Source organism: Podarcis cretensis, assembly GCF_951804945.1.
Source record: "Podarcis cretensis genome assembly, chromosome: 11".
NCBI classification, from domain to species: domain Eukaryota; kingdom Metazoa; phylum Chordata; class Lepidosauria; order Squamata; family Lacertidae; genus Podarcis; species Podarcis cretensis.
In genome coordinates, this window is record NC_137180.1 from 15,256,866 (window position 1) to 15,378,761 (window position 121,896).

The 121,896-nt window shown below is 41.2% G+C and overlaps 1 protein-coding gene across 1 annotated transcript; it reads right to left on the bottom strand.

The window, feature by feature from the left end:
* Positions 1–25,318: 25,318 nt before the first annotated feature.
* CHSY3 (chondroitin sulfate synthase 3) lies at positions 25,319–120,663 on the bottom strand. The gene is made up of 3 exons (XM_079995422.1): positions 119,857–120,663; positions 113,738–114,021; positions 25,319–28,619 (listed from the first exon to the last, which is right to left on the bottom strand). The coding sequence occupies exons 1-3, from the start codon at positions 120,635–120,637 to the stop codon at positions 27,057–27,059; spliced, it is 2,628 nt and encodes an 875-aa protein (XP_079851548.1). The 5' UTR covers positions 120,638–120,663; the 3' UTR covers positions 25,319–27,056.
* Between the last annotated feature and the right edge of the window lie 1,233 nt (positions 120,664–121,896).

Consider the following 121,896-nt stretch of genomic DNA (forward strand, 5'->3'; position numbering starts at 1 on the left):
AATAGCAGTCCCCCCAATCCACAGGAATATAACACCAAAGGAGCCTAGCACTAAAGGCTAATTCAGTTATTCCAGGGAACTTAGGCAGAAACTCCTACCAACACCTCTCCTCCTACTGTGTCCAGTTCTGGGCACCACAGTTCAAGAAGGACACTGACAAACTGGAACGTGTCCAGAGGAGGGCAACCAAAATGGTCAAAGGCCTGGAAACGATGCCTTATGAGGAACGGCTAACGGAGCTGGGCATGTTTAGCCTGGAGAAGAGGAGGTTAAGGGGTGATATGATAGCCATGTTCAAATATATAAAAGGATGTCACATAGAGGAGGGAGAAAGGTTGTTTTCTGCTGCTCCAGAGAAGCGGACACGGAGCAATGGCTCCAAACTACAAGAAAGAAGATTCCACCTAAACATTAGGAAGAACTTCCTGACAGTAAGAGCTGTTCGACAGTGGAATTTGCTGCCAAGGAGTATGGTGGAGTCTCCTTCTTTGGAGGTCTTTAAGCAGAGGCTTGACAACCATATGTCAGGAGTGCTCTGATGGTGTTCCCTGCTTGGCAGGGGGTTGGACTCGATGGCTCTTGTGGTCTCTTCCAACTCTATGATTCTATGATTCTACCTGGCAGCCAAATTCAGCAATAATACATTATTGTAAAAATTTCCTGCTGTCGTGACACTCCAGGTCAGCTGCTTGAGGCATCTGCTTCATTCTGCCTGGCGGTTGGGTCAGCTTGGGGAAACTTACAGCAGGGTTTCCCAAACTCGGTTCTGTTGTTAGACTACAACTCCCATCACTCCTAGCTAGTGGGGCCAGTGGTCAAGGATGGTGGGAGCTGTAGTTCAAAAACAGCTGGAGACCCAGGCTTGGGAAAGCCTGACTTAAAGGGTCTCCCCTGTGTGGTAATAGGCCTTCTTCAACACCTGCTACTCCTTCCGTTCTGCGAGGTAAGGCTTTGAGTGAGAGGGCTCAGGGAAGGAGCAAGGGCAGATAAATAGGTTCACCTACCTACTTGGGTTTTTTAAATATTCCACAAGAATTGTCAGATTGGATGGCTTTTGGGGTGAGACGGAGGTAGGGGGTAGACTTCAACATAACTAAATATAGTATGGTGTCTCACAACTTTTTACACTAATTCTCCTTCACAGGGATTACAGTGTGTGTGTGTGTGTGTTGGCAGGAAGAGGGAATGAATATCACTATCAGGTATAATACCGTCTCTCAAATTCTGCTCTTCTTAAGTCAGAACAACAAAGAATTGGAAGAGCCTCTGAGATTTAGGACTGTGTTCAGTTTTTTCAAACCTTGTCTTGTGTTCTTTTAATCTGCCAGTTAATGTCATCCAAATGACATTCATCCTTTCGTCCATGCCTCTTCCCCACAGAATTGGTTTTTCTAATATGTAAAAAAACAAACCATCTCCCTGCAAAAATCTTGAAAAATCCTACATCAAAGGCTGCATGTCTTCAAATCAGCCATGAAATAAAAACAGCCATTCCTTCTGTCTTACTTTTCAAGTGCGAGCAGATGAAGAGACAGAAAGTGTTTCACTTGTGGAACTGGGTGATAGTTTTACAGATATATTTTTTTAAGCACTTAGAGCTATTAAAATTCAGGTTACATAACCTCATAAAACTTAAGGAATTCATCAAACTGCAAGCTGCTCTCAGCTTACTAATGCTTTGAGGTGCTTCAGCGTCATTCTAATAAATCAATATTAGGAAACACATCCTGTCCATTAAGGCTTGTGACTCAGTGTCTCAAAAATCAAAGAGAACAACAGAAATTAGATGTTTTGGTTTTGAGTGTTTGCTGAGAGTGAGCTATGGAGAACTTCTGAACTTGGGGCTCCAAAGGTTGACTGAATCACCACCACCCTGCAACTTTCACAGGGAACAGAAGTAATTCAATGGGAGAAACTCACCACCATCATGGGTTCTTTTCCTGGCTTGTTGCTTCGTTGCTGCTGTTTCCTTTCCCCCCTATAAAAATAAAGCTGAGCTAAAATGCCCTTCTATTTTACTACCCCATTTATAAGCAGGAAAAATAGAGATTGGAAAAATTCAACAACTTTTCAGGGATGTGACCAAACTCACCACCCAGCAACAGCTCAACTTCATAACTGCCATTTTTATTTTTATTAACAGAATCCCCAAACAAAGCATCAATGAGAGCCCCAGATTTCCTGACAATCACTTCTTAGGGGGGTGCTTGGGGGTGCTGCCAATCGGGGGCCAGCATTTTGTCACACACACCCCTTTGGAATGGTACCCGGGGCGGACCACCCCACCCCTCGGAATGCTCCTGGGTAAAACCAAACCCTAACACACCTTTCAGAGTTCTGGGAACATAGGCGTTATCCGTCTGTACGTTTGCACTAAGTCATTACCCAAACTCCTTATCATGTGCTTCTAGTTCTCCGAACATGGAGAACGAGTGATATAACTCTGACAAAGTTATGAGAAAATAAAGTCCAAGGTACGAGATTGGCTCCATTATTTTCAAATAATGGAGGCTTACAAACAAGACAGGAAAATTGGTTTCCAGGTGGAGAAATCGAAACTAGAAACAGAACTGTTAGAACCCAATACTAAGAATTTATCAAGAATGTATAACTTGCTGTTGAAGTGGAATACAATTGATGAGACAGTGAAGTCAGCTATGGTCAAATGGGCACAGGACATAGGTCATGACATTATGTTTGCTGACTGGGAGCAGTTATGGACCACAGGTATTAAATTCACGGCATGCAATGCCTTGCGAGAAAACATTATGAAAATGATTTACAGGTGGTACATGACCCCAGTCAAGCTTGCGAAGATTTATCATTTGCCCAATAATAAATGTTGGAAATGTAAAGAGACTGAAGGTACCTTTTTCCACCTTTGGTGGACCTGCCCAAAGATTAAGGCCTTCTGGGAAATGATTTATAATGAAATTAAGAAAGTGCTTAAGTGCACCTTTAATAAGAAACCAGAGGCATTTCTCTTGGGTATGGTCGGCCAGTTGGTGCCTAAGAAGGATAAGAATTTCTTTTTGTACGCTACTACGGCAGCAAGGATTCTCCTAGCAAAGTATTGGAAGATACAAGAGTTACCCACGCTGGAGGAATGGCAGGCGAAAGTGATCGACTTTATGGGACTGGCAGAAATGACCGGCAGAATCCGCGACCAAGAGAAAGAGACTGTGGAAGAAGATTGGAAGAAGTTTAAAATATATCTTAAGAGTTACTATAAAATTGAGGAGTGCTAAAATGCAGAGGGAGAGGAAGACGTAGAATTACAGCGATAAATTGTGTTAAGTTAAGGGTGAAATCGAAAAGGAGAATGAATTTATTTTTAATTGGCTAAGAAGGGTTGCTGAACAATTGTTTAAAATAAAGGATGCAAAAAGGGGAAGGTATGGGGAAGTCCGGGAAAAGAGGCTTATGGAAATGAGGTAAAGAAAGTATGACCTTTTATGCTTGTCTTTATGTTGTTTTTGTGTTTGTTAAAAATTTGGAAACTAATAAAAATTTTATTAAAAAAAAAAAATGATATAACTCTGAGCCAAGTGTCTTGATATACAAGACATGAGTAGCGAACCGACCGCAACTTTATCCAGTTTTCCACCTTGCTGTGGCCATCTTGTGTCCTGCCAGCGAAGGGATCTTGCTCCCCTGGTGTCATGTTCCAGCAGTGCAAGTGGAATTAGGAATGATTCTGTTCTAGTCATTGGGAACAAGTGAAAGCTAACGTTACTTTGAAACTGCAGAACTCCGATGGGTATAATCAGCAATTTATTTTTTTTTTTTTAATAATTTTTATTCGTTTTTCAAACACATAATAGAAACAGTACAAAACAAAAAAACAAAAAATTCAAAACACAAACAAAAACATACAAAACATTTAAACCAATATAACTTCAAAATTATATTTTCATACCCTTCTTTCTTTTGACTTCCCCATACCTCCCCATCCCTGCATCCTTGTTTAGTGATTCTTTAGCAACCCTTTAGTCAATTATCCTGATTCCCTTTCATTAAATTTCCTTTAGCTTTTTAGTTACAGCTGCAATTCTCTGCTTCTTACCCCATGACATCTTAGCATTCCTCAATTTTACAATAGTTTTTAAGGTATATTTTAAATTTCTTCCAGTCCTCTTCCACTGTCTCCTTCCCCTGGTCGCGGATTCTGCCCGTCATCTCAGCCAGTCCCATAAAGTCCATTACCTTTGTTTGCCATTCTTCCAGAGTAGGTAGTTCTTGCATCTTCCAATACTTCGCCAGTAGAATTCTTGCTGCTGTGGTGGCATACATAAAGAAAATCCTATCCTTCTTTAACACCAATTGGCCAACCATGCCCAAGAGAAAAGCCTCTGGTTTCTTAGGAAAAGTCCACTTAAGGACCTTCTTAATTTCATTATAGATCATTTCCCAGAAAGCTTTAATCTTTGGGCAGGTCCACCAAAGGTGGTAAAAAGTGCCTTCAGTCTCATTGCATTTCCAACACTTATTGTTAGGCAGATGATAAATTTTTGCAAGCTTGACTGGGGTCATGTACCACCGATAGATCATCTTCATAATGTTTTCTTTTAAAGCATTACATGCAGTAAATTTAATACCGGTAGTCCATAACTGTTCCCAGTCAGCAAACATAATATCATGACCGATATCTTGTGCCCATTTAATCATAGCTGATTTCACCGTTTCATCCTGTGTATTCCATTTCAACAGCAAGTTATACATTCTTGATAAATTCTTAGTATTGGGTTCTAACAATTCTGTTTCTAGTTTTGACCTCTCTTTCTGGAAACCTATTTTCCTGTCCTGTTTGAATGTCTCATTTATCTGATGATAATGCAACCCATCTCGAACCTTGGGCTTTAATTTCTCCTAACTCTGAAGTTTAACCCTTTCACCATCATATTCTAGAATTTCATAATATTTTGGCCATTTAGAGTCCATATTAAGCTTTTTTACTTCCCTAGCTTCCATTGGTGACACCCACCTGGGGGTTTTACTTTCCAACAAATCTTTGTATCGAATCCAAACATTATACAATGCTTTCCTTACAATATGGTTTTTAAAGCCTTTGTACACCTTTGCCTTGTCGTACCATAAATATGCATGCCAACCAAAGCTATTGTCATACCCTTCCAGATCCAAAATGTCTGTGTTCTCAAGAAGTAGCCAGTGTTTCAACCAGCAAAAGGCTGCCGATTCATAATAGAGTCTTAAGTCCGGCAGGGCAAACCCCCCTCTATCCTTTGCATCAGTTAAAATCTTAAATTTAATTCTGGGCTTTTTGCCCTGCCAGACAAATTTTGATATGTCTTTCTGCCACTTCTTGAAACAGTCCATCTTGTCCAAAATCTGCAACGTCTGAAATAAAAATAGCATTCTAGGCAATACATTCATCTTAATAGTAGCAATTCGGCCTAACAAGGAAAGTTTCAACCTTGACCATATTTCCAGATCCTTCTTTACTTCTAACCAACATTTTTCATAATTATCCTTAAATAAGTTCACATTCTTAGACGTTAAGTTTATCCCCAGGTATTTCACCTTTTTCGTTATTTCCAAGCCTGTTTCATTCTGAAATCTCTCTCTTTCTTCCATTGTTAAATTTTTCTCCAACACTTTCGTTTTTTGTTTGTTCAATTTAAAACCTGCTACTCGACCAAATATTTCAATTAGTTCTAATACTCTTTTAGTACTAGTGTCTGGCTGTTGCAGAGTCAATACTAGGTCATCTGCAAATGCTCTTAGTTTGTAGTGTCTAACTCCGACCTGAACTCCTTTAACCAACTGGTCCTTTCTAATCATGTTTAACAAAACCACCAGGACTGATATAAAAAGCAGAGAGGATATTGGGCATCCCTGCCGTGTACCTTTTTCTATAAATATTTCTTCCGTTACCACATTATTTACAATTAACTTAGCTTTTTGTTTAGAATATATTGCACCTATACCGTTTTCAAAACCTTGGCCTACCCCCATCCCTTGGAGATTCTTTTTCATAAAACTCCAACAAATGTTGTCAAAGGCTTTCTCCGCGTCCACAAAAATCAGAACAGCCTTCCTGTTAATGTCGACTTCTAACAGCTCCAAAATGTCTATAATGTTTCTCACATTGTCTGACATATGTCTCCCTGGGAGAAAGCCCGTTTGGTCCTTGTATAATCAGCAATTTAGCAGCACACCATCAAGCGGCATTCTGTGCATGGGATGGGACAGATATGAATTTTACAGCTTGCAATCCTTCATCAGTTCTCTCGCTTTCTCTTTTTTAATTAGAGGAACTTTCATATAAAGTTCCAACAGATGTTACATTATTAGTGGTAATCTTTGCAGCTTCACAAAACTGTCATTACTGCCCTTTTTATTTGCTAAAAATGTCATCAGTGATAATCACTTAATTAGAAATAAAGCTATTTTATCCATAATTTCTGCCATCAGTGTTCTGGAAGACAGTTTGCTCAGTTAATTATGAATTTGACACCTGACATTTGCTTGTATAAAATGAAATTACCTGAACGATTAAAGGTGTCTCATATGTGTTCCCTACAGTTGTCAATGGCCAAAGATCAAATTAGAAAGTCAATATTGGGTCAGAAACATATAGGATGACTTATGAGTGTATTGTTATTAAATCATTAACAAGGCATATTCCTCATCCAGCAAATGATTTGTTCAGGCAATACTGTTGAAAATGAACACAGTGATAATTTATGATTCGTCTACTGAGCATATTAATAGAAAACAGCTTTCATAGTTGTAGGAGCCACCTAAGATTGCAGTGGACACCACTAAAGGCATTTCTTAGGGAAGCTGGTGAGAGTTTGGTCTGATGTTGTTGTTTAGTCGTTTAGTTGTGTCCGACTCTTCGTGACCCAATGTACCAGAGCACGCCAGGCACTCCTGTCTTCCACTGCCTCCCGCAATTTGGTCAAACTCATGCTGGTAGCTTCAAGAACACTGTCCAACCATCTCATCCTCTGTCGTCCCCTTCTCCTTGTGCCCTCCATCTTTCCCAACATCAGGGTCTTTTCCAGGGAGTCTTCTCTTCTCATGAGGTAGCCAAAGTATTGGAGCCTCAGCTTCACGATCTGTCCTTCCAGTGAGTCTGGATAACCAGCTCCAAAATGCTCTGGTCTGAAGAGTAGATGCCAAGGGGGAAATGTTTCTAGTTAGTTTTACGTTCCTTCTGGATTCTATCCAGAAGAGCCAGTCGCTTAGATGACACTTATTTACGGTCAAAGCAGAGCTCAGTTCAGGAAAATAATAATAGTCTGAATTGACAAGCTGCTTTCGAGAGTTGTTTACCATCCAGTTTCATATATCACAGAGCAGAAAAATGCTCAACAGGCATAGCAGCAATTTTAAAAATATATTTTGACTGAGTGCAATCCACTCTTGCCTTAATTGTTGGCCAACCGGATTCTGTACAAAGAGAAACTGTTGATATTCCTGATGGTAGCAAATGTAACTTCTGGAAAGGAAATATTCTGCAGAGTTTCCAAAACTTTAATAGAGTTTGAATTATAGTCCCAGATTTCAGCACTGTAGAGCATTTGAGTAAGCACTTTAGGGCAGGTTCAATCAGCTGTCCTCCCTTATTGTAATAGAACTTCATCAATGCCCCTGTGGTTTTCTGTATTTTGACTTTCATTCCCAACATATGATTTCATATGGGTTTCATTAAAGAGTACACCCAGGTATCAAAAGGAGCGAGTTTGTTCTAGAGTAGGCTTCCTCAACCTTGGCCCTCCAGGTGTTTTTGGCCTACAACTCCCATGATCCCTAGCTAGCAGGACCAGTGGTCAGGGATGGTGGAAATTGTAGTCTCAAAACATCTGGAGGGCCAAGTTTGAGGAAGCCTGTTCTAGAGCCTGCTGATCAAAGCACCACCTATGCCTAGAGCTGTTTCTGCCAAAAATCACAATCTTGGTCTTAGAGTAATTTTTATGTAGGTTTTCCTGTTTACAGTACGTGCTGAACACCTCCAAGTAATTTTTGAGGCCCAATCGGGAAAGAGAGAGGAGCACTAATTTGCATACATCAAGATTGAAATATTTCTGTTCCTAAATATCGGAGAGGGGGAGTTTAGCATTGGCTAAACATGGCAGGCGGTGGAAGACAGGAGTGCCTGGCGTGCTCTGGTCCATTGGGTCACGAAGAGTCGGACACGACTAAACGACTAAACAACAACAACAAACATGGCACAAAATTATTAATTAATATAAATGTTAAAAATAGTAGGAACCAGAACGCAACCTTGTTTCACTCCTTGCAACATTAATAATAATAATAATAATAATAATAATAATAATAATAATAATAATTTTATTATTTATACCCCACCCATCTGGCTGGCTTTCCCCAGCCACTCTGGGCGGCTTACAGCACATAAAAAATTGTAGAACATTAGAAAACATTAGACATTAAAAATTCCCGATACAGGGTTGCCTTCAGATGTCTTCTAAAAGTCAGATAGTTGTTTATTTCCTTGACATCTGAAGGGAGGGCATTCCACAGGGCTGGTGCCACTGCAGAGAAGGCCCTCTCCTGGTTCCCTGTAACCTCACTTTTTGCAGGAAGGGAACCGCCAGAAGGCCCTCGGAGCTAGACCGCAGTGTCTGGGCTGAACAATGGGGGTGGAGACGCTCCTTCAGCACCAACACTTTGAATTGTGCTTGGAAATGTACTGGGAGCCAATGTAGGTCTTTCAGGACTAGTGTGATATGGCCTCAGCAGCCACTCCTGGTCACCAGTCTAGCTGCCAATTCCAGATTAGTTGTAGTTTCTGGGTCACCTTCAAAGGTAGCCCCACGTAAAGTGCATTGCAGTAGTCCAAGCGAGAGATAACCAGAGCACGCACCATTCTTGAGAGACAATCTGAAGGCAGGTAGGGTCTCAGCCTGTGTACCAGATGGAGCTGGTAGACAGCTGCCCTGGACACAGAATTGACCCGCACCTCCATGGACAACTGTGAGTCCAAAATGACTCCCAGGCTATGCACCTGGTCCTTCAGGGGCACATTTACCCCATTCAGGACCAGGGAGACCCCCACATCTGCCCACCCTGTCCCCCAAGAAATGTACTTCTGTCTAGTCATTATTTAACCTCAATCTGTTAGCTGCCATCCATCGTCCAACCACTTCCAGACACTCCAAGAAAGGTTTTAATGTTTGTTGTTGTTATTGTTCCTGTATTTTTGTTGGAAGCGACCCAGGGTGACTGAGACAACCTAGTCAGATGGACAGAATATAATAAATACATTATTATTATTTTATTATTATTATTATTATTATTATTATTATTATTATTATTATTATTATTATCACCTTCATCATTATTATTAGTCATACCACCATTTAAAACTACTCTGACCCTCATTTCTGTGTTGTTATATAGTTCTTGGGTCCATAGCAAAAGTCTGCAGTCAATGTTGGCAAACTGAAATTTCTCCCACAGTCTATTTCAACCAGTAGAGTCAAATGCAGCAAAAATATCAATAAAAGCTACATAGACTATTCTTACTGTTCTTAGTATATTTCCTTATTATATGGCTTAGGTTAAAACATGGATCCATGGTACTGTAAAAAAAAACCTGTATCCTCCTATGAACCCTGCTTGATCTTTTTTTTAAATACTTTTTATTAATTTTTAACATAAATATAGAACCCTGCTTGATCTTCATGAATAATGTTGTTCCTTTGCAACCAGTATGATAATTTTTGAAGACGATGCCATGCATATTGCTTTGAGATTTCTAACAAGCTAATTGTGCAATCTTCTCATTCAGTCAGGTTGTTGTTTTTTTAAAACCACCCCTTGCACTGAAACATTTTACGGCTTCTGAGTCTGTTTCTGTTCTTTGACTTACCTATTGAAACTAACAATGGTCATTTATGGAAGACTCCCTGGGGCCCAGATAGCTTTTGTTGAGGCAGTCAGGAAAGGGGATTACTGAACCAAGTTACTTGGAAATAAAATAACCCCCAAAGCAGAGCATTCTTTATCAGCACTGAATTTATGCAAAACTGTTTTGAAAACGTGGCTCTGTGAATGTGTGCCCATCCTAATATAATCATGAGCTGCGAAATAAGATAAAAATATATGAGTGGATCTCAGCATCGTACAGAACAGTTGCCTTTCTCTCAGTATAATTTGCTGTGAGAAACACAAATGTACCATCACTATTCAATGGGATTATACTTTGCAGGAGTGTGACGTGCATACATTTTATAGTCCTGGAGCCAACAATGCATATAACTCCATTAGCATTAATGGGAGTTGTGTATAATCCCCTCCATGAGAGAACAGCCCTCGAGGTAAGATTATACTATGAAATACTTGCAGCAAGATACGAGGTCAGCACAGAGCAGAGGGAAAACCACGATGATGCGGTGCGAAACTAGAACAGCACTAAATTATTGCTGGCCGGCCAACAAGCAGCTTAAAGATTACATGACAGATGCAGACAAGCAGATAGTAGTCGGCTCATACCTGCGTCTTACGGAGCAAGCGGATGTCAAGTAGAAAAGGTTTCAAATGTGGCTATTTTCCAGCAAAGGCACATAGTCACCGGGCAATGTGATGGGTGCACACTCTTAAGACAGAGCTTTATTTCCTAGACAGGACATATTACTCTGAAGCAGGGCTTTCAGGGGGAACTCACCAAAACTCAGTCCTGGCACTTCTCAGGTGAGTTCCAGCACTTCTCAGGTGGGCACCATTGCTATTCAAAGAGATGAGTTCCAGCACTGCTCTAGAAGACATAGCACTTAGAGGCTTTCTGTTGAATAAAGAGGTATACGAATTTTGTTAAAGAAAATAAAGGGTTGGTGGACAAACTCTTGTTGGATGTCTTCAAGTGCAAGTTTGATAGCTATTGGAGATGCTCCAACTCTGGAGTTCCTGGGTGGAATAATAATAATAATAATAATAATAATAATAATAATAATAATAATAATATTTATACCCATCCCATCTGGCTGGGTTTCCTCAGCCACACTGGGCAGCTCCCAACAGAATATTAAAAACACAATAGAACATCAAACATTAAAAACTTGCTTAAACAGGGCTGCCTTCAGATGTCTTCTAAAAGTCAGATAGTTATTTCCTTGACATCTGATGGGAGGACGTTCTACAGGGCGGGAGCTACTACCGAGAAGGCCCTCTGCCTGGTTCCCTGTAACCTCACTTCTCACAGTGAGGGAACCACCAAAAGGCCCTCAGAGCTGGACCTCAGTGTCCAGGCTGAACGATGGGGGTAGAGATGCTCCTTCAGGCCATCAGTGCCCTCTCCAAACGATGTGATTCTATGCACTCTTACTAACATGATGTGCAAGGAGGCTCTCATGTGGAACAATGAAAGACACTGTTGCAGGTTTCTAGCCTGGCAATAGGTTTGTGGTAGCTGAGCTCCTCTTGTGGGACCACCTCACTGCTTTGAGGTATTTGAATATGCTACTGAAAACTAGTTGCTGAGGAGCAGAAATGGGAGAGGGTACCTGCCTTCTGGCCCTGCTTGCAGGCTAGCCAGAGGCACCTGATTGGTCCCTGTGGAAAAGAGGATTCTGGACTAGATGGATCACTGGGCAGATTCAACAGGACTCTGTTTGTGTCCTCAGGCTGATGCTTGTATTATTTTTGGCTTTAAGTGTGTGCATGTGAGAGGTTTCACATCTCTGTGTGCTGCCTTGAATACTGCTTCGAACACATTCCTCTGCCCTTTGTTTATTGATTAAGCTGATGCAGAGTTCTGGAGCATTCAAAAGGTGGTACCCTAATGTTGTATTATTTGGATTGGTCTAATAAATGTATTGAAGGGACACGGGTGGCGCTGTGGGTAAAACCTCAGTGCCTAGGACTTGCCAATCGCATGGTCAGCGGTTCGAATCCCCGCGGCAGGGTGCGCTCCCGTCGTTCGGTCCCAGCGCCTGCCAACCTAGCAGTTCGAAAGCACCCCCGGGTGCAAGTAGATAAATAGGGACTACTTACCAGTGGGAAGGTAAACGGCATTCCGTGTGCTGCGCTGGCTCGCCAGTTGCAGCTTGTCACACTGGCCACGTGACCCGGAAGTGTCTGCGGACAGCGCTGGCTCCCGGCCTCTAGAGTGAGATGAGCGCACAACCCTAGAGTCTGTCAAGACTGGCCCGTATGGGCAGGGGTACCTTTACCTTTACCTTTTAATAAATGTATTGGCCTAATGTGGTTTTTATTTTTATTTTTTTCCATATTGGCCAACACCATTTGCCTTTGTGTAACTGTGAAAGAAGCAAATGTAGCAGTCGAAAACTGGGACCCTAAACTGGAGCAGGAAAAGAACAGAACGTTATTCTCCAAAAGAACATACTCTCCGAACGCTAGCAAAAGCTACTCAGTTATTTTTTCTTTGGCACACCACCAGGTTCATTTTTGTTAATATAAAGACTGCCCAATTTCTCGTTATTCCTGCTTTTCGCCCATCAGGGAACCTGTGTGCTTCACTTAAGGATGGAGACAGACTTTGCTAGTACAGCTGGCCTTGCTTTTTCCACAGAAGGGAGCCGGCTGTGTTTCTTCTGTTCCTTTTCAGTTGAGGGTTTCAAACAAAAGTACACACGAGAGGAAAGAGTGAAGTAATGAAACCCAGAATTCTTTCAAGTTCAGGGAAAGGCATTTCGAAACCATTAGTAATTGACCTGACAACTCCCTCTGCAGTCTTTCTGACCATGCTGTTATGAAGCAGTGACGTAAAAGCATACAAACTCATTGCAGTTTTATAAATAGGCTGCGAGGTGTAGGAAAAAGTTGGTCTATCTGAGATTTATGTAACACTGTGTGAAATGGGCACATGGGCAAAACTGCCTACAGACACAATTCCTTCCAGTAGTAAAAATAAAGACATTTTATTCCCCTGTCCTATATGAAACTAGGAAAGAGTTTGCATTCTTCCAGAGAGCCATAACCCTATACACTATGGTTACCAGATTTTTTTTCAAGCAATCCGGGACACTTAAAAAATAATAATTATGCTTTATTATTTTAGGAAAGGGTTCCCCAGAGTTCTTGACCTTTTTAAGAGGGGGGAACCCCAAAGTTGTCGGGCGTGCACCTTGACACAAGACAGGCAGAGAAACCCATCTACAAACACACAAACGCCCAAAAGAAAGAGATTGGGGTGGGGGAAGAGAGATCGAATAAAGGCGCTCACTGGTCTTGGGGAAACACGCATTAAAACACACACACAAGGCTCCGTCTCTCTCTCTGTCTCACAACGCTGCACAACTCTTCTCCTCTTTTTCACCGCCTCAGTGCCTCACTCCCCCCCCCCCAACTTGGGTGCGCAGAGCCCATAGCAGAAAAGCACCACGGGCTCTTCTGCTGTGGGCGGCTCTGCACAATTTCGGGGCGAGAGTTGATCAAGGAAGCGAGCCAGAAGGAAGCTCTCTGGCTCGTGCCTCAGTTTAAATGGCGCCCCCCCCCCCCCAGCCAGCAGATTGGCTGGCTGGAACTTTGACATAGCCTCCGGTGCTGCTTGCTGCAATGCCGCCCACCATGTTGCCTTGCCAGAAGTCCCCAGGCATAAAATCAGGGGACATTAATTAAAATCCAGGGACATTCCAGGGACAGATTTTGTCCAGAGACAGATTGGTGAATCCGGGGACTGTCCCTGGGAACCGGGGACATCTGGTAACCCTACTATACACACCAGGGAGGAAATCCAATTCAACTCAATGGGGCATACTTCTAAGTAGACATTCAATGGGTTGCTGTGTGAAGTTTTTCCCCTGTCCCTGTATCCCCCCCCAAAAAAAAACCCTATCCAGATATCATGTAGGTTCTGGTAATTTATCCTCCAAATTCTGTGGCTCCCCACCACAAGAAACACTGCCACAGCATGAGAGTGTATCAGCAATGTAGGAACACATTCACACATTCACAAATCCCTTTGCTTAAAGAAAGGGTGTCTGTTTGTCCTTGGTTGATATTATTGCTATAGTTAATTCTATATACCTGATGGTTCTTTGCTAAGAATAATATCCCCACCACCTAAAATTACTTTCAGTGGGACTTACTTCCTTGTAGCTGTTCATAAGATAGAAACCTTAGTAAACGGTACCACACCAACTCTTTAATATTGTTGCAAACATCTAGAAAGGTCATCCGTTTATCTCCTTAAATGACCAATGAAACACACATTGTCCACCCTGACTTTTTCTCAGGGCAAGATAAATTTACATAAAAGATATTACAAAATCTAATCCAATACAAAGCTGTCATGGTGAGCAAATATCAGATACCTGAAAGCAACTGCTGATTCAGATTATTCTTTCTAAACACCTCTCAGCAAGTGAGGAAACATATAAATTCATCTTCAGAGAATGACTGCAGTGAATTTGTCACACAAACACAACCATCTAAAGTGAAGGACCTACAAAATGTATTAGAGTGTAAAGATGAGATGATATCCTTTTTCCTATTTCCAAGATATTAAAATTATTCTCATCCAAGGTGTGTGTATGTCTCTTGTTTAATATCTTATCTTCCAGACATGGTCTGGGACATAGTTCAATAACAAATCTTCTGTTCCATTTGGACCAGTTACTTAAAATAGGTTTTATAGAGAAACAGATTCCTCGGTATTATTCATGTTTATTCTGGATTTCACATCCAACCAGAATAACTGAATAAATGCATTTTTAGTAAGAAAACACCGGCAAGCACATTTGATGTCTTCCCATATGGTTTGTAAATCAGTGTTCTTGCACACATGCATACTCCCACAGCTGCTCTTACATGGAGCATATTTTGTTAAAATAATCCTTCCCCCAACTCTGGCTCAATGGAAATCTCCAATCAAAACATATAAGCCTCCTACAGAATGACTTTAGGCGCCACTGGAACACTGTCAAAAATGTAAGGCTAATTTAGTCAGTGGCGGAGGAATCCTCTCTGGCACCCAGGGTGGGATGCTGAGGGTTGGGACGAACCGCCCAGTGGCGCATGCACGATGTCCATATGGACTGCGCACACGCAGCATCACTACAGACTGTGCATGTGTGGCATCTTGTAGAGAGTGTGCATGTGCAGCAGCCCGCTGCTCACATGGTGTCTGTAATGGCTACCACGCGTGTGCACTCGTTATGGGCTGCCGCACATGCGCAGTCTGTATGGGCTGCCGTTCGCGCACCATTTGTACAGGCTGCCGTGCGGGCGACATCCCGCATAGACGCGCATGTGCGGCAGCCTGTATTCTGTGCGCACGCGCGGCAGCCCATACGATCGCTGTGCGAGCGGCAGCCCATACGGACACCTGTATGGGCGGTGCGTGAGAGTGGCAGCCCATATGGATGCAGCGCGAGTGGCACCCATACTGACTGTGCTCACCCTTGGGTGCTCTACAGCTGGGTGGAGGAAGGGGTCATCTTGTCACACACACTCCAGAGTAGCACCTGGGGCGGACCACCGCCTCCGCCCCCCCCCTCTTCGTACACCCCTGAATTCAGTATCGGAAAATAAAACTTGTCTTCTCACCCGGAGTGTCATCTAGTAGTCCAACCCTCGCAATGCAGGAATCAAAGAGAAAAATGGAAAATCCAGAGTCATATTTATCCATTCCATTTTCTCTGTCCATTACTGGATTACATAGTTCAGTAGACTCATACCAGACCAGCACAGCTAAATAAACCTGGTGTAGTTTTTGACATTATTTCATTGTTTCCATAATTAATGCTAGCACCACATGTAAATATGAAGCCATAGTATGTACAGTTTGAAGAAAAGAAGTCAGGTAAACAAAGATTCCCTCTCCCTGTGCATATGGTCACAGGAATAAGCAATATAAAGAGACTTTTGGTTTTATTTTTCTGTAAAGCAGCCTCTGGTGCATTGGATTCCTCTTCTTTCATTTGCCGAAAGGAATTTTTGAGTTAGCCGCACAGGATCTGTTAGAGGTCAGAGTTTTATTCTGGCTCCTTTCCTGCCCATCAATCACAGGTACAGTCCCTCTATGCACAACCAAGGAACACCAGGTAAAATGCATGATCACAGATGTGCAGTTTGCATCGTAATAGACTAGCAAATAAATAAAACAAAACTGTATCGATGCTGCCATACAGCTGTGGTGCCATCTGAAAAACCCAGCTGTCTAGCAATGGAGTGGCTACCATTTTGCCCCAGAATACTAAGCCCAGCATAGCTCAGGCGCTATGGCATGAGACCCTTAATCTCAGGGTTCTGTGTCTGAGCCCTGCATTATAGGGGATTCTCCAAGATGAGCCTTCCAGCTCTGCAATTCTACGACACAGTATTTTATGCCCCAGACAAGGAGGGGAAGGAGAGGATGAGGAAATTTGATCACAGGCTTTCCGCATGCTGCCTGCTTTAGCTCTGTGTCTAAGGTTGTGCTTTCCTTCTACGTTTCTCCCTTTGCTGCTATTGACAGAATTAATGATACGTTCTGTTAGCCGAAACCACACCGAAGTTGCTCCCTCTCTAACGGTCCAAGGCAACTGAGGTCAGCAGAGATGCACTGGGTATTGCCTAAGAAGGTATTTTGTATGACACAACCCCCTTGGCTCTAGTATAATAGCTCAATGTTTCGATGTAGATCAGTGATGGCCAAACTTGGCCCTCCAGCTGTTTTGGGACTACAACTCCCATCATCCCTAGCTAACAGGACCAGTGGTCAGGGATGATGGGAATTATAGTCCCAAAACAGCTGGAGGGCCAAGTTTGGCCATCACTGCTGTAGATGATCCTGGCAGGACCTCTGCCCTGACTACTCCTCAGATGTTTCAAAACAACCTACCCTTTTCCTTGACAGAAGGCAGCAATTTAACAAGTACATGCCCAACCATTTGACAGTGTGCAGGCTGCTACAGCACAAGATGTTTATTTAGGAGGATATTACTCTTTAATAGAAGAATTGTGAAGGAGTTCGATAAGCCATTCCAAGTCAGTGGTTTAAACAAACACAGCACCCCTTCTCCTGTTCCTTTGTGTCCTTAGCTGATATTTCCATTCAACCCTTGCCTTAGTGTTATTCACTTTGAGCTTCCAGCAAAGGAATTTGCTTCTGCAATTTTTTACTTGCATCAATTAATGGTTCAAATTGTAAAAAAAAATCAATTTTTCTAAAACGGGAACAGAGCCCAGCATTTTCATTCATGAAGTTACGCATCTTTCTTGATAAAAGAGGCCACTTCTAAGAAATCCAATTTAGAACTCAAGACATTAAGAGATTGCCATGGGTTATAAGATAATAATGATATTGCTACGAAGGATGGAGAGGAACTTCCCTATTAATCTTCCTGCCCTGTCTGTAGAAATGAAACACATTTGGAACTATTTAGCTTGGCTTTTAAGAGCTTTCCTGAAATAAGAGGAAATGTCTTTCTAAATATTTCAATTTTCAGGATGGATAATTGTTAGCTACGTAATGGGAAGGGAAAGAAAGCTACAATCAAAGCTGCAATTTGAACAAAGCAGGAATTTGTTTTTAGACATCTCCCCTTCTTACCATAACTATATCCTATAGACTTGCAAGTAATTTACAATTATATTTGAGGTCTGGGTCTCATGATACTCCCATACTTGGAAAAATCAAAATGAGGTCGTTTCCTAACCCAGTTTTTCTCATTTCATTTCAGGACATACAATCCTTCAAATGAGATTTATTATATCAGTGCAACTGTTAAGACTTGCCTGCCAAGGGCTCTCTGGCATCGGGCAGTAATATTTTTTGTGTGGGTTTTTGGGATTTTTGCTGGGCATTTCGACAGTTTCAGTAGTCCTGCTTTGAGTGGATGTTGTCAGTGCTCATTATTGTGCTCAGTTGGGTGGATATTTTTGTTTTCGGTGAATTTGGATGAACCATTTTAGGATATTTGTTTCGTATTTCAATTTTTTTACTATTTCATACTTTGCTGTTCTTGTAAATCACCTTGGGATTCCTTTCTATGACACAATAAATATATTACAGTAAGCTCAGCCACAAGTAAAGTAAACCACTGAGCCTTGGGCTTGCCGATCGGAAGGTCGGTGGTTTGAATCCCTGCAACGGGATCAGCTCCCGTTGCTTGGTCCCAGCTCCTGCCAACCTAGCAGTTCAAAAGCACATCAAAGTGCAAGTAGATAAATAGGTACCACTCTGGTGGGAAGGTAAATGTTGTTTCCATTTCTGGTTTCGCCAGAAGCGGCTTAGTCACGCTGGGCACATGACCCAGAAAAACTGTCTGTGGACAACGTTGGCTCCCTCTGCCAGTAAAGCAAGATGAGTGCCACAACCCAAGTTGTTTGCGACTGGCCTTAACTGTCAGGGGTCCTTTACCTTTTTTTAAGCTCAGCCACACAATAAATACCAGCTTAAGCCATGGAAGAACCTTGACAATGAAATATCCTGCAAAAATAAGCTAATTGTTATAAAAGCCTTGTATTGTCCGATATAAAGATAGCCCTGGTCGATCCCAAAAACCTACATGAGGATTCCCACCAAGCTCCCACTAAGCTATAAATGCCTCCACTGTTGATCACATACACGTCACATTTAAAGAACTCACTCTCTGAGATTTGTTAGGAGACCTCTAACAGAGCTACAATTTCCAGCGTCCCTAACATACAGCTCGCAAGATTATTTGAGGGAAGTCATGACTGTTAAAGTGGTGTAAGAGTGCTTTAAGCATTGTGACAAAAATACTCTATTGAACACAGCTAACGTCAAGATGAACGGCTATATCATCTTGCCAATTAGTCTGGAGTCTTTTACATTTCTGAGGCTAGTATTTATTAATGTGCTACTGCAGTGCTGAAAAATTTCCATGATTCACTCTTTCAGTACCACTTTTAGATAGATAGATAGATAGATTCTTTATTGTCATTACACAAGTGCAACATTGCACAAGTGCAACGAAATTGGATGCCATCCCTTAAAAACAACAAAAGCAAAACAACAACAACAACCAAACAAACCACATTCCAGCCACACCCACACCCACACCCATCAAACTCCCAGGTCACACTATCGAGTTACAGCATTTAAAAAGGCCACAGCTCTTGGATAGAAACTATTTTTCAGTCTATTTGTCCTTGACTTGATGTTTCTATATCTCCTGCCAGAAGGCAGTAGTGCAAACAGACTGTATCCCGGGTGAGATGCATCCTGCAGGATGTTGTTTGCTTTCCTAAGACAACGGGAACCGTACAGTTCTTCCAAAGATGGGAGAGGATGACCAATAATCCTTTGGGCTGTGGTTATGACCTTCTGGAGCACCTTCCTCTTCCTAGCTGTACAACTGGAGAACCAGGCACAAATACAGTATGTGAGAATGCTCTCTATGGAGCCTCGGTAGAAGGACACCAGCAGTCTCTCACTCAGATTGTTCTTCTTTAAAAGTCTGAGGAAATAAATTCTCTGCTGGGCCTTCTTCACCAGAGCAGTGGTATTTGCGCTCCAAGTCATGCCCTGATCGATAGTCACTCCCAAAAACCTGAATTCCGCCACCCTCTCCACCCGTTCCCCTTTGATATACAAGGGCTGAATGTCCGCCTTTTTTTTCCTGTAATCCACCACCAATTCCTTGGTCTTAGCCGTATTAAGAGCCAGATTGTTCTCTCCACACCAAACACAAAGCCGCTCCACCTCGTCCCGATAGGCGGACTCATCCCCTCCTGAAATGAGCCCCACCACCGTAGTGTCATCAGCAAACTTGATGATTTTGTTGCTGGGATAGATGGCTGTACAATCATACGTATAGAGAGTATAGAGCAGGGGACTCAACACACAACCCTGTGGTGAGCCGGTGTTAAGGCTAAGGGCTGTGGACATATGTGACCCCACTCTAACCCTCTGAGAACGTTCTGACAAAAAATCCAAAACCCAGAGACAGGTGGAGTTGGAGAGTCCAATCGCCTCTAGCTTGGACACCAGTCTATGGGGGAGGATAGTGTTAAAAGCAGAGCTAAAATCCACAAACAGCAGCCTCACATAACTCCCCGGCTGCTCCAGATGGGACAGAGCAGCATGGAGAGTGATAGTTTTCCTACTTTCTGGCTTTTACCCTTTTAGATTTGCCACAAACTTCTCCTAAAATGATATTTCTGGTTTTGGTTTATTGAAAAAAGCTGAAACAGAGCACTTTCTTGAATGAGTTTCTACTTCTGTTGCAAATGATTTCCATTTGCCTGTCAACAATACTTTAATAGCCTCATGAATGGTATTATTTCATCCCTAACCTTTCCTTGTTCATCCAGGAATCCCAGTGAGTCAAGGAAACCCTTTAAAAGCCTTACTCATCTATACAGAAATATAGCCAGACATGACTTTCTGTCCTTATTATGTGTCCTGGAACAGCATTACTCAAGAAACTAGGTTGTGGAATGAAGAAAAAAAATTGCACAAAGCTTATCATTGGTTCTGCATGGATGTTTGCTTTTACGTAAAGTGAAAACACAGTTTTCTGTTATTTAAATTAAGTTATAGTTTCGCTTTACAATTAAAAGTTTCATCACTGTGTGATTTCACAAGAAAGCTTCAACTTAGCTACTGCTTTCGGAAGACTATGGGGAGATGATTTGGCTAAATTGAGGGAGCCAGGCAGTGGAACTTAATTGAGGGTCCCCTAACACAATAATCTCACATCTGAATGCACCATATGTCTTCTCCTTGAAACAGGTGCTCCCACAATAGGAATACGTCTTTACAAAATGAATAGATGTGAACCCTATTTGAAACAGGAAGTACATGAATATGTTGTAGAACTCTCCTTTCCCTACCACCCCTTGCAAATTTCCATTACCCCAACATTTAGGGGAAGTTTAGACAGATGTAGTTTACCTTCTGAATTTTTACCCTTTCAGGAATATGACACTCCCCTCTCTCGAGTGGACATTGGTGTCCATAGAGGTGCATTAGATTTTTCTAGTCTGCAAGTAATGTTCGGGGGGGGGGTGTCACATGACAATGCTTGGTTGGAGCCAGAGGCCAAAAGTGGATGAGACCATGGATGATGGAATTCATACCTACATTCCAGCCATGCAAAATCCAAATGTTTCTATAAACATGCCCCTCTCCATTTCTGAAACAAGAAAAAGAACTATCTATCATAGTTCAACAATACATTTCAGCCAGGCGAAAACCATGCCGTGATCTTTGGGTGAAGTGTGATACAGAAATTCAGCAAACAAACAAATAAACAAACCAGCTGAAGAGGACATGTAACAAGGTCTGTGGAAGACACATGGCTCGAGTGTGTTCCGAGGAGTGGAAAAACCACCATTGTTATTCATATTCTGCTTCATATGAGGTTGCTTCCAAGTGCTTTTTTATCATAAGCATGTGACAAAGGGAAAGCAGGCAAGAATGAGGTATTAACAACAAACATGGAGGAGAGGAGACTTAAGTGATGGAATGAGCACAGTGAAGCTGAGATAAAGCTGTTCACTTTCCTCCTCCAAAATCATCTCATCAACTGCACTACCGTGGATACAAATGAGAGAAAGAAAGAGGATGTTTATATATTTCAGTTGGTTTGATTTGGCAGCCAGTTCTGGTTTTAAAACACTTTTGAAACTAGCTGTTTGGTTTACTAGATTTGAGAGCTGGTTTTAGCATCCGTTGCTCCCGTTGCTCGGTCCCAGCTCCTGCCAACCTAGCAGTTCGAAAGCACACCCAAAAAGTGCAAGTAGATAAATAGGTACTGCTCCGGCGGGAAGGTAAACGGCGTTTCTGTGCGCTGCTCTGGTTTTGGTGTTCCATTGCGCCAGAAGTGGCCTAGTCATGCTGGCCACATGACCCAGAAAAACTGCGGACAAACACTGGCTCCCTCGGCCTGTAAAGCGAGATGAGCCCAGAGTCGTCTGCAACTTGACTTAACTGTCAGGGGTCCTTTACCTTTACCTTTTAGCATCATTTGACTGGCCATTTGAACTAGAGGTGGTCTGAACTGGCTGGGTTCAACGTGCATCCATTTGAAGCTATGCCCAGATGTTGTTTGGTGCAATTAAAGCTGTGTTGGCATTTCAGAGTGGTGGAAATAAAGATTTTTGTTTGCTGAAGGCAGCATACAGTCAACTTCAACTGGATGTGTAGCTCTGTGAAATCATTATATGCATTACATTATCAACAACTCCATGTTAACGGGGGAAATGACAATAAAGCACCAGCTGAACAATGCTTCCAAACAGGAATGAAAAAAATGGGGGTGTGGACTTAAAAGTAGGGTTTTTCCGGAGGGTTTTTCACATCTCTCAGAACTAAACCTTGAAAAGCACACCTATCACCTTGCATTACTGATCCCTCTTTCCCCCTCTTTTGAAATCTTTAATTAGATTGGTGGCTAATCAGATTGCTGGCTAATTAGATCGGTGGCATTTTTGACTAGCCATCTTGAAATATGCCAAGGGTAGACATGATGGGGGTTACACAGTTACTGGGAAAATGAAAGGATAAATACAAGCATTATGTTGAACAGGTTTAATATTTTTTTTCTCCTTAAAGCCTACTCACTGCTTTCATGGGGGTGGGTAATGTGTAATTGGGCAGATAGTATTTTACAATACAACTCTTGAAGTAATGAGTTGTGGCTGTGCATGGGAGGGAGTGAATATATCCTACTCTTATATGCAGTCATTTGTCTTTGGCAATTGGGAATTTTACATAAAACAGGGTCCTAAGTCCCACATGACTGTTGATCTCAGTTGCAATATTCCAAACTGTTTCAAGAGGAGGGAAACCTTTGCTCCATCATTAGGTCTCTTGTAAAACTTGTACCAAAAGCAAATGGCTAAAATCAACATGACTTGCTAGCACCAAAGTTTCTCTGCCAGATATACTGCTAATTAAACTACAATGAAAACTACTTTGAATTGAGAGGACAAAAATATCTCTGTTTTCATTTGCACTTCAAATTACACATTCTCCCCCCCCCCCCCATAAATTAATAGAGAATTGTGTGCCAGATAATATATCATTTTATCTTCAGGATGTCTGGAGAAATTGGCTATTACTATCTATACTGTCAAAAAGACACGCTAGAAACATAAGCAATGATGCTTGAACAAGAGACTAGATGAAAGGGGGGGAACTGTAAGATACAGTGGTGCCTCACAAGACGAAATGAATTCGTTCCGCGAGTTTTTTCGTCTTGCGATTTTTTCGTCTTGCGAAGCACGGACTTTGGAAAAGCTTCAAAAATCACCAAAGTCTTCAAAAACCTCAAAAAAGGCTACCACACCGCGTCTATGAGTTGCTCCTCGAAGTGAATGCACGGTTTTAAGAAAAAGGAAACAAACTTGCAAGACAAAGGAAACAAACTTGCAAGACGTTTTCGTCTTGCAAAGCAAGCACATAGGGAAATCCGTCTTGCGAAGCAACTCAAAAAACGAAAAACTCTTTCGTTTTGAGAGTTTTTCGTCTTACGAGGCATTCGTCTTGCGAGGCACCACTGTAATGTAGTTTTGAGACGTATGTTCACAACATAATGCTGTGTTGTATTTTCTAATTCTGGATGTAACTCATCAGGAATCGACCCGCAATTCAGCAGGATCCTTTGGAGTGGACAACAGCTGTAATTTTGGGGGCACAGCTCCTATTCACCCACTAGGACTTGGGCATGGCAAAACAACCAGTAGACTACAAGCATTATGTCAATGTCATCTATAGAAGGTATCTGCTACCACAAAATAGCTACCACGATTTATCTGAGAACAGTTACTCCAAACACAATGCAATATTTTATAACAAACATTTATAATCCAGTTTGTAACAAAGAAATCCATCATATAAACAAATGAATTCGTCATACACTAAATAAATATCTCTAAATAGTAGGAACTAACATTTTAAAGTTTTTTTCAACACAGGACCCGATCCGGCAAGTCCTTAATACACAGATATACTCCCTCTGCAGGGAGTATATACTCCAATATACTCCCTCTGCAGTCACCCAGTTCAGTTCATGTTCTATGGTGCAATTTAGTCTGATCAAACAATGTAAATTTAGTCCAAAGGTGAGCTCAAATATTTTAGCAGGTATATAAAGGAATAATCAAGACAGACTGTCAGGACTTATTTGCCATCAGCAATGAGCTTAGTTTTTCAAATGCTGTGCACAGTCAAATGACACACATATAAAGTCAAATTGTAAATTATCTGGAGTTTCAAACAAAGCTTGGCTTGGCTGGATAAATTAAAACAGAACAACATAAGAATGTGCAGATCCTGGAAAGTAAAGGTTTTGGCTTTGACATATGGTTACACATTTCAATTTGAAGAATTTAGATCAGTAACTGGGGAACAACATATTTCAGAGACAAAGGACTGAGACTGTGAGTTCTTCTGCCTTTCAACATCTTGTCTAAATGCCAGAAAAATGAGTGATGCCTAATCTGACTTCATATAAGGCAATGGGAGTACTGTGATGGACACATCAATCTAATGTGTTGGCTTACCCAGATCTAGCTTTTGCATTAGTGAAGTTTTTGATAAACCTAAACTTTTATTATGCATGCAAGAATTTATGAGAGTGTCATCTGCCAGAAGGTTTTACACCTTAGGCTAAATATATGTCAGGGACATACCCCTAGGATGCTAGTTATTTCATGACAGCACCGACCTGGTTTCGATGAAGTGCGCAAGCAATGCAGGGAGCAACATGTAGCAACGCTCAACCAAAAGAGGAGAGAAACTGCTAGTGCTTGGTGGAAGGGTGTGCCTCACTTGTTTTTGAACTGGTATGGATTGCTAGCCATGAAATGCGCAAATGACTGTGAAATGTGATTGTTCAGATTTGCCGGGAGATTCTGAGAGATGAAGTGCAGGAACAGTAAATTATAATTTAAGAACAGCATCATAGGTCCCCAACACCGAGAAGAATGGAAGATTAAAATATGGCAGAAAAAGGCTTTGGGAACCTGGTGATAATATTCAGGGGACAATGTTGCTCTGACTTAAATATTCTAATCAATTCACAATATTTTTCTAGTTCTTACATCTATGTGATGTCGCTCCAGTTACAATTCATGCTGGTTTAAGGGTATCTAGATCAGGCATAGGCAAACTCAGCCCTCCAGATGTTTTGGGACTACAAGAAGAGTTTGGATTTGATATCCCGCCTTTCACTCCCCTTCAGGAGTCTCAAAGCGGCTAACAATCTCCTTTCCCTTCCTCCCCCACAACAAACACTCTGTGAGGTGAGTGGGGCTGAGAGACTTCAGAGAAGTGTGACTGGCCCAAGGTCACCCAGCAGCTGCATGTGGAGGAGCGGAGACTCGAACCTGGTTCCCCAGATTACGAGACTACCGCTCTTAACCACTACACCACACTGGCTCTCACACTCCCATCATCCCTAGCTAACAGGACCAGTAGTCAGTGGTGATGGGAACTGTAGTCTCAAAACATCTGGCGGGCTGAGTTTGCCTAAGCCTGATCTAGATACATGATTGCTAGGTAGGACTTTGTCATTTTTTAAAGGAGTTTTGAGGATACACGTTTTAATTCCCATCCCCTTTCATTTCCTTACAAGCCTTATGAGCCCATTCAACTGTGGCATTTGCTGATTTGTGATTCATTGGAAACTTATGGAAATAGGATCAAAGGTTATTATAACCGAAAGAGATACAGATGATGCATTTGAACACATATTGTAAGGGGGGGTTGCTTCCTTAAAACATCCATAAATATTATATGCTCAGATTCCCTGTTGTTTGCATTATATTACATATGCATCTTGATATTTTTTTTTACATTTCTTGGATATGTCCTCTGGATTCTTAGAACAGTTTTCTTACAAAATATTCTACCTCTCTGTCATAAATGCAGTTTAAAAGAATTTGGGCAAGAAATGGTTTGAAATGGCTATTCCTTTGCTTTTACAAAATAATAATAATAATAATAATAATAATAATAATAATAATATTAATAATACAAAAAACAGACCTAACATTTTGGTATCTAATTGATTTTCCATTCAGCATTCCACCAATATACCTTGACATTTATGTATTTTTCAGAGAGAGAGGTCTTAACACATTCCATTTCCTATAAATCTTCACTAATATAAATATATTGGCAAGAACTTTGACCAGCAATAGTAATTTCATACTTAAATAATTACATTTCCTTTTAAGTTTAACAAGGATTGGTTCAGAATATCAATATTAATGCACAATTATAAAAAGACAATATTAAGTACCCTTTTATTTCCCTTTGTATCAAGTGCAGTCTTATGAAAGGAACAAAATATAAAATTATTTATATATTAGAGGCTCATTCTAAACAGAGACAAAGCAACATATTCTTGTCTTTGACAAAAAAATATGGTGTGTCTGTACTTTTATTATAAATAACCACATTGTGTCATGATTTCTTCTTGCCAGCAAATGAAGGACATTGGTTCAGAAACCTTCTCAGCATATGTAAATATTTGACTAAGTCATGCTTCCTTGAGAAAACACAGTCCAATTGCATTCAGAGTAGACGGTAATAAGGAGATTATTCACGTACGACATTTAAGGTTCTTGGTAGCCAGTACCAGTTGCACTTGAAAAGAAAACCCTCAGTTTGTATGTGGTTTTTCCTCTTTTTTTAAAAAATAGAGATACAGTCAGTTATTTGTTTACTTTAAAAATTATAAAGATGAAGAATAATACTGTTTATTTTAGTTCTCATATAAATTATAAAACTCAAGTTTGGCAGAGTCTCTTTCCCAGAGGAAGCATAAAGCACTTTTGTGGTATCTTCACCAGAAAATATTTGTATCACATTAAGTTTGACAGACATGATGAAGATTGATATGGAATTCTACAGCCCAAAGAGAACATTCTTCTGATGCAGCTCCACGTGACGGATGTGCTCCGTGGGATTATTTGATTGCCATGATTTTACTGAGTTTATTGATCAAAGGGAGTAGAAAGACACCACACTGAATCAGTTCAGTAGGAATCTGTAATGTTCCCAACAGCAGACTCTGTTCGTTTGAGGTCAAAAACATATCCTTTGGAAGACAAAAATGGAGTTGTAAGAATGCAACAAACACAAAGAAAGAAGGAATGAGGTAAAATCCCCTAGGATGGCAGAGCAAGTTAGAATGTCAGGAGAGTGTTCGGTTATACCTGACACCTAAATGTTTTTCTAGCCATATTTCAGCTAGTTGCATGGCAGAGGCAAATGTACTTGCTTTGGACCCCAAACACATCTTGTATTGTTTAGGATCTAGGTTGGGATCACAATGAACTGGATGAAATACATGTACAACTCCCACTTCTTGGCTCCTAAATGCCTTAAGTCCAGAATTTATTACTTTAGTAAAGAGGTCTACATCCTCAAGTCCCCAGCCTTGAATAGAGGTATCAAATCCACCGGCATTCACAAGGTCACTTTTGTAAATGCAGGTAATCCCAAACCCATAGTCCCTCCAAAACCCAGTTTTCTTTGTGAAAACAAAGTTGCTGTCTGCTGGAGGGTTGCCCCCATGTGTTACTTTGGGGTCATACTTACTGAAAATAATAGGATAATAAACCTGTTGTCCTTGAATGGTGTTAGCTCTACACCGCTGGAGAAAATCGGGGGTAAATATCAGGTCAACATCGCAAAATAGCAGCAAAGTGTCATTGTCAAACTTAGAGGAGGCCATTTCAAGACCCAAACCTCTAGAGAAAACTCCCGACATTGGAATGACGGTCATGTCTGCCATAGGATACTTCTTTTGATATTCATTGATCAGCTCTGTGTGTTTGCTGGAATCCTGACCAGAATCAGAGTTGAAGAGAATGACTGCCAGCTTTACGTTCTGCTTCGAAATAAGGCAGGTCTTTTCAAAATTCTCCATGAATCTTAGGAATATATCGTATCTCCCTGTGAGAGGGACAAGAATGTGAATCTTCTTGTCACTGCTTTCCCCTATTTCTTTGGTGCCTTGGAATGACGAAAAAATGTTCAGAGAATTAGAAAGGAAGGAGAAAGACTGCAATTCGCTGTTCACGTTTTCTACCAGGCTTCTTACATCCAGCTCTTCTTCCTCTTTGAAAAATGGTTTACTAAATAATTGTTGAAGGTAGGCATGGCGCCGAACTGGAACAGTGACTTTTCTTCCTTTGTGCCTCTTATACAAAAGAAGCAAATCCAGAATGTATTCCACACCATGCAAAGGGTCAACCCTGCGGTACCCATACTGTATTTCATTGAAGTCAATCAGCCTTCCTCTAGATTTAGAGTTCTCATTGATCATTTCCATTACCTGCATTACAGTATCATCTAATGCTGCCCGCAGGATGCTATTAATACTCTGTCTAGGTGGCTGATTCTCAGCCATTGAGTACAGCAGCTTTCCAGTCAAAAATTCCCATTCAATGACTTCATTCCTGTCACGTGGCTGAAAGCGGTTGAAAGATGGCATCATTCCAAGAAGCTGATCATCTTTGCTGATTTCATCGTTACTGAGCTTGCTCATGAGGGCACTTTCCCGGTGAAGCTGGATGGTCCGATAACGCAATTCAGAAATTTTACGGGCCAATATGTAATTGTGAAGCCTATACTGATAAGCTGGCCTTTTATTAGGATGAAGTGTAATGGCTGTGTGAATTTTGCTGTTGTGAAGATCTTGTATATAACCCTTCCGGTTGTGTTCATAGTTTTCGTGGAACAACTGTTGCATCTAGAAAACAAAAATAATAACTATTATTAGGTGTGTTTCTTCCAGCTATGAGATATCAGGAAAAACAATGACTCACTTATATTAACTTATTTTTTCCTAAATAATACGCTCTACTGCAAGCTTGCTTTTCACCAGTGATTTTTTTTTTTAAAAAAGCGTCTTCCAACTACAGTATTTCTCTTCACTCACTCATGTAAGGTATAGAAATTATATCTATTTCACAGGAAAATTACTCTATTTTAGAGTACAAATGTGTATATTGGGGAGAAGGGTAAGGAGAGAAGAGGGAATGGGAGGACCAGCTAATCGGTTCTTCTAATCTTAAAATGTGAAAACACTATTTCAAGTACATTTTTGTAAGCATCCAAGTCTCATATTTTTAGTGACCTATTATTGCTACTACAGCTGGGTGATCGTCTATACATTTCTGCTCCTACTTGTTATCAATTAATCAAAGTTTTAAAGGAAGTACAATTAAAAATACAAAATCAAAGCCTCAGAAGAAAAAATGTGTCAAGTTAGGAGCCAAAAATCAGAGTGAGTCTAAGACGTATTACATTCAGACATATTGCCACTTGTTTAGTAATGAATTTATTAGAACCCTTCTACTCAACAGGGTCTCATCTCCAAGGATCAAGCAAGAAACTGCCTCTTAAGGGGATAAATTGTGTCCTCTGACCCCTTTATAGAATCTACAATAGAAAAACACATGAGAGACTGTTTCAAGCTCTGAATGAATGCAAGAACACCATCTGTCCTTGGAAGGAACTTTTGCAAATCTGTCGTCCATGATCTTGGAGGATAAAATGTTATAATGTGCCAACCAAACTACTCTTCTACACTTGGCTATTGTTAAAAAATACAGATATGGTTTACATTTGTTTGAAGTAGATTAAGTAAGGCACAGTGAGGGTGGTGTACGTGGCCCAGGGGGCAACAGACTTTTTCAGCAGGGGGCCGGTCCACTGTCCCTCAGACCTATAATAATTTTTTATTCATTTTCCAAACATTTTTATACAATCAACTCATATTAACTCTCACATTCATCAATTTTTGACTTCCCTCAATTTCTCTGCCAATCTTTCGTTAAAATTTCTATTGTTAACACATTTCTGAACTTATTATTGCCTTTAACCATTCCTCTTCCTTTCTCCTACTTTCTTTTTTACAATATTTCTTAATTTTTCACAGAGACTCTACAAAACCAACAAGCGTTGTCTGTGCATCACATATGCTTTCCAGATAATCTGTAAATTTCCCCCAGTCCTCAATAAACTTTTGGTCTTTCTGATATCGAATCTTCCCAGTTAATTTATCCAATTCCGCATATTCAGTCAGTTTCATTCTCCATTCTTCTACAGTTGGAATTTCTTCCTGCTTCCATCTTTGCGCCAGAAGTATTCTTGCAGCTGTTACAGCATATTGGAAAAGTTTACAGTCTTTTCTATTAATTTCATTACCTACCAATCCTAGTAAGAAGGCTTCTGGTTTTCTAACAAATATATATCTCAACATCTTTTTCAATTCCTTATATATCGTTTCCTAGAAGCCTTTCACCTTTTTGCATTCCCACCACATGATAGAAAATTCCTTCTTTTTCTTTACATTTCCAACACTTGTTACATGTTTTATACATTTTACCTAATTTAACTGGCATTATGTACCATCTATATACCATTTTCATTACATTTTCCTTCAACGCGGTACACGCCGTAAATCTTAACCTTTCATTCCATAATTTCGTCCAATCATCATATTGTATATTATAGCCAAAGTCTCTGGCCCAATGTATCATTACTGATTTCACCTCTTCATCTTTTGTATGCCATTCCAACAACATTCTATACATTTTAGACAAATTTTTATACTCATTATTCAATACCTCTATTTGAAATTTTGATTCTTTTCCTTCATATCCACACACTTTTTTAAACATTTCACTAATCTGGTAGTAGTGCAACCAATCATAAACAAATTCTTTCACCTCTTCATAAGTCTTCATTTTCCATTTCCCCCCCTCTCTTACTATCAATTCTCCATAAGTTATCCACCTCCCCCTCATGTTTATCTTTTTCACACTCATCACTTCCAATGGTGAAAGGCAATGGGGGAGTCTTGGTTTCAACAAATTTTTATACCTCTCCCACACCTCTATCAATGATCTTCGGAAGATGTGGTTTTCAAATCCTTTATGAATTTTTTTCTTTTCATACCACAGATATGCATGCCACCCGAATCTATTATCAAATCCTTCTAAATCTAACAACTCTCCATTCACTAATTTAATCCATTCCTTTAACCAACAGAGGCATGATGCTTCATAATATAGTTTCAATATATATAGACTTGAAACTATATATATATTTTTGGAGGGGAATGAATGAATTCCTATGCCCCACAAATAACCCAGAGATGCATTTTAAATAAAAGCACACATTCTACTCATGTAAAAACACCAGGCAGGCCCCACAAATAACCCAGACTTTAAAGACTAATGTGAACACACTGAACTGGACTTGGGGGGAAACTGGCAACCCGTGCTGCTGAAATCTTTCCCACAAAGCGTGTTCTCCTTCATGAAGAGCACGTGTTGAGGTGGGGGCCGCCAGGACACTCCAGAGTTGGGGGCGGGCTAATTGATCGTTGGCCACTGATGCGATTGGGGCTTGCCTTGTTGTTGTGAAGAAGTTAATGTTGCCATTTGTTGACTGACAGCCAGAAATGCTAAAACTCCTTGCACAAGGCTAGGGCTTCCTCTTTTCAACAGTGCATCAGATTGCCCATCCCCCCCTCCCTAGAATTAGGGTTGTTCGCTTTGACCTTGCTATGCCTGTCATGGGGTCGTCTGCTCTTGGGGCAGGGGCCCGGCAGGAATTTTGTCCATCTGGCTGATTGGCTGGGCCCATTTGGTTTCTGCCTACTGCGTAGCAAATCGTCACAACTTGTAAGGTTGTGGTTAGGCATTGGTTTATGGTTTGGTTGGTTGAGGGGCATGGATTGGCTGTGCCTGCCCCTCTAATGCTGCTGCTGCAAGGGATTCCGTTAAAGGAATTGGGGGCTAACTATTGCATGTCCACTCTGTCAAGGGGGCTCGACCCATAGCAATGAGCTCCTGGTTGCATTTGGGGTGAGGACAGATTCCCTGCTCCATCGCTACCCCCAAGTGTATTCCCCTATTCTGACTTTCACATCGTGCGGAATGTCAGTCTGTCCCCCATGGTGGGGGCAGATAGTCGCAACCAATGCCTAAGCAACCACTCACAAATTTGTATTTTAATAAAGTTGTGGCCAAAATTATGCCAAAAATCTTAAACAAAAAATTCTGTGTGATGTGTGAGTTATTGGGGTGGCCCTGGTGACCTTGACACGCAACTCTGTTCTCCATGTGGATACAAAAGACTCAAGCAACAATGCCAGAGGCAGAGGAGAGGCAGAGGAACAGATTCAGAGACCATAATGAATGGAGGATATTTATGCTAAGCTACTGAATGCACTGAATCCACTTCGAAATTAAGAGCAGTGCTAGCAACATATTTAGGTGTAACTATTATAGCTCAACCCCTTCATGAATCACTGCCTTATTGTGGCAAAAGGGCTTGAATAACTCCAAGAAGCTATGAGCTATGCTGTTCAGGCCCACCCAAGACAAACAGGTCATAGCCGAGAGTTTAGACTAAATGTGATCCACCTGGAGAAGGAACTGGCAAACCACTCCAGTATTTTGCCAAGGAAACTCCATGAACATAAAAAAGGAGAAGCTTTGAGAAGAAAGTGAGAGTTTCCAAGGCATGCTCTGGTTTATGAGGTCGAACACGACTAAGATGACTAAACAACAACAAAACAACAATTATAGCTCAAAGAAGAGCAAAGAAAATTTAAGTCCCAGGAACCAAACGGAAGCTCCATATAAAATCTGGTTCACAACTTTTGCTGTGCATACCCTACGGCTGCTAGAGCAATTGCACCTCCTTTAGCGCAGAAAAAAAATTAAGCAATGCTCTAGCTGCACTGAGTGCACCACTATGGCCTTTCCTAGCTTGCCTGGAACAATGCAATTGGTAGAGTCATGAAATCAGATCCCAAGGTACTTGTAAGAATCAACTTGTTCTGAATTATGGCCAGTCATGGCCCAATAATATTTGGCCTCCATTTCAGAAAACACCTTTGTTTCCTTATACATAATAGTTAGACATTCTTTCCTATAGTAGTCTGCATATCCAGCAAGCAATCATCAAGAGAACAGCCACTACAGAGGTTGTGGCTGCTTGTTTATTACAACAATAAATATTTATTAGCTGCTGATTCAGTAGGACCATACCATCTAGCATTATCTATTCAACTGCAAAAATGATGTTGTCACTTTCTGGGAAAAGTTCACAATACTTTTTCAAGTATGGCAATTCACACTGTTGCGCTTTCTGTTTTTAGTGAGTATAGCAGCCTCGCAGGGAGAAGCTAACCAGATATGCCAGAAGAAACAGTGCAATCCAGAAGGAAGTTAAGGAAGGCAAAACTAACCATGGTATTAGTTGTGTTAATGAAATTCATGTGCATGCTTTTTGTTATGTAAATAGCAGCTCTGTGGACCCTTGGCACCATAGAAGGTTTGAGTTAGCCTACCGGCTCTCTCCCTTCCATGGTCCTGAAAAAAAAATCACCTCTCTGAAGTTATTGTTTGCATTTCAAAGGAAGCTCCCATTGGTGCCAAAGGAGGCTTCTCTTCTAGTGCAATCAATAGCTTTCCTGAGGTGATTAATGTTAAATCCCTTGCAGAGAGAGGCAGAGTTAAACTGCATCTCTTAAGACCCACCCTGTCCCAAGACTGCTCAGGCTTTTCCAGCTCTGCTACATACACTACAAAAAGCATGGGCATTCATCATCATTATCATCATCAATACTCACTTTTGGATCATTCCTACTATTTATACAATTGTGCAGTTTTTGATGAATTAATAAGAATAAGTTGAACCCCACCCAAAAATGTGGAGCACGTATATGCAAAGTTGTGTGTGCATATCAGGAATGAGAGTGGCTCAGTCGTTAGAGCATGAGACTCTCCATTTCAGAGTCATGGGTTTGAGTTCCACGTTGGGCAAAATATACCTGCATGGCAGCGAGTTGGACTAGATGATCCTCGTGGTCTCTTCCAACTATGATTCTATAGCATCTTCAATGCTCTCCCTTCTTAGGTGAGAATGTACAGTTCTAGGAAATTTATTTGCTTGTGGAGGGATACCAGAGAGGCCTTGAAAGCAGAGATCCACATCTTCAAAGTATCACCTCCTCGGTGTTTTCTCTCTCCTTCTGCCCCTCCACACGTGCAAGTACAAGCATGTGCAGATTATTTTGGATATGGTTTTACCCCTTTGGTGTGTTTTTTAAAAATGTACTTCTGAAAAGTTCTGAGTTCTTCTGAACTTGCCAACAGCACCGCCATTTGTGTGGTGTCCTTTTGTATACATAAGTATCAGCACTCAAGACTGAACATCAGAAATAAAGGGAATGACAGCTGTTTTTTCTCTGTTTTGATTACACTTCCCGGCTTTCAGACTACAGTTAAAGCAACTCAGTATTTCTATGGATTACATTCCCATCTTCTCAAATGGGAAATCCTTTTAGCTCTGGGAGAACACATTATTACAAAACAGGGCCTCGTAAGAAAAAAAAAAACACACCGTTTTGAAAGCATTATTAAAAAGAGGACATTTCAAAAACATTTATGCAAACATGCAGAGGCCTGGTACAATGGATTTTATAAGTCTTCGTCCTCCTTTTAAACCATTAGAAACTTTGTTGAAGTACAGAATACACAATTATGCTGGGCCCTTAGGCAATACTGCACCACTACAAATCCAATTCTGGCCTATTGATTCAAGTCGAAAAATGGAATATAATCAAAGGCAACGTAGAAGGCTCCTACAGAGTGCAAAGATTTTCTGCTTTTGACTTGTAGTGACCCTTTTACTTCAGTTTAAGTCACATATTTCATTCTAGTAATACATAACAATTTATCTGATTATCTGTAATTAGCAATGATTCATAGTATTTATCCTGAAAGTATATGACTTCTGAGTCCAGTAGAGGGTTCCATTGTAAATGGAGCAGGATATTTCAATTTTAAGGTCACAATGCACAATCCATTCTTTGTCCCCCATAGAAGTCCAATTATCTACAACAGGTCAGAGATGGTGTAGTCCATAATCTAATAAACATTTTCTGCAGAATTCATTGCCAGTATATAAAAACAAAATAAAAACTGAGAATCAAACTAAAAGCCAATTCCCTTGTATAAAATATGTTAATCATTAAGTCAAATAACCTAGTTTGCCCCCACTGTTTGATGCTGAAGTTTGGCAAATCCAAACCACTGTTTAAGTATTAGATTTAAAAAGCAGTTTGTGGTTTGCAGCTGGAACAGCAATGGCAGAAACTGCACAGACAACTCAGAAGACACACACTCTTTGTAGGCTGCTGTGGTTTATGGTTTATAGCTATATAATATTACTGAATGCATATTGCTAGCTTGTACAATTACGTATTAGCAATATGCATCTGCTTCAGCCAAAGCCTGAATACTAAAGTGAAGCTCCACTTCAGTTTGGTATTTGGACCTCCTCCAAAGTGAAGTGGGTTGTCCCTGAGGCAAGGGGAGGGCACTTTGGAGTTTTCTATGAGCAGCAACTGCTATGAAGTCCTGCATCAAGCCTTTATAAACTGTCTGGATTTATGCATTTTTCAATGGGGGCTGGCACCCATTGGGTTTGGTTGGGCAGAAGACAGAAAGACCAACACTAGATTGCACCAGACCCAATGACTCATTCTAGTCATTGTCCCCATCCTCCTCCCTGTTGAGTTCTACAAGGGCACCACTGAGACCAAGGAGGTGTAAGTTGACTTTCTGGACTAAATAGAAGGAGCTCTTCTTTGCAGACAGAGATAGCCTGGCCACAGTTACCCAGCATAGGAGCCAACTCCTAAGGGCTGTGAGGAGGCTGGCTCCCCACAAAGTTGGTGGTCATTGCCATTCAATGGTGTGTGTGCACTGTATCATGTGATCATTTATGTGGCATGGGGCTTACCTGGGCACCCACAATATCTTATTCGACTCAGCACTCCTGTTACCCAGACTCTGGTAACTTCTAAGGTGGACTACTGCAAAGTGTTGTACACTGGACTGCCTTTCAAGACTGTTCAAAAACTGCATCTGGTACAACACAGACACTAACTCAAACTGGTCGTTGTGAATACCTCTTGCCAGTGCTTAACAGTTCCAATAGCTCCTGATCCATTTCTAAGTAAAATTCAATGAGCTCTATTGTGGGGATCTCCAGGAAGCTGAAGCAAGTGCAAAATTTTCAACTTGCTCACTGGAGCAGCTGATCGCCACCATGTTACACCACTGATGAAAGAACTGTACTGGCTACCAATTACCCAGCTGTATTCTTAACGGATAAATGCAAGGGTTTGAGGCTTAGCTTTAAGGCACTACATAATTTATGTAGGATCTGGGTGCTTGAAGGATTTTCTGTGTCTATGACTGATAGTATCTTTAGATGACCCCCTCAATCTGAGGAGGATGGGAAGCAGCTGAACAGACATTCACCAATGGATTCCGGCCGCCCCCTCCAGAAGGCTTGCCTGGCAACTCATTTTGCTAGCTTTTCAATTCCAGGCAGACCTTCTGCTTTCCCAGGCTTTTTCTACATCTACTGAGTTTTAAGACAAATAATATTTTGAATATTATTTTAGTGCTGTTTTTGCTCTTATATTGTAAACTTCTCTAGATAATGTTAACTGAATGGCAATATATAGACTCCATTCTGGTGGCTCCATCTCAGCCACCAAAGGCCAAAGGGTCTCAGATTACACAGAGACATCCATTGTTCACTACTTTGGGCAGCTGTGTACTGCATGCACTTGCCTGTTGAAGGGCTGTGTGTGCACGCATGCACAGACACACACACAAGCCAATGCATCAGGCTGTTAACCAGAAGGTTGGTGGTTCAAGCCCACCCACCCAGGGACAGCTGTGGGCAGAATTCATGCATTGTAGAGAGTTGAAATAGATCAGAGGTTCCCAACATATTTGGCCTACCACCCCCTTTCCAGAAAAAAATTTATTACCCAGCGCCCCCCTGGAAATTTACCTTCTTTAAATCACCACTACGACTTTATTTTACAATAGTAGGTGTCATTACACAACAGATGAAACATGTGCAAATGCTTCTTCAAAACTGATTAAGTGGACTAGATTAAAAACCCATGGGGAGAGGGGACTGGAGTAACTTCAATACAGTGGTACCTCGGGTTAAGTACTTAATTTGTTCCGGAGATCCATTCTTAACCTGAAACTTAACCTGAAACCTTAAGCACCACTTTAGCTAATGGGGCCTCCTGCTGCCGCTGCGCTGCCAGAGAACAATTTCTGTTCTTATCCTGAAGCAAAGTTCTTAACCTGAAGCACTATTTCTGGGTTAGCGGAGTCTGTTACCTGAAGCGTATGTAACCTGAAGCATATGTAACCCGAGGTACCACTGTAAGAACAGCAGGGGACTTAAAGGGAAACTAGAACCATGCTAAAAATTGTTAGAACACTGTCAATGATATCAAACTTTCTTTGGGAAGCTCACCCAGGACTACAAACCAAAACTGTTTAACATATAGCATGGCTTCTATAACAAGATTTATCTTAGCTCAGAATTAATTTTCTTGCATACAGACACATGTTCACACACAGAGGAGCAGCCAGTTCACAAACGAGGAACCGAACATCTTGCCTTCTCTTTCTTCCATTGTTAGCACATAAAAAAATCAAATTAAGATTTTAGCCCTTATGGTGTAATCAAGGAGATTAAGTACAGCTTCCTCCCAGCTGATTTTATTAACATTAAAGTTTTATGATAAATTATGAACATCCCTAGAGCTAAACATCCAATTAAAATAGCATAAGCATGGCAGGATGTCTATTACAATGTTTTTCTTAGAAGAAATTTTAATTATATTGCCATTATACTTTTCCAGTGCCATAGTTATGTTTTGTTAGGGGATGAGATGAAAATACAGCATTAATTAGCATAAATGTATTCTTAAAACCTTATAGAGAATCAGTCTTAACAAAAAAAAAAAAAGTAAAATCCAAGCTGGAATTACATGCTTCACAGAGACTGAAAATACCACATTTACAATTCCTCTTCCATCTTAATACAGAATTAACAGGATGTTATGGATTGTCGCACTGTAAGGGTTATGAATTAGTTGCTACCGCTAATGAACAAAAGAAAACCCACAGACAATACTACATGATATATTGAGAACAGCTCATATGCACCCCACACCTCTTCAGTTTTACAGCTCAGCATATGCCAAAATTATAGGAGTGTTGCTATAACCTACCCTTGACACAAAGCTGATCTTAATGCAAGGCTAATCCTACTATGGATGCCACTATCCTGAAAGTGATCTCTCCAATGTCAACTATCATCAGCATATGAGTGACAACCAATTCCAAATCTTCTGATGACTTCTGTAATGGTTCTAGGGGTTGCTTGTGCGTAAGTTGCCGCCACTCTTGGCTTGGTTGTCTGGTTGAACCCTTTCTGTCTGGACAGCCCTTCACTTCGTGGCTGTCTCAGTCGCTGGCAGAATCCGTCAGTGGGCGTTTTTTGAATCTCTTCCAGCAAAGAAGTTCTTTGACACCAAGTCTCCTCCTACTCTCCCTGTGCGGAAGTCTTCTGCGCAGGGAGGGAGTGGGCAGTGGAGTACCCGTGCTCTCCCCGCTGGTTTCTGGCGAAGAGTCTTGGAGCCTCCTCTCCAAATCCCCTCTCTGCCCCCCTTCTCCACTGGTGTTACGCTGATTTCCTTCCCCAGCAGATGGGCTGCCTCTCTCCGGCTGGGACCCTCTCCGGCATCCCTCTGGAGCCTTCCCTCCGCCTCCAGCTCTGATGGCAGTTCCCTAACAACTTCATCCACTGGCTTCAAATAAATATGCTGAAAACTTAGCGAGGTAGAATGAATCCCCAAGGGCATCCCCTAACATAAATGCCGTGGGAGAAAAGTAAAGCCCATTAATACTACTTTGTAGAATTGGCTTTCCTGGTAGGAATGGAACTAATGAAAAATGGTGATTCTAATCTCCATCCCAGAGAGCCTATCCAGAAGGGTACCATGGCCGATGGTATTTAATACCACCAAGAAATCCAACAGAATCAATTCCGCCTCATTCACCCAGCTTCTCTGGGTAGAGGTCATCGATTACGGCAACCAACGTAGATTCAGTTCCCAATATGAGTGAGATTTCAAACTGCAACAAATATAGGTATTAGTTTCATCTGGAGTTAGTCAGCAACCACACAATTCAGCACCTTGTACAAGAAACATCTATAGCCTTTTAATCTCTTTCTGTGTTACTGTTTCTGTTTATAACTATGGTATGTATTTTGTTTTTGTTTTGTTTTTTGCTTAGATCATAAGATGTTTGTGGGAGGTTCTATTGTAGAACTGAAAGATGGGGTGTAAATGTTCTAACAAACTGATATTTCATTTTTCCTCTTGGGGTTACATTTTCATTTATGTCCATGTCATTCCAGTCTGAATGGAATAGTCTTAATACATTTTGTGACTCATGAGATGATGTTAGAAGCAATGTAATCCCTAGGCTGATGGTCTAATACAGTAACAAATGTGATCACAACTCCTTGATATGTCATAAAACCAGCAATCTTGTTCTTGAGACATTTCCTGTTATAAAGAACTATTGCTCTACTGTATGGTACAAATATCTAACTACATTTAGCTGCACTAGAGATGCTCAATAGAATCCCAGCGATATTAAGTCAGCGCTATCACTGAAATCTTATTAGAGGAATACAAGTTGTTTATTAGTCACAGTTCCACACCTGACATCTTCTACCTCATATTTCAGTGAATGATACTTATAAATTTGTTGTGGGAAGCAAACAGGATATATCGAACAAATTTTCCAGTTTCTTCTTTGTGTGCATTACATAGATGTTGCTTAATCAACAAGGTCACTGTATTACTGCATAGAACATCTGGTTAATTCTGGGAATCAAGTTTTATTTCCTCCGACAAATCCACAACCCACATCTGTCAATTTCAAACCATATGGTTAATTAAAACCACCCCAACTGTGACCTTCTAAAAATCCATAGTGTGCACAATAATGAAATCAGTTGAAAAACATTATTTCCAATCATATCATTTATTTCCTAGATTCTTTTATTCAATATTGACTGGCTCTGAACACTATAAGAAACAAGTGATGATGATGATGATGATGATGATAATACCCCGCCCATTTGGCTGGGTTCCCCCAGCCACAGTCAAGTGGTGTATAATTTTTTTAAAATAAATAAATAAACTTCTTTCAAAAGTTTGCACCATTAGTATTCTTTGAAAATCCCTTCCTTAGAAGGTTCACTGTTTCTACCAGGACTCAGTAACATCAGAAACTGAAAATTGTAATTTCCAGAAAAACTGCCAGTAGATTATGGGATAAATACTTTCTGATTCCAAATAAGTAATTTATAATGTAGTGAGTATGTCTGTCTGTCTGTCTATCTATCTATCATCTATCTATCATCTATCTAATCTATCAGCTGTGGGATGAGTTAAAAAAACACGCCCAAATCCTCTGTATTATCCCATCTTTTATAGCAAACTCAAGACTTAGGCACCATTTCATTAAAAAGCAAGTGAGTATTCTTTGAAAATTCCTTCCTTAGAAGGTTCACTTTTCTACCAGGACTCAGTAACATTAGAAACTGAAAATTGTAATAAGTAAGTTTGTGTGTGTGTGTGTGTGTGTGTGTGTGTGTGTGTGTGTAGTATTTCTATTCTATTCTATCTATCTATCTATCTATCTATCTACTCTGGGATGAGTTAAGAAACACACCAAAATCTTCTGTATTATTCCCAAGACTTGTGCCACCAGGACTGAAGCCAGAACGGGGTCATGAGAAACAAGAGGAAAGTATCAGCATGCTTGAGAAAACGCTGAGGTTTACAGAAGTACAAAGAATATTTAAAAAACGGTGGAGCAATGCAAAACAAAAACCAGTCCAACAAGGGCTTAAGCCCTAGGACTGGAAAAGACGGGTGCAATGGGAAGAGTCATGGGGGGGGGTGGTCTCTGAATGTCCTGCAAGGAAGGAATGGCAAACTGGAACCCTGAACAGGAGCAGTTCTTTTTAGGAGGAAGGATGCATTCCTTTTGCCGCAAGAGCTACTTGTAGAAAATAATTTTCTCTAGAAATAAAAGGCACAATATTCTGGATAGTTTGATGCCAACAGTATGAATGAACCCTTTCAAGTTTACTCATAAATAAGTTTCACTTTGTTCAGTGGGTCTTCAGTGTTTGTAGGACTGCTGCTTGAGTGCAGAATTCTCTTCAAAATAAAGCAGTTTCTTCAAAGCAGAAGGAAGGGTGCTGAATAATCTGCAAAATAGGCTGAACACAATATAACATTGCCACTCCAAGGTAAATAATTAATTGCAACCCCTTTCTTTAATATAAGATGCACAAGCATAAAATTGAAAGATTGTCACGAAACTGCTTATAGAAGAGAAGTGGAGGAGTAGGACCAGTGCCAACTGCATAAATTGTGCCTGGCCCTGGCAGCAAACCATTACTTTCATCTAACCAGTTATGGTCCAAGCTTACTATGATACTGCAGCAATATTATCTTTTTTCAAAATAAATATTTTTCAATCCAATAAAACTGATTTATGTAAGATCAGGCTTTATCTAGGTTAACAAACAGATGGAATTGTCTTTCTGTCTTTTCTTTCTAATCTACCTGTAATTCATTCTGTGGTTTGGGACAGGTTCTTTCGTTTCCAAAGTTTTAAGACAGCTTTTGCCACACCAATATATGTATTTCCATAAAGTACAATAGTGTAGCGGTCGCTACATTGTTGTTGGGGTTTTTTGGGTCAGGACAAAAATGTGGAGGAAGTATGCATTTTGGCCAGTAAGGCAGACATTTATGAGGGGAGAGAGACTTTCTGAGATGAAAGGAGGTTAAGGGGTGATATGATAGCCATGTTCAAATATATAAAAGGATGTCACATAGAGGAGGGAGAAAGGTTGTTTTCTGCTGCTCCAGAGAAGTGGACACGGAGCAATGGTTCCAAGCTACAAGAAAAAAGATTCCACCTAAACATTAGGAAGAACTTCCTGACAGTAAGAGCTGTTCGACAGTGGAATTTGCTGCCAAGGAGTGTGGTGGAGTCTCCTTCTTTGGAGGTCTTTAAGCAGAGGCTTGACAACCATATGTCAGGAGTGCTCTGATGGTGTTTTCCGCTTGGCAGGGGGTTGGACTCGATGGCCCTTGTGGTCTCTTCCAACTCTATGATTCTATGATTCTATGATTCTATGATGGTCATCAGGCAATGGCTTTTCCACTCGCCTTGCCCCAACTCCAACCTTGGGAGCCTTTCCCAGAGCATGAATTTGAAGACTGCAGAATCATCTGGGAAGAGAAGAGTTCAGGGATATTTAAAAAAAAAAAAAAAAAAAAAAGTTGTGTGTCCTTGTTTCTCAATTTGATCGTTTAAATGGTTTTGTACGTTTTGTGGTACCGTATTTTTCGCTCTATAACACGCGCCTGACCATAACACACACATCGTTTTTAGAGGAGGAAAACAAGGGAAAAAACATTCTGAATGAAACAGTGGATGTATCATTTTTGGGCTTCATGCTGTGGCCACAGACATGTGATCTGATGGTGAATTTGGGGTGACCCAATGCAAAGATCCTGAGTATCCCTGTGGATCCATGCTTTGTAACCACGTTTTTGCACCATTGCAGCCCCAGGCAACAGTGGGTGTGTGATTTTTTTGGTGCAGGCTGTAGCCATGGACATGCTATGTGATCTGATGGTGAATTTGGGGTGACCCAATGCAAAGATCCTGAGGATCCATGTGGACCTATGCTTTGTAACCACATTTTAAGTGGGGAGCGAAGGAAAAACAAATAAGGGACATGAGAGGGGTGTGCAGAGAAGCAGCTGGCTAAGAATGCAGGAGAGGGATTTAACGGGAGGGAGGAAAGAAAGGCAAAAGTTTCCCCCCACCCAAGCCAGCTATCTCTCTCTCTCTCTCTCTCTCTCCTCCTCCCTCCCTCCCTCCCTCCCCCCCTCTCTCTCCCTCCCTCCCCCCTCTCTCTCTCCCTCCCCCTCCCCCCTCTCTCTCCCTCCCCCTCCCCCCTCTCTCTCTCCCTTCCCACCTCTCTCTCACTCTCCCCCAGCAGCACAGAAGCACAGAGAGGAATTCCCCTCTGCTTGCCTGGAGGGGAGGGGCTTTCCCTGCTCTTTGTTCCGTTTCAGCAAACACAGCAACGAAACGGAGGTGGGTGGGCAGTAAGACCCTGAGGCAGAATGCAGGAAAGCATCCACTTCCTCTTTTCAGTTTTCCCTTCTCCGTGAAGCGCCGCGATTTGATTTTTGCCTGATTTTTCGGCTCCAGGGACCACACATTCGCTCTATAACACGCACAGACATTTCCCCTTCCTTTTTAGGAGAAAAAATCTGCGTGTTATAGAGGGGAAAATACGGTATTTTATGCATTGTGATTTGTTGTTATTTTTAGATTATAGATTAGTAATTCCATATTGTAACTGATAAGTGTAAACTGCTTAATTATTATTTGCTGATGTTTAATTTTACTGTTCACTATTAGATTCTAATGGCAGGTAGGTAGCCGTGTCCTTCCAGTAGCACCTTAGAGACCAACTAAGTTTGTTATTGGTATGAGCTTCCATGTGCATGCACACTTCTTCAGATACTAATGGATTCTTGAATATTGCTTTATTTGATATAAGTTGTTTGAAACTTTTCAATGAGTCTTGTGACACCTTAAAAACTAACAACCTTTTTGTGGGATACATATTTATAGGCTAAAATCTACTTCAATGTTTCTTCTTAATCAGACTTCAAGATGAAACCAGAATTCTGGCATGGGAAATCCTTCATTTAGGACCCTCAGGATAGAGTTGGATTTGACAAATTATATAACAGCATGGTTTTATCACAAGCAGAAATTGCTTTGTTAGTAATATAATAGTGAAAACCTGCGACTTGACAAGAAAATGCAGAACTAAATTTGTATGACTTGTCAAGAAATCTGTTCCATTGGGGTAAAACACTGGAGACAGGTTGGGGCATTATAATGCAGACTAATTGGGGATTATATGCAGCTCCTATAATTTAGTATATATTTTTATAATTGCTTTACACTGCAAAATTGCCTCCAGGCCGTTCTCTATTTCAATCGTGCTCAACAGGACATAGACAGAAAAAACAACTATGTTTTAATGGTCATTTCCCCATGGAAGATGATTGCGGTTAAGTGTTTATGTACAAATATTCTGATGTACATTGGTTACAGCAGTTAGTATGCTAATTGGGATTATAGACCAAGTACAGAATTATCATTTAACTGAGTGAAAAGGAGCTCCTGGATTAATAATGGAAATGTTATGTAAGGAAGCTTTTGCTGCTGGGAAAGTGTCTTGTTCAAAATATACAGATACACTTGCAACAGCAAATATCTAAATATCTATAATAAATAAACAAATAAAAAGGCACAGTAGGATGTTAAAAAACAGCTTTTAAAATATTGGTCTCTAGATTTTCTCCATAGTTTATGTAGTCTATATTCAAGATCCGCATTCTATCCATGCATCTTAAACCCTGAATTACCCCCTTGGCCCCTATTTAAAATTAAGAAACAAAACCACACACATTTTATTATTACTCATGGCTAGGAATTCCAGTAACTTCATTTTCTCTGGAAGTGATGCCCTGAAAGTGATGCTGTGTCTTGGAATGTCTGTGCATGAAGAACTGACTGCCCATAAATATAGCATAACGAGAAAGAGAAAATGAAAATGAAATAGCTTTCACTATTGTGATTCGAGGACCCGATCCCTGCTTGGGGAATAAAGACATGTGGGCACAGAATGTAAGGTTAATGGGTAAGGTGAAGGCCACAACTTTCTTGATTACAGCATGTGAGAAGGTATTGGCTTAGGCATTGGACCACGGAACATTAGACTCCACCCACTCGTAGAGGGTTGAGTCTGAGGAGGGTTTAACCACCAGTAGGGGAAGCCTGTTGATGCTAATCCAACTATAGGCTCTCTTCCTGATGTCACTGAGGGTCGTGCCATGGCCCCCCGCCACACGGGCATCGGACAGGATCCACGACCGTCGGATTCCTTTAGCGGAATACCCAAAATTGTCGGGGAAGGCGATGGCCACACCTTGCCACCCGAAACACCAACAACACATTCCAATGCCTAACGAAGAAAATGTGTGTGCAATGGTGGGGATCGCTGGCGCGGCTGCGTTTGAGCAGCAAGCCACTCCCCCGTCGAGCTTTCCTATTGGGTGCCCAACTGGTGAAGGGTGTGGCGCCAGCCCTGGAGTTGAAGAAGGGCGGAGCGCCCCCTGCATGACGCGGGAATCATCTCCCGATCACAACCTCTCCCCTCCTGGGAGGAGGAAAGGCTTTCCTAGTAAAGCAGACACCATCTCCTAGGTAAAAGAATGCAGGATATGATCAAGGAAATTTTGTTATCAGTTCCTTTTTACTGTAAAGTTAATTATGACAGAGTGAAAGAGAGACTTGGCTATAAACTGGAGCACTCTCAGAAGAAAGCTCTAAAGTCTTCACACCGAACAAAGATCCTTATATCTGAATGAAACCCAGTGGGGCAAGCAGCCAAAAGAGCAAACATTATACTCTGCTTTTACAGTAAATTACATAATTTCACAGTTGCATATTCATCTGAATATTGTAAGCTGAATAGGTGCTTACAAATCCTAGCCTGTGATGGTATCAATAAGTCTTTACCTGGTTGAATGTCGCAGTTCATAATTTAATGTACAAATAGCAGCATGAAAGATTCATTTTCCCAAAACACATTAGGCAAGCACAACAGAAAGGTTTAAAAAGGATTGGGATGCTAACTTAATATCTAGCTGGTGTGTTAATAAAAATGTTTGCTCTATGCTGCTATTGAAGGTGGAAGCCACAAGGTAAATGAAGTGTATTTTAAATTAAATTCAAAAGCTGGTCTATTTGATAGAAAAACAGAAGCAGATATTGAACTTACAGGCAACAACGTTTTACAACTTTTTGGGTTTTTATACACTACTGGTGTGAGGGTATGTTCATGTCTTATAGTACATGGCATGATGAAGCCGTGGTCTCTTTCTCTGCGAGAAACAATTCATTAAAGAGATATTTGCCACCCTGGGCCCCTTGGAAGGAGGTGCAGTGTACAAATGAAATAAATAGTAATAATAACAACAACAAACATAATCATTGAATAATAAAAAGATGAAGACAAAGAAAAAGCATCTGTCCATCATGTATGAACTGCAGTGAACTGCAAAAACCCTGTAAGATTGCTGTGATTGTTTCATTTTGTTTGTTATAATGTTATGTATTTTGTGTTTTTCTACTGTAAACCACCCTGTGCTCCTCAGATGGAGGGCAGTATATAAATTTAATAATGATAAGGATAATTATAAGCAAAAAGCCAACACCGCAATTGATTCCAGAGAGCAACACTAGTGCTAAATCCCAGACAGTTGTCGTGTCCATTGATTTCCCACTCAATAGTTAGGTGTGCCGGGTGGGAGTTCTGCGGTTTGGCACGCAATTGATTCCAGAGAGCAACACTAGTGAACTGATTTTTAGTACAAACCAAGAGCACATCTAGGGCGTCTGGTACTCTCAACAGTGCCACATCTGAGGAGTGCCATTGGCAGGCAGGAATACACGAGGTGAGGCGGTTCCTTGGGTAACCTGGTCCCAAGTTGTTCAGGGCTCCAAATGCTAACAGCAAAACCTTCAAGAGCACCCAGTTGCATGAGAGGCACAGTACCTCCCTCAGGAGAGGTGTTATAGGGCGCCTGACAGGATGACCCAGTCAACAACCTGGATATTATACTGCATTCTGTCCCAGTTACAGCTTCCATGTTAAGCCCAAGGGAAGCCTATATTTGAACCCCATTACTATTGTATTTACTTGAATCTAATGCTCACCTTTTTTTGGCCAAATTACATTGCAGAAATTAAGATGTGCATTACATTCAATGGTGCCTTTACATTCACCAGCAAATGCTTTTTTTTTTTGGTTTCAAGGTTCTGAAAACTGAAGTGCGCAATTAGATTTGATGGCACATTAGACTTGAGTAAATACAATATCTTCCACATCAGGTAATTTCCTTAATTCAAATTATGATAGGGTTGCTATATTCCCAAAAGTGAAACCCTGCTGGAAATTTCACTGATTTGCTGAAAATCTGCCTGGACACCATTTTCCTGCCTAAGTCCCAGATGTGTCTGGGAGAAACCAGACATATGGCAGCCCTAAATTATGATTAAGTCATGACTTAACATTTAGGACTTCAAGAACCCACAAACTGATAGTTGAAATATATTTAATTTTGATTATTGCTAAATACTGAAATATCAGAAAGTATGAAGCCATGTAACAAAACCATCAACCCTCTTGCAAGCTTTTGCTGCCAGGTTTCTACATATAATGAGGAGGTAACTTCAATTAAGCATTCATATACTGGTGCTATTTACTCATCAAAGCGCAAGATTACCTTTTCTCTGCTCCGGAGGGTTCAGGGTTGCATTGTAATTACGGTGTCATTTGTTATATTTTTTCAGGTTTATGAAAGGGAGACATGACATTTCGTTGGCAAGTAGCAACAGGAACACTTTTATTGAATAGTTGGTCACCACCATGTGGCTTGAGAGCCTACTTGTGTATGGATTTGAGAAATGCAAGTTTGCATTCCTGCTCAGTTCTGAAGTTCACTGGCTAATCCTAAGAAAGTTATTGTTTTGAATGCACTATTCCTATGGCACCATCACTGGGTGAGGCCCACAGATGGCCATTATTGCCCATAAACATCTGTGTACCAGATTTCTTGCTCAGCCTTCCCAAACTAGAACTAGAACTCATCGCATCAGCTCCAGCCAGCATGGCCAATGGTCAGGGCTCATGGGGCTTATATTCAAACAACATATTGAAGACACCATGATGGGGACAGCTGTTTACCTACCTGGGAGGAAAACGCAGCACAAATGATATTCCATCATATCCTCTATCCACCGATCCAATTGCAATTCTAGCATCCATGGGACTATGCTAAGACAGCAATAATTGTGCCACACGGTTGTTCAGTAAAGAAAACCAAGTCAATAGTCAGTCTCCTTGACTTTCCCCTCTGTTTGGTGTAATTACTGTTATTCTGACAGGTCTCTATGTGCACAGCCTCATCTGCTGCAAGTGTACACGGTTGGATTGTGGCCATCATAAAATATCACACCACACATCGACTGATAATTATGTATGACTGAAAAGCTATCCTCTAAACAGACGTCTTACACAATTGCCTTGAAGTCATAAATAATGGTGGGAGGAGGAAGAAATGCTGAAATAAAGCTGGAAGTGTATACCCTTCCTTTTGAAAATGAAGGAAAACATCAAAACTGTTGTAAAAGCTCTAATTGCAGGAGTAGAGGCAAACAAGATCTGGAACAATCAGTGCTCTTCACTTCATTTTGTGACTCGAAACACCAATCAAAGGCTTTTACAGTTGAAAGCTTTTATAGACAGACTGCGGTGCACATCAGTTTTAATAAGCGTACTTTTATACACTTCATTTTTTTCATGTTACAAAGCCATAAAGTGTGAGCATAATTATCAATAGCTATTCCTAGCAAAGCACACTATCCAGCAAATGTGTTTTTTAAGAGAGAGAGAAGAAAAGAAAAAGAAAAGCAGGAACTATTATTTATGATCATAAAGCTCAATGTTCATTCAAAAAAGATGAATGAACTACCGAAGGAAATGGTTCAAAATTACTCCTAGTCCATCCCCCTAAAATAGAAGTGGGAAACCTTTTTCAGCCCAAACACCGCACTTTGAGAGGCTACGTGCCAATGGGGAGGGGGGAGCAGAGACAAAAGTGGGTGGCGTAATTGCATACCTTTCCACATTTCTCCAGTGAAAATAGGGACAGCTGATTCCATACCCTCCAACATTTCTCTGATGAAAATAGGGAAAGTGGAACATTTCGGGATCAAATGAGAAAATGTGGGTGAGTGGGTACGTCTGTAAATCCAGGATTGCCCCTTTGAAAATAGGGACAGTTGGAGGGTTTGCAAATTGATGCGACTGCTACCTTTGTACAACAGGCTATGTCCATTCTTTCAGTCACTTGCCTTTTTGTTCATTAATAGAAGGGGCCCCTTCACATACACAGTTACATGAGGACATGTTTGCTGCGTTGTGCTGCCATGCTTCTGGGGTGTGTGTGACGATATCACAACAACATGGCTGGGGGCTGCTGACTGTATGAATCTGTACCATTTCTATCAGGACCAGGAGTATGTGATGAAGGCCTCGAAGAGAACAAGCAGTAAACAGCAGAGTCTGCTGTAGCTGTGTAATAAATTGTTGCAGTACTGGAATAACTCTGAGCCGTCCCTGTGTCTCAGAGCATTTTGTCTGAATCCTTAAGCATCATCTTGAGACTAGGCAGTGCACATTAAGCTGCACTACATAGATAACCAGAACCTCAGTCAATCAATTGCTGTGCTAAAACAAGCCCTATTCAGTTCAGCAACTGGCAAACTAGAGATAATTAGGTCATTCTAATAGCAGCTAGACTTTCTAAAATATTTTTTTGCCTGTCTTTCTGGGCCAATGAGAGCTTCTTGCAGCTGTATGAATGAGTTTTGTCAGTTCAGCCAAATTCCTATTTCTGAAACATTTGGCGAACTTGACAGCTCAGTGGTATTTTGGGATATGTTTATTCATACGTCTAAACACCGGTCTATAAACAGCTTAAAAGCTGAATGAGTTAAAACCAGAGTACATATGCCCTAACCAAAGTCCAAATTTAATTACATTGATTTCAGAGACTGTGAACTTGTCATAAAAGCTTAGTTACCTCCATCTGTATAGAAGACACTTAAGCATTCACAGAGCAGAAAGGTACTACTTTAGAATGCACATGTCTTCAATGTGGAATTTACATACATTTTAAGTTTTCAGGCTATTAGTCTTATACAACAATGCAAAGAGAAATCTAAGCAATGACAAGATGGTAACCTGCCTTTTGAAACCTAGACTTCAATGGGACTTAGAAAATTAGACTTGATTTTTTTCTAATGAAAACTGATGAGAAGATATGGTCTGAAGTTTAACAACATTTATGCAAGCCCCAGCAAACTGTCCCACAATGTCCCACCAGAATATCTGGTGCTTCTGCCTTCACCCATTTCTTTTCCCATTGTAAATATTCAAAGGTGCCAAGGTGTGTCCACACAAACAGTAGTCACAGAAAGTGATTCCAAGAAAGGCTAATAACTATGTTGTAGTGAAAAGTTCAGAAATAATGTGATGCTACAGGAATTGTATTGCAGCATGAGTTCATTATCAGAGAGGGATAGCAGAGACCTAGCTACAGGGCACTGCTGCACTATTTCAGCTGCCTTCCTTACAATCTTCTCATGCCCTATGGCTCAGCTTACAAGACGGATGGCAGTGGTATTTGGACAGGGCTGATTCCAAAACGTTGTAACCACTTGCTAATTTCACATACAGGCATATTCAACTATGCTCCAAAACTCTGGGACAAAGGGGTTATAATTTCACCTCCACACCTGATATGATCCAGTTAATTGTCAGTGCCCCTTCCAGCTAATATGATTTGCATTTAAGGGGTTTAAGGGAGGAGGGGAAACAATGCACATAAAATGCAACTGAACAAGAACTGACTGGACACTACCACATAACTCTGTTCTTTGGAAGTATGCAATTATAACATTAGCAGAGACACGGAAGAGCATCTAACCCAACCCCAACTGCCTGCTCAATGCAGGATCTAAAAGTGCAGTATGAAACTATGGTAACTCTGAAAGGTGACTAGCCAGCCTCCACTTAAATAACTCCACTGAAAGAGCAGAAGTCTGTTTCATAATTATCAAATAGCTCTTTCTCCTAATTTTCAGCCAAAAATTGCTTCCCATGCAAGTATTTCCAACCATCGATTCCAGTCCTGTCCTCTGTTGCAACAGGTAAAAAGTAACCATCTGCACAAGAGCATTTCAGACTTTTGAGGTCTGTTGTGTCTCCTCTTGTTCCTCTTTATGTAGGAACTTGAGTTTGAGAAGGCCCTCAGCATGCGGCCTCCACATGGTGGTAGATAACTGCTCTGGAAGCAGAAATAGAGGACATGGGGAGTGGTGTCTGCAATAGTAGCAGATCTCTGATGAGAGCTACACACAGGGGGGAAACCACTATAAATACCGGTGAGTCAGAAATTAAATCGTTAGAACAAAACAAAACAAAAATTGTTTTGTTGGAAAATTGCTCAGAATTTTCTCTCTCTCTCTCTCTGGCACCATTTGGTGTTGCATGTTTATAACGCATTGAAAACACTGTTTCTTGACTAGTGTAGCTGAGTCTGTAGTCACTCTGCACTCATCAGGACAGTGGGGAAAATGGACACAGAGGAACAGCATAAGCAACGGTGGACTGTCAGGATGCTTCCTTCTGAGCTGGGTCAAGATTCTGCAGTCTCCTCAGAAACGGAAAGCAGCTTAGCCCTTCAAGAAAAGTTTTCCCTTGGGAAGGAATAATCTATCATTATTGGATCCTGTTCTTGATTATCATCCCTGAGGGTATGGCTTTCTTTATGTCCAGGTTGTTACTCTGCTTCTAAGGATCAATACAATTTTTAAGAATAATGTTATGCCAACGATCACCTAATATACTTAAATAAATAATGAATCTTTATTTTAGGGATTATTAAAAAATAATGCCATTTTGAAGTCTTCTTGCCGACTATTCTTGAACGTACTTTGCAAAGCCTTTTATAAGCACTTTTAAAGTGCTATTTATAAACCTACGTTAACAGCAATGAGACTCTTAGAATTCAAGCCACACACAGAGCAAGCTCGAAATGGAGTGATTACCTGGGGCGATTTAAAAGTTAACACTGGTAATCTACTGCTGTTTTCAAATCACTTTGCCATCATTTGCTTTTAGAGAAGCAAACTCTAAACGAACTCTTGAAGAAGTAAAATACTAGATTTCATGTATCCAACCTGCCTTCATGCATCCTGAGAAACAGACATAACCTTGCCTTGACACTGTCTAAGGACAGCAGGTATGTGCCCAATTTGCACACATAGGGGTGAAAGAGCGAAAATGCAATCAGTCATTCATTTGTATTCATTGCCTATCTTTATTCAAATACAAATAAGCCCCTACAGTAGTTAATGGATAAAAAAAAGCCATTTTATATCAAAATATATCAAGGTTTCTTTGTGCAAAGATTAACATCTCAGGTTTACCTCAAATAAAGGTAATAAGCTCTCGGTCGCTAATCAAATCTTAGTTACCTAACTGGTTATCAAAACTGTACTACATTCGATGCACAAGAAAAGCAGCCTAGGATGGCTGCTTGTCTAATAGGAGGACCATGGTGAAGGAAAGGAATGCTTAACTCATTTTCACCAACTGCTTTTCTACTTGAAAGTCCAAGCCCCCTGATAATTTTCATCCCTGTGGGGACAAAGATATGGGTACCCACACATGTTAACTAAAAACATAATAGGACTGAAAGGTGAAGCAGACATGCTCCAATAGTTCTTTTAGAGCCCATCAGATACTACTATAGCATCACATCTGCCTTCATGTACCTCTCCATGCAGTTAGCTGGTTAAATCAAGATCAGCATGGTTAACTTGCATGGTTTTATGGGGCAAGTAGCAGCGAAAACAAGCCATGTTCAGTGGAATATACCACCATCCCTTGCCCCATGATATATCAAACTAGTCACCTCCAAAGCAGTGTTTGAAACTTTCATTGTTCCAGGCGCATTTTGTGACAGGGAATTTCATTAGCGCAAGCAGTTTCTGAGCTCTGGGTGCAGTACTGCACCTTAGATTTCAGATTAAAAATGCAAAGTGGAAAGAAAGGAGGACCTTTTTCTGCCTCCCCACTTCCAGCTACTCTCTGAAGGCTGGAGAATGACCCTCTTAAGAATATTAGGGGGTGGGAAGGGAAGGACTAGACCATGTGAAAAATGAACATAATAGTTTTGCTGCAGTTCATTAATTTTCAGCTTTGTATTCTTGTTATAAAAAAGTGTGCCTAGATGTTCCATTGTTGCACCCATAACCTAGGTTTAAGGTGCCATTTATATCCTAACAATCATATCTCAGTTTCTAACACTGCTCCAAAGCTGCTTTTCAGTTTAAGAAAAATTAATGAGAAAACATCACGCATATTCATGTGTAACTCTGAATTTGATCCTCGGGTTTAGAAGTTTGGGGTTTTTTTATGTTCGACAGTTGTTATTGTTTTGGCAAAGTGTTCTAAATAAAATCTAATCTAACGCAGTGTGTACTATCATGTAGGAATTTGTCTGTATACATATCTTTCAAGCTGAAATACTGAACACTATATATTCTTGCGCAAGTTGTCTGCTGTGGAACGATGGCCAAGCATCCTGTTTAAAAAAACAGGTTGCTGTGAGAAGACAAAAGTCCAACCATTCTCAAGCCCCAAGACCTGTTTCATTAACTCAACTGCCAGAGAGATGGATTTGCAGCTTGTGGAAAGAAATAAAACATTTGGTATCTGCCACCAAAGACAAAATGAACCAATTTTATGGTTGGTGGTTTTTATTTGTCTAGTATTTTTTTTTTAAAAAAAGAAGGCAATAGATCTACTGCTCCCATTATTTTACCAACAGGCTATCTCTCTCTCTCTCTCTCTCTCTCTCTCTCTCTCTCTCTCTCACACACACACACACACACACACACACACACACACACACTGGACAGACACACCAGAGTAAATAATGTCACTACAGCAATATGGCAAAGAGCTGACAAACCTTGAAAGGCAGCCTAGTAGCTGCAGTGCTCATTGCTGGGGGGGGGGGGACTTACTTTCATCTTAGAACAAGTCCAAGAAATATCTGGCTTGCCATTATACTGTGATGTCAGTCTGAGTCGTTAGAGGGCACAAGACTGAGCTGAGACTTGAAAGATGCATCCTGCAGCAATCCACTTCATAGCCCAAATGGGTCCCTTTGGCAGGGGGGAGGATAGAGATTGAGGCACTGCCAAGACCTGTTGTGGGGCTCTCTTCTCTCTCTTCTCCTTAGCAAGAGGGGAGAGGGAGAAAGGGAGATATCACTATTCTTTGGTGGGAAGCTGTAGTTGGAAGAGAGCATGGTCTAAGGTGGGGCAGATATTGTGAACCTTTTGTGGGTTCAGAAGAAAGGTGTTAGGGAAACTGAGGCGTGAGGAGGGTGCAAGATGGTTGTGAGGGAGAAATGAGGCAGGCAAGTAGGAGATATGATCCTGGAGAGGGAATCTCTAGGGAAGGAAAACTGAGGCATGAAGAGGAAGTTGGCAAGCAGAGAGACACCCCCTAGTAAAAAAAATTAAGTAGTGCAAAAACTGAGACACCCCCCCCTTTCATTTCAATAAGAAAAATGGTTGGCAGACTGCATCCTTAGATGAAATATATTTCAATTCTTAGCATGTTTCTCTGAGAACAGCTATTTCTTTCATTTTTATTAAACCCGACATAACAGACCTAAAGTACCAGCTTCGTATTTTCATTCACTAAACATTTTAATCTATGTTTGGTCCTGGCTTTTGTATCACTCAAATATTGAAGTTGATTTCTTTGCATACTGTGGCTCATAGCAGTCGACATTTACATTCTGTAACCCAAGTACGTATGTGTTTCGTATCAAAACCCAAGCCTTTTTATCAATTAGGAAATAAAAGTGGAAAGAGCCTAGCGTCATAAAATTATTTACCGACTCATAAATTCAGTTAACACCAGTGGTACTTAAGAATGCATAGGAACATAATTGATGTTTTCATTTTTAAGTGAATGTATCACCAGAGAAAGCAAATGCATTTTGACTACAAATCAGTGACTCTAAATGGAAGCCAAAGTATTTTTCTCAGTCATGTTTTCTCCTTAGAGTCCAGTGAAAAAAATATGGCAAGACTCGTGGAAGGGCTAGTGAAACTAAATTTCAGATTCCTATTGACATATGTGACAACTGTTCCCTTTGCAGAAACAATGGAACAGAAGCCAACACAACCATTTTCATGTTATAATTAATACAAAATTATCCCCCTATGTACTTTGGTATACTCTAGTGCATTGTACTAAATCACTCATTGTGTTTTCTGTTTTATGGATCTTTATTCCATGAAAAATGCCTGTAGTGCTACTACCAATGCTGTAAAGGGAAACATTGAAAAAGAATTACCAGATCTACTATACAGGAGTAAAATAAACTTCACTTATAAGAGTATCTTTCACTGACTGTACTGCATCTGTAGAACCTTAGAAAGGCTAAAAGAAAATATTATGGTTTTGATTACATATTGCAAATGCTGCAATATAAGAACTCCACCCTGCTCCAATTTGCAGTACATTTGCTCTACCTAAGGTATAATATCTTTTTTAGGAAGTGATATATTTGTTAAACATCAACTCCACTAAATTGACTTCCTTTATGTGCTACAGGCACTGAGATGACCAGTATATAAAAATCAAACAAGGCGTGCAAATACGTTACCAAAAGCAGAAAGTTACTCCAAGGGTTCTAGGAAGTTTCAAATATCAGGCTGTGAGTTAACTAGGGCTGAATGAAAATGTGAAAGGCAAGTATCTGCCACTTCCAAGATCTTCACTAATTACTACTGATTTTAGTGTCCTTAAGCAAGCAACATTGGAGCAGCAAGCAATATCAATGACATCCTGATTCAGTTGTACATCATATAATATTATGCTCCATCAATCAGACTTAAAGTATTGCTATGATATTTTTAGACACACTAGTATCGTATTGGACTGAATATAAGCAACACCTGAATATAAGCCACACCTTTAAAATTGGGGGGGGGGGAGTCAATACCCAAATAGAAGCCGCTCCCTTAAAATTCCACAGGCACTCACCCATTCCATTTTACCGTATGTCTGTTTCAGCAGCAATATCGTAAAAGCCAATTTTTGTAAGGTTGCGGATTTAAGCCACACTTTAACTTTTCACGGTCAGAATTTGGGGGGGAGGGGAGTGAGGCTTATATTCAGGCCAATTTGGTATTATTGAATTAACCACCCAAGTCCTTAGAAACACATTTTAATTCTCTGTGATGATAGAAAGAATGAGTATTTGAGAAACCAAGTGTAAATTTGCACTGAGTTTCAGGTCTCCTTTGAGTTCTGAATATAGAACAACAATTTCTGCTAGTCTAATTTGCATTCATTCAGTTTTAAATGAATGCCAAAAAAAAACCACTGTAATGAATTGTAACAGTGACAAATAATACATATATATCAACTGAACAAGCAGAGATATGAGTCACTGACCATATCTCCCTTTGTGGAATGATTAAACAAACCAGGAATCCTGCAATTAACCATCGTTTTCCATTTTGCCAAACCAGGAAATTGATTATGTAACAGCTTCAGAACAAGGCAGCATAAACTGTGATTTAATAATCTGGGACTCAGCTACACAGGTAAACTTATAGCATTATACATGCATTATAAAAAGGTGACACCAGATGGCACTGTAGAGCAGAGATCTGAATTCAATGAAAATTTCCATTGGGAGCTGTATTTTAAATAGCATTTTTTATATCTGTGTAGATCCAGCCCTGGTTTCCTTCAAATAGTTTCCTGGTTTAGATGCAAACAGAGAGCTAAGCTATGTTTAACTGAAAACCTCTTGATTTAATTCCTGCTTGCATAAAGGAGGAGAGATGATGTTACATACAAGGCAGACAAAAGGTGGTTTCATCTCTTGCCTTATTAATGCAGTCACGGACTCAGTGTAGATAAATTATTACTTATAATTCAGCGTTTCTTAGACAACAGCCTGGCACTATTATCAACACTGTCTCCGTGTGATTCTCATCAAAGGTCTCAGGGATGCATTCACACAGAGAATGATTATTCTTGGGTGATTCCAGTGATTGCAAGGGGATAAAAGAAGTTGAACTAAAATAGTGGAAATTGCTACCATAGTGTAGGAATTGCAACTGAGGAATCTAGTTTGAATAAGACATCAAACATGTGTCCCCAGGGCACTCAGAGAGAACAGTATTTCCTACATCTCTTTTGGTGCCTTTGGGAAAAATAGGTACACAATAGTAATCTAATCTAATTAATTCTTTGAGACATTTGCATAGAAATGGAAGACATGAACTAGCTATTACACCATTAGTACAGCATGCAGCTCTGTGGTACTTAAGAGTAAACCCAGTTCCTCTGACCTCACAATGTTACATCCTAAAATAAACTGAGCACCTTAAAATGATCAACAGCTCCACTAGTTTCTATGAAACTATCTGCATTGAGAGAGAGAAATTAGCATATGTGTGAGATTAGAGGGAAAATGTAATTTTGTGTAAGCAATAAATCAAACAAAGCCCTCTGAAGTTTCAAAGAGATAACATTCTTGCCAGAAACCAGTGAAAAGTACATCATTTCTGTAAAGCTGCTATGGAAACTGTATCACACCATTTCTAATTAATTGCTATTTTGAAAATAAGAACTTGTCCTTTAGATGTGTGGAGCTATATCATGAAAATATAATTGTAGGAGTTGTCTTCATTGCAATACAGATTTAGAAAGCTCAAATAAAAAATTATAGCTGCCTAATCACCTGTTCATTGTTCACAGCGCAGGTGGCGCTGTGGGTTAAAGCCTCAGCGCCTAGGACTTGCCGATCGAAAGGTCGGCGGTTCGAATCCCTGCGGCGGGGTGCGCTCCCGCTGCTCGGTCCCAGCGCCTGCCAACCTAGCAGTTCGAAAGCACCTCCGGGTGCAAGTAGATAAATAGGGACCGCTTACCAGCGGGAAGGTAAACGGCGTTTCCGTGTGCGGCTCTGGCTCTGGCTCTGGCTCTGGCCAGAGCAGCGATGTCACGCTGGCCACGTGACCCGGAAGTGTCTCCGGACAGCGCTGGCCCCTGGCCTCTTAAGTGAGATGGGCGCACAACCCCAGAGTCTGTCAAGACTGGCCCGTACGGGCAGGGGTACCTTTACCTTTACCTTTAATCACCTGTTCATTGTTTTAAGAATGTTTGGCAGTGTGTAACACACTAACTTTAGAGAACTAGAAAAACACACACAAATGTATCTTAATCATCAACTGCCTTTATATAAGTTCTTTTTATCTCAGAGTTCTGAAATATATATGACATACCAATATTTAAAATTTCATCCATTATTTTAGTCATATTGTGGATTTCAGTTAATTTGGGATGTTTTAATAAGTTGTGTTTTAATCATATTTTTTCTCAATTTATCAGGTGCCAAATGCTCAGGTAGACCCAGCTTTATTTCTTATGTGCTGAAGCCAAAACAAAGTAGAAGAGTTTCCTTTTGATTTCTCCAGCATTTCCTATTAAGGGTAATACCCCCACTAGTAATCAATTGGCTGCACTTGAACCAGATCCCACAAGGCTGACAACAGCCCCAGATTGTGTTCCTATAGATCCATTCCAGGCATTCGAAGTTATTCAGCAACATCTAGCCATGAGGATGGAAGAATTTTGCAGATCAGTGTTTTCCACTCCTCCTCCTCCTTTAGTGGGTTATAGAATGGATAGAACACAATGCGGAAATTATCGAAGCATCTCTTTATTATCTGCAGCCAGCAAAATTCTTGCAAGGATCTTAGCAAGCCGTCTAACTATATCCAAGGATATCCTTCCTGAATCCCAAAATGGTTTCAACCTTCTAGGGGTTTGCTTGCCTCTTGTCTGTGATACAACTCCTCCACCTGGAAACCTATGTCCCCACTGTGGAAGGACATGTGGATCCAGAATTGGCCTCCAAAGGCACTTATGGACTCACTGTTGAGACAGCGTTCATGGAAGGCAATCTTACTCAGCTACGAGTGATCGCCAAAGAAGAAGACGACTTTAGTAGGTAGAACATCATCAATCTATGCTACTTTAAAGGAACTAATAAAAGGTTAAGAACCTATTTATTCTAAACTAATCCCCCCCAATTCTTGATATAAATGAAAAGCAAGATCCATCACTAAAATTACAGAAGCATATCAGCCCTTTCAATTCTTAGTATCAGATGACTGAACTTAACCCTCAGCAAAATGACCTGATGTTACAGCTCTTGCGTTTGTGACTGAATCAATAAGGCAAGAATATGAAACCACCTTTTGTTGGCCTTATATGTAACATCAGCTCTCCTTTATGCAAGCAGGAATTAAACCAAGAGGTTTTCAGTTAAACAAGAACTGAAAAGGTTTTTAAAGGAAACGAATCTGAGCTGTCTTGGCAGTGCTTCCAACTTCGTTAGCATTTATCTGCTGCTAAAGTAGTCGTTATAAATATTTCACAAGCCCATCTCTTCCAATTGTATTTTCCACTGTTCCTTTTTTTTTTAAATAATATTTATTAAAGATTTTCAAATATAACAAAAAAAGAAAAACATCCAAATTTAAAACCTTATTTTCATTGGCTTCTTTCCAGGACTTCCCCTCCCCTCCCCTCCCCCTCTTGTATTCCAGTTCTTTCAAATAGATTCAACAAATTCTTACCCCAAATTTTAAAATTATTATCATTGGCCCAATTTATAAAATATTTTCCCATCCCCTAAAATCGACCTGTTCCCTTCCGCGAGTTCCCCTCCTTAATATGCAATACAGATTAAGATAAACAGAAAAATAGAAAAAAGAATAAAATGTAATTTAACACCCTTTGGATTCCAAATTTCCCTCCCCCCCTTCCCGGTTGCGTTCCCAATGTCCGTCACTGTCTACTGTCATCCTGGAGCTCCCACATCTAAACCACAGTCCTTCACCAATCCGCTTTGCCCTCTTTTTATTAGTCTTTGCCGTCTTTTGGTCATCTTTGATTTCACATGTCCGATCTTGGAAGGAGTCTATTTTCCAACTTTATCCAGTTCTTGTTATTCTTGTTGTTCTTATTGTTCTCTCTCCTCCTCTTTTTTTTTTCCCCTGCTCTCCTGCAGAAATGTTCTAATTCCAAAAAGTTTCTAATTCCTCTGCAGAGGCTTTGTTATTCAGGAACAAAACATTACGTCAAGTCCCTTCCATTCTTCAATAGATAAATCTATTGTCTCCTTTAGTGTGTAGACCTCTGTAGACAAAATAGTGTTCCATTTCTGCAGTTTCCCAGGCGATAAAAAGTCCTATTCAAATTCAATGCCAACAATACTTGTAGTGTCCCACAGCTCCTCTAGAGGGATTATAATAACTCAGTTTCCTTCCCGATCAGACCCAACAGTCAAAGTAACTTATTATTCCTTGTTTTAAACAATTTATATCCAATTTGTAACAAATGTGACCAGCAAAGTCCTCGTAACAAAGTTCTCTTTTTGTTCTTCCGCTTTGACAGCTCCTTTGACAGCTGTCAAAACCTCTATTTGTCCTCTCCCGGTGCTCTTACGGATCGCTCCCGGGGTTTCCGGGGGGGGGGGGGGTTGCATTTTAGTTCACATTCCACTTTTCTCCTCCAGCCCAGTCTTATAATTTTCCATCGCGAAGTTAATAACTTTATCAAAAAAAAAAAAGGTTGCGCTCGATCTTAGTTGTCAAATCCTTTGTTTTAGCTCCTCTACAACAGGGGGGAGGCTGACTTCCTTTTTGCACCTCCCCCGCTCGCTCCGAATTTAAAAAGAATTTTTCCCCTTTTTTAATCCAAGTTCCAATTACTCACGGGTTATTCTTTTAAAGTCCAAATTTTCAATGGAAGAAGTCAGCGCTCTCCGTCGAATGGCATGCGGCTTCGCTCGGCAGGGGAAGCGGAGGACTCACAGCACCACCACCCCCCTGTCACCCGCTCCGCAGCCTTTAAAAAGGCTCCTTTGCGGGTCGGGGGGGCGCAAACGGTGCCCGCCGAGTCACCATGCCCATGGGTTTCAGCGCCCATGGTTTTTAAGGGTCCCCACATCGCCGGCGCGGTAGAACCCAGCCCCTGCCGAGCAGGCTCCCTCCGGAGCTCGGAGGGAGTCCGCCATTCGGCGATGGCGCCAACCCGGAAGTCCTGTATTTTCCACTGTTCCTGACAGTCCTGTGCAAAGAACGCTTCACATGATTTCAGATGTTTTACCACTGCACACAGAAAACATCTTCAGCAGCCCAAATGACAAATCTGCTTTACACTTGCTCCAAAGAACATACAACTTGCATTTAAAATTTCATGCCCAAGAGTTCATAAAAAAGCAAGCTAGAGAGTGCCTGAAAAGTAACTATCAAGGCATGTTTAAAGTTGCCTCCATCAATATTTTAGGTAAGCATACTAGAGGACTCTGGAATACAGTTTAAGTGGATGATATCAGCCTATAAGTGACCTGTTATTGCACTTTAGTACGTAACTTCCCATCTTTCATTCATGCATTCCAAACATTTTTGAAATGGCAGTTAAATCCCAAGTTTGAACCCAAATGGTGACGAAACCTGAAACTTCTGCCAGTAAGTGACCAGAGAACCCCCTCTCTCTATCTTGCCATAACGCAATTCACAAATTCTCAAAGATCTCTAAAAAATACCAATAGGTGTTTTCCTTTTTTAACAGTTTTCTAAAATATTAATATAGCACTTACTTCTCTGGTGAGCAACTAATCACTTTACTACTTAATCTGATACAAACATTCCTTGGTGTGTTGTTGTTGTTTTTAAGATATCTCCACCATTTCTTAGATAAGACTATCATTTTTAAAGAAAACCATTGTGCTTCTTAAGCATGGGTAGGCAAACTAAGGCCTGGGGGCCGGATACAGACCTTTCGCCTTCTAAATCCCACCTACGGATGGTCCAGGAATCAGTGTTTTTTTACATGAGTGGAATGTGTGCTTTTATTTAAAATGCATCTCTGGGTTATTTGTGGGGCATAGGAATTTGTTGTTGTTGTCCCCCCCCCAAAAAAAAAATATAGTCCACCACCCCCCCAAGGTCTGAGGGACAGTGGACCGGCCGCCTGCTGAAAAAGTTTGCTGACCCCTGTTCTTAAGGCTGCCATGTTCATACAACTAAGTGATTGTCAAAATATTTATTGGATACCAGCCATAATGGAATAGAAGTAGCCATATAACACCTAATAAAGTAGGAAAACACTTACACTGTAATACTTTGCTATTTGAAAATGCAGAACGAATACAGTCTGCTTTTGTAGTATATAGGACAACAAAAGACACAATTATTATTTATTCTATGTGCAGAGAGTGCTTAAGAGACTGAATGGTTGGAAATACTCAAGATACTTGAATGCACTATAAGCATCTTAACATCTTATAACTATCCATTCATTTCATATGGTAATAACAAGTGAGAAGTGGAATGAAGGGCTGAGACCCTTACAATACTGTATCAGCAATAACCTGCATAGTTAAAATATTCCAGTTCCAGTTGTTGAAAAGGAGGAGGAGGAGGCGGCCTTCAGGCAGTGTAAAAATAAACCTAGGAGCTATAGTCTATAATATTTTGTATAACCGAAGATATACAAGCCTAATCTATTGACTGCATAGTTATAAACAAGCCTGTGTTGTTCTGCCTGGCCTTTGGCTTGGAGCCAGTTTTATTCCCTCCCCCTCTTTCTTCTTTCTTTTTCCTTTCTCCTCCTGTGATGAAGCTGCATTTTAATATTTTATTGTTTCAATATTTTAATGTTGTATTTTAATCTTGTTTTTAAGTTGTATTCATTCAACTTGTTTTTATTATTGCTTCTTAGCCGCCCTGAGCCCGGCCTTGGCTGGGGAGGGAGGGGTATAAATAAAGATTATTATTATTAAAGCTGCTTCTGCGTGCACCCCATTTCCACAGGAATTATTATTATTAATATATCTATATATGCGCATCACTGCCTATTAATTGACTTGTAAACAAACATTTTCCACTAAAAAAATTAGTATGTATTTCAATTTGAATTTATATAAATGTATCCCAAAACTATTAAGTCAAGGTTTCATCTACATTAAGGTCACTTCCTAAAAGCACCCTGTTTGAAATACCCTGCATTGAAAAATATTTATTCGAAATAGCAAAGCAAGAAGACAAAGTTTGTTTTGATACATTACTGCTTTTTCCACAGTGAATAGATGGGCCATTAGCCTGATCCAGCAAGCCACTCTTACATTCTGATGACTCCTTTTTGTAGCATATAGAACATAAAGAGGCACAACGTTTGTTTGTTCTATATGCAAAGAGTGTTTAATAGACTGAACAGTTAGAATTGTTTCAATTTCAAGGAACTGGAAAGACTATAAGCCCCACAGGCGGGTGGTTTGGTAACCCTGCCTGATAGATCTTTATCATATCTATTGCTCAAAGCTATCCTATTAAGTTAACTGATTTTGTACTGTATTTCTATCATACAGTTAAGTGTCCAGTGTCATAACACAGTCAGTGGGGGGCAGGGAAATCTCCCCCAACTGCTGTTGGCACACCAGCAACTAATTGCATATCCCACTAAAATTCTTGGTTTATGAGCGCGCGCACACACACACAAACACACCCACCCACCTAAAAAACGGAGCTATTTTTATGGGAAATGTCTGGATTTTCCCGGACACTTGCCCGATTTTCACCCAGACACTACTGCTGACTGCAGTATTCCAGATGCGTCCGGGAAATTGTGGCCATATGGCAACCCTACTTAAAACAAGCCTTTCTGCCCACAAAAGCACTTTCTCTTCCAGATGATAATTTGGGGAGAGGCAGAGGGGAGTTGACAAAAAATAAAATAATGTCTCTTACTTCAGTTCCTACTTGAACACACTTGCACGCACAGTTCTTTAAACAAAAGTCTACATGAGCACATGTAAACAGATATGCTTATGTAAGGAAGCATAGCACGATTAGGCCTGACCTATTTTCTTAGCGCATTTTAAGTTATTGCTAGCTACCCCTTCCTCCCTCTTCTCCTCCCCCTTAGACTGCTTTCATTCCAACAAGTTTCCCCTTCATTTACTGGAGCTTTCTAAACTATTATATGGGTCTGCAGCAATAGGAACTACTTAAAACTTCTCACCTCTTCTCCACATCAATTAAGAATACCTTTTCAAGTCTCATGAAATGACCTTCCAATGGTTACCATTAGGAAGGCAGGAATCTTTGACAAGCGAACAGCTTCAAAAATTGCAAGTATCTCCAGAATCTGTATTCATTTTATTCAGATGAACAGTGAAATAATTGGGTTCACTTGTTCTGCTGTCTAATGCCTGTTCTTTGCGTATGAAGACAGAATATAATCTGCTCCCTGCTCTGAAAATGAGATCTGGGTACCAGCCCTGATGGGTGGAGAAAGAAATAAGGCTTTGTAGTAAAGAGGGCATTGCTAACAAGATTTGTAGCTTATTGTGACAACACTGATAATATCTGAAGAAATAATATTTTGGATCTTTTCTAGAAAGCATTCAGCATTTAGAAAAACTACCTTTATTATTATATTAAAATGCTTAGATATCAGATTCTACAGTTTTTTAGGATGATTAAATGCAGCCTCTTTTGCAACCACTGAAGTGGGGTGGTGAAACATGAAAGCTTCTCAAATATTCCACTCATGAGAGGGCAGTATTTCATATACATGCCCACTACTATTTATAGCATGGTTTTCGAACAATGCATTTTTTCTGGGCTCCATGAGTTCCTTTTCTCCAATATCAGCATAGAGAAATGCATTAGATGAAATCTTCACTTCCCAAAAGTTATGGAAACAGAACTACTGGGCACATTTATTATGCTACATTTTCCTCTGTACGTATATCTAGTCACATGTTCCTTCCTAAATGTGGTGGCAGAAAGATATGACCCCAAGACCTGTCTCAGTGACCTTGTCAATTTGTAGCTGACTTTGCTGGTCATCACTGTGCTGCAAACTACCACACATGCATGAACTGTGGATATGTAAACTGTAAGGCTGGTGGTCATGAAATATGTGGTCAACAGCACGCTTTATGGGGGAGGGAAGGTGTCTGCTATATTTGCCACATGACAGTGCTATCAATATCCCCATGGATATTCCCTCCATTCTCCATCACTTAGGAGTATTCCATGCATGGGTGATAAGATGAAGCATGAACTTATACATGCCTACTTGAAAGAAAGTTCCTCCAAGTTTAATGGGACTTACTTTCATATTAAAAATAGTGTATTTGCTTGAATCTAATGCTCACCATGTCGGGCCAAATTACATTGTGAAAATTAAGGTGCGCATTAGATTCAATGACACATATACATTCACCAGCAAATACATTTTTTGGGGTTTCAAGGTTCTGAAAATTGAGGTGCGCATTTGATTCGATGGCACATTAGACTCGAGTAAACATGGTAGATTTCATCCTTTAATGATGCAACCTCTTCAATTTTATATACTAAGTAAACACACACATTTGTTAATGCTGCACTTTTTGCATACGATACTTAAAGCCTTTACTGAGCTTTGCTGAAAATTTTACTGTTAGGTTCACCATTCCTAGGCCCTGAACAGAGCAACCCCTAAAGAAATTGACTCGAAAGATCTTTGGAGTATGTGTTAAACTTGTAGTGATGGATTTCCCATAAATCTGTTAAATGCTGCACTTGTGAAACTGTTCTAGTGCTGTCACACCAACCCCTTTAAAAATAATAATAATTACTGGTTTTTAAACAAATACAAAAACAAGAACAATTAGACACTTATCCAACACTACATCTAATGGTGTTTGTTTTCTCCACTCACTTTACACCTAAGCTTACACACTGAATGTTCACATTGTTGTCTTTTAAAAAGTTTACAGATATTGCCACTTTAAAAGTGGAACACGAGTGCGCTTTCTCCTTGACTTTCCTTAGTACCTATAGCCTAATTTGCTACTAAGTTTAACAATAAAGTGGATTGTTCTTAGAATAAAGGCACACATTAAAAAAATAAGATTATGCCAAACATTTGTTCTCAGCTACTTACATCTGTTGCTTCAACAGTAGCAGAAAAGTGGGCCTTTGCCAAACTAACGAGTTACAGAACAAATGATCTGTTCCCACCATCTGCAGCAAATAAGAAATCAAAAGAAGCTGGGGGGGGGGGGAGAGAGAGAGACTAGCGAACCAGCAATTTTTGTTGTTGTTGTTGTGTGAAAAGGAAAAAACACCCATGGTTATCCATAACAGCAGTCACTCATAAAATTTCCCACCTAAATAAGGTCCAATACATTTTGCTGCCTGAAGCAGAACAACCAATTGTGCCCCTTTCCCACCAGGAAAGTAAATTGTGAGATGGGGAGAGAACTTGATTCGAGGAAATCCAAATGAAAAAAAAATTAAAAACAACAACAACACAAATTTTCAAACTATGCAGATAAGCATATATAAAAACAATTCAGATTCTAGAAAATGAAATGCTGGGGGGGGGGGGACTATACACATATGCTTGGAAGAAAGCCTCACTGAACTCCATGGGACAGTTTTCATAAGTGGCAGAAGGCAGGGCAGAAATAGGATAGGGCAGCAAAGTTAAGGATGCCCACAACTGTAGTACTGCCCTATGTGAAACTGCATTAAGCAGGCAATATTTCCCTGCCGATGAAAATTTGGATCCTGAACCTTCTGCAAAAATCAACAAAAGAACAACATTTAAAAGTAATTTTAATTTATGGCAACAGCATATTCTTTCCCTGACAGGGTAGTTGTTGCTTGTTCTTATTATTTTCTCTTCCTACCTACCTACCTATTTATTTATTTATTTTTACTGTTTGGATTTTTGTTGTTGTTTCAAACATGTGTTTGCCTCTGCTCATGGAAATGCAGACACAAATCACAATAAAATAATTCACAATCTCCTCCTCCCCAAAGTCTTCCAATGCCTCAAGCAATCCTCTTTATCTTGTATGATGGTTGAGTTAACACTGCTTAAACCACCACATAACAGTTCAGGTGAATCTTATATTATTCTGATGGCTGATTAACCTCCTTGGCCACTTCTCATACCTTCATGTTTAAGTTTAAAACTAAATATCACATCTTCCTACATCTGAAGGACCATATCTCCCTCTATGAGCCTGCCTGCGCTGTGAGATTTTCTGGAAAGGCCTTTTTCTCTTGGTCCCACTAGCTTCGCAGACACGTTTGGTGAATACAGGTGAGAGGGCCTTCTTGGTAGTTACTCCAAAATTGTGAAACCCCCTTCCACAGGAGGCTAGACTTGTTCTCTCCTCGATTTCCTTTTGCTGGGAGGCAAATACTTCTTTGTTCTAAAAGACCTTGGGCCACTAACTGGCTGTTATCACAGTCTTCTGAGGATGGGTGTTGTACTTTTGTGTGTGCTTTTAAAGGTCTTGAAATGTTTTAGTGCTGTCCCCCCACCCCCCAGTGCTGTTTTTAAGAGAGTTATTTTGATTTTGCAAAGTGTTTTGCAGATAAAGTCGCTCAGATTCGGAAGGAGCAGGGGAGAGTGCTAGAGTCCTGTCTAGTCATGTTACATGGGATCAATTCCAAGCTATTACCTCTGAGGATGTGGACAGGCTGTTTGGACGAGTGAAACCGACCACCTGACTCCTTGATCCTTGGCCATCCTGGCTAGTAAAAGAGAGCTGGGATGGGCTGGGCGATGGGCTCTGTGGGGTGGTGAATGCTTCCCTCTGCGAGGGAAGGACAAACCTGGGTTACTGTTCCAGTAAGTCTAGGGAGAGCTCAACAACTTTGGGGTTTGTCTAAAAAAGGCTCAACAATCTTCGGGGTGTCCTGGTTTTTACTTTTTGAAATATGGCAACCCAAAGCACAGTACAGCAGCAAAATGATAAAATGATTGGAGAGGGGCAAAGTGGCTGATTGTCTTTTCAGGTCCTTGTACGTTTGCACTAAGCCACGGTTTGGCTTAGCATGATGTGGTGAAACAGCAACTGTCTTTCTCTACAAGCAAAATAAAAGTTTTCCATCTACTCTGGCTTTTGTGAAACAGATGGTGCTGACTTTTGACTGATCCTTTTTTAAAAAAAGAAAAAAAAGAACTGCTGCTATTCCTATTTTTGCTTTTACTGTTGCTATGGTTTGTGTTTCACATAGATTCTATGCGGTATCAAGCAATTTACTGTATAAATGAAACTAAAAAAATAATAAAGATTTTGTTCAGATGGCTGAAGAATATAGCAATGGGAAGTTTGGGTTTGTTGCTTTAAGCCAAAATTGAGTCAATTCCCATACTGTGTCACACCTCATAAATCAGGTAATCCTGTGAATGATAGCCTACTTTCTCTATTAAAGGAAGTATTCACATGAAAGTTGCAGGAAAAGTGAATTACAAAGAACCTTTTTATCTTCAGAGCAGCATATGTTAGGAGTCCATTCCCTCCTATTATACTCATATTCTTGATGAAGCCCTTGACTATCATTATTCAAGGACAGAGGGAAACAATGAGGAATTAATACAATTCACAACAATGACTTTAATTATGTTATATGTGAATGACAGTGTTGTTTCAATTACTGACCCTGTTAATTCAGAAAGCATAATATGAATTTATATTAAATAATCTGGATATAAAGTGAACGAAGAAAAGTTTGAAATATTAACAAATGTATCTTCAGAACAGTAACCTCAAGAATAAACATCTCTAGAGAATAGAGGGAGAATCTACTACTTAAAGGGATGCGGGTGGCGCTGTGGGTTAAACCACAGAGCCTAGGACTTGCCGATCAGAAGGTTGGTGGTTCTAATCCCCGCGACGGGGTGAGCTCCCGTTGCTCGGTCCCTGCTCCTGCCAACCTAGCAGTTCGAAAGCACGTCAAAGTGCAAGTAGATAAATAGGTACCACTCCGGCGGGAAGGTAAACGGCATTTCCATGTGCTGCTCTGGTTCGCCAGAAGCGGCTTAGTCATGCTGGCCACATGACCCGGAAGCTGTACGCCGGCTCCCTCAGCCAATAAATCGAGATGAGCGCCACAACCCCAGAGTTGATCACGACTGGACCTAATGGTCAGGGGTCCCTTTACCTTTACCTACTACTTAAAATATAGGATGTTGTTAATGCCACAAACTGATTAGTATTTGTAAGGGTAATTGTTGGCATCCATCTGTCTCAGGAGACATTGGAAGAGTAACTGCAGGCCCGTCTTATCCATAGAGGCTAGTGGTGCAGGGCGCCAGGTTCTGGAGGGTGCCAGGCGAGAGTCCAGGGAACACTGAATGAGCGCACTGAGTGAGGGTGTGTGCGCCGCTCCCGCCAAGCGTCGACTCAGTTTTTTCCCTTTTAGCCTGCAGCCTCTGAATTCTGCGTGGTGGCAGAAGGCTAAAAGGGGCAAAACCGAGCCAACGCTCAGCGGGAGTGGCACACGTGCCCTCACTCACTCAGGGCAGGCCTGCTCGCTCGGTGTGCTACCTGCCGTGGACACCGCAGCACGAAGCGGCCAGCTGAGCTAAGAGGCGCCGCATCCAGCCTCTGCCTCTTCCCCTCCAGAGGAGCCACCCTCCAGCTGCTGCCTGCCTCCTCCAGCCCTTTGGTCAGCAACTCTGGAAAAGGGGGGGCGCCGGAGGGATCTTTACACTGTTGGTTTCTATTTCCCTCACTGAGCAGCAACTGCAGTCACAAGACATTGTTTTGCATTCCACAGTCCAAGTTACTGTTGGATTCCCACGGGAATGGGAGACTGGACGTGACATACACTGGTTTCCTGTTTTTCACTGTTCTCTCGGTTTCTTTGTTAGAGAGACAGTTGCTTCTCTGCTCTCACAGAGGCAAGGTGCATGTTTGTATTCTCTCAGCATAGAGTGGAAATAAAGTTAAGAATGTGGCACATACTGCTTATCCTTCTGCTGTGTGGACTACTCTGCTTGGGCTCAAGATAAGACGAGCCTGTATCAGCTTCAGATGGGCTGAAGCTGGTCAAAATCTCACATACACCACAGCGCCAGCTATGCTTAAGACGGCCCTGAGTAACTGAATAGTTTTCATAAGGGCAATTATAATCTAGTGGCAAAATTTGATGAAAGAGGAGGTGCTGTTGTCCAAATAGAAAGGCTTTGCAGGCTGAAGCCAAGCAAGAGGATGGCAGTTCCCCATCGCTGAAAGAATCCATCAATATACACACACAATAGTTAGCTTAAAGCAGGATGCATATGCTTCTAGTCTCCTGATCTGAGACGCACTGGAGACACAAAGAGGAAAGGGGAGTGCTAAATCCAAAGGCTTCAGCAAGCTCATTTCCCATAAGGCTAAACAATTGTTCAGTGTTGCTTCTGTTTCGGGAGTGTGTCTATGATTGTCGCTTCAATCAGAAGGGAGATTATGTTAAAGTATTGAATGTGTTCATTAAACAACGGAGTCAATACAGGTAACCATGTTGTGTTTTATTAAGCTTCTTTTTCCATTTTGTGCATCAATATTATTGGCAGTCAAAATGCATTTTTTAAAAGTGCAGCTCTGTTTTTATTCATTCTTTCGCTCATTATAATAAAAATTCCCCCCAAAAGATGTATGAATCATCATAAAATGATTTAGAGTTTCACAACTTCCACTTGCGCAATGAAGTTTCCCCTCCTTCTCATGCCTCCTCCCTCTGCAAACCTATATAAATCTGCTCTGGGGGTTCCCAGTTCTCCAACAATGACTCTTATGAATTCAAGTCCTTGTAATATTTCAAGTGAGAGACTGCTACAAGAAATGATTCTGGAAAATCTTTAAGTGTGCATCTGCCTTACTTCCCACTCAAGAGTATTAAATACGGCAAAGTTAAATAAAAGATCATCCAGGCATTAAAGGATAAACCAGTTTAGACTAGAATTATAGGCCATTACTGTATTTGCATCATAAAGTTACTCTGAGATTTCTTTAAATGAATGTGCCAATATTCCATGATCACTGGGTTCCTTGTTCTGGTTTAAGCATTATACATGGAGGAGATTCATAATTTAAAAAGAGGTTACTGTGTGAGCTGTAAGTAAAATCATGCTACATTATTGTGAAAGCGTAGGACAGGTTGCAAAAATTCAAGGAAGTCAGGGGTTCTGTGCTCTCTGAGTTTAGGCAGAGCAAGATGATTTGAATGTTTGTGAATAATATCTGCTCAGCATGAAGAATTATAAAGCACCACCCTTTCAGATTTTCAGAAAAAAAGAGGGAGGGGGAGAAAGAGCAACAGAAGCTAGAAAAAATGCTCTCACACTTCTTAAAAGATGAGTGAGTTGCAAGGACACCATTCTTGATAACCCATGGAGCAAAACACTTTCCTTTAAATAACCAGGGGATGCCATCATGTATTTTCTGAGGCCAAGAGACTGATATGCACAGAAAAGAAATTGCAATATGAAGTTTTAAAGCTTGGGAGCATAACATTTTCTCAACATGTAAGTAGCAATGTAGTAAGAGTTCAAGACAAATAAAATAAATCTAATTTGCTTATACAGTTGTGCAATCATCATTATATTTACCAATTAGTCTCTGACATAAATCTATCAGTTTTGTCCCACTATGGATAAATGATGCTTCTTAATTTTCATCACCATGCCAGCATAGTGATGAAAACTAGAGCATGAATGGTGCAAGTCTTGTTCTGAAGCCAACCAATTGCTGGGTAGTGCACATAATCATGCCTATTATGTGGCAATGCAGGTTGAGAAGGTGGCTCATTTGGCAGCTTGCATATAGAAGTTATGTGTTTTATCTTCTTTTAGCCACTGTTGATTTTAATTGTCTTTCATATGCCTGTTTTTATCAAGAATGTTAGTGTTTTGTTCTCTATTGCTGTAATAGCCTCTTACATTTTTCTTGGTATGCAATTATGTTAAATAATAAATAAATCAGTCCCTCCCATCAGTATTCTTTCTACCTTTTTTATACACTCTTTCTTTCTTGAAGACCAGCTACCATGAGAGGCATTACCCGCAACAGGATTACATACATAATAATCCAGATTAGAGCCACAACCCCATAGTCGCCTTTGACTGGACTTAAAAGTCCAGGGGTCCTTTACCTTTTTTATATATAATCTAGTACATTTAATTCCATTTTCTCAGATGCCAAATACAGCATTTCATAATACTTAAGTCTGGCAAGGAGCTAGAAAAAGAGTCTAAGGTTAATTGAATTTCTAACAGCTACCAAAGCAAGTGAACCATTACATAACACCAAACCACCCATTTAAGATTTCATTTAATCTTTCAATTATTAAATTAAGGATAAACAATGCACTACTGGACAATCATTACTGTTGAAATGCGATCTTATTAAACAAGATAGTTTTAACACAATTAACTGCACGGGTAGGGGAATATTCCAGCATTCTAAAAGCTATAGTTTAACAATACAGGAATGAGTTGCAGTGAACCTCTGGCTAATCTGCTCCAATCACCAGGAGAGCTTGGAAGCTTTTGCTTCTGTTTTAGATTCTTTTCTTGACATGCTGCCCAATCCTGGAAAAACTAGGATTCATCTTGACTATGGCTAGCTGAAACAAATGACTTCAAAACCAGTTTAACCACAATCTATAACCATAGGAAAATCCTTGCCTACAGATCATCGTTAAGGAATAGAGACCTTCACCATAATCTGGGGCACGGATATTGAAAAGTCCAGAGAGCAGTAAAGCACATTTGCACTGAGCCATGGTTTGGGCTTATTGTCACTTGTGAAAGCAGCCGCCATTTCTCTTTAAATCCTGAATTGTAGGGGGTTGGACTAGATGACCCTTGGGGTCCCTTTCCAACTCTAAAATTCTATGATTCTAACAAAGTGCCTCTTATTTTAACCATTTATAACTCAACGTAATACAGTTAAGAGACAGAAATAAAATTTGTTACTAGTACTACTTTAGACTTTTTCCACTAAGCTATACCAGAAGTATGAAGGATATAAACTTGCTCACATCTCTTTATTATTAATGCCTGCAAGTAGAAAAGCAAAATCACTTGTACTTTTACAATTATAAATGATTAAACAATGTTGCTCTTCCCTTACATAAGTCTGACACATCAGCGCCTAGGGCTTGCCGATCGAAAGGTTGGCGGTTCGAATCCCCGCGGCGGGGTGCGCTCCCGCTGCTCGGTCCCAGCGCCTGCCAACCTAGCAGTTCGAAAGCACCTCCGGGTGCAAGTAGATAAATAGGGACCGCTTACCAGCGGGAAGGTAAACAGCGTTTCCGTGTGCGGCTCTGGCTCTGGCCAGAGCAGCGATGTCACGCTGGCCACGTGACCCGGAAGTGTCTCCGGACAGCGCTGGCCCCCGGCCTCTTGAGTGAGATGGGCGCACAACCCCAGAGTCTGTCAAGACTGGCCCGTACGGGCAGGGGTACCTTTACCTTTACCTTTAACCCTGAAAAAAAGATAAACTGTACAATTACCTAAACCCCCGACGTTCGACTGCAATTTGTAATGAAATGACAACACTGCTTTATTAGCCTCTTTTCTTCAAATCATGAAAACACTTCATTTCTGAAATATTTGCTGCCAGTAAAGTTATTCAAGCAATAATCTTTGTCATATACATTTAAAATGTTTTTCTTGTATCCAATTAATGAGTGAGAAAACTCCACCTCAAAAAGGGCTACAGACTTACAGAAACATGTGTAAACACAATGAAATTACAGTTTAGAACTGAGCAGTCACTGGTAGCTTTAACCACTAGGACAGATTATTTGCATCATGTGACAGTGAGAGCTTTTTGGTTTTTATGTTTAGTTTGTTAGTTATCTGGGAAAGAGTTATAAAGCAGTCAGCCAATATGGTTATGATGGGACATAACTCTATGCCAGGGTTTCCCAAACTGGAGTTTCCAGTTGTTTTTGGACTACAACTCCCATCATCCCTAGCTAGCAGGACCAGCGTTCAGGGACGATGGAAACTGTAGTCCAAAAACAGATGGAGACCCAAATTTGGGAAACACTGCTCTCTAGTGTTATATGGGTCAGACTTAGATTCTTGAGTTCATCCATCTCCTTTCTTCCTCCAGCACAGACATGAGATGGGAAGCTTTGTTTTCCATTTTCAGCTAGCTACAGTTACTTCCCATGTCTGAACCTGGCTAGTATTAACTATGTAGGTAAAAGGTAAAGGACCTCTGGATAGTTAAGTCCAGTCAAAGGCGACTATGGGGTGTGGTGCTCATCTTGCTTCAGGTGGAGGGAGCTGGCATTTGTCCGCAGACAGCTTTCCGGGTTGTGTGGCCAGCATGACTAAACTGCTTCTGGCACAACGGGACACTGTGATGGAAACCAGAGCGCACAGAAACGCCGTTTACCTTCCCACCGCAATGGTACCTATTTATCTACTTGCCCTGGTGTGCTTTCGAACTGCTAGGTTGGCAGAAGCTGAGACAGAGCACCAGGAGCTCACCTAGTCATGTGGATTTGAACCACCAACCTTCCAATCGGCAAGCCCAGGAGGCTCGTGGTTTAGACCACAGCGCCACCCGCTTCCCACTTAGTATTAACTATAGTTTAGGGCACTAAAGGCTATCTTATCACTTTCCAGATGTTGTTGTCCAGCTCCTATCAGCCACAACGCCCAATGGTCAGAAATGATAGTTTGAGTCCAAAAAATACTGAGGGCCAAATGTTAGCTACAAGCCAGCTGAACACTGTGGCTTCACACTGATCTAAGTACCATCCACTACTGCTTTTTTTAGCAACGTATGTACTATATAGGAGTTTTATATTATTCTACAAAAGAGAGTAGGACTTTCATGTTGCTGACCAGTGGGAGTATTTCACCTATGGAAAATGAAAATTAGCATTGCATTAATAATGACAGTAAAAGGGTAACGATGTATGTCTAGCAATAATGTGAATTATTTGTCTTGCTCAAGCTAATTCTCTTGTGTAACACAGACTGGTAACAACAGATGAGCTGCAGAAATTATATACATGCTATTAAAGTGCTAATGCATTCAAGAAGTAGAAAACACTGCATAGTAATAAAGCTTGCCAAATTGCACTGTCAGTAAGTATCATTTAGGATTATGAACAGTTAATCTTGTGTGTGTGTGTGTGTGTGTGTGTGTGTATGATATATATATATTCAGCTAGCTAAATCTTGCAATGTAGCTAGCTATAATAAAACGTTCTTTATTCTCCAGGGTGAGGAGCTAACCCTAATGTCTTGGGCCAACTTGCAATTCAGATAATTACATGCTACCTAAGTGTATTACTTTTCCAGTTTAAATCACACTAATCATCCCTCATTTCGACTCCTTGGATTTTGTGCAACTTGCTAGAAAATGCAGGTTTATTTAGTCCCAGAAACATATGGTTTTGCTGTGTTTTATAACCTGGGCTATATATAAATGTTTCAGAAAGTATCATTTAGAAATGCCATCTTATAAATAATGTAGATAGTGCATGCAAAGCAATAATGCAATTGCGTTGGGAATTCAGTTGCAAAGACGCATGTCAGAACTAGCCATTTCAGGTGTTATGTTTTGTTTTTAATTGCATGACATTCTCCTTGGGAGGGCTGTGCCACAGTAGCCCCAGGAGGACAGCCTCTACTGGACAGTACTCCCTTTGCAGAATTAGGTTTGCAGTTTCGTTGTGCTTTGCAGCGGGATGCTATGATGATTGCTATAGCCAGAATCATCTTTGTCCAGCTTAGGCTAATGTGGCAAATGAGCCCTTTCCTGTGTAGGTGTGTAGACCTGGCCACCGCGAGACATTCCTTAGTTGCACCAAAACTGGCTCATTGCAATACACTTTGTATATGGCTAGGTAAAGGTAAAGGGACTCCTGACCATTAGGTCCAGTCGTGGCCGACTCTACGGTTGCGGTGCTCAACTCGCTTTATTGTCCAAGGGAACCGGCGTACAGCTTCCAGGTCATGTGGCCAGCATGACTAAGCTGCTTCTGGCGAACCAGAGTAGCGCACGGAAACGCCGTTTACCTTCCCGCCAGAGCAGTACCTATTTATCTACTTGCACTTTGACGTGCTTTCGAACTGCTAGGTTGGCAGGAACAGGGACCGAGCAACAGGAGCTCACCCCGTCGCGGGGATTCGAACTGCCGACCTTCTGATCGGCAAGTCCTAGGCTCTGTGGTTTAACCCACAGCGCCACCCGCTTCCCTTTGTATATGGCTACCTTTGAAGCAACTTCATCTAGTTCAGAATATGGCACTGAGGAAAATTGTGCACGTTCACCCAAGGGATACTATTCACAGATGCTGGGCAGCAACAGAAGAACTGGTCTTGTCACGTTCGATACATATCTTTAGGCACCATACAGAAACACTCCTCTACTCCCAACCCTTTATTTAATTAGCCAATCTATGGCTTTAAACTTGGGGGGGGGGAGGGCTATTGTTTTTGTTTGTTATTATGGTATGTGTTTTTCTGTTTTTACAGTGTAACCCACCCTATGATCTTCAGATGAAGGGCCATATATAAATTTAATAGATACTAACAATAATAATAAATTTATAGTCTGTACTCATCCTCATAGTTCATCTGGCAGAAAAACAACTGATGTGATGTAGGTGTGCAGCGGGGGGGGGGGGGGGGGGCATGAGTTGTAAGACTACTCCATTCATCTTCCTATTCACCTATTCAATACTTCCCCCATCCATGTTCTATAAGAACATTTTATGTAACTCAAATCTTAGGGTGAAAGCTTGCTCCTCACAGAGCATGAACCAGTCCACAAAATGAAAAATGAGAAGTACCACTTAATTTTAAGTTTTAAAATATTAATATTAAAATATTAATTAGATGGGTTTACAAAATAATCATTGGGGGCTTGATCAGGATATTGGAAGATTTAAACTACAAGTGTTGGCTTACTGTCTAATATTTTAAACAGACACATAAACAGCCCATCTTTTTTTTTAAAAAAAAAATGCAGCATCTTCTGTGACGTTGCTTTATATTTTCTAATTGTTGTATTTACTGAAATTACATTATGTGCACGCAAGTATAGCAAAATGTGATAAGAAAAGTGATTTAAAGACACATGTAGTATGTAAGAGGACAACTCTTACAATGCCATTCAAGAAATAAACTGAATAAACAAGGTGTGCTTAAACTTATGCCACAGGCCCGCTTACCTTAAATGGTCAGGCGGCATTGCAGCCTGGTCACGAACCTGGTTAGCAATGCAGCAGCCAGCTGAGGAGGACTGCAGGCAGGCCTGGGTCTGGGGATTCCCCGGGGGTGGGGCCAACCAGCCAATGGGCCTTGCTTGGGTCCGCCCCCTGGGGCATAAATTGAGGTGAGCCCAGCACTCTCCACAGTGCATATTTTAGTTAAAATGCTCTGTTGAGTGAAAACAAAAGCCGACAAATGACAAGACGTGCACTCATATGCACAAGCGCACATTTCTGTAGCAACATTTGTGTAAACAGGAATTTAAGCACGGCTGTCTTGGCAGAGAACAGATTTTGACTAAAGAGAACCAATACTTGCCTCCTTTCACTTTGACATATATCCAAGATGTTACCCTTTAGGTTTAAAGTATTCAAAGCAATTTGAAAACTTGGGTTAACCCCAGGCCCTACAGCCTTGAAATTAAATTGCATCTTTGAGAGAACTCATTTGTAATATTCTTCAAAAATCATTCAGTATCTTGAGGGTATATCAGTTCCGTAAGTTTTAATTCTAGTGCTACATTTTTAGAAGGAAATATATAATATGCACAATCAACAGAAGCTTATAGAGACTATGAATTGAGACCAGCAAAATCATTAAACTCAAAGTGAAATCAAATGCATTAATTGTATGGATACAATTTGCACTTTTGTTTTTTATGTAAGTAGCAGCTGTGGAGAAGCCCAACTCGCCCCAGGACCACGAGAGTAGAAAGGAAAAATCTCAACAAGATACAGATAGCAGCTTCAGGACAGGTCGTCTTCACCATTGTGGTGGGGGGGAGTTACACTGTCTCTTTCCACCTAAAGGATCTGTGAGCTAGCCAAGCTTTTGTAATATGTCCAAAATGTGCACATTAATACAGTCCATGGCTGGATCTACATAGACATCTAGAATGATTTCAAAATGATCTGAAATAGATCGTTTTAAAACAGGACAGGCTTGTGGAATAATCCGATTTTACTTAACATTGCCATTGGATGGTGGTCAGCGTTAGAATGCAGAAAAGAATGTAAAATGCTACAAAATGATTAAAAGAGAAGTGATACAACATACAAGGTAATAACACATTAACAGCATTATAGAAGGACGTAGTCTGCCTTTATACATGTTATAACCCTTCCATAATGATCCCTTAATGTTATAAAGCAATTAGTGTAGATGGGTCTCATGTCTAGTCAGGACTTTTACTAATGTGCACTTGAACACAAAATGCACTGCTATAGACCAGATCTAATGGGGATTTGGGCTGTTCTGATTCAATAGTCTAATGAAAAAAGACACTAAAGGGAAAACTTTCTGTATTTGACAAAAATGTAGCAACGCACATCATTTTTTCTACTACTATAATCCTCAAGATGTCCTAGCTTTTCACTTGGGCTTAGAGTTTCTGCTGACCTTGCCTTCAGAAGGGCAGAGTTTAATTTTTTTTAGTTTACAATTTGATCTATGCTGCACAAAACCTTAACATATTGTAACAAAGAGCTTAGGGAACCTATGGAGTAGCAAGAAATATTTTTGGTGTGTGCATGCTAACTCGCACTACCCACTAACAGAAATAGGAAGAGACAAGTTAGATGAGTAGCAAATAAAAAGCTCTCCCCCATCCTTCAGCTATTTCTGTCGTTTCTGTGCTACTACTCTAAAGTTTCCAGTTTTATGGATTTTCTTCCACTGGGTGCATGTTTCCAAGTATTATAAAATGTGACAAAGTGCACGCACGCACACACATTTGTAATGCGTAGGTGTGCAGCACATACTACAAGTGAAGATCACATTCCACTGGACAGTTCTAATAGTTTCCTTATGTCTACTTTGACCCTCAGAAAAGCAGGCTATAAGAAGGATCAAATACTGTTAATATTCTAATACAGTGGTACCTCAGGTTAAGTACTTAATTCATTCCAGAGGTCCATTCTTAACCTGAAACTGTTCTTAACCTGAAGCACCACTTTAGCTAATGGTGCCTCCTGCTGCTGCCACACTGCTGGAGCCCAATTTCTGCTCTTATCCTGAAGCAAAGTTCTTAACCTGAAGCACTATTTCTGGGTTAGCAGAGTGTGTAACCTGTAGCATATGTAACCCGAGGTACCACTGTATTTTAAACATGATTTGCATGCCATGCTAAGGCAAATCTTGGCTTAATGAAACCATGCAATCAAGTGGGCTTCCAGATAGAAATCTGGACACTAATCTAATCTAAGGTTTGACTTAGTGTGCTGTCCAAACCAGGACTTATGGATAAACTCTGTCCTTGTTAACCATGAGCTGTAGCCGAGAACAAACCATAGTCACACAAAAGAATATTCTAACCAGAAAGGGCTGCAAAAGCAAGTAGAACATATCCATGGTGCTATCCCACCAATAGAATGCACAACTGCTGTTGCACGCACCCTATCTACTCAAGAAGATTGGTAGGGACCCTGTCTAGCAGATTTGGATGAAACACAGAAAGGCTGCCTGGGAGATGAGAAGAAACATGTACACTTCTTCACATGTATAGCTACCCCACAAAATCAAGCAAGCATATATCAAATATGGGTAGTTTTGAAATACTTGCACTGTGCTTGTCAATACACAAATTAATTTTCGGTAGGTCTGTTGCAATGCAAAAGACAGATGTCTGGTCCACAATATATATTTGTCATATAGAATATTTTTTCAGAGTGGAATGAACACTCCACTCTTATTTTGACACACACACACAAAAAAAAATTGATCAGAGCACCACACATCAAAACACCCTTCAACTCTGAGAAATGAATACATTAACCACAAGCTCTCTGTAGATGTTGCGGTTTCCTGCACTGAACAAAGAATGTGAAGTTTATGAGAATGCCTGTTACGGAGCAATGTTACATTATGGATGTCCATCTGTCATGGATGCTTTAGCTGAGATCCCAGCATTGCAGGGGGTTGGACTAGATGACCCTTGGGTCCCTTTCAACTCTATGATTCTATAAACACTCTCATTTCTTTATTTAAAAAAGAAACAGAAGAGAATAGTACTACTCTCTAGCTGAGTGCCTAATCCAATCTCTGTTTTGTGCAATGAATAATATGTGTAAATGAATTTTCTAGGTGAACAGATTTGCTGGACCTTCCATTGTAAAATAAAATCCAGTTTGCAAGTTGTTTGCAGTAAGTAAGTAAGTAAGTAATTTTATTTACGGCCATAGGCCCATACAGGTAAAAACGACACATAAATAACAACTTGTGCACGTGGGGAAAACAGCCACTAAAGCACCACTATAACAATAAAATACTATAGAATAGAATGGCATACTACGCCTTAGTTAGCTTGTAGTGCTCCTTGGCGTCGCTTTTGGGTAAGGACAGCGACCAGGAACCTTGCCACTTTCAGGGTCGTATGAGTATCCTTATCCTGCAAGATTTGGGCAAGGTGGAATTTTGGTGGGGTGCCCTCTAGTTTCTGTATGATTGATCCCAACAAATTTGCCCGTGGCACATTAAACAGGGGGCAAGTGAACATAATGTGCTGGAGCGACTCCGGTGTCTCCTTATCACATTCGCACATGGTGGGGGCTTGGCCCTTTGAGAATCTATGTCTCAGGACGTTGGAGGGAAAAACGTTGAACCTCGCTTTGGTGAAGGCCAGTTTTGGGCAACAGTCGAAAGGGAGGAGAGGTATGATGGAACGCAGTAAGTTAATGTGAAACCAATGTTCTGAGGCGAACAAACACCTCCCCTCAGCATATAATTTCGCTGTAGATCGATGTCATCCAGTCTTTGGCGGATCAGTCTTTGAGCAGTAATTTGGTCTAGTTTTAGGGAATCTGAAGGAGAGATTCCATAACTCAGGAGTTTGGCATGAATTCTACTAGTCCAAGGGCTAGAGAATTCATCTCGCCATAAGCATTGGACAAGGTAGTGGTTTGGTAGTCTATGCCACAATGATAACCAATAATTGAAGACTTGCTTCCACAGGCAAGTTTCTAAGGATGCGATCTTCAATTCTAGTCGCATGGCTGCGTTGCTTACGCACAGAGGGAGCATTAGGAGCCGACGTAGGAATTGATTTTGCAGTGTCTCGAGAGGAGCAAGATCTGTCATCACAGCCCAAAGCGGGGCAGCATAAGCAAGCACGGCAACCACTTTTGCCTTGAACACCTTTAGGGCCGAGGGAACGTGCAAAGCTCCATCCGAAAAAAAGAATCGGAGGAGCGCATATGACAGAGTTTTGGCCTTGTTACGTAGGTGTTGAATTTGAGCTTTCCACCCCAAATTGTATTGAAAGATAACTCCTAGGTATTGGAATTTTAGAACTTGCTCTATTTTTGCTCCACCATTCGTATAATCTCCGGCTTCTGGAGAAAATCAGAATTTTGGATTTAACATGGTTGATGGTTAATTGGTTGAGTTGACAATACGTGGCAAAGATCTTCAGAGCTCTGATTAGTCCAACACGTGTATAAGATAGAATTACCACGTCGTCCGCATATAAAAGGAGTGGGCAGCGGTAGTCCGCTAGTCTAGGCGCGTGTATACTTAAAGAAGAGTTAACTAGGGGTGCTCGCATGTCGCTGATAAATAGGTTGAATAGACAGGGAGCCAATATACATCCTTGGCGCACTCCCTTGTTTATTGGTATCGAATTTGTGAGGTCGCCCGCAGGAGTAAGTCTCACTCTGGCAAGGGTATCTTCGTGGAGCTGACTTATAAGCCATAAGAGTCTTCTATCAATGCCCTGTTTCACAAGTTTCTCCCATAGGCTATTTCTAGGAACACTGTCAAAGGCTGCCTTTAGGTCTAAGAAGGCAGCACAGAGGTAGCCCCGGGGAGGAGAGGAGTACTTCCGTGCGAGATGATAAAGAACTATTGCATGATCGGTTGTAGAGCGTTTAGTTCTGAACCCTGCTTGTTCGTGGCCAATCTGATTAGTCTCATCTACCCATCGCAATAGTTTAGTCAGCAAGAAGCTGGCATAAATTTTCCCTATAATCGAAAGGAGGCTGATGTTACGGTAGTTTTCCGGCTCCGTTGGAGAACCTTTTTTATGAATTGGTACTATAATGGCCTCCTTCCATATTTTGGGGATGAGGCCAGAAGTGTTGATTGCATCGAAGGTTTTGGCCAAGATGCCAGCCCACCATTTTGGGTGTAGTTTAATGGCTTCGGCAGGGATCAGATCGGGCCCTGGGGCTTTACCCGGTTTCAGCTGAGCTATTAGCTTGGCTATTTCGTCAGGATCGGTGGGAGGCCAAATAGGTAAGTGGGTAAACAGATGCGACAGATGGTCAGAGGGAGCATCCGCCTGTGAGAAGCATTTCTTCAGGAACAATTCCCATGTCGGTGCAGGGATGACTGCCCTTGGGTATTTCCTCACCCTTCTGTTGATCAAAGACCAGAATTCCCTGGATCTGTGTGATTTTGAAGCAGTAATCAAAGCCTGCCAGCGATTGTATTGCCACTCACGTTTGGCAATTTTCTGCGTGTGTTTGTAAACTAGCTTGGCTTGTGCATAACTAGCTGGCAGAGTAGATGCACCGGAGGTCTTATATACATTATATATAGCACGAAGGCGCGTTTGCAGTCAGCATATTCTTGTCTGTTAGCTTTATGATTGAAGCTCAGTGCATGCAGAATGTAATGGTAGGTTGACATGGCAAGAAAACAGATGAGAAAGTCTAATCTGGGAGAGTGAACAGCTGTGCAGCCACAAATCTGACACTCTTACTTCTTCTTCTTCTTCTACACAACACCTCCCAAGAGACAGCTACTCTAATATATCCTTAGCTTTTTCCAGGAGCCTGAATGAACATTCAATCCATTCTGCAGATATTACTGTACATATCAGTATTGGAAATAATAAATTGCTACCCATTAGGAAAAGGGCTCTACTGTTTTGGGGGAGGATCAAAAGTACTACTACTTCTGGCAAACCCAGAGGTTCACATGCTTACGGAGATTTTAAATTTGCTTTTGATTTAATTATTTTATTCATTTTTTGAGTGTTGTGCCACAGGTTCCATGCTGTGTTATGAGCTCCACAATTTCAAATGTGGTTTGCTGCAGAGCACAGGGAGCTACTGTCTAAGAAACGCTAATCCGAAACACCAAACTGTTCCTTTAGACCCTGACCTTTATATCCCAAGTTACATAAAATATGCAGTCATTACTCTTTAGTGGAATGCCTAGCTTCCTTCTAAACATGCTCATTATTTCCGTCTCCATCTTTCTGAGAAATCTGCACTGAAAATGCTGTCTGCAATGGGGAAAAGGAAGAGCAGTCAACGGTATTGATTATGAGTGCCCGTGTCTCCCTGGTGTGAGGTGTAAGGCTGCAGAAGGAAGGAGAAGATATGAAAAGCAGGAGTCTCCACCACCCACAGAAACTCCTAGATACTGTAGTCTTTTTATCACAAAGGGGCCTTCTGCTACCCCTGTGGTACTTTTGACTCCTTGCCCCTTGTGCCTTAAACAAAGAGCATGGGGAATACATGGGGTGGGGTGGTAAGTGGGGTGTTTAAAGCTGAAGCTGGGAAAGTCAATCTGCTTTGTCCCACTCTCTAGATCTGCCATGACATCAAAATATCAGGGTCTGGGATGCTCCTGACCTGGCCACCCTACAGTGAAGCCCTGAGAAAATTATATATATATTTGCAAGCACTTTAAGGGACATCATCATTTAAACTTATATACCACCCTTCGTCCAAAGATCACAGGGCAGTTTACAATATAAAAAACACAAAAATGCATTCCATAATAACAAAAACAATAACCCCCACTCAATCAAGGCCATTGATAGTTTAATTAGCCAAATGACGTCTGTTTGGGCACTTGCCTTAGTTCAGGGGAAGCAGTTCCACACAAACATGGAGTGTACAAACAGAAAGCAAGACAGTCACAATGCAACAGGTTTAAAAGTGTATAGTGGTACTTGAGTGTAAAAAACAGCAAAACAGCTGCTGTACAAGTCATTATTACTTCTAGTATTTGGAGAGAGAGAGAGAGAGAGAGAGAGACAGACTCAGGAGATTATGTAGAAACCAATACATAAATACACACTACAGCAGCAAAGGAAAAAATAAGCTGCCAAAATCTCATTTTGCTGGAGCTTTTCTGCCCATCAAACGGTCACAATCCTTGTAACATTGCATTGTTTATCAGTGTATCTTACTTTTTGGTATAAGGCATACCTAAAAAACTGATAAAAAGCCATGAAGAAGCAAAAAATAAAAGAAATTAAGAGAGTGAGTTCTCGCTCTCCCTCCCTGCCCGAACTACAATAATTATCCATACAAATACTTTATTCACTTTTCATTTACAGCAACAACCATAGTAAAAGTCATTGTTGCTACACCATATCTCTTTAAAGACAATTGAAAGACCTTTTAATTTGCTGAATATGAATCATATACGTATAAACCAACCAGTTAAGAGTTCTAGATTAGAATATTAAAGCAGTACACACACATATATGAAAATTGTCCTGAAGGGTTTGGCTACACAATTGGCAAAATAAAAGGCTACATGACTTTTAATATTAAAATAACCCCTAATAATAGTTTACTGAATGGAAAACAAAAAAATACTTTTCCAAATTAAAAACTGGAAAAGTAAAAATGGCAAAGAAATTTTGTACAACAAAAGAAATATCATAATCCTAATATAACTGTGTCTGAATCCTAAACTGAAGCTGCAGCAAGCTGCTGAGTATAGAAACCTTGATTACTATTTTGGCCACACTTTGTTTTAGAAATCTGTGATGGGTTTTCCTTTCCCCTGTGATCTCTCCACCATTCAGGCTGTCAAAGCAATACCCTGCAACTATTTGAGGAAAGTAAACAAGGAGAAGAGAAGGCTCTTTTTCTTTCTTATTTTAGCTTCTCCAGCACAAATTATGGTTGGGGTTACCAGCTTGGTGACCTCCAGATATTATAGACTCCATGCAAGCTGTCGCTGAATCAGAGAAGCCCTGCCCTTTTCCCGAAGCTAGTAACGTGCTACTCAGTGATATTGAGGCTATCTGGAAACAACTATCTGGTCTCAACACTTACAAGAATTTTCATACTGGTTCAGTTCACATGTCACAGTAAACCCATGAACATGCCTATCTGAGCTGTTTTGTTCCTCCCCACTAGCGCATGGAAGAAACATAGCACAATCTCTGGTTTGTCCCTATATCCTAAACAAGGATTGTTGTTTGTTTTCCTAAAACAACCTTAAGTTTAAACTAACACTACACCAGGAATCATGATTTGCTTCATTGTTTGTTTCTTCCCAGTACTAAGAGAGAGAAGTGCAATTGGCTTGTGTAATGTGCATACAAGCCAGATGTCACCGCTAGCACATTTACAAAGCTAAGCAGGGTCCAGTATGGTTTCAAACTGGATGGGGGACTGTGTGTTTTGATTCCTGCATTGCAAAGGGTTGGACTAGATGACACTGGGCATCCCTTCCAAATCTATGATTCTATGTGAAGTCTCAAATACCTGCAGTTTGTGTAATTTTCCTATCAAGGGCTGTATCCAGACACATCAAACAAAGCATTTCAGGAAAACGTATTGTAGACCTCATAATGGAAAACCATGTTGCCAAAAGACGGATGCCATAGTGCCATCACAGTGTTATAACATATTTTAAAATGCCCATTCTTTCCTAATGTAGCTGAGTCCAAGGCCTAGTTCTCAATGAGGTGCTAAACATGTGCCTGGCCTGTACAAATTCAGGCTGAAATGACCAAATACTCTGAACAAAAAAATCAATAAAAAATAGATGTAAAAGGAGAAAGCTTCTAAGCCAGCCCTTCCCACTGACATGTACTTTTATCTGCAGAGGGTTGTTGTTGTTGTTTGCAAGAAGAAATATATCAACTAGAGCTCCCATTTGCAGTCTGTAGTACAGGCCCAGACACAGGTTTAGTATTTCAGTAAGAAGTAGGCCTAATATATTTATAGGATGCACTTATTAATTCAGAAGTGCAGTATATCATAGCAAATTCTGCTTACCTTAGCAGCTTGTATATTAAATTAACAAGCTTATGCATCACATTGGCTCTAAAGGACAACTGCTTATTACACAAGATTGCCAGGCTGTTGATGCTGGCACTAATAAATCAGTAATCATGCTGACTAGGAAATAATTGAAAACTCATCCAGGCCATTTTACAGTTTCTTGTTTTTATTAAAACCAGTGCCCCCACCCTTGTTAAAGGAAACAAAACAAATCCTGGCTGTGTATACGCAATACCTTCAAAGCTCCTTATTTCCCTCAAAGAATTCTGGGCACTGTAGTTTAACCCTCAGAGAGTTACAATTCCCAGCAACTCTTAACAAAACTACCGTGCCCAGAATTCTCTGAGGGAAATTCTTATTCAAATGTGCTTTAAAGGTATAGTGTGAATGCAGCCAATGACAAATGCCTTATTTTATTTCCAAAGTATTGAACAGCAAAGGAAAATATAAAAGCTCAACACCAGTTTCTTAGCAAGGTAGGCTATACACCATTTTATTTTATAAATAACTATAAAAAATAAAGTATCTGCTGCAGCAGCAATCAACTTCTGTACTACCAAGATCCACCACACAAATGAAACCAAGTTTTAATATTCAATATATGCATATACATCACCAGGCGCATTGAGTAGGGCCCAACATGGGAGGGAGCATTCCACATGCATGACAGCTAATCCTGCCGGGACACACAGGCATTCCTTTGAGGATCGCCAGAGTGCCTTCCCAGCGGGGAGGGTGAATAGCCTACAAAATGATCCTATTCCTATAATTTTAGGTAGTTCTCTAAACCTCCCTCTAAAAGTGTACCTCTATTTGAACCCACTTATGTACTCTTGAACTGATTTTGTATGGGGACACTAAACATATCTGCATTTCATAAATAGTTAATAATTGTTCTATATGTCTATCAAATATTAACAGAGTAAAAATAACGAGATTGTAAGCTCATCACTGTACAATTAAGGCTGTAATCCTATTTCCACTTCCCTGGACATAAGCCTCATTGAATGCAGGGGGTCTTACTTCTGAGTGCACATATATAGGATTGCAATCTTAGCTACATTCGTTTCCATAGGGTAGGTAAATCTGATCTCTGCAAATAAAAATGTTTTTAAAGATTTATATTTTTAATAGTAAATTATATGAAGACTTTAATTCATATTTAATTAGGAGTATTTAAATATATTTAATATTATCATTTAATACAGTTCATATAATTATGCAGTAAGAATCACATACTTCTTTAGTTTCCTTGCCATCAACAGCATAAAGCAGCACATTTTCACTGGCAAATGCATATTGCACAAGTTGTTGTGTGAATGGATAAACACTGCATGCTGTTTCTTTCACTGAAGATGACCCAATTGTTGTTTGCTTAAAACAGTTTAGAAAATTTCAGGGCTGCATCTGCTATATGATGAGTAAAGCATGACACTGATTAAGTTGCCTCTTCTTAAGAAATGTAGCACATTTGACAGAAAAGGCAAAAAATGACATTAGCAAACGTTCTAAAAATAGAACAACTTCTGCAGTTTTTCATCTTACAATAACCCTTTGTCAGATATTATCAACTAGGTCACTCTTAGTCCCAACTGAAAGACCAGAGGATCAATCTGTAGACCTCTAGACTCATTTACTAGAAGAGCAAATGTTTCACCCTTAGAAACAGGATATAAATGATTGCTTACTTTTGCTTCAAAGGCTATGTATAAGAGGATTTCCCCAAATCCCAGTTTCTAAACTGAGAAGAAATATAAAGTTTAAAAGAAATTTATTTGCAATCACTCTTGTTTATATTATGTTTTCACAACTATGCAAATTTCATATGAATGTGTAGTTAGCTGATGCTGTGATGTTATAACATACAAAAATTAGCACAAGGAACATACGAAAATTAGTTTCCTTCTATTCGGCAGTTTTAACCAGATTTCAACTGCATCTCTGTTGTTTATCTCAACACCAGATATTCTATCTATCTTGTATCCACATGCAAAAGAAAAGTAACAGATAAACTGAGTGCCTTTAAACTCCTTACTCAATCTAGGCAATTCAGATATCAAATTTTATCAGTACTTCTGACAGAGGAACCAGATAAATATCTGTATCCGCACTACAGATGTAATCTTCACTGACACATAAATCTCAGCTGTGGTAAGGTCCAGGTTCTAAATATGAGCCCTGCAGCTTCCAGAACTGATGAGACCATGAAAACCGTCAGCAATTTGAACATTGCATTTTTACTGCAGTTCCAGAAATAAAAAATGTGTGATCTGGGGTAAATGTGGAACCTAACAAAGTATTATTTCAGAACTTTTAGATTTGGAAGTTATGCTTTTCATAGACACTGCAATCTTTTCTTCATAGTTTCCAGCTGCATCAGTCAACTTTCTTCAAATGCCCTCAGAAGCTTATTTTTCTTCTTTTTTTAAAAAAAGGATGTTCTATCTGCATGAGCTTTGGGAAAAGAGGCGGATTTTCAAAGTACTTGTTCAAATGTTAGGTGACTGTGAATGCAGAGTTTAAAATGGGGGGTGATATGTTGTCCTCTTCACAAGAAAAAAAAAATACTGTATAATCCTTATTTTATGAGATCCCAGAAGTAAACTTAAAAAAAAAGATCATTTGGATTTATAAATTATTCTCTACTGCATCGTGTCATGTTTGCTTTGGTTGATAGATCCAGCTGAGAGAAGATGCCATAAAAGATTTACCTAGTAGTACAATGTATCTAGCACTCCGTCTCATAAAACAGCTTTTATTTCATGTTTCAGAAGAGCAAAAGGAGCCCAGGTAAGTTTATTTCTAGCTTCAGGCAATCAGTGATTGATTTATAAACTGAAGTGTGAAGATTCCTATAACAAAATATTGGATTCACAATATAACCCTCTAGGTGCTACTAAGCATCTGTTGGTTTTTTTTGTTTTTTTTAAAAAAAATATGTATTTCTACAAGTTGCCGAGTCCTTTCTTTGCCCACACATGCCCAGGGGAGGTCTGTGAAATTATCCAGTAGCATGAATAAGCTAATGGATTCATTCTATAAACAATTACTGTTTATTTTATTGCTCTGTGGAATTTTATCCTGATATTTGGTGTTCAGTTTTACTGTTCGTCACTGCTTTGATATTGTCTTTATGAATAAGGAGTGTACAAATTTGTACAAATAAACAAGTAAAAAAATACATTTCCATGGAGTTTAACTCTTGCTCCAATCAATTGATGCTTATTTTTAATTTTGTCTTTCAAAAAAATATTTATGACTACCATCTCCTGGGTCCCCTTCTCTCTGTCTTCCTAAATACAGTACACATTCTGTCTCTTTGGGGCATGTTTCCATTCAATGTTTTCCCTGCCTGCTTTGGCCCTTCAGGGCTTAGCCCTTGGATTTGATACATCTCTTCGTCTGTCACCCTGCACTGGGTGACCTCATTTGTTCTCTTTCTTTTAGATAGAATATCTATGCCTGACTTCTCTCATTCTGCAACTTAACATGAAATATTGTATCTCAAGCCCACTTTCTACATTGTATAGCTTCTATGTAAAGTGTTTATAAATATTTTTTAATTATGTTAAGGTGATACAATATTGGCTACTACGTGTATTCCCAACATCATACTCTCCTTCCCACACTTATTATCTTCTCTTGAGGTACAGCATCACCCCACCCTGAATTCACACAAGCTATTCACCCCCTCACAAATCCAAGCAGCTTCCAAACCCTGTGTAGTCTTTCCTTCTCACAATGTCCACTATACAACCATCCCTCCATATGTGACTGTTAAAGCACCAAATGCAATTCCCATCCTGATTGCTTTCCATCCTACATGGACACTGAGGTCCAGCGCCGAGGGCCTTCTGGCGGTTCCCTCACTGCGAGAAATGAGATTACAGGGAACCAGGCAGAGGGCCTTCTCAGTAGTGGTGCCTGCCCTGTGGAACGCCATCCCATCAGATGTTAAGGAGATAAACAACTACACTACTTTTAAAAGACATCTGAAGTCAGCCCTGTTTAGGGAAGTTTTTAATATTTGGTTGGGAGCCACCCAGAGTGGCTGGGGAAACCCAGCCAGATGGGCAGGGTATAAATAATATTTATTATTATAATTAGTATTATAATTAGTATTTATTACATATTCCCTCTCTAAGCAGTTCAGAATGCCTCTCCAAACGTAACTGTCTTTTCTGCCATTATGATAGCACAGCATAGTCAATATGGTGTGCATACATTGCTGAACTATTACTCCCACAAACCCTAACCGTGAGCCATGCTGATGAGGACTTGTAGCTGAACAACACCTGGAGGGCACCACACTGTCTACTGATGTGAAGATGTCTCTTCTCTATCTGGCTGGTTGCATTGGTTTCCTATTCTATTCTGTGTGAAGTTCAAGGTTCTAGTCATTAACATAAATGAAAATCTCCCATCTTCTTGATTATGTTGCTACATCCTCGACTCACTGGTGCAACTGAACGGAGCAGAATTGAACTCCCTATACATTTTAATGCTGAATTTTGCAAGATTGGGGTGCATATGCAGCCAATCCAGCCACACCTCCACCTGCTCCACACCTGCCAATATGGGGAAATTGGGTGTGGTTTGGGGTAAATGGGCTCACAGGCCAAATGGGAAGACCACCCTTGATTTACTGTATCCCTATTTCTCAGTAGTTCTATACAGATGTTTCCATTTATGTGTTGACACTACATGTGGAGAAAAGAGCAGGGCCATTCTTGCAAGCCACACAGCCCAACATATGCTTGCATGAAGCATGATATTTGCAAAAGGAAAGTCTATGGCAGAGGCAGGGCGCACAATGTCAGAGCACTGCTAGCAACCACAGTATTGCTCTCTCCTCTATGCAAAGCTCAATATATGAAGGAAAACTTCTACAGAGGGGCAGTGTTGGTCCCTTATCTGTGAGGCTCAGTCCAGCCCCACAAAACTCTGCCCCCCAGTATGGTTCTGATCCCATTATGCACCCAAGCATCCCCAAGACAAGTGAGTGCAAGCAGCCCAGAAGCAAAAATAAAATCTGGAAAAGGCCCTGTTCCTATGCACACTGGGAGATTCAGGAATCCATTTCCTGTGTTTGTCTCAAATGGGAACAAGAAAAAGTGTTGTTGTCCCTTCAGCCCTTAGTCAACTGCCCTTGTTAAAAATTAGTTGGCAACCAGGGTACTAACCCCTCCATCAGTGTTGTTTGTACCTTCCCTCCGGATTGACATTTTGTTTTGTGCCATGGCTACAGTAGGTACCATAATTGTTGCACTAACAGATGTGTAGTTGCAGTAGTAGTATAAATAGTAGGTGACTTTAGGCTGGAATTGCTTGCTTACGTCTATTCCATATTTAACAACTCTTTTAGTTCAGCACACAAAAGCATCACAACTACACATTATGTGCCTCTGATGCATTTGCTAGTTGCTTACTAAAGAATAAAGGATAGGGACTTGATAATCAAACATTATCTGGGTCATCCTGTTTTTCTTCTTCTTCTTCTTCCTCCTCCTCCTCCTCCTTCTCTCTCTCTCTCTCTCTCTCTCTCTCTCTCTCTCTTTTTGAACAGCAGTACATTTGGGGCTTTTCTTCCCAATCTACAAATGCCATCTGCTGTTCCAGCACACATAATAATTCCTTTAAATCCTTAAAGGTTGGCTACTATCAAGATCAGTTGAGTGGTTTATAAGCAGTTTTCCCAAGTCTCTTTAATATCCTGTTTATATGTGTAAGTAAGATTTTTGTTGTTTCTCAGTTGCCCTCTTAAAATCCACTCTATAAGAACTTGGGGAACTAAAAAACATACACAGTGGCTATATTCTGACATTATGCCAAACTATTCTATATAGTGCCTATGTTATTTAATTATTTAGTATATTTACGGAGCACTTTTCAACATACATATGTCAACATGCCTGCTGCACAGAATGCCATTAGACATCATTTATGGTGGAAATGTCAACGGGCAAAGAATTCTGGGAGATGGTGTGCAATGAGTTAAAGAAAACCTTTAAATTTACTTTCACCAAGAAACCAAAGGAAAGTTACCAAAGAAAGCCCACAACTTATTCTTATATGCAACAGCAGCAGCATGAATAGTATATGCAAGATACTGGAAATAAAAAGAGACCCCAGGGAAAGAACAATGGCTGTATAAACTAATTGAATATGCAGAGCTTGCCAGCATGACATCTAAAATAAGAAATCAATATGATAAACAGACGAGGAGTGAATGGGAGTACTTAGGGCAATATTTACAAAAAAAAAAGGACCACAAATATAAATTCCAGGTAGGGGGTACTTTGTGACCAACAGTTGACAATTTTAAAGATACGAGAGTGTGGAAAACAAGGTGAAGGAATTAATGTATATGCAGCTAAGTAAGATGTAAAAAGAACTGTCATGGAATGCTGGGTAGGAAGTCAAACAGAACTACTGTATAAGAATGGGGGAAAGGTGCAAATGTAAAACTGGAAAACTTAAAAATAAAAAAGAATGCCATTAGACAGACCTCAAGTCATTCAAGTCTACTATATTAACATTTATTATTATGAATCCAGACACAGAATTCATTTTAAACATTCATGCCCGGTAGTCCTGTTCATAATCCTAAAGCAGGACTACGAGGCATACCCTCAGCTAATTAAATGCTTTCACCTGTGTTGGCAAACATTGCCTACAATTCTCTACAAGGAACAATGCACCATAAAATTCATTCCGTCAAAATAATGCAGTGTTTAAAAACAAATTGAAGAAAAAGCGGAGAACCAAAAGGGTGACACCAGAACTGTGTCAATGCCAAAACCAGGTCTGAAGCCAGACTTAAATAGCTTCACCCAAGAACACTTGAAGTTGCACACTCACAACCCTCTCAAGTGTGTTCCCCATCTGAAGTTCACTGGCAAACCAGGGGTATCAGAGAGGTCTCTTAGGAGCAATCCTGTTGAAGGCCCTTTCCAGTATGCCATTCAATAATGAAACTAAAGACGGGGTCCTCTGACATGCCAACCAGGAAATTCCTCGAAACGTTCAGGAGGGTCCATAAGTCTCTGGAGATGAACCATTCTAATTGTTTCCCTACCTCTGTGCAGGGGACGGCTGTCACTGTGAGATCAAAGGTAAAGGTAAAGGTAAAGGTACCCCTGCCCGTACGGGCCAGTCTTGACAGACTCTGGGGTTGTGCGCCCATCTCACTTAAGAGGCCAGGGGCCAGCGCTGTCCGGAGACACTTCCGGGTCACGTGGCCAGCGTGACAAAGCTGCATCTGGTGAGCCAGAGCCGCACACGGAAACGCCGTTTACCTTCCCGCTGGTAAGCGGTCCCTATTTATCTACTTGCACCCGGAGGTGCTTTCGAACTGCTAGGTTGGCAGGTGCTGGGACCGAGCAGCGGGAGCGCACCCCGCCGCAGGGATTCGAAACGCCGACCTTTCAATCGGCAAGTCCTAGGCGCTGAGGCTTTAACCCACAGCGCCACCTGCGTAATGGTCAGTTCACAACATAACACCTCTAAAATGGAGCCGAGACTAGCCCCCCCCCAAAAAAAACCCTAACCTAGGGAAGTGACCTGTGAAGTGTGTTGGACCAATAATGTGCTGGAATAGTCCCCCAGTTATCATCCTGAACTCCCAAGCTGGGCCTAGCACTGCAACCTTAGTATAGAAACTGAAGGACACACATACCACACTACTGTTTGGGGATATTCCAGTAACATTTCAACCAGCTCTAGCATGCAGAATGTTGGGAAATAGGATGGGCAGTACACCAATAAGATCTCTGTTCTTTCTCTGTGATCCAGTAACTGATAAACACACACTTTTCTGTTTTCAGCAATGGCCTCAGCAGTACAAAGCAGAGGCAAGACTTCAACAGATCCATACAGGGAATCTCAAATAAGAACAATGCTCAGATGATGCTTCAGCAGCAGTCATTCACAAACTGAGTCACAGAAGCAACTTTAGGTAGGTAGCTTTGCCTTCTCTGAGAGGTTTTTTCATGTATAAGACGCCCCCTATTTTGGGGGACTCCAAATTAAGAAAACACCCCTTAGCACTACCCGAGTATAAGACGAGCCCCAATTTTAAATCTAATTTTTTGGTTAAAAAACAACAACAACCTAGTCTTATACATAAAAAAATGTGGTAATTGTATCCTTATTTGGCTGACTGTAGGACACATACAAATGCATAACCTACAAATGAAGAAACTTTGTAAGAAAACCTCCGTTTCCTTCTATTTCTACCCCAGACCGCTACTATAACTAACCAGGTATCAATGTAAAATGCAAAGAACTGTTACAAGTTAGTGCCTCATAGTCAAATGTTCTTTTCAGTTTAGTACTGGCAAATGCTCAGTGAAATATCTCCCAGTTTATTAATTCATCACAGTCCTAGGCACTCTGTAGGAGACAGCATGTTCTTGAAGAAAATCTTAAGCCAAAGTCTAATCCCCATTCTACAGCAGACAAGTCACATACTTTGAACATTTCTTCACATGGATTCAGATTTCTTTCATATCTGATGATTGGTTGACATTTTCTCCATAACTTGGAACATAGAAGTACTACATATGCCACTCATATGAATCTGCCTTAAAATACGCATTTCTTGTCTTCCATATTTTATGTACCACTGTCATAGGGACAGCAGTTTGTTTCCCCCAAGGCAAGCCTAAAAGGAAGCCAACAATTGGCAGGATTTTTATAATTTTGCCCCATCCAATGCTGCAGAACTTATACACACGCTCAGTGCTTTTTTTTTCTGGGAGGGCGTTAGGGGACGCATACCCCTAAACATTTTGTGAATTAAACTTTGGCTTCATTGAGGAGCAGTATTTCAATATTAGCAGGAAAAGGAGAGTACCCCTAAACATTTTTTAAGGGGGGAGCACTGCACAGGCAAATGTGAAGACTACTAAAGTAACTGCAATAAATATTGCCCAGTCAATATGAAATATTAATCAGTGGAAATGTACATGTCAATGGCTTGAATAAGCCTATAATGCTACCTTGTCATAAAGCAGTCTACCTGATTTAGCATCCTAGTTAGATACTGCATATTCATGAAGCAACAGAAAGAATCTTTCATGCCTTATGGTTTTTATGCCAGTAAAGAAACTCTGAGGTGGGGGAGATACATGACTACTGTTCTCCTAGTTCAGAAATGTCTATCTGCAGGAAGAAGCCAACAATCCTAAAGAGAGATGGGACTCCCTTACCTCCGCATACAATGTTTAGATCAAGGAAACATCTTCAAAAACTGTGAGTGTTTATGTAAAGATTCAATAAACCACCATGAAAATGGTTGGCATAGATGACACCCCTGGTTTACTTTCTCAAGAGTCCCATTACCATTAAGGTCAAGACTGTCCCTTCTTCATACTGTAATTATAAATATTAGGCAGCCAGTCTGCCTTTTACAGCGCCAACAACCACTGCTGATTCAGACACTGTGCCCTAATTGTTCATCAGCTTGTCTGTGCAATTGGCAGGCACTCTCACCTCTGCTGAAAGTGAGAGGCAGAATGAATTTACTGGCTCCCTTGCAACCACCCATATACTGTCCAATTTTTTCAACGAAGGATTGGTTTTCCATGGAACTGGGTCATCTGCAGAGTATAAAGCCAGAGCACTAAGAGGAGCAGTCTGCATCCTATCTATGTGTTTAACTTATAGCCTGTCTTTCTTCCTGCATACATTGAAGCAGGGTAAGCAACAAACATCCTGGACTATGACATACTGAAACACACCTTAGCAGTAAACATGCACACTGCACAATTTCTTGATGTTGCTTAGATCCCACAGCAACTTGAGATTATGAGAGGTGAGGTAAGGTAACCAATGACTCAAGACTATCCTTCTGCTATAACTTTAGCCAAGGACAAAGTGGAGGTCCCTTTTAATAGTCTTCATCCACCAAGGAGTCTGGACCCCTATCACTCCTTCTTTCTTTGCACAAGGGCTTGTTGTTGTTGCTGTTTAGTTGTTTACTTGTGTCCGACTCTTTGTGCCCCATGGACCAGAGCACACCAGGCACTTCTGTCTTCCACTGCCTCCTGCAGTTTGGTCAAACTCATGTTAGTAGCTTCAAGAACACTGTCCAACCATCTCGTCCTCTGTCGTCCCCTTCTCCTTGTGCCCTCCATCTTTCCCAACATCAGGGTCTTTTCCAGGGAGTCTTCTCTTCTCATGAGGTGGCCAAAGTATTGGAGCCTCAGCTTCAGGATCTGTCCTTCAAATGAGCACTCAGGGCTGATTTCCTTCAGAATGGATAGGTTTGATCTTCTTGAAGTCCATGGGACTCTCAGGAGTCTCCTCCAGCACCATAATTCAAAAGCATCAATTCTTTGGCGATCAGCCTTCTTTATGGTCCAGCTCTCACTTCCATACATCACTACGTGGAAAACCATAGCTTTAACTATACGGACCTTTGTTGGCGAGGTGATATCTCTGCTTTTTAAGATGCTGTCTAGGGCTAGGAAGGTCAGTTTGTTGACATATTCATGGGTGATATAGCTGTATCTATAGGATGCATAAGGTGTGTTTAGAACCACAAGAGTGTGGGAATTTTTTAAGGCCTTGAACAGTAACTTCATCCATACAAAGGAAGTAAAATTCAGGAAACAAATGGAAAAAGTACTATAGCATGAACTGATGTTTTGAGTAGTGTCTTTTGCTTCTTTGGAATCATGACAACAGAACATCAATGCTATTGGGAAGAAAACAGGTTGGTTCTTACAAATGAAGGTTCTTAACCTGGAGCTCCATTTAGTTTAAATCTCATCTGTCCTCTTAGATCAGTGAGCAACATGCATTATTTTAATTTGTACAGTAACAAAGTATTTTCTGTTCTGTATGCTGCATTTGAAGCATGCAACAATGGTGTATTTATGTTCTCATTAAAGGGTAGAAAATATTTCACCTACGTTGAAGTGATTGCTCAAACAACTAAGCTTTTAAAAAATCACGCTAAAAAGTACTCACAACTATGATTCAGCTTTCTTGTTTTTGATGGATATTTGGTTTGGTGGGATATTTAAGATTATTAAATGCATATTAAGGTCACAGGAGTAAATTATGGCATCAGTGCACAAAGTCATGCCCAGTGCCTAAAACTGTTTTAGAGTGTTTCAGTTTTTTCTATAAAAAAAAACCTGACTGTGGCAACCACATCGTTTATGTCAAAAGTGTCTGCCTTGCCAAGAGAGAGGGAGAAGTCTGGCAGTGCTCATGAATAAGGCTTTAATATCCACCAGAAAGCTCACAACTTCTGAGAAACATACTTATTGCCACATAAAGGCATTTATTCACTACAAAAATCCATGTCTATGGAAATGTTTACTAGCTTTTAGAAGTAGTTTTCTAGCCATAATATAATCAGAGCCAGAAAGAGACAGAATCCAGTGATGTGATACATTGCTATTTTCATCTAATTGATTGCATCAGCAATATAATGTCTTTTTGGCTACAAAATAATATACAGTGGACGCTCAGGTTGCAAACGTGATCCATGTGGGAGGTACGTTCGCAACCTCCAGCGCCACATCTGCGCACTCGCAGGTTGCAATTCAGTGCTTCTGCGCGTGAGCAAAGCGTGCTTCTGCACATGCGTGGGTGCCGAAACCCAGAAGTAACCCGCTCCAGTACTTCTGGGTTTGGCGCTGTGCGCAACCCAAAAACACACAACCTGAATCGTCTGTAACTCAAGGTATGACTATATATACACTTTCACTACAAAAACCAGCACCTTTGTTTCCCCATTTTCTATCATGGAATAGTCAACTTTAAGCCCACTTCTTTGACTGAACACACTGACCATAAGCTAAGCTTACTGTGCCTGAAAGAGGGAAGCACATAAAGATGTGGCTTCAGCACCCCACCCCAATTTCTAATTCCTATGTCCCTTGCCACATCACCACACTGACCCCTCTCTTCAGCTGACAAGCTTCAGGGGTGGGAGAAAGACTCCTTCCCTCTGATCTATTCCTAAAGCTACAAAAATAGTTCCAAAGTGAAGTTGAGTTCAAGGCTCGCCCACCTTTCCCTCACTCGGTCTCCATAGTTTAGCTGTACACATGTGTACAGAAATATTTCCTTTTATCCATCGAGAATCTTCCACTATTCTGCATCGCTGAGTGTTGGGAAAGAGGTAAAGTAAGTTCTATCTATCCACTTCTCATATTGCTGTGGATTTCTGTCAGCTACCAGTGAACAAGGCCAATAATAATAATAATAATAATAATAATAATAATAACCTGGGTATCTATTTGGGTGGTTAGGAAAAGGTTTTTGCCTTTTTCATAGGAAACAGTGATCTGAGGATCTTTCATTCAGTCCCTTTCCAGTAGACTGTGGTTATAGTAACTATCACCATCACTGTCTTCAGTCACTTTGAATTGTCATAGCTGGTTGGACACTTGGTTGCCCAACATTAACCACAGTCATGGGGCATGCAGAGTCAGTTCCCCACACATGCCACCAAAAGAGGCCCCCTTAAAGACACCTTGCTGGCAGGATCCTGGTCTGGTTCACTTCTAGTCAAAAGAAGTGGCACTGTGGGTTAAACCACTGTGCCGCTTGGGCTTACCGATCAAAAGGTCGGCGGTTCAAATCCCCATGACGGGGTGAGCTCCCATTGTTCGGTCCCAGCTCCTGCCAACCTAGCAGTTAAAGCACACAGTGCAAGTAAATAAATAGGTAGCGCTCCGGCGGGAAGGTAAACGGCGTTTCCGTGCAACGCTCTGGTTTCGCCAGAAGCGGCTTAGTCATGCTGGCCACATGACCCGGAAAAACTGTCGGACAAACTCGGCCTTTAAAGTGAGATGAGTGCCGCAACCCCAGAGTTGTTCACGAGTGGACTTAATTGTCAGGGGTCCCTTTACCTTTATCATCCCAATATCCTTATTCCTTCACCTTCCATACCCCCATAAAGAATGAATGAGTGAAATATGGATATATTTCAAAAATGTGATCGAGGACAGTAACTGTTACAAAAACCACTCAGTTTTTATCCAACAACAAAATTCCATGGCCAACCTGGATCCTGATGTAATACCTTGAAGCAAATAGTACCATCTTCTAATTTACATATTTTTAGGCACCAGGCGAAAACATTTGTCTTCCACCACCATTACCACACGCATCAGATTTGAACATGAGCACATGGCTTATTAGGTACATAGATGGCACCTGCCATTTTATGCAGTTTCTAATGCACATGCTAAAAGGAAATCAATTCAATGAATTCTCATTAGTATATTCTGAATTATGCACTCCCAATTTCCTCTTCTGCAGTTTAAGCAAAATCACTTCTATATTTACACGGAGTAAATATATTTCAGCATGATGTACCTTGGTTGTATTATGAAAGCAAATGTGCCAATGACTAGGCAAATCTGTGCACCAGATTATATATAAATAAGATCAGATACTATTCAAATTAGGGGTTCTTGTTGGTCACACATGATTTTTCACAGCAGCAGCACAGCAGCCATAGTTGTATTTTTAAAACCAATCACACTTGGAAAATCTACAGCTGCAAGTTATTTAAAATACAAAACCATTTGCGGACAAAAGGAATGTGATTGAATTATTATGTTTTACCCACATTTTAAGCCTTTTGAGCAAGTTCATGGAGGCTTTAAAACATGGAATATCTCATTATATGTTACATAATTTTATCATTTATAGTAATTCAGTTATAAAAATAAATCGCTTTCATCCATCACACACACCAAAAAGGCACTCTGAAGATATGCTGCAAATGTACATACAAAGATACCATGATCCAGCCAACTTCACATTCATCTACCAATATTTTGTAGCTCCCCAGTGATGTTGCCAGTCCCCTTTATTTCTCCTAGGAATGCCTTGGAGAGCTGATCAGCTTCTAAAAACAGTGGGTGTCACTAAACCAATAAGGTGATCCTACAATGATGGTCTGGAGTGGAAATTTTGCCATTTAATTTATCTTGTATATCCTTTATTTTTATTTATTTATTGCCTGTAGCTGAGTAAGATTCAGTGGCATAGCGTGGGTTGTCAGCACCCGGGGCAAGGCAAGTAATTTGCGCCCCCTAACCCATGGATTTGCGCCCCCTAACCCTAACCCCCAGATGTTGCGCCCAGTGCGGCCGGCCCCCCCAGCACCCCCCACACTACGCCACTGGTAAGATTGTCTTCCATGAACACGGTCTTAACAGTGAGCCCGTAATTGACTGTGGAGGCCACTTCTGGATCCGCACAACCTTCCACAGACGGGACATAGGTTTCCGGACAAGAGTTGTATCACAGACAAAAGGAGAGAAAACAGTTCACTCTTTATTGGATAAAGTGTGATTTGACCATTTTAAAATCACACTTGCTGGATTCAGGCAAAAAGTTATTTAAGCTGTCTGACACAGAATCATAGCAAGTGTAGCACAATGCTCAGAGTGTTCGTTTACGACCAGGAATCTCAGGTGCAAATCCTCACAACCATGAAGCTCACTGGGTGTCTATGGGCTGATTACAATCTCTAATCTTCTTCCCAGCATTGTTATGAAGATAAAAGGGGGAGGGACCATGCTCTGAGTTTATTGGAGAAAGGGTAGAATTTAAATAAGTAATCATAACTGTGGACCGAGAGAGAGAGATCTAACCCTTCGCTCCATAGTTTAGAATCACTACTGAAAAAATAAAAAAATAAAAAATGGGAGGGGAGGGAGCTAAGACTTTCCAGCAAATATCTTACTTCTCCTTCCATACTTCCAAGAAATTCTCTTTCCAATGCTTTCCAAAGCTAGAAGCATTCCTCCTCTGTATTCCTCTCCAATGTGGCAGATCACTTTTATAAACTTGGCTAATTAAAAAAGGAAACAGTTGCAAAACAATTATGGCTTTAATATACATCTTGGAAAATAGATGACAAATTGACAAGAACAGAAGCACATTGGTTGTTGTTTTTTTAAAAAAAGTCCCAACTCCTAAACCTATATAGATTTCCAAAAATGTTCAAAAGGGTGATGAGACCATTATAGGATTAAAACCATGCTTAGATTTGTAATCCCATAATCACTTTTTGGAAATGTGCTTTACTAATCCTGCTTCTTTTCTTTATGCACATCAATGCATCTTGGTGCATTTATTAGTTATGTAGAGTGCATATTAAAACTAAGAAAAACATTGCTATAATAACATTACAGAAACAGGAAACATTGCTTTCTGAAGCTGAAATGATGGTATTGTTGCAAGTGTGAAAATGATTGCTTGCAAAGTAATCTATTGGGCTTTCTAACCACGCAATCTTTTTCACAATGACAAACACTGCAAGTTGAAAGACAGAAAAGGGCTGCAATCCCATACACAGGTAGCATGATTTTAATGGGTTTTATATGTTCACAAAACTACGCGTTGGATTGCAGCCATCGTTTTAGGACTCACAATCCACGGTTCCCCTGGAAACCTCACGAGAGCTATTTAGTCCTCTTCTAGCAGTCTGTTGCAAACTGCATCAAACTATATGAGATAAATAGCACCAGGCTTCCCACCCTAGCTTATTCTTAAGTAAAACTGACCCAAATATATTTGGTTACTAGGTCTAAGGCTACCCTTCCGCCCGATACAGAAGCTCCAACTGGTGAAAAAAGCTGCAGCTAGCAGCTACACTGTTGATGCGGACAGACTGTTTCCAGCACGTAACTCCAGCGCTCATCATCTTGCACTGGCTGGCCATACATTTTGCAACCAGGTTTGAGGTTCTTCATAGAATCATAGTTGGAATTGCAGGAATATGCAGTTGTCCCATGCAGTAATAGAGCCTGCAACCTTGGCATTATCAGCGCCATGCTTTAACCAACTGAGCTATCCAAGTCTTGTAATAATTCACAAGGCCATTAACAATTTGGGTCCAGGAGACCTCAAGGACCACCTGTACCCTTATATCCCTGCCTGATCACTGAGGTCTTCAGGGGAGTCAGTGGTGGTGGTCCAACCCCATGGCTCAGATGCAGAGCCTGTATCCACCAGGAGCTTCGCATTCAGTATCATGGGCTCACTTTTATGGAACTCCACTCCCTGTTGAAATTCTGGCACCTACTAAATGCTTTTTTTAAAAAAAAGTTCCAGCCGGCATTTTAACTGAATTCTAGTTTTATAATTTTAACTGATTTTTATTGGTTTTGTATTGAGCTTCTTGTACACTATACTGTAATTAAGTGGTATTTAAATTGTCAAAATAAATGAATTTTACAGATCCCCTCCCCCAAAAAAATCAAATTGGGCCTCTTTTTTATATAAGACCATGAAAATGACCAGGTTGTGCAATGCTAACTGTGGTCCAACAAACTGTGCTTCTAGCACAACATTCATAATACAATGTCTTACCTAAAAGATGTATCTATTCTAAAATATGAAAGAGCTTTCCTGAGCAAGGGAAAATACAGAAGTGCTTTCTTGAGAGCATAATTTAATGTGCTGCATTCAGCAGTACTTGAGGGTTGTTTTAAGAGCATGTTATTCCAAAATTGTATGTGTCCATGAAGAGATGGCAATAATGAATCATTCAATTATATATTGCTATTGTGCTGGTTTTTTACAAAAAATTTGATATAGTCTGCCACCTTTTCACGATTATCCCAAATATGGCATTCAGCTGATTAGGTGAATTTTCTCCCTGCAGAGACCAAGGTAAGCTAGTGACCGTTAAGACTGTTGTTAAAATAAGGGTTGCTTTGAACTTTAATTTGTATAAGAATTTAATTTGGACATTTGATATGCTTAGTTGCATTTGTATGTTTCTACTTAGTACACATTTTGCAATTGTGAGAGATAGATATTTATCTGCGCTAGCAAGATCTAGGAATATAACTCTATTTTCAGTTACCAGTGGTCCTCTTGACTAATTTACAGAAGCAATAAACTAAGCAACGTTCCTCTTAGAATCAAATTAAAATAGCTTTGCACAATGTTGCAGTAAGATATAACACATTTTTCATCCATATTTTTCTACCACACTTAACATTTATTTCTGCCAGTGTTTCACTTAATATTCATGCAAGAAAACACCATGTACTACTGTCAATACTTCTATTTATAACTACAGATACTTGGGTTTTTTTATTTTAAAAAATCTTACTTTTCCCCATGCCCCATAAGCCTATACTATATGTGTGTTTTTGGCAAAAGTAAACAAATCAAGAGACCAGCATTTGCTGGAACCTAGAAATAAATAAAGATAAAGAGACAAAACTGATATTATGTGCTGCTTTAAAACAGGGACATTGAGTTACCCTTGGTTTATAAAGTGTACATTGTCAAAATATTTCTTAATTCTGACACCTCCCAAATTATAACTGGCAAATGTGAACGTTTTAGCACCTTTGCGCAGGTCAACGTATTAATAAACAGTACACATCAAGTTCTCACAGTGGCCAACCAAATGCCTGTGGGGAACCCTCAAGAACACTTAGGGGTTAGATCTTAGCACAAGAACATTTTCTCCTCCTGTGTTCTCCAGCCACTAGTATATGGAAGCATGACTGCAGAGGCAGAGCATAACCATCATGGCTTGCAGCCTTTGGAAGCCCTCTCCTCCATTCTCTAATCACCTTCTCCAGCCATCTAAACTGATGGCCATCACCTTCTCCTCTGGCAGTGAGTTCCATAATTTAACTATGTGCTTTGCGGGGGGGGGGGGGGAAGTACCCTCTTTTATCTGTCCTGAATCTTCTGACGTTCAGCTTCATTGAATGTCTACAAGTTCTTTTGTTGTTAAGGGAGAAAAACCTTTGCGTGGCAAGTTCCCTCCCCCATAAGAAATGAAGACACAGGACACGTTATTTAAGGTTAATGGGCGTAAATGGCCACAACTTTATTGATTACAGAATTGAAGGTATTGGCCTTAGGCATTGGCTCCTATCAACTACCCGGCATGGTGACCGGGAAGGGTTGAACACTAACCGTGGGTGTCCTGTTGAAGTACGCCAACTAGGACCCCACGGGTGTCACCGCTCGTGGGCGTGCCGGTGGCCCTTACCTTACTAGGTCTCGGACAAGGCAACGCCCCCGGAGTCCTCTACCGGACTACCCTTTTCCTCGGGGGAAGGTAATGGCATTTCCTTCCCCCCCCCATCCATTTGCATAACAATTGACCCCTGCCAATGCCTAACCGCCAAATACCGAGAAAGTTGTGACGTTTGCTACAAGGTAGGTGAAAAAACCAAAAGGCTGGAAATTTGCCAACTTGGAAAAATTCCTACCAGGCCCCTTGCAGCGACCAACCGAAGTCCATAGCAAGGTCAAGCCTGCCTAACCTGAGGGTGGGTTGGGAAAACCTCTCGGCTGCCGAGGAGTGAAGAGGGCGGACCCGAGGCGTGCCTGGCCTTAAATAGCATTAGGCCACGCCTCCCTGGCCCGCCGATTGACGGGCAGGGGGGCAGGCACGCCCGGGGATTCCCTGGATCTCGCGGGGGCTGAAATCCAGCCCCCACGCAGGCAGGGGGGCAGGCACGCCCGGGGATTCCCTGGATCTCGCGGGGGCTGAAATCCAGCCCCCACGCATGTGGGAGGGGCCAGCCCGCAACTCCTCCCCGAGGCTCGGAAATGGCTTTCTCTAACTACTTTCTCCCATGCCATACATAATTTTATAAATTTATATCATGTCGCATCTTACTCGCCTTTTCTCTGAACGAAAAAATCCCAAATGTCCACAAAATGGAAGATGGCAGGATCCCTGAGGACGTGCTCTACAGGGAGCTGGCAATCAATCAATCAATCAATCATTATTGTGGTCAAAGACCAGACAGCAAAGTTAACAACAGCAACATATGTCACATCCACATGAATAAGTTGATGTAATTAAAAATTCCCTATACAGTGGTACCTCGGACTATGAACAGCCCTGTTAACGAACTATTCGGTGAACAAACTCCACAAAACCGGAAGTAGGTGTTCCAGTTAGCGAACTCTGCCTTGGTCTACGAACGGGAACCGAATGGTAGAAGGGCACCGGCGGTGGGAGGAATCATTAGGGAAAGCACGCTTCAGTTTAAGAATGGTTTTGGTTTAAGAACGGACTTCCAGAATGGATTAAGTTCGTAAACCGAGGTACCATTGTAAACTTGTTTGCCTTAAAAATAACACTCCTTCAGCTAAAATCTGTATTCTGGAGATTAAAACCAGTACTCATTCGCCGGCCATCATTGCCACCACAACCTGTCTTGTCCTCGGGGAGCTGGCTTCAGGCACCAGGCCCACTGGCAGACCAACTCTGTGTTGTAAAGATGTCTGCAAATGCGACATAAAGGCTGTTAACATCAACCCCACCATGCGGAAATCCCTTGCAGATGACCACAGTGTCTGGAGACAGTCAGGTCATGAATCCATAGCAGTGACCAGAGATGGAATAACTGCTGGGAGGAGCGCAGAGAGAAAAACTACCACAGCAGCAGCACAATCAGACGCCTTCATCTGCCCCAGCTACAACAAACTATGTCTCTCCTATATCAGTCTCTACAACCACAGCAAGCGTTGTAACCTTCCAACAGTTTGACTTCACCCTCAAAGGCACACACCTCCACTGTCTCCCAAGAAAGACAGATATCACCTCTGCTTGCCTGGAATAAGTTTCAATTTATTTACCCTCATCCAGTCCATTACTGATGACAGACACTGGTTCAGAACTGACACACCTTCCTTTGTTTTAGGAAAAAATGAGAAAATAGAGTTGGGAGTCAACAGCATACTGGTGACACTGAAACCCAAAAGTCTGGACAACATCTTCCAGGGATTTCCTGTAAATGTCAAACAGCATGTAGAGACAGAACAGAACCCTGAGGGAGGGACCCTGCAAGCCAAGGCACTGAACAGGAGCCCCCCAACACCATACTCTGGGTTCATTCCTCGAGGAAGGAATGGAAACACTGTACAGATGATTCTGTACACCATAATAATAACAATTATAACAAATAAAGGCTTGACATATCTCGCTTTGCATGTCATGAGTCTATCTCATATATTAGTTTCACCGTTTAAGTTGAATTACTGAAATAAATGAACTTTTCCACAATATTCTAATTTTTTTAGTTTCACCTGTATAACTATGCTTCCAGTACTGTACAAATCACTCCAAGTGCAGTCACACTATAGATCTGTGTAACAGCATTATGGTATCAACAGTTCTCACTTCCTTTCCTAATGATCCCTAGCATGGATTTTGGCTTTTCCACAGCTGACACACAATGAGACAATGTCTTCATCAAGCTTCGTACTACAACCCCAAGGTCCTCGTCAGTTGTGGCCAGTTCAGATCCTAAGAACGTGTATGTGAGATTAAGACTTTACACTTGTTTACACTGAAGTGAATTTGCCATTTTCAGTTTGAAGAAGTCCATCTCTTCTTGTTTTAATGATCCAGAACAATTTAGTATCTTTAGCGAATATGGCCACATTTGGATGGCCTTGGAGAAAAGACCAAAAAAAGCCCTCATTTGGTATCACCATGCGGTACTTTTTGCATCCTCCCATAGATATGTGCCCAGACCCCAAGATAATGATCAGATGCTCTCCTCTGGGTGCACCCACAAAATGAAGCAAATTGAATGGCTTTAAAGAAAAGGGCTTTTTCGGTGGTAACACACTGGTTCTAGAATGCCTTCAACAGAGAGACTCATTTGGTGCCTAGTTTGTGGTCTTTTCGGTGCCAGGTGAAAAATTTTCCATTTTCCCAACCTTCCCAACTTTTAATAATTTGGTTTAGTGCTTTAGAGATCTTTATCACTAGTCTTCTCTGTTGCTGGTGTTACTTTGGTGTTTTCTGATGATTTAAAAAAATTCTTTCTGATTTTATGTTCCTGAGGCATATAATAGTTTGTTATTTTGAATATTTTCTGTCCTCCACCCAGAGAACTTGGTTAACTGATGGTATAAAACAGTTGCAAATAAAATAAAAATAAATACATCCAAACAGGGGAACTCTGCCTTAAGGAACTTAAGAAATAAGGGTAATAAACCAAGATTGCATACATACAAGAATTACTAATAAAGTACTTTGTGTCAGGTTTACTGTGCTAGTCACTCCATCTGATCACAAAGAAAATCTTTCCATTCATTCCACAGTTCCAACCTCCTACAATTAGATAAATCCTACCTGTTTTTATTTTAGAAAGCAGGAATCAGAGTGTATCTTTCTATATAAAACGGGGGGGAATGAGTAAGTTCCTAAATCCAGGGAGAAAACACTCTTACAAATGGAAAAGCCAACATATACATTCACAATCTTCTTTACCTCTAATGGGAGAAAAAAAGATTATACTGAAGAATTTCTAAAATCCTATCTATGCTCCAGGACTAATCTGAAGCCACCAACAGGTCAAAATTATTTTAGACTGCTAGCACTGCACCTCAGGCTTGAAATCAAAGAACACAGATCTAGACTTATACAATTATTTTTGCAGTATTGCTCCTATGTGTGTCCTTCTTCAACCTTTTAAATTAAACACCTTATTGAATTATGACAACTCTTAAAAGATGTCACATTTTATAAAATAGGGAGACGCTCCAATAGTTATCTAAGCTGCAAGTTTCTCAAAGCAAAAAGGCCCTCTGCTTTATCATGAAAAAATGCTAGGTTCTTTTTGGAAAATAGCTGGATTCTGGAAACCACCTTATAACTCCTCTTGATGGGGAAGCATATCTGAAACATTTGCTCAAGTTACCACTTTTAAGATATAAGCACTGGCAGCTGTCCAACAGAAGTGAGCTTAAGTCTCCTTAGCACATAAAATTAAAATGCTATTGACAGTGTAATTAATCATTCAATATTTCTGACAAATGTTTTATTCCTAAAAACAAATGAGTAATTAAAAGAAGGCTCACATTTTTCACTGCTGTAACCTGAAGGCTGAGTCTTTGCTCTTTCCTCATGCAAGTTCCTTCCTCCTTTTAATGAAGTATGAGCAGGCAAACTATGGTTAATGTTTGTATTCACATAGAGACATTGTAAAGGGACACACTTCGGACGCAGGTAGCGTTGTGGGTAAAACCTCAGCGCCTAGGACTTGCCGATTGTCAGGTCGGTGGTTCGAATCCCCGCGGTGGGGTGCGCTCCCGTTGCTCGGTCCCAGCGCCTGCCAACCTAGCAGTTCGAAAGCACCCCTGGGTGCAAGTAGATAAATAGGGACCGCTTACTAGCAGGAAGGCAAACGGCGTTTCCGTGTGCTGCGCTGGCTCACCAGATGCAGCTTGTCACACTGGCCACGTGACCCGGAAGTGTCTGCGGACAGCGCTGGCCCCCGGCCTCTTAAGTGAGATGGGCACACAACCCTAGAGTCGGACACGACTGGCCCGTACGGGCAGGGGTACCTTTACCTTTAAAGGGACATACTTAATAACAAAATCAAGATTTGGCCTGAAATGTGAAATGTTTTGAAAGCAGTAGAACTGATGTTCCACATCCCCAGTCCAAATTATTCTTACTAAATGTTGTTGTATTTAAATAATTCTTAAATGTTTATTTGCCTACAAATGATAATGCCACACATGTCTTCTTAGGAAAAGCATTCCATTTTTTTAAAAAATAGACAAAAAAACCATGCCTTAGTGAAACCACAACATAGGAAAAGAAAAGCAGGTAAAGGACCCCTGGACCATTAAGTCCAGTGAAAGGCGACTATGGGGTGCGGAGTTCCTCTCACTTCAGGCTGAGTGAGCCGGTGTTTGTCCGCAGACAGCTTTCCGGGTCATTTGGCCAGCATGACTAAACCACTTCTGGAGCAACAGGACACCGTGATGAGTGCCAGAGTGCACGGAAACATCATTTACCTTCCCGCTGCAGCAGTATCTATTTACTACTTGCACTAGTATGCTTTCGAACTGCTAGGTTGGCAGAAGCTGGACAGAGCAACCGCAAGTTAACTGACCAGGGCTCCTTTACCTTTACATTAAACCACAACATAAAAAGTAAAGGTAAAGGTACCCCTGCCCGTACGGGCCAGTCTTGACAGACTCTGGGGTTGTGCGCCCATCTCACTTAAGAGGCCAGGGGCCAGCGCTGTCCGGAGACACTTCTGGGTCACGTGGCCAGCGTGACATCGCTGCTCTGGCCAGAGCCAGAGCCAGAGCCAGAGCCGCACACGGAAACGCCGTTTACCTTCCCGCTGGTAAGCGGTCCCTATTTATCTACTTGCACCCGGAGGTGCTTTCGAACTGCTAGGTTGGCAGGCGCTGGGACCGAGCAGCGGGAGCGCACCCCGCCGAAGGGATTCGAACCGCCGACCTTTCGATCGGCAAGCCCTAGGCGCTGAGGCTTTAACCCACAGCGCCACCTGCGTCCCAAACCACAACATACCCTTGGCTAAAGCAGGATACTAAAAGATGGGGAAAGGCTCTCCTAGAGTATCTTGGTCCTAAATCATTTAAGGCTTTAAAAGACCAGCACAAGTATCTTAAATTGGGCTTGAAAGTGGGTAGATTATATCAATGTAGATCTTTCAAAAAATTATGGAACAACTCTTTCTACCCCCATGAAAATTATTGCAACTGGGTTCTGTACTAATGAAGCTTCTAGATCAGGGGTCGGCAAGGTTTACCTCGCCTGGGCCATTTCACTCTAGTGGAGATCCTCCCATGGGCCGGATTGCGCCCACGATTTCCGGCGTCTGTGCAGATGTGATTTCTGGCGCCACGGAAGCGAGTCCCCGCACCACACGCAGAGACTCGCCAAGTAGGCGGCTCAGTTCGGGGGTGGCTCGTGGGCCAGTTAAATGACCCCCGTGGGCCACTTGTGGCCCATGGGCCTTAGGTTGCCTACCCCTATTGTAGATTGTCTTGAAGGGTAACCACACATATAATGCATTACAGTAATATAGTAGTAGATTACCAAAAGCCTGTCTCACTATGGCTAGGCTATCCTTATCCAGGAACAGTCACTTTTGGCGAACCAGCTGAAGCTGGTAAAAAACACTCTGGCCACCAGGAGGCCAAGTAAATGATAGATCAAGGAGTACCATGAAATGGCATACTTGTTCTTTCTGGGAGAGCAAAACTCACTCCAAAGCAGAATCAATGCCAATTTCCAGGACACAAAAGCCACCCACCTTCCCTCAGTCTTTTCCTTCTGTTTACTTACTCTCTTCACTCCTTAGAATATAATGACAGAACAAAGGAATGCCAAATTGTTGTTTTAAGATAATATTAACACGTTCAAGTGATGTCCACAAGCCCCAGAGCAATATTTGGCTCTATGTTGCAGTTAGGCTATTGCTGTGTAACTAGGTTATAGGCATAAAAATGGGTTCTTGTTCATTAGCAATTTTACTAGCTCACTAGGCCAACACATTCAGCAAATAAGCATCAGCTTGCCTAATAGTGCAAGATATTAAGCTATTACGTTCTGTAACTAATTTATCTTAACCCAAACACCAATGAAAGCCAGCTGGAAAAGCCAATACATCTGTGTGAAATAATTAAAATATATTTAACAAATACAAAAACTATTAGAGAAACAATACATATGGGGGGTCAGGAAGCTTCACAAGCGATATTGCAAGTTACTTAAGCTTCTATATTTGCATTTTTTTCCCCCAGTATGGCCACAATGAGACAGAACTTTAAACAATAGATTTGCATTATGTGAACGAACAGCAGCAAGACGGGCTCACATGCTCATCTCTCCTATTCCAGTGTGTCTGGAAGGAGATTGGAAGCTTCCATTTTCATCCTAGACCAACTTTGGATCAGATGTCATCAAATCCTGAACTGGAGAGTCTAAACTATGGCATGTTGAAACAAAGTAGCTTAATAAAAAAAACAGTTTGAAGTTAGTTAATTTCAGTAAGCCACAGTTACGACTAACCAGTTTGTGCAGGTTCAAATGTCACATCCAGCTACAGTTAATCTAAGAGAGAAGCAAAAGTTTCATAACTCCTTGCAGCCATGCATGAGGGAATTTGTAACCCTTGTTGCAGCATGTTTATAAAACTACAGTTTAGAAGGATGTCCAAACCATCCCATTATTATATATTTTTACTATAAGGACTCAAAATCTGATGGTACTAGTACAGTATAGTATATTTGTAGTCATGCTGCATATCAGAGAACGGATGCAGGAAATAAGTAACAGCAACTTGTCAATGGAAAGTCAAAATGAACCAATTTCATTAACCTGGTATTTACTGAGATAACCTTTCCCTAAACTGGGTTTTTAAATACCTTTGCAGAGAAAAATAAAAGCAAATCAGGTTCATGAATACACTCTACTCTATATGGCACAGCAGCAGTTTCTGGAGGGAGATCTATGCTGTAACTATGGTTTGTTAAATCATACCAAACCAAATACAAACCAAACTGATTTTGAAACCATATCTTCCCCCACCCCCAAAAAAACAAACACACTGCTTCTCCACTCTTAAACAGATATCCCAATGCAGTTTCTTTTGTTGGAATTTGCTGTTCAAGCATATATCTCCAAAAGTGAGCCAACTCACAAATGACACATTCCTCATCTTTCTACCTTGGACAACATTAAGACAAACATGGGGCCACGGCTGCCCATATTCTCTGCCACACAGAAAGCAGCTGCAACCAGAATGCTGGATTAGATAGACGAACTATCTTCCTAAGGCTGCAAACTAAGTACGAGACAAGAGATGATAACAAAGTTGTCATCACTCTGAACTAGCTTGGTTTGCTCCCACTGACATCATTACCATGCAAAATCTGACAGCCATCACCTAGGAAGACAAGGTTCTGATTTCAAAGAAAAATGTAACTGAAGCAGCGGCTGGGAAGAAATTATGTACCAACACAAAAGAGCAAGGCATTTACAGGAAATATTCCTACTCTGCATGGCAGGCACATTTTCAAGCTAGAAATGTTTGACAACGAGTATCAGGCTTGTTTGTGGCATGTTCCAAGTATTTGATTCAAAGATACTCCATCACAGAGTTGCAGTGTGTTCTGAAATTTCCATATACGACCCAAGGTTAAATGGCCATCCCAATAGTCCCAATGTTTTAAGCCTTTTCGGGTCTTCCCGTGAACTATGTACCATTAATACATATGCTCCTGCAAATTCAGTGAAATCCTGTACTTAATTTAGCATTACAACATTAATCCCAGGGGATCTAGAGAAACCGTGTGCTGATAGTCAACATGAAATGAAAAAGAATATATCTAAAATGCCAGTAGAGATTCTTCTCAAAGGATTTATTTTTAAGGTCGGCAAATAATCTGCACTCACTTTAAATTACTTTCAGCAAAGGTCCACTAAAGACAATGTAAGTACTTCACTATTTGCACACTGAAAATGTAAATGTACAGCCAACCAAATAAAAATGGTCACATTCTCACTTTAAAAACCAACACATTATGCAAACTGATACATATTTTGGTTTAGCTACTAACATGAATTAGTAGCTAACTAACATGTTAGCTACTAACATGAGTTTGACCAAACTGCAGAAGGCAGTAGAAGACAGGAGTGCCTGGCGTGCTCTGGTCCATGGGGTCACAAAGAGTCGGACATGACTAAACAACTAAACAACAAATACATATTTACTCAGGTTAACTCCACTATATTCAGTGAAATTTACTCCAAGGTGGTAGGACTGCAGCCTGAAATAATGAAGATGAACTCACAAGTAAATGTTTTGGATAAAGAAAGAGCACATCATCTTACTTTCCAAAGCTCAGAACAGATTCTTGAATAATGCCCTGAAAAACTCCTGAAATTAGTATTTTCCTCCCAAAGGTCACAACTCAATTAAGGAGTTTCATTGAAATAATTATAAAGCTGATATTTTACATATTACATTTTAATATATCATACTGGTTTTAATATATTTATAGAACATAGAAGTTTAGAAGACATAGGCTTTACTTAAAAAATACATTCAATCAAAAGAACAGGGTACCCTTAGCTGAAATTTGCTGTATAATGCACAAACCCAATTGCTCTTCTGCGTTTTGTTTTTCATGGCACATAACCTCTTTCATTGGCCTATTTAAATTGACTTTTTTCACTACTTAATGAGATAGTGACACAGGGGCAAGCATATTCTACTACTAAACCACCAGCACAAAAACATGGATCATATGCATAATAAAAGTTATGACTGTTTATGTCATCCATTGATGCTACGCCAAATCTAGGCATGTCGCCTTGCTGAAAAGTTATGGGGATTAATAACTTGATCCTGACAATGCTCACACAGATGTTTTCATTTAATTTTGACAAAACGTATATCAAATGTGCATAGGGCTTCAAGCTTGGTAGACATTTTCACAACTGGTTTTTTTAGGGTGGGCTATGGATGTAGAAAACAGAGTTTTTCTGCTCCATGTATATTAAGAAGACATACAGTAGTTTCGTCTAAATTGGCTCCCCTCATCATAGTGGGTTGATTAGTGTCAACAGAGAATGGACCTATATATCAGGGGGGAGGTGCAGGAAGTGAGCTTGAGGCAAAACAGTTATGTTTTAAACCAGGGGTCAGCAAACTTTTTCAGCAGGGGGCCGGTCCACTGTCCCTCAGACCTTGTGAGGGGCCAGACTATATTTTGAGGGGGGGGATGAATTCCTATGCCCCACAAATAACCCAGAGATGCATTTTAAATAAAAGCACACATTCTACTCCTGTAAAAACATGCTGATTCCCAGACAGTCCGTGGGCCGGATTTAGAAGGCGACTGGGCCGGATTCGGCCCCCAGGCCTTAGTTTGCCTACCCATGTTTTAAACAACCACTTCTCCCAACCCATCCTGCTCACTCAGCTCTCACCTCTGCCATTGTTTTAAAAAACCACTTCCCCCTCTGTTTCCTTTATTCAACCGCCATTTTAAACCCTGCCTTCTCTTTTGCTCCCCCACCCCCCAACCTGACTTCATGCAAATCCAGAATTGTGATGGGGCCCTACAAATGCTCCAGTGTGGGGGCATATCCTCCAATTAGGACTGTGTGAATGACAGCTTTACATTTTATGTATATAGGAAGACGTTTAACTTTGAAAACCACCATTACTAATCCACTCTTCCTTACCTCATATGACCAGACACACTGAGTTCCACCAAACCGCCGAACACATCGGCCCACTTCCACATCCTCGTGAGTAGTGTACATTTCTCGAAGGCATTCACCTATATGTGGCACCATCCTCCTAAGAACTTCGCGGCTGAAGATCATCCCAGGTCCTCCCATGCAGAAATTCTCTCCTGGCTCAAGGCCCAGTTTTCCAAGTTCTTCAATATTCCCCAGTCCTGTCTGGCCCAAATAGAGAGGTTTACTGCTGTTCAGTGACCGAAGGAACTCTTCCAATTTTTCCCCTGTAAGAAAAAGGAGAGGAAATATTGTTTATGCCACACAATCAAGAGATTCTGTCTTTCAACATTACAACTATAATCACTTGCTCTAACACAGCAATTACCTCTCTTCCGCTTCAACGAAATTAAAGCATACCAAGGCAAGAGGAAGAGAAGGATAGTAGGACTTTGAAAACTTTCTACATGCTACTGGGGCCATGACTGCCTGTCATATTAAGTCAATGTTTATTTATGACAGTGGCTTAGTCCCTAGAACCAGTAAAAGACACTTCTGCTTACACAAGGGGAAATCAGATTCCTACCATTTCCTACCTCCATCACCCCCCAGTTGCATCCTCCTACACTGGATTTCAAACTTCATGAGCAACCTTTTCAGGATCTACAGTGGGGTAAAGGGAATGGAAAGCCCCATTATGCAAGCAGAACTCCAAGTTCTATGGATATAAACTAATTCCCAGATTCAAGAGTTATATGGCAAGCTTAAAATACACCAATGTCCCCCATCCACTTTCTCCCCACTTGGTTACTGATGCAACTGTACCTATTTTCCCTTTCTCTATGACTGTTACCATCATATACACACTGCTGAGTTTCTGGGCATTCAAGGGTCATTCAAGCCCCTGGGTGGAAGAAAAGCATACCGAAACTTAAAATAGTTCGGTGATCCATTCATCAACTAGATCCAAAATCAATAAAGGGAGGTAAGTAACTACAACAGTGGCACAAGAAGAATATGGAAAAAGTAGAGGAATTGCCCAAGCAAGCAAAGTTGGAGCATGCACCTTTTTTAAAAAAAAATTAAAATGAAATTACCGACATAGACGTGTATTTGCAAGGATGAGATCTGATTATGACAGTGATAAATAATGCAAGTTAAAATAAGGGAGTATAACTATATACTTTCCTTAAAGTAAATCCCACTAAAATCAATGGAATTTAATTCTAATTGAATATACTGAAGCGCAAATTAAATTTAAAATAGAGGGCAATAGTTATATGGATAAATGAACTTTATAAAAACCTTTTAAAGGGGAAGGGCCATGAAATGTAGCAGTGTATTTGCTTTACATACAGAATGTCCCGGGTTCAATGCCTGGCATCTCCAGATAGGACCGGGTATGACCTTCTGCCTGAAATCTTGAAGAGCCAATGCAAGTCCGTGCAAACAGTACTAAGTTACGATGGTTTGACTCCGTATAAGGCAGCTTCCTCCATTCCTCTTTTGATTCTGTTGCAGGCTACCGCAACGTCATTGTTGCAGAGCAGTGTTATAAACTCAGATACTGTATATACGCTAGGCACCAAGTGACTCCTTAAACCAGAGTTACAGTTGCCAAAAACGGAATGCCTGGTTGCCATTTTGGGGCAAGATGCCTCAAAAGTCTATTTTTCAGTACAGTGGTACCTCAGGTTAAGAACTTAATTCGTTCTGGAGGTCTGTTCTTAACCTGAAACTGTTCTTAACCTGAGGGACCACTTTAGCTAATGGGGCCTTCCGCTGCCGCCGCCCGATTTCTGTTCTCATCCTGAAGCAAAGTTCTTAACCCGTGGTACTATTTCTGGGTTAGCGGAGTCTGTAACCTGAAGTGTCTGTAACCTGAGGTACCACTGTACAACCTTTTGGTTCCTGAAATTTGGTCCAATTGTGCAGATCAAATATCATGGGCAGAATTCTATAGGATGTGTTGCTAGTGCACGAAAACAGTCAAGATCCAAGGATCTCCAGGCATGTATCTCCAGATGGTGGAGACGTCAGGCATCATTCTGGCACCTGGACATCTTCACTTGGTCACAACTGACTGACAGCCAGGTGCAATATGTGCCTAGCACCTGGCAAATTTCAAAAGCAGCTGCAGAGTCCAATGTTATGTATCAAAGTAGTAGTAGTAGTAATAATAATAATAATAATAATAATAATAATAATAATAATAATTTATTATTTATACTCTGCCCATCTGTCTGAGTTTATTAACATTTTTTAAAAGTTTAGTCTTGGTGTAGAAAGCAATTTGAACCATCAATAAGTACATGTTCCCCTGCACTTCCATGGCTGAATATGTTAACTTGAAAACTGACACTTGTAAGGAAGACCATTTCATATGAGGACACACAGTTTGTTTATATATAGAGAGAGAGAGATTATCACAATGCACACATTAAATGATTTTTATTCTTTTTGCAGTGTAACTCAGATTGATCCACTTCATTACCAATTTTCACAGTCTCTTAACATCACTGGTAATATTGACCATTATTTGCTACATAATAACAGCGTGTGACATCCAACCTTAGCCATACTCAGAACATACCCAATGAAATCAATGGACTTGAGTTTCTTAAGGAAGTACTGCAATACCTTGAGCACTGCTTTAAAATTTCTCCACTCAAGCAACATACTCTCTGGATTTACAATAATAAAACATATATACTGTCAGTAGCCCAAATGCACTCAAAGGACGTGCATTCCCATTTGCAACAAGGGACACATCCATCCACTTCAGTGGGGCTCAGGTAAGCATCCTAATGCACGTAGAGATGTGCACCTGGAAGTACATCCGCAATGTGCACAAGGGAGGGTACTTATGCATGCAGATTCTGCCCTGATGAATCTGTATAAAGGTTTTCCACAATGCCCTGCTGCAAACCCAGACCAGGAATGTGACAAGTTGCCTATCTCTATTAAGAGCTGAACAGGGTGAAAGATGGTGAACAACAACAAAAATGCACTGAATTAAGCAACAACATAACATACACTTTGCAATTTTTTACTTTTATCTTCCTTACATTTTAAAACGGGGGCAAAAAATATTTAAAGTCATTAAAGAACTGAAGCGTTTGCATTCCAGTTCCTAAGTTAAAAAGGACAGCAGTGGATAACCAACATGTAATGCTACCTGTATACTTACAAAGGGTAAGATGAGGATGGACTGCCACCCTTAGGTTGCAAAGCTGAGTGATGCAAGAAATTCAACTGTAGCATACTAAAAAACAACAATGTATCAACCCTAAATTAACATATCCCTAGCGTTTTATTTCACACCATGTAAACTAGATTGATTGTTTATCTCTCTTCCACCCTTTTTCCCTGACAGGAGCTTAGGCAGGATTATTTCTTTTTACTGGAGAGGCCAGAGAACAATTATGTTTGGACAACATTTGACAGGTTTCAGCACCTTTTTGTTAACTCGTGATTAACTCAAATGTAAGTTCCACTAGGTTCTATGTGCTTTACTACCAGTAAATGAGTATAGGGTTGCAGCCCAAGACATATTTAACTGTGATTGTGTTCCTAGAAGGCTATATTCCCAGTTGGTCATAGAGTTCAAAAAGGGGCATAGTTGAGCAAAAAGATGCCTTGGTTCCATAATTGATATTGATATTCCTTGAAAAGTCTTGAGACCAGTCAGTTCCTTTTGCCTTGTAACTTAAAGAAAGTTCCGACTAAAGAACAACACTGGTAACCAGTGCAATACAGAAATATGAAACCAATAACATCTGGATGATCGCACTTTGACCATTTGCTGTCTCTGTAATGCATAAACAGTTACTTAAGTGAAACTAAGAACTTTTTAACCAAATCAGGGACTGAAGTGAACACTTCAATCTTATTTCTAAGAGGAAATGTTATCAACATTCCTTACTACTTATGGATGGAGGAAACTGATTATTATGCTGACAAGCACATTACTTCTGAAACACATGCTCCTTTCTGCATTGCCCACAGAGCTACGGACACCAGGATCTCAACATGTCACTTGCACAACATGCCAAGTGATCTTGAAAATAAGCAAAGAATTGAAAGATAATTCCAGTATTTGATGTTAATGACATTAAAGAAATGTTTACATGTGGCTGAGTACAAAAATATAGGCTATGCTTTCTAAATCTAAAAAAAGAGAATAGATTATGTATGGATGAGACATCATAATCTTGTTTTACACCCAGTTATTGGCATGAATTATTCCTTGCACTTTCAACCTCTTGCCTTGTTCACTTCTCTTCCCTTCAGCCTGTCACAACAATGTATATGCATCCTACAACTTTCTCTGTCCACTTCCAGCTTCACCTTGCAAAACTTTCTGAGACAATAAACTGGTTTGTCTTTATCCTTAAGCACTAGATCCCAGCTGTTCTGCTGGAACTCATCACAAACCTGCAAATCCTTAACAAGCTGCAAACCATAAAAGCTTTCATGCAATTAAATACCACATCAGACTGCGTATACTGCTAGGAAGAAATCCAACTCATCTACCTTCTACCAGTATAACTTTTATAATAGTCTAATAATAATACACAACAAAATAGTCCTGAAGCTTCCTGGCTGTTTCCACAGGTCTCCCATCACACTTTCAAGCAAGTCACAGTTTCTGTGACTACAGTACTTCAGAACATTTACTGTGAATATCACTGCTCTTGATAATATGTTAATGCAAGTAAAACTCCAAATTTGTAGAAATAATAAGTGAATGTGTGTATTTCAATCAATTAAGGCCAGAGGGAAGACTGGGTTTGTTTGTTTTCATCCCACACTGCAGGTGACTTAAGATTCTTCCACAAGATGGGCTCTCGGCCAGAGGAAAAACAGAGCCTAAAACTCTGACAAACACTGACAGGTCTAAGCAAAGTCCTGGAGTTTGGAAGGTGGGGCAGGGACCTGCATAGGCAGGTGTGTGCTCAACAAAACCACTAGAGATCTAGGAAGCCAGCCATGCTGCCACACTCACTTCTGTTTTAAAAAGGGGTCATTAAATGGCATAACTTTCCAAGTTATTTATTGCAGGTAGGATGCAGCAGAAAGCTACCCAAAGCACCTGAGATTCTAACCAACTTGTTGAAACCTGATGCAACAAACTCAGCTTTGCAAAAAAAGAAATACATCTCAGTGTGTCCCTTTTTGACAACTCTGCAAGGTAAGCCAACTGGAGAAAGGGCCTGAATAGGATAGGTGCTACTCTTAATCACTTGTAGGTTGCCATGCAGTGTGACTGGCCCTGGCACTGAAATTTGCCCAACCCCTTCATGGGAAATTTGGTGGGTGATCAGGCACCCAAGGCACCAGCTCCTATGGGCTGCAGCACAATCCTATTCATGTTTGCACTGATGTCAGTGGGGCACATCACTGCCCTAACGCTCAGGATTGCAGGACGCGTGTAAGATGCCGCTCCAGAACAACTCCTAAAATGAGTGGCATCGAGTCTCCACTCTTGCATGCCCAGAAGGCCTGGTGGTCTACAGTTTCACACGTGCAGGCATCTACCGAGACTTTCTCAGTGGTGCGCCCATGCACTCTGCCCATGCTCAGGTCGGCCTTGTTTCACCATACTTCACATGGTTGTTCAGAGCTTAAAAACCCGGGAAATGTCAGTAGCAAGTCCCGGGGCTCAGCCCTTCAGCCCCGCCATCCATCCACAGGGCTGCCATAGCTTCAGGTGTTTTAACACTGCACCCAGAAAACAGCTTGACCATCATTTAGCAGGCCAAACAACAAATCTACTTCACACTTGCTCCAAAGAACATGCAACTTGCATTATAAATTTCATGTTTATAAAAATATGGGGCAGCCATAACGTCTAGCTTTTCAAAGACATGACCGAGATTTCAAAGGCGGAATTGACTTGGGAGGGGGGGATTTCCAAAGTCAATCAAAAAATCATTTTTGGGTGGAAGCTCAGCAACTTTTGGGTTTTGTCTTTAAAAACTCAACAACTTTTGGGGGTTTCCTTTAAAAAGAAGCTCATCGATTTCGGGTCTTCCTAAAAAAAAAACACTCAACAACTTTTGGGGTGTCCTGGCTTTTACTTTGTGAAACAGGGCGCCCCTCTCCATCCTTTGATGTACCTTTGATGTAGACGTCGTCGTCGGCGCGCATGAACCACTCGTAGGCGTCCAGGTAGTGGTCGTGCATGTACTTGAGCATCATGAAGGACTTCTTCTGCGGCGGGTACGAGTCGTCCACGCCGGGCAAGGCGACGACGGGCAGCGGCCGCTCCCCTCTCGAGGCGGCCGGAGGCACCGAGCCTTGGCTGGAGAAGAACTCCACCCGGCCGGGGATGGAGGCGGCCCACGTCCGCTGCGCCGCCAGCGCGCGGCTGCCCAGGTACTTCTGCGCGGTCATCACCCCGACGTAGAGGAAGCGGCCGCGGGGCGCGCAGCCTGGCGCGCCCGCGTAGTCCCCGCTGCCGTTGTGGCTGCTGCTGCTGCCGTGGCGCCCGGCGCCTTCTTCCTCGTCTTCTTCCTCCTCCTCCTCCGCCTCCAGAGGCGGCGGCGGCGACGGCGGGGGTGACGGGTCTCCTTCTCCGGCGGCTGCCACGGCAAAAGCGGGCGCGGGCGCGGGCTGGCCCTCCGGTTCCCGCCTCTGCTTCTCCGCTTCAGCCGCCTCAGGGCGCAGCTGCATCTTGTCCGCGGGCAGCGCAGCCGCGCGGCCGTAGAAAGCGCAGAGGCGGCCGCCGACGACGCCCGCCCCGGCGGAACTCACGCCGCCGCCGCCGCCGCCGCCGCCTCGCCTTTTCCTCTCGCTCAGCTCGGCCACTTTGGGCGCGACGAGCCACGAGGCGACGGTGAAGCCCAGCACCAGCCCCAGCGCCACGCTGAGCCACGGGCGCCGGGAGCGCGCGGCCATGGCGCTGGGGAGGCGGGTGGCGGCGTCCCGAGCTGAGGGTCCCGCTGCTGCTGCTGCTGCCGCCTCTCCGCCGTCACCACAGAGTCCGCTTCTCGGCGCGCAGCTGAGGCAGAGGAGGAGGAGAAGGCGGCGGCTCCGAGCGAAAACTTCTCTCCAGCCGCCGGCGCCGCGGAGGCACACGTCGGGCTTTGCTGGCGGCGGCGGCGGCGGCACCTGGGCGGCGGCGGCCCCTCCCACGGCCCGGCCTCCTCCGCACAAGGGCGGCAGAAGAAGAAGAAGAAGAAGCAGCCAGCCAGCCAGCGACCGCTGCTGCTGCTGCTGCTGCTGCTGGAGCCGGGCAGGGAGGCCGGCGCCGCCGCCGCTCGCGCCGCCTCGCTCTGCGCCGCCGGCCGTGGATTCCGAGCGCCTCCCTCAGGAAGGAGCGGCTACAGCCGGCGCCACTCCCACGGTGGGGGGGGGGGGGGCGTTGCTGCTACACGAGACTCCTCCGCAACGGCCTCTCCGCAAGGGAATCGGTTCTTTCCCTCAGAATTCCCCGGCCTGCCATACGTCCGTGTTTTCCAGGACACGTCCCGGGATTCGCCTCTGAAAATGGCGTCCGGGATTATTATTATATTTCATTTCATTATTTTATAGCCAGAGAGAGTTTCTATTGAGTTTTCCATTTTTACGTCTCACCACAAACATTTCCCATCATATTCTCTATATTCAGTTTCTTCCCTCCTCCTCCTCCTCCTTCCAAGGTTCATTGCATCCCCTATAAAGGTAAAGGGACCCCTGACCATTAGGTCCAGTCGTGACCAACTCTGGAGTTGCAGCGCTCATCTTGCTTTACTGGCCGAGGGAGCCAGCGTTTGTCCGCAGACGGCTTCCGGGTCATGTGGCCAGCATGACTAAGCCGCTTCTGGCGAACCAGAGCAGCGCACAGAAACGCCGTTTACCTTCCCGCCGGAGTGGTACCTATTTATCTACTTGCACTTTGACATGCTTCCAAACTGCTAGGTTGGCAGGAGCAGAGACGGGAGCTCACCCCGTCGCGGGGATTTGAACCGCCGACCTTCTGATCAGCAAGTCCTAGGCTCAGCACCACCAACATCCCTTTAGTGCCACCCGCGTCCCTATAGTTATAATCTGTGGGTTGCCATCTGATTTTATTCTGCTCCAAATATGATTTTAAGCTGTATTTCAATCAATTGATCGATTTATGTTTTTAATGTATCATACTTTGATGTTAGCTTCCTCTGAGCCCGGTCCTGGCC

Bases quoted from the DNA above. Each gene is read 5' to 3' on its own strand.
- CHSY3 (XM_079995422.1), bottom strand. From the start codon at position 120,637: ATGGCCGCGCGCTCCCGGCGCCCGTGGCTCAGCGTGGCGCTGGGGCTG. The intron at 114,022-119,856 runs GTACATCAAAGG...TTTTTCTTACAG, and splicing joins CGACGACGTCTACATCAAAG to GGGAAAAATTGGAAGAGTTC. The intron at 28,620-113,737 runs GTAAGGAAGAGT...TTTGTTTTCTAG, and splicing joins AGTGTGTCTGGTCATATGAG to ATGCAACAGTTGTTCCACGA.